Source organism: Crinia signifera, chromosome 11 (genome assembly GCF_055691185.1).
Source record: "Crinia signifera chromosome 11, ASM5569118v1, whole genome shotgun sequence".
In the NCBI taxonomy this organism is placed as follows: Eukaryota; Metazoa; Chordata; class Amphibia; order Anura; family Myobatrachidae; genus Crinia; species Crinia signifera.
This window is the reverse complement of record NC_139227.1, coordinates 124,430,577-124,574,755: the sequence shown is the minus strand read 5'-3', so window position 1 is coordinate 124,574,755 and position 144,179 is coordinate 124,430,577. Positions and strand designations below refer to the sequence as shown.

At 44.9% G+C, this 144,179-nt stretch overlaps 1 long non-coding RNA gene across 1 annotated transcript; it reads right to left on the bottom strand.

The window, feature by feature from the left end:
• Nucleotides 1-29,343: 29,343 nt before the first annotated feature.
• LOC146046402 (uncharacterized) lies at nt 29,344-82,593 on the bottom strand. Its single transcript, XR_014465875.1, has 4 exons — nt 82,398-82,593; nt 77,443-77,556; nt 55,063-55,140; nt 29,344-29,858 (listed from the first exon to the last, which is right to left on the bottom strand). It is a non-coding gene; the product is annotated as an uncharacterized LOC146046402 (long non-coding RNA).
• Nucleotides 82,594-144,179: the final 61,586 nt, after the last annotated feature.

Below are 144,179 nucleotides of genomic sequence, written 5' to 3'. Positions count from 1 at the left end.
CAAAAAGGGCAGGGCGCATTTTGAGGTTCAAATAAACGGGGCAGGGTACGGTACCCTGCAAAAGAAGCTTAGAGGAAACACAAATTATGCTAAACGCCAAACACTATATCATCTGAATGATATATATATATTTAATATATATATATATATATATATATATATATATATATATATATATATATATATATATATGGCAAACAGTTCAAAAACAGACGCACTCACCGGTCTTCTTCTTTTCTGCACTTTTAATCACAACGTGAATAATTCATCAAAACATGACAGTGGGTATGGTCAACGTTTCGGTCCCTCCAAGACCTTTGTCAAGACCCCTTCTCCTGTCTCCATCAGCGTGCAAACCATGTAATCAAACACCTGCCTTATATGCCAGCAACAGGACACACCTCCTGCTCAATCAGGAAGTAATCCAAAATACAGTTTAACATCAAGCACCACCATTGGTGTTATCCGTACACTCATATACAACTCCCAGCTAATTTGTACAACTTAGGGGTGACCGCCTGTGCCCCCCGCAACATGCTCACCTCAATCCCTCAGTTAGCGCTGTCGTGCGTGTCACAGTGGTGCGGGTCAGTGACCGGAAGGACTAGACTCCGTCACTACCGCCGCATCTTCCCTAGACTATGCAGCTGCGGCGTGCGCTCCACTTGTCGCGCTGCGTCTCACAGGCCGGAAGTTGTACACTTCCGCCTTCCTCCACACAGACGGCTATGCATTCCATTACACCCTATGCGTGTCACTGACGTCTGGGCTAACAATAGCATTCAGCTTCTGCCCACATCCTGGGCATCAAACCTTACAGTAGCCACACTTTTATTATGCCTTTACCATATCCATATCATGGATGTTAATACTTTTCTACTATTGGAGAGCATATCGCGAGGACTATATTGAACTATTTCACATCCATAACGCGGAAGTGAATATTGGTTTGCTATTGGAGCGCATATATGCGTTTCACACAAGCAGTCAACCCCTCTAATTTAAAGGGCACTAGTCGGTGCCCAAACTTTCAGTCAAAATAATCCCTTACTGGCATAGCGGGCAGGCATTATATATTACCTACAAAACAACAATACAAACATATACACACAATTAAAAACAGTTACTTATTTTTTGTATTTTTTTTGAAAAGCTATATACTTAAAATCTGATAATAAATCAGACACAACCAGGCGCTGTAGTACACTACCTTCTATTCAATAATGATCAAAAAGTTGATAAAAAAAAAACTCACAAAAAAACACTAAGTGAGTTATACTCATTAAGCCCTCTCGGGGCAATAGTGTCCAAGTTTTGTATCCACTTAGCTTCTTTTCTCAACAATAAAAGTCCCCGGTCACCCCCTCTCTCCAGTGGGGGGACCCAATCAATGATCATGTAGGTCATTGCGGCAACTTGATGTTTCATTTTTAGAAAATGCGCTGCAACAGGTTTATCAGTGGCAGAAGTTGCATATGCCAATCTTATAGAGGACCTATGCTGGTTCATCCTCTCACGAAATGTTCTAATAGTTTTGCCCACGTAAGTGAGACCACATGGGCATTTCAGGATGTAGACCACATGGTCCATTGTACAAACCAGATGGTGCTGTATAGGAATCTTACGCCCAGAATGCGGGTGACAAAACGAGCTTCCAGTCAGCAGTGCTCTACATGTCGTGCACTTTAGACACTTAAAGCACCCCATCTTTTTCTTCAACCATCCTCCCTTGCCTGAGGTGGGTCTCATGTCGGGCCGGAATAGTATATCCTTCAAATTCCTCCCTCTCTTTGCCCCTATCAATGGGGGTGCGTTGGAGATCGCTCTAAAGGCTGGGTCTGTTCTTAAAATCGGCCAATTCTTTCTGATGGCTTTATTGACCTTATTAAACCCACTGTCACATTTGACCACCAGTGTCATCCTTTCGACAGATTCCTCCTGTCTCACAGCTGCTGCTTGTTCTGCGAAGAGTTTTCTTGCTTTCTGCATACTCCGCTCAATGTAAGCATTTTTGTATCCGCGGGCCCTGAATCTCTCCGTACATTCTCTCATCTGTACCTCGGCCTGTTGTTTGTCAGAATTATTTCTGAGTACACGTAAATACTGCGAGACAGGTAAATTAGATTTTAACTTGTCGGGATGGTGGCTTGTCGCCCATAAAAGTGCATTCCATATATATATATACACACACACATACATACATACATACATACATACATACACACACACACTGTATAACAAATTTTCCCCTGGAACATTGGAGCAAGAGCGGGAGTCTGGGGGAACGCTATTAGAACCTAGTAATGACCCTTGACATTAATATACACACTATTCTTTTTGTACACTGGATACTGTATGGAATACAGTACTAATATTGAACACTATATATACTTTATATATAGGATGTATCAAACTTTTAAATAATATAAATCAGTTGTCAGGAAAAGGTTAAACATACCATAATGAATAAATTCACAAACATAAATAGAACCAGTGCTGCTCTGTCAAAGCTCACATTCTCCCACCTCATGGTAAGGGCTCCTGTCTATTCTTCCTGGCAAGTGTGCTCTGGTCCAGTGCACTGACTGAGGACACAGCAAACTTGGCAACTGGGCATGTGCAGTAGTTCCACTCTGTCCCTAGCACTACATGATATGGCGACAACTCCAGTAATCATATTATGTACCATTGCTATTGTCATAATCTGAACCACTTGCCAAGAGGATGGGGGTTTCTGTGCAACCAGACCCCCCCCCCCCCCCCCCCCGCTTTGGCTATGATATGTATATATGTATATATATATATATATATATATATATATATATATATATATATATATATATATACACACACACACACACACACATATATATATATATATATACATACACACGCACACACACACATAAATATATATATATATAAAGCATCATAATTACCACCCTATAATAAAGAGTGAGCATTCTTTTGACTACCGTACAATATACAGCGGACTTGTGACAATCATAAAATAAAGAAATCATTCTAGTGACTGCCATCTAAACATACTAGTCAGTGCTATAAAATCAATCACACTACACTAGAAAACACTAATGAGTGCAATACAATACAGAGAGCTTACCAGTGAAAATCATGCAACACAGACAGAGATCATCCTAGTGACCACTTTTTGTGGCCATCATCATTATCGTATACAGAGCATCCAAGTGAACAACAAATAATACATAAACTACCCTAATGACCACCATAAAATATAGGATACTATTGACTTCGTAAGATAAAGACATCATCCTAATGACTGCCATAAAATACAGTGATCACCAAGGAAAAAAAACCTATTCAACATAATAAGCACAGATGGAGCGGCTCTCACCCAGCGCGCAGACGAGATGGCGCTCCACGCATGTGTGTCCCAGTTTCCGGGCGGCGGGAGACACAAAGCCTGCCAGTGTCCGCTTCAGGGAGACGGGCAGGGTTAGGGGGGGGGGAGCAGGGCGGTGGGATCGAGCAGCAGGGACCTCCGTTCCCTTCCGGCGGCTGGCGATTGGACCACTAGACCCCCGCTGGATGGAGTGCACTCCATCTGTATACTAGTACTGGTAGCAGACTTAGCACAAAAACTAGGGAAATGCCCCAATACCCAGCTACTAAGAAATATGCCCCCACACCCCATATACATAACACAGAGCATACTAGTAACTGACATTTAATGAGAATCTCCGGAGTACGGCTCTGTGCAGCGCAATGCTAAGAGGTCACATCCCAACACCGGTCCGCTCTGATGGCACCTGCCTGCTGGCTCCCGGCAGCACAGGGTTCCACCACATGCTTTCATTATTTATCATTACCACAACACAATGCAGGCGGGATACTAGTGTCTGACAAACATTTCAGGGTGCCTCAATCTAGTGACTAGAGAACGTACTACTGACACTTACACGTGTGATATAGATAGTAGCACTGTTTGTTATCATGCACACAAACAATCTATATATAAAAGGACCAGTGGTTGTAATTTACTAAACCTGGAGAAAGTACTTTTACACAATTGGAGCTGAAAGTCGCATATATGAACCGCTATACACGGAGAAATGTACTGAGAGGACACCTGCAATTATCATCATACAAGACAAAGATATACAGCACATCTTAGTGAGATCTTATACAATACAGAAAGCGATCTACGGTCTGCTATGCAATACAAAGAGTATCGTAGCATAGTATTCGAGTGTCCAGCATATAATACACACTGGGGGAAATATACTAAGATGTGTATTCTAATTCACATGTGATGTTGCTATGGGCAACCAATCAGAGCCTGTCTACTATCTTCTAAAGGGCTATTTCACATGCTCCGTCTCCTGCCGGACGGCGAAATCCCACGCAGCCAGGGAGCCGTGCCGCACACAGTAGTTTACAATGGAGGGGATGGCCACAGCCCGGCAGCCATCCCTTCCAGTGGTGGGATCCGGCTGCAACCGGGCGGCCAGGCCGTGGCCCTCCCGTGTGAATGAACATAATTGTGTCCATTATTAACTACAGTGTGCGACATGGCTTTTCGCTGTGGGGGATTTAGCCGTCTGGCAGGAGCCAGACATGTGAAATAGCCCAAAGGGTGCTAAATAAATAAGAAATATAAAACATCACATGTGAAGTAGAATACACATCTTAGTACATTTCCCTCCTCTGTATTGTATCCTAGCTACTACCATACACTACATTCTAATACTACCATACCATATACAGAACATAAAACATCACAGAGATCATTCTACTAAAATACTGAAAACATTCCAGTGACTACAATGCAATACACACAGCATACTAGTGACTGACATACAATACACAGACTTGACAACAAGCCAAAAGAGACAGCATTTTAAACAATAGAGAGTGACCAACATAAAATAGGCAACATACTTGTCACCCTCATACCATACAAAGAACATCCTAATAACGAGAGAATTGTTTTCACCGTTGTTTAAATTCAAATAGCATACTAGCAACAGCCATACAATGCAGTGGGCGTCCTATTAACAACTTACAGTAAAAACAATATACTAAACAGAAAACATCCTTGCAACTAATACAATACTGAGAGCATCCTTATGACCACCATACAATACAGACAGCATACTAGTAACCACCATAGAATGCAGTGAGCATCTTAGTGACTGCCATTAAATGAACACAGAATCATATTGACCACCACAAAATAGAATTTTAAGACTGTGCTTACAACCACCATATAATTAGCATCCAAGTAAACGCAATACAATCGAGAGCTTTCCAGCGATGATCACAAAGAGCATACTAGTAATTACCATGCAATAGGAAGAACATTCTAGTGTCCGTTATAAGTACAGGCAACATCCCAATGACCAACATATAATACAGATAGCATCCAAATGACCACCATAAAACAGAGGGCAATGATTGTCATATAATAATAAGGGGAATCCTAGGGACTGCTAAAGAACACAAAAACCATCCTGTTGAGGGATACTAGGTCTAGACCAGGGGTAGGCAAGTAATTTCTTACGGGGTCCGTATTTTTCAAAGTATTTTAATCAAGGTTATATATAAATAAATATATATATATATATATATATATATATATCGTGGGGGGCGGACCGGCACTCAATCCCGACTGGAAAGCCTGCTCCGGTGCCTTCCAATACAGAGAATGTAGACTAGAAGAAACAGCGGCGGCACTCGGAGACTTGTGAAAAACCAGCTTTATCTAAACATCAAATACGTGCAAACAAAGACCGACGTTTCGGGGAGGAACCTCGTTTTCAAGGTCACTTCTGCACCTTGAAAACGGTGTTCCTCCCCGAAACGTCGGTCTTTGTTTGCACGTATTTGATGTTTAGATAAAGCTGTTTTTTCACAAGTCTCCGAGTGCCGCCGCTGTTTCTTCTAGTCTATATATATTAATTTTTTTAATTAGTCTTATTGTGGTCACATTCTCTCATGCACCCTGTTTTAACCCATAATGCATAGCTTATGTTAACCAGTTCCCTAGATGATTAGTGACAGGTGTGTTGGTTACTGCTCACCTATAAAAGCAAAGTGTGCTGTGAGCTTCAGACCAGATAGCATGCCTGGATTCAAACATTGATGCGATAGCTATGTGTATTGTAGCCATATTGAGTGATAGTGCTAGGACCTGCAGGCTTAAATGCATTGATCAATTCATGAACTAAATCTCCACTATTTATTATCAGTTAATTTAGTGTGTGCAGAGCCCCTACAATGTCTATATATATATATATATATATATATATAGTACTGAGTACTACTTTGAAGAACCCCCCCCCCCCCCGCTCCCACTGCTGCTAAGCCATTAAAAAAACAATACTGCCATGAGGGATCCCATCCTATAGTTAAACTTACTGGGGGCTTTCCTCATCGCGGCTGCTCCCTGCTGCCGCGGCTGCTCCCATCAGGTCCCCATGCCGCCACTGATCCCACTGGGCCTTCCTGGGTCTTCTCCCAGCGATTCGGCAGCCTCAGGATATGGCGCCGACTGATCTGCGCGGTGACATCACCCGCGCACCAGCCGCAATGCATCACTGGGAACGCTGGCGGCGGACAGAAAAGCGGATAGTTTAAACTCCTGAAACTAGCAGCTAGTTTCAGAAGTTTAGACGGTCCGCTTTTCTATCCCTTGCAGTCCGGAGGTGGACCGTGGTCCGCCAGTTGCCTACCCCTGCTCTAGACAGCATAGCGCTTATAATATATAACAAGGGAAGACAACCTGTAGCACTTAAGCAGCTGTGGAACTACACAAACCAGTATGACCTGCCACAGATTTGCTGTTATGGCATGCTAACTCTATGGCAAGGCATGCTGGTAAGTGTAGTTCCACAGCAGCTGGACTGCCGCAAGTTGCCGCAACACTGCAATGAGGGACCGGCTTAAGTGGGGGTGGGCCACCGGAGGGTTTGGGAGGGAATGGGGTGGAAGTGGTAGATTATTGGGATTTTTTTCCCCTGTCTTGGGCAAAAAAAACCCTGAAACCATAACTGCTGGCTTACAGGGACAATTGGATAGTCCCCAGGAAATCCATGGCAATTCACCACAGCTAAGGGTAGTTGTTACATCCAGTGTTGCGTGTGGACCAGAATAAGATCCTATGCGTTAAGAGACAATGAATCAGGATGATACCCCAAACCCAAGTTATGAAGCAGCTGGGTCTAGGAACGGCTTCTGCTGTGTGGTTGTAGCACCTGGGGCAAATCCAGGCCTTGCATCAGCCCCTACCACGGACTTATCAATAAATGCAGTATAAAGATCGCGAAGATTGCAGCATTTACGTTCAGCACCTATTAATAAGGTATTGCTGTAATGGTCATGTATTGTGGAGGCCGTATCCTCTACGACACGGGTGTCAAACACAAGGCCCGCGGGCCAAATCCGGCCCGCCAGACCTCGTCATGTGGCCCGCGCGAGGAGATAGCACGCAGGGCAGTGTGTCCCAGCTCCTGCCTAGGCCACCTCCTCTCACCCACCCCACCGCGGCCACCTTACCTGTTCCTCCACTGTCGGCGGCCATGTTCCTGTAGGCACATATGTATGCGGCTACAGAAACATGGCCGCCGGCCTCCACGGCTATGTGGAGGAGGGCCCAGCCGCCTGTTTCCTCTGATGCCCGGCATTGACAGACACTGGGTGGGGACGTCATGACGATGACGCCGCCCGCCCATGCGTCTGTAGAGAAGTAGGAGCAGGCAGGGAAGCTGGACCGGGAGTCGGGGACAGTGTGGCCGTAGCAAGCAGTGAAGAAAAGCTGGAAGCCGCAGCAGCTGCAGGACAGACGGAGAAACAGTAAGTGAGGATGAGGATCACACTCACAATAAAAAATATATATATATCTGCTGTTTCCTGAGGTGTCCCCGTGTATAATAATAATAATGCCATGACACCACAGGCTGCTCCTCCTGTATAATCATTTATGTGTCATGGCATTACTTTTATTATATTATACAGGGGGAGCAGTCTGTGGTGTCATGGCATTATTATTATACTGGGGGAGCAGCCTGTGGTGTCATGGCATTCATTTTATATTATACAGGGTTAGCAGCCTCTACGACACGGGTGTCAAACACAAGGCCCGCGGGCCAAATCCGGCCCGCCAGACCTCGTCATGTGGCCCGCGCGAGGAGATAGCACGCAGGGCAGTGTGTCCCAGCTCCTGCCTAGGCCACCTCCTCTCACCCACCCCACCGCGGCCACCTTACCTGTTCCTCCACTGTCGGCGGCCATGTTCCTGTAGGCACATATGTATGCGGCTACAGAAACATGGCCGCCGGCCTCCACGGCTATGTGGAGGAGGGCCCAGCCGCCTGTTTCCTCTGATGCCCGGCATTGACAGACACTGGGTGGGGACGTCATGACGATGACGCCGCCCGCCCATGCGTCTGTAGAGAAGTAGGAGCAGGCAGGGAAGCTGGACCGGGAGTCGGGGACAGTGTGGCCGTAGCAAGCAGTGAAGAAAAGCTGGAAGCCGCAGCAGCTGCAGGACAGACGGAGAAACAGTAAGTGAGGATGAGGATCACACTCACAATAAAAAATATATATATATCTGCTGTTTCCTGAGGTGTCCCCGTGTATAATAATAATAATGCCATGACACCACAGGCTGCTCCTCCTGTATAATCATTTATGTGTCATGGCATTACTTTTATTATATTATACAGGGGGAGCAGTCTGTGGTGTCATGGCATTATTATTATACTGGGGGAGCAGCCTGTGGTGTCATGGCATTCATTTTATATTATACAGGGTTAGCAGCCTGTGGTGTCATGGCATTATAATTATACAAGGGGACCTACAGATACAACCGGCCCTTTGAGGGTGACCAAACTGCTGATGCGGCCCCCGATGAATTTGAGTTTGACACCCCTGCTCTACGAGGAGTAGAAATGAATTTGCTACATCTGACAATACATTGCGTATTACCGTACTGTATGTAATGGGGTTAGATGACAAGTTAGAAGAAAGTATTTTCTTACCTAACAGAATACCGAATATTGTCCAGACATTGCTGACTATAGAAACACAGAGCAGGAGTTGTGTAGCGGATTATGAGGTCATAGTAAGTGCTTTGTTTAATTTAGCTGCCAACATGTTAGTACAGACTGTAGGTGTTTGTACTCAGATAATAAGTAATAGTCTCTTGGTCAAGATAGGTCACCTCTTATTATTATTAACATTACAGCTTAGTATAACAATATCATTTCACCGCTGCAGGAAATCCAGACTGATGGGACTGTAAACGGACAGACGTCTCATTACAGGGCTCCTGGTCTTCTCTGTTGCACTTACTGCACTGTGCACATCACAATGGCTCAATAGAGTTTCTACCTCCCACTTTTCATCCTTCATGTGCCCAGTTATACCCCTTTTACACCGCCGAAAAATCCGGGTCAGCGGCGGGTCAGACCCGGATCATCGGCGGTGTAAATGGGACACGCCATGTCCCTTTATACGGGACATCTACCCAGGTCCTGACCTGGGAAGAACACGGCCAGGACCTGGGTAGAGGGTGGTGTAAATGGGTACGCCGGGTCATCCGAACCGGCTCCCATTTACATCAGTGGGGGACATGCAACCTGTGGACCGCAGCGTCCGCAGGTTGGATGGGGGTGGGGGACTGGCAGTCTGCGCTGCTGTCTGCTATACCCTGCAGACAGCAGCGGAGGAGGTGAGTGGATCCCTGTGGATGGATCCATTCACCTCCTGGACGACGGCTGGGGGTGGGTGCACGGGGACTGGGGGCAGCCCAGCAGATTACCTTACTGCTGGGCTTTCCCCCAGCGCAGCGGTCCGGGTCCCGACGGCAGCAATCGGCGCTTGGAGATGATGTCATCTCCAAGCGGCGGCAGCGCAGGAACCGCCTGCGCCGGGAGGGGGGCGGCACCGCTGTAAAAGGGACAAAACACCGGGTCACACCTGGCTTGATCCTGGGTTTAAAAAGCAGAGTGCGACCCGGCGTTTTGGTGTAAAATGGGTATTACTAGCACGTCAAAATTATGGGAAAAATCTCTCACTTTCTGATTCTCACACCCTATTACATTGAATTTCTATGAATTTTAACACCTACAACAAGACCAAGAGGTGAAAGAAATTTGAAGGCCCCCCCAGCACTCAATTGTAGTAATATTAACCTTGAATATTACTCCCTGTGCTGCCCCTCCCCCCAATCATACGACCCACAAGGTTGCACTAGCCAGCAGCCACAGGTCCTACCAAGAGGCCTAGAAATCTTCGTCCTCAGACAGATAACCTGCCCCAGTCCTTCCCTAACAACGGTGGCAACACACGTTTTTGAAAAACCAACACTATTTCCACCCGTCCCTGCCCCCAAATGGCATCATACTGCCAATCGCTGATACTATAGTATGTCAGACCTAGCAGGCCCATACTGCTCACTTGCAGTACTGGTTTGGGCCCATGTGCAAAGTATCGAACATCTGTACTCTAAGGTATATGCTGATTCTGCGCTGGGACCTCAGTAGATCTCGTGGTAAATGTCTACAGTATAGCGCGATCAGAGACATCTTGACGGCATATCAGATATCCACCTTCAGGAAACTTTCCCTTCTCCCTCCTGTGCTCCTCACCGATGACTTGACATCATTGACCAGCCCTGGGCTACAACACTGTACACTGAGAGCAGCAGTGTCCTAAACCAGGACAAACACAATAAACAATTCTATCTGATGACAACAGAAGAATGGCACAGAAAATCCCTAATGTAATTAGTACAAGGCAGGGCTGGGCAATTGCGGCCCTCCAGATGTTGATGAACTACACATCCCAGGATGCTTTGCATTAGTTTTGCTATGCGGCCATGCTGAAACTGATGCAAGGCATGCTGGGATGTGTAGTTCATCAACATCTGGAGGGCCGCAATTGCCCAGCCCTGCAGTAGGGTGTATACAAGCAAATAAGTACGGAACCTCCCTTGAATGATTAGGGTGTTTGTGGAAAAACGACTGCAGATTTATTGAAGAGTTGCAGTTAAATAAACCTAATAATAAATAAGTTGCAATTTCTCTTTTGTTCGAAGTCTTTCTTAGCATTTTGAACTATTGATATTTTCTTTTTCTTTTTTTTTTTGTAAGCAGAGGCTGTATCTCTTAAATGCAAAATTGATAGTAGGATATTTATATTAATCCCCGGCCATAAGCACAAGTCTTCCAGTTCTGCCGTTTCTGTTATTCAAACGGCAGAAGAGTTTGATAGCTATGCTAATCACTTTTATCCGTAAAAACATAACTAATAGCAGGCTTTACATTTCCCTACATTTATGAGTGTAATTTTAGTACATAATTTTATTACGTCATAAAACATAATACTGCATTAGTTTGCTGTTTTTTTAAAGATACCTCGAATGATTTGCACTAAAACATTCCCACTATTTCAAATGGGCTTATTATTTCAAATTCTGACTTGTATAAAATTAATGAAAAATATTTTTTTCAGCCGAGAAATATTAATTGCACGCAGCAATCCTGTACACATAATATTTAGGGGAAAAAATACTCAAGACATTTTGCATAATTCATTAATACATTGCGGAAGATTGTTTTAGCAGCAGCTGCATTCCCGGAAATAAATTTGACTCTCTGCTCTTCATTCTTCTATCAAATCTTCCAACGACTGCTTTAAAAAACACACACTCACAATGTTTCCGCGTTACGTACAAAGGATGGGAGCGAGGAGCGTTTTACGGCTTTTCCCAAAGAGGACATGGCTTGTAATGGCAATTATAAAAACTAGGTCTACCGCTGTCGGCGACATTCGGCTGGGAAGAGAGCAGAGTTCTAGCCTTGTTTCCTAGCGTGGGGGACCGGTTCCGTATTAAAGAGAATTATGCAAAGATAAAAAGAATTAGAACAATTCTTGTCTCTGGCCCTTATTCAGGTTGATTCGCTCCCCTGCTTGTTCGCACAGGGGAGCGAAGTTTGGCGACGGCACAGAGTCAGTTATGCGCGTGTGCAGCCGCTGTTTGCGAGTACCCACGGTGAATAGATTATTCATGGGGGGGGCGTGGGTTTGTTGGCCGGGGGATTCGCCCATGGGAACGCCCAGCATTTCATGAGCGTTCCCATAAAAAACGCTGGGAGTTCTCAAGATAATTCCCTGATGGTGTGGGGGGCGGGCGGCTGACGTCAGGCACTCGCAGATGTAAGACACCAAAGAGTCCGCGACCATCAAATGATTTTGGGCGGGGAATGGTGGACTAGCTAGCCTGCGAAATACACAGACTTGCGAGTCAACCTGAATAAGGGCCTCTATGTAAAGCTGATCTAATGGATAAAACCACCTGGAACTGATCTTTTGTTCAGAATATATTATAGCGTAACCAGATGACGTCTCTGCCGACGCCGGGTTATTTCTCTTACATCCAAACCTGCTCCTATTTTTCCATTCTTTTCTCCCCCTTTTACTCCATCTCTCTTTCAACTCTATCTATTTCTCTTATTTTTCTTAGTATGAAAGTTTTCTAGTATTAAATATTTACTATTATGCCTTTTGGGACATTCCCATCGTCTCTCCTCTAGAGTGATCATTACTCTGTAGAGTGCGCATCCCTGTGATAGATTTTATCATGAAGGTTTAAGGAGTAAAAATGGAGTGTCTGGATACTGTACTGTAGATGTGGTCTATGCGGGAACTCTGCAAGTAGATTTACTGACATTGCAGGGTCGTGCCAGAGTTCTTATCGACTTTAATTTCATGATAACGCAATAAATCTTCAGCTTTTTTTTTTTTTTTTTTTTTAAATAATAGATTTTTATTAGGTCACCAAAACATAGAACAAAAAGTCACGTTGTACAGATACAAACAATATGGTAAATTTACATATTGCAAATATCCAGAAGTACATGTGATAAACCCGCAACTATCTCTAGGTGAAAGAGACCCAGAGATGTCAATATCTAAACTAAAGTTGGGGACCTAGGTTATTATAAGTAATAGTTTGATCTAAGGAAAGACAAACATAAGAAGCTTAAAGAAAGAGAAAAAAATGTAAAGAGGGAAGAGAAAAGGGAGAATAAAAAAAAATAAAAAAAAAAAGAACAAGAGGAGACGGACAGACACATTAGGGGAGAAGATACCAGATAACTCACTAGAAACCTTCATATCCATACATGGAGCATATGTTGAGGAGAAAGGAAAAAATTTCAAGTTATGCGTCAGGTGAATGTGGCGGGGAGTTAAGGGCTGACATTCCCCAGACGTTGTCACTAGAAAGGGAAAGGTTGTGGGATTCCCTATATTCAGACCATTTGAACCACTTAAAGTGAATCGATGAGGCCTCAGAAGAGTATTTGACGTGTGCAGTCTCAAAAAGAAAATGGCTATGGACCTTATTAGCCACATGTCCCACTGGCGGTATCACTGGAGTTTTCCAGGCTTGGCCGATAACAGCTTTAGTGGAAATTAAAATATGTCTCAAAATGTATAGGTCACTGCCCTTCAGCTGCTCAGTATGATGTAATAATGCTAATATTGGGTTAGGCGGGACAAGTACTCTAAGGACCGTACTAATAAAGGCAAAAATCTCCGTCCAAAAGGGACAAATCACTGGGCAATCCCAAAAAATATGATAGATAGAACCCACATCTCCACAGTTTCTCCAGCACAGGTTAGAGGCACTTGGCCATATAGCGTGTAATCTTTTAGGGGTAAAGTACGTCCTATGACAGAGCTTAAAAAACATTTCAGTATGTTGAGTACATTTAGACATCCTAAACCCAGAGTATAGAATGCTGCTTCGTCAAAGGTGATATTGAGGTCCAATTCCCATTTTAACTGAGCAGGTAGCTTGCCCTGTTTAGAGCTAGCTGTCAGGTAGTCATACCATCTAGAGATACCGCCTCTATGCGCCTGAGGGGACAATTTGGAGGACAGAATTTTAGGAACAGGAGTTATTAAAGCGAAGTCCCTATGTGCAGCCGAAAGCCAATGCCTAACTTGCAGATACTTGTAAAAATCATTTTTAGATATTCCATACTTCTCCTGAAGAGAAGAAAATTGAAGGAGAGACCCTCCCCGCATCATATGGCCTAGGGAGGTAATACCTGCGGATATCCAACCATCTAAAAATAGATTAGGGATAAGCCTAGAAATAGCATTGTGGGATAGGTCTGCACTAGGTAAAACAACATCTTTGTTGGTAGCCCCACCCCACACCTCCAGAGTTGCCTTGATGGCTATACCCAGCCCCTGCCGGCTCGGGACAGCCCGGGGAGGGAGCCATAACAGATCGACAAGTGGTATAATCGGGGAGAGCGAGCGCTCCAACACTACCCAAGGTTTCGGCACTTTAGGTTCAAGCCAATCTCTTGTCTGACTAAGTAGGCAGGCTGTGTGATATCTTTCAATATCCGGATATGCAAGCCAACCCAGACATTTTGGTAGGGCCATAATCGCCCTAGATAGTCTGGGTTTTGATCCCTTCCAGATATATTTTGAGAATAAGGCATTGATTTTACAAATCAAGGATTTGGGAGGTCTTCTAGGTATAGCTCGAAAAAGATAGAACAGTTTGGGGAGAAGGATCATCTTAGAGGCAGCTAATCTGCCCAACCAGGAAATTTCGTGAATGAACCATTCAGTTATTAATTTTTCAAATGATTTAAGAAGTGGCAGGAAGTTGCATTCAATCAGGTGGGCATCTCTTGCTACATGTACTCCCAGATATTTAATTGACTTAGTTTGCCAAGCGTATCTATATTTGTCTTTGAGACGTACTACCACCTCAGCCGGGATGTTTAATGGGAGGGCCTCCGTCTTGGTAGTATTTAGCTTATAATAAGACAAAGAGGCATATTCCTCCAGAACGTCATGTACAGCGGGGAGGGAGCTCTCAGGTTCCAGAAGACACAGGAGTACATCGTCCGCAAATAGACAGATTTTATGTGGTATTCCTCCGATGCTCGGACCTTTAATATGTCGAACTGATCTAATTTTTTCAGCGAGTGGCTCCATTGCGAAGACGAATATTAGCGGAGATAGGGGGCACCCCTGCCTAGTTCCATTAGATATGTAAAAGCTAGATGAGAGGCAGCCATTTACAGAGACCCTCGCGGAAGGGCAAGAATATAAGGCAAAAATGGAGTCTAAGATTCTGCCTTCAAGGCCAAATCGTAATAACACCTCCCGCAGATACCCCCAGTGCAGCCTGTCAAACGCTTTCTCGGCGTCTAATGAGAGGAGCAGCAAGGGGGTCTCAATACGGTCACAAACCTCCAATATGCCAAAGACCCTTCGTGTATTGTCCGGGGCCTGTCTGCCGGGGACAAACCCCACCTGGTCAGCTGCTACCAATGAGGGAAGCAGAGGCGCCAGTCTATTGGCTATCAGCTTTGCGTATAGTTTTAAGTCCGTATTTAATAGGGCGATAGGTCGGTAATTCTGAACTGAAGTGGATGGCTTGCCAGGTTTTGGGATAGTGATTATTCTTGCCTCGAGCATTTCCTTTGGAAAGCTCTTAACAGAAGAGGCTTAAGACCGAAGTTAAAAGGGGGCTCAATTCTGGTTTAAAGAATTTATAGAAATTTGATGAGTAACCGTCAGGGCCAGGGGCTTTATCATTTGGCAAGCCATCGATAGCAGCCTCAACTTCAGAAACCGACCATGGGGCGCATAAAGACTGGCAGACCTCAGGATCCAATGCTGGCAGGCTGATACCATTTAGAAAGGCCTCTATGTCGGCTTTCGTGGGTTGGGGGGTGTGCGGGTCAGTATTAAGATTATATAACAACGAGTAGTATTCCGCGAAAGTGTCTGCAATCCGGAAAGGGTCAACTACTCTAGCACCGTTAGAGTTAATTAAAAGATTAATTTTTGCCTTAGCCCTTCTACCCCGCAGTTTCCTCGCTAAAAGGCGACCCGCCTTATTGCCAGATACATAGAAATGTAAGCTTTGTCTCCCTGTATTGTTCCTTTGTACGGCGCTGCGAAACACTTGTGGCGCCTTATAAATAAAATTATAATAATAATAATAATAATATTAATACTGCAGAAGGTCATCACATGTGTAGTCAGACAGCACATACATGGCAGCATTGTGGGGGCACAGAGTGATGGGAGGAGTCTGATATACCATAACCCATCACATCACACATGTAGTCAGCACATATATGGCAGCATTGTGGAGGCACAGAGTGATGGGAGGAGTCTGATATACCATAACCCATCACATCACACGTGTAGTCAGCAGACAGCACATACATGGCAGCATTGTGGAGGCACAGACTGATGGGAGGAGTCGGATATACCATAACCCATCACATGTGTAGTCAGCAGACAGCACATACATGGCAGCATTGTGGAGGCACAGAGTGATGGGAGGAGTCTGATATACCATAATCCATCACATCACACGTGTAGTCAGCAGACAGCACATACATGGCAGCATTGTGGAGGCACAGAGTAATGGGAGGAGTCTGATATACCATAATCCATCACATCACACGTGTAGTCAGCAGACAGCACATACATGGCAGCATTGTGGAGGCACAGAATGATGGGAGGAGTCTAATATACCATAACTTATCACATCACACGTGTAGTCAGCAGACAGCACATGCATGGCAGCATTGCGGAGGCACAGAGTGATGGGAGGAGTCTAATATACCATAACCCATCATGTCACATGTGTAGTCAGCAGACAGCACCTACATGGCAGCATTGTGGAGGCACAGAGTGATGGGAGGAGTCTGATATACCATAACCCATCACATATGTGGTCAGCAGACAGCACATACATGGCAGCATTGTGGAGGCACAGAGTGATGGGAGGAGTCTGATATACCATAACCCATCACATCACATGTGTAGTCAGCAGACAGCACATACATGGCAGCATTGTGGAGGCACAGAGTGATGGGAAGAGTCTGATATACCATAACCCATCACATCACACATGTAGTCAGCACATACATGGCAGCATTGTGGAGGCACAGAGTGATGGGAGGAGTCTAATATACCATAACACATCACATCACACGTGTAGTCAGCACACAGCACATATATGGCAGCATTGTGGAGGCACAGAGTGATGGGAGGAGTCTGATATACCATAACCCATCACATCACACGTGTAGTCAGCAGACAGCACATACATGGCAGCATTGTGGAGGCACAGAGCGATGGGGGGGGGGGGAGTCTGATATACCATAACCCATCACATCACACGTGTAGTCAGCCGACAGCACATACATGGCAGCATTGTGGAGGCTCAGAGTGATGGGAGGAGTCTGATATACCATAACCCATCACATCACACGTGTAGTCAGCACACAGCACATACATGGCAGCATTGTGGAGGCTCAGAGTGATGGGAGGAGTCTGATATACCATAACCCATCACATCACACGTGTAGTCAGCAGACAGCACATACATGGCAGCATTGTGGGGGCACAGAGTGATGGGAGGAGTCTAATATACCATAACCCATCACATCACACGTGTAGTCAGCAGACAGCACATACATGCAGCATTGTGGAGGCACAGAGTGATGGGAGGAGTCTGATATACCATAACCCATCACATCACACGTGTAGTCAGCAGACAGCACATACATGGCAGCATTGTGGAGGCACAGAGTGATGGGAGGAGTCTGATATACCATAACCCATCACATCACACGTGTAGTCAGCAGGCAGCACATACATGGCAGCATTGTGGAGGCACAGACTGATGGGAGGAGTCTTATATACCATAACCCATCACATCACACGTGTAGTCAGCAGACAGCACATACATGGCAGCATTGTGGAGGCACAGAGTGATGGGAGGAGTCTGATATACCATAACCCATCACATCACACGTGTAGTCAGCAGACAGCACATACATGGCAGCATTGTGGGGGCACAGAGTGATGGGAGGAGACTAATATACCATAACCCATCACATCACACGTGTAGTCAGCAGACAGCACATACATGGCAGCATTGTGGAGGCACAGAGTGATGGGAGGAGTCTAATATACCATAACCCATCACATCACACGTGAAGTCAGCAGACAGCACATACATGGCAGCATTGTGGAGGCACAGACTGATGGGAGGAGTCTTATATACCATAACCCATCACATCACACGTGTAGTCAGCAGACAGCACATACATGGCAGCATTGTGGAGGCACAGAGTGATGGGAGGAGTCTGATATACCATAACCCATCACATCACACGTGTAGTCAGCAGACAGCACATACATGGCAGCATTGTGGGGGCACAGAGTGATGGGAGGAGACTAAAATAACAGATAATGCAACATATCTTTCAGACTCCTTGAATCCCTGACTGAGATTAGAAAAAAAGTCATCGGCCTGATGGAATCACGACCCCAAGGTGAGAAGGTCAGGACCCACTTCGGGGTCAGGACACACAATTTGAGAACCACTGCCCTAGAGTATTAGTATTTGTTTCATGGCACCCCTAGGCCAAAAGATTCTTATGGAGAATTGTACAAGTAAAATAGTTAATTGAGTAAATTGTGTTTATGGGTAATCCTTAGGTTCAATTATGTAGTGAGAAATTCACTTCCGTTTTGCCCATTACATTAAATATAAACAATATTGAATTGGTCCTGGGCCACCAGCCAGGGTAACCCTGCAAGTGTTTGGGGTTTAATTTATAAAGTTCTATTCAGAAGATTTCTTAGAGCCACTGGGTCCTAAATCAGCCCCTGCTAGTGATAATTGTGCATGCAGAGGACACCAGGACTGGCCAGTGAAATTAGGGGCAATGACCCACTATTGTGGCCGCCCCAGTTATAAGAAGTAAATTGACAAAAACAAACAACACAATTTCCATCATCCTTCAGATCTTCCACTCCCTTACAGTCCTAAATGTTCCCGGGGCTTCAAATTAGTAATAATTCTATCACAGCTTCTAGGTGACTTGCTTTAGTTGTTGAATTAACCAAAGAGAGCACACCTACGAGCACCCAACCGGCTAAGCATTACAAACATGTCCGTCATCTAAACCTCTTAACTTTCATTTAGTTTAGCGAGTCAATTGTAGAAGATCACATCCTTTGTGCAGTAATTTGTAGTCAAACAGCTGAAAATTTGGAAACACATCAATGACACAGTTAAATATGGAATAAATCGGTTTCGGATGCAGAAATAGAATCTTTACTTTAAACGTAGAACATTTCCATGGGTGACATTAAATATGTTCCCTCCAATGTGGGTTTTTCTTTTAAGCACATTTTACATATTTTTGTCATTTAGGTTTTATGCTCCAAATCATAAAATCAATATTTACAAAATATGTCTCTCCCATAAATGTCTTTGGGAAAAAAAATGTATTCTCGTCCCATATGATGAAACATCTATAATTTGACGAAAATAAATGGTCCTGGCTTAAATACCAAACGAAGAATTATCGGAGGCTGGAAGTTTTATGGAGGTAACCGCGACCTTCACCCCACAGGGCACATGGAAAAAAAAGGATCCCGAAGGTGCTAAATACCGAAGAGTCTTCTCTGCAATTAGAGGTCAAATAGAACCTTGCTCACAGATCAGTTACTTTAATAATAAAAGTAGCTACATACTGTATGAAAGGTCTATTTGCAAAGTTGTGTTTTGAATTGTTTTAGGGAGAACGATATATACTGTAACTGCAGATTTAGTTCTGAGCGGTGCTTAACTGCAAAACATTTTTTTCACACATTCGGCATTGAAACATTGTTCTAACAATTAACCATTTCCAGGGTGCAAATGAAAAGGAAACGATTAGAAAGAAAACGTGTATGGAATTTAAATTCAAAGCGGTTGAAGGTTGACGGACACGAAGCAGTCGATTGGGGAAATGTGCTGTTTTCTGGAAGTAATTGAAAAAAACACGGGCTTGCCCAGGTGTTTTTTTGGAGAGGGGTTGTGACATCAGCCATGGCCACTTTCACCCTGTCTCAGATTATTAGAAGCCTCAAATTTACTGACATTTTCACAGAATGCAAAAAACTGTTTGATGGTTCGAGATTTGCGAGAGGATAGTGATTAGAGATCCATTCGCAATTCAGCTTTCTACTTACAAGCCCCTGCGATTTCTCACATTAGCGACCAACTCTGATGACCACCTATAAGTGGAATTATAGTATATACACCAATTTCCTTAAATTCTAAAAACTACAAGATGCAACATCCCATTTCTAACACCATGTCTTGCCCTGCTATAAACTAATTCTCTGTACAAGCTCTTGAAGTGCACTCAACTGTATCTAGAAAGCATTCTGGGCCTTTAGTGAACGCTTAGCTATGGTATAACGCAGATTTATGGAATTTTCTAGAATTGTTTACCAATTGTTGAAGATCATTTAGTGTGTGGGTGAAACAGCACTAGGGGGTTTATTCTAGTTCATTCTTTCTGACAAAATCCTTCTTAGATGGACAAAACCATGTGCACTGCAGGGGGGCAGATGTAACATGTGCAGAGAGAATTAGATTTGGGTGAGTTATTTTGTTTCTGTGCAGGGAAAATACTGACTGCATGATTTTACACTTCAATATAGATCTCACTTTGAAGAAAAACCCCACCCAAATCTAATTATTTCTGCACAAGTTACATCTGCCCCACCCGCAGTGCACATGGTTTTGTCCATCTAAGAAGGATTTTATCAGAAAGAATGGACTAGAATAACCACCTAAGTCTGACCATAGCTGTAAGCCACCGTGGCTTGCTGGGTTCCTGCTACAGCACAAAATGCGGTACTTGTGTATTATCCGGGCGCCCGATACATACTTAAGGCATGCAATGCGATTGTACCCGATTTTGAGCCTTTCCCGGGAGGAGTGTACAATTTTAATATCGCATCGCATGCCTTAACTAGTGGCATGCGATGCGACGCGATTATACCCGATAATACATTGTACAGGCACCCTGATGCCTGATTACAATGTTAAATGCACTCCTATATCGATTTTTAATTGTACACCCACCCTGATGGGTGATTACTATGTGAAATGCCCCCCCCCTCCCCGTTAACGCCACCCCAGTATCAACGCCAACCCGAAGCGTGGCGAGCGCAGTGAGCCCGCATGGGGCGGCGATACGTGTCCTCCGACCTTTTTCATACCCCCACTATCCACGTTGGCATGGAGTTGATTTTATATAGTGTGGCGAGTGCAGCGAGCCACCGAGCCCGAAGCGCGGCGAGTGCATGCGTATTACTTCACATGTATTCCGCGTCCACTCGCCACGCTTCGGGCTCGGTGGCTCTCCACACTATATAAAATCAACTCCACGCCAACGTGGATAGTGGCGGTATGAAAAGGTCAGAGGACGAGTACCGCTGCGCTCGCCGCGCTTCGGGTTCGCGTTGATACTGGGGTGGCGTTAACAATGGGGGGGCCATTTAACATAGTAATCACCCATCAGGGTGGGTTTACAATCAAAAATCGGGTCTGGGGGGGCATTTAACATAAGAATCAGGCATCTGGGTGCCTGTGCGATTAAAAATTGGGTCCAATTGCGTTGCATCGCATGCGATATGATCGTATGCGATGCGACGCAATTTTTTTAACGTGCGATGAAAAAAATCGGATAATACACAACTACCCAAAATGCTCTGGTATTCTGCCTGAAGACAACGGTGGCTCTAAGGGCTATTTCACACGCTCCGGCTCCAAAAGCCGTGCCGTGCACAGTAGTTAAGGGACACAATTATGTCCATTCACACGGGATGGCCATCCCCTCCATTGTAAACTACTGTGTGCGGCACGGCTTCCTGGTCGTGCGGAATTTTGCCGTCCGGCAGGAGCCGGGGCATGCGAAATAGCCCTAAGGGGGTATTTATCCCTGCTCACACAGCGAACATATACCCTGTTAAGGCTTCTGGGAGATCATTACCTGGAAAACTCTGCAGGGCCACTCAGTAGCGTAAGTTTGTCCCAGTTGCCTGAAGGCAAGATATATATATTGGTGCGTGCCCCCACACACGTAAACACAACCTTAAATAATATGTGTATATATATAGATAGATGTGGGATGGGCATCACTTAAAGACACCTGGGGCGAAATGTAATAGGGTGTGATTTTTGGACATGTGCGATTTTGGGTCAAAAACGGCCGAAATCGCACATTTTCCGAAAATCGCACATTTAATAGGTTGAAAATCGCGGTAAAAAAACTGCACTTTTTACCGCGAAATCGCACTTTTAGAAGTGCGATTTTTAGTCACATTTCAATTCGCATCCAGATGTTTTCCCATTATAAAGTATACAACTCGCAAATGTAATAGGGTGCGATTTTTGGTAAATGTTACCAAAAATCGCAAAAAAAATAGACCAGGTTCTGACAGGCGAATTTGACAGAACCATGCACAGATCATTGAGATCTGTGCATGGTCCTGTTAATAAAAATGTGTAAAAGTGTTTTTATAAAAAAAAAAACGGCGTGGGGTCCCCCCTCCTAAGCATAACCAGCCCCGGGCTCATTGAGCCGGACCTGGTTCCAAAAATACGGGGGGACAAAAAGCATAGGGGTCCCCCGTATTTCTGAAACCAGCCCCGGACTCTTGGACCGGTCCTGGTTCCAAAAATACGGGGGACAAAAAATCTGGGGGTCCCCCGTATTTTGAAACCAGCACCGGGCTCCAACAGCCCGCGGTGTCATGCCACAGCCGGGGGACACTTTTTATACAAGGTCCCCCGGCCAAAACATGAGCACCGTGGCTGGTCAGCCTTGGACTGGGTACCTGGAGGAGTGGGGACCCCCCCCAATAAAGGGGTCCCCCCCCAGGCTTCACCCGTCCAGGGCTGAAGCCCGGGGCTGTCACCGGCGTCCGTGGCCAGTGGACGCCGGCCTGATAGGGTTAAATCGATCATACGTTACATTGCTTTATACCGGAGAACTACAAGTGCCAGCAGACCTCCCCCGCATGCTGGGACTTGAAGAACCACAAGTCCCAGCATGCGGGGCATTAATGGGCCCGCTGGGACTTGTAGTCCACCTGTAAAAAGAATGTTTATAAAAAACACACACACAGAGAAGTAAAAGTTTATTACACACACACACCTCACTTTTACACCAGCGTTACTTACCATTCCTGGATCCAGCGCTGATCTGGCTGCTTCACAGCCGGCTCCCCCCGCACTGACAGGCAGCGGGGAGAACCGGCTTTCTCCGTTGCCTCTAACAGCTTCTGTAGCACTGTTCCAGCGCTACAGAGGCTGAGAGCGCGATTGGCCGATACGTCTCCATGGAGACGCACAGCTCAGTCCTGATTGGCTGAGCTATGCGTCTCCATGGAGACGCATAGCTCAGCCAATCGCGCTCTCAGCCTCTGTAGCACTGGGACAGCGCTACAGAAGCTGTTAGAGGCAACGGAGAAAGCCGGTTCTCCCCGCTGCCTGTCAGTGCGGGGGGAGCCGGCTGTGAAGCAGCCAGACCAGCGCTGGATCCAGGAATGGTAAGTAACGCTGGTGTAAAAGTGAGGTGTGTGTGTGTAATAAACTTTTACTTCTCTGTGTGTGTGTTTTTTATAAACATTCTTTTTACAGGTGGACTACAAGTCCCAGCGGGCCCATTAATGCCCCGCATGCTGGGACTTGTGGTTCTCCAAGTCCCAGCATGCGGGGGAGGTCTGCTGGCACTTGTAGTTCTCCGGTATAAAGCAATGTAACGTATGATCGATTTAACCCTATCAGGCCGGCGTCCACTGGCCACGGACGCCGGTGACAGCCCCGGGCTTCAGCCCTGGACGGGTGAAGCCTGGGGGGGGGGACCCCCTTTATTGGGGGGGGTCCCCACTCCTCCAGGTACCCCGTCCAAGGCTGACCAGCCACGGTGCTCATGTTTTGGCCGGGGGACCTTGTATAAAAAGTGTCCCCCGGCTGTGGCATGACACCGCGGGCTGTTGGAGCCCGGTGCTGGTTTCAAAATACGGGGGACCCCCAGATTTTTTGTCCCCCGTATTTTTGGAACCAGGACCGGTCCAAGAGTCCGGGGCTGGTTTCAGAAATACGGGGGACCCCTATGCTTTTTGTCCCCCGTATTTTTGGAACCAGGTCCGGCTCAATGAGCCCGGGGCTGGTTATGCTTAGGAGGGGGGACCCCACGCCGTTTTTTTTTAACTTTTTTTTTTTGCACAAAATCGCATTTATGAAAATGCGCACATTTTCATGACTGAAAATGCGCACATTTTCATGACTAAAAATTGCCCGAAATCGCGGCAAATCGCATTTTTTGCCGCTAATTCGCATCTCATTACATATGCGAATTTGCGGCAAAAAACTCGATTTTTAAAGGTGCGATTTCTGGCGAGTTTGGAACTCGTCCAAAAATCACACCCTATTACATTTCGCCCCTGAAATCAACCAGACTGCTCCAGGAGCGTGTATATCTCAACGTTTCGAACGTTATCATTTTTCGTCAGGATATAAAAGATAACATGTGCATGACTGACCTAAATAATGTGCAAAGACCTACAAACTATATGTAGCTATATATATATTTTGAGAAACAGAGAACACATATTTCAGAACTCCGCTACAAAGTGATATTGGCGGTTTTCAATTAACTGATTTAGCAGGGTAGGAGAGGTGCCCCCTTGGGAGCAGGAGACCAGCGGGAGATGACTCCATTGCCTCCCATGGTTCTGCCACTGGGGCCACCTCAGCTTGCTGGGCTGTGCATTTCACCTAATGCTGACCGAACTTCAAAGAGAACAAGACTTTTGGGGTCAATCCAATTCAGATTAAACAGCAGAGCAATTTTCCCAACCATATTCTGTTTAACTTCTCCCACTCCTCCAGCTTCAGTATAGCCCAAGCATCGGTACCAGCTTCAAATGAATCCAGTGGACAGAGAGCACATGACGACAAGATACAATTTTACTTTGTATTTTTAGTTTTGGGCTTGTTATTAAAAAGTGATTCAATGCATTTTCAAATATGCCAAGTGGGAGGTTGTCATCAGGTTGTGACGTAGAAAAACCTCCATTCTCATTGACAAGTTATAAAGGGGGGGGGGGGTTTCCTTGTAAAAATCTGCTCTACACTGGGATGCCAGGATAAATATAATCTCTTGTATTTTATGGCGTTTTCTACAGGAGAAAGGAAGCACGGAAAGGTTTCGGTACAAGCATTTTTCTGTTAAATGAAATACAGTGGATAATGAATTCACCTTTTTATGGGTAAGCATTGTTAAATTAGCCGGTAGCTATGGAAAACACAGGGCACAATCCCAACCTTTTGTAGTGATATATGATGATCATTTATTGGAACGTGAGGTAAAACAGGTGCTGGTTATAAACAAAGAATTTGCGCTGAAACAATGACCCATTCAAGCCGGGTATCTGGTCTTAATATCAAGACTCGTTAGACGTGATGTCAGCCAGAGCCAAGAGGCCAATTATGTCCCTGCCTACAAAAACGGCAAAACGAAGTATTTAAAAAGATGTGAAAAGTGGAAATAATTTAAGATCCTTCTAAAGCTCCTAACAGGGCGCTCGGCAAAATATGCGCTCGGAGGTCATATATCTGGGAGCGTTTTTCCCCCTCTAATTTTCTGAGGACAAGGTTGCACTTCATCACTCTGTGATAATAGAAGTCTAATACCCCTGTGGAAAGCATGCTGTAAATCTCAAGTCGTCCTGCTCAGTCACATAATAGGGAATTTAAACCCAACTTTTCATTTATGTTGCTGGGTCGACAGCCATAACGGTTTCAAGATATATTTCTGGAACAGCGGAGGTGAACTCTGCCAGTGAACAGATGGTGGCTAAAGGACTCCTTTTACTTTTGTTTTTATTATTTTCAAATGGTGTCACCACTATCGTGTCCCGATAGAACTTTTGGCACCAGGATGGAGTATGTCACACCATACGGTTATGGAGAAGGTATAGCATTCATGAAAAAGAAGGACCCTCTATTGAATCACACTGGACCAAAACCGATCATTTCATCAACGTACAAGACTCGTTTACCCCGGGCCCAAACCAGCAGTACAGGAACAAGCCAGGAAATGGATGTTGGATCTTCCCCATGTTTCACTGGATTACATTTCCGCACACTTTTATAAACGAGGGAGTAGCGAGATTCAGCATTGCAGGTGTCATATGCTCAACAATTATCTCAATGAGCAAAGATGCAGCTTTGTATTCGGTTAATTAGTTTGAAAAGACATAAAACAGTGGCATGACAATAACTTACATCTGTATCGGGAAGGAGTCCGGCCTCTGCTGTCTAAACAGCCCCTTGCTAATGTAATGTCAGACAGGAGCTGTATTTCTGGCAGCAAGGTGGGTTATATTAAGGTGAGATGTTAGGATTATATGTGGGCAGCTGATAATAGGTAGATGAGCGGTGGAGTAGGGACACGCAGTGTAGCAATCAGAGCTTCCCACGGAGACTAATAGCTGGAATTTCATGTAATCTGAAAAGTTGCGGACGCCAAGTGCCGGCTAAGGCAGGAATGTAGCGTTAGACATTGTGCACTTATCTGCTGGTACAGATTTATTATTCTGATTGACAGGTGGTGAAAGTAAAATCAACATTTCAGAAAAAAAAGAAAATTAAAAAAAAGGACAAAGTGTTTGTAATATTACGGTGAAAGAGACTTGACTGACGACCGCCATCTGCAACAACATGGAGTCTACATCTGAGTCCAGTCCCGACTCAGGGACCACACTACAGACCCCAATGTTACGGGAACTCTGTCCAGTAAATGTATCGCCCTCACCTGTTGCTGCATCTGTCGGTAACAATCACAGATAGCATTTGTGTACTTTCCTGAAGTCATTGGGAACTAGAGATATTTCCAAACTCCCAACAAAGATGTCCTTTCTCCAACAACCGCCTACTTCCCAAAGGGGAGTGAGCACCACAGGAGTGGGAGGATATATATATATACACACACACACATATACATACACACATATATATATATATCCACACACACACACACATATACATACACAAAACAAATGGAGCCCCTCTCAACTATCTTCCTTAGGTCTTGGCTCACCATGGCTATCCTATTGTTCTCAGCAGCAATAATCCGATTACTCACTTAATCCTATTAAAGGGCTAGATGAGGATGGTTCCATCTGTACTTCAGACATTGTATAGTAAACTCATATTGTATACACTGTACTGTAGACTTAATATATTACACTTGCATATTCCTTGTGTATACTACTGTATATACATTGTGTATTGTGTATACTGTACACATTGTATATTCTGTGTGTGCACTGTAGGCCAGGGGTGGCCAAACCGGTCCTTGAGATCTACCAACAGTCCATGTTTTCCAGGCCACCTGTGGATCTGTCAGTTAAGAATGGCTGAGCACATAAAAAAAAGTGACTGTTAGTAATGACTGCACCTGTGCACAAGCTAGGGGGTCTGGGAAACGTGACCTGTTGGTAGACCTAGATGACCTGCTTGGCCAGTCCCGGTGTAGACATTGTACATTACACATGTACATTCCCTTGTGTATACTATATACATAATTTATTTGGGATGCAGTCAAAACCCCTTCAGTCAGAATCCTAACGGGATACAGACAGAGGTAAGTACTGGCTTTGGCTGCGGTAGGGTTAGAGCTAAGGAGAAAATACTCGGATGTGTAAGGATCCTGGGGACTTGTTTCCTAGCACGGTGCCAGCGTTAAATATTTTATCCATCGGGACCCCAAAAATTGCGGTGATCGCATCACATGCAACCAAATCGCATGCGATGTGATCGACGCGATTTTTACATTGGAATCAATGTAAAATGCCCCCCAGACCCCAATTTTTATTGTTTCCCAACCCTGATGGGTCAAATGCCCCCCCATTGTTAACGCCATCCCACGGTGAACGCCAACCCGAAGCATGGTGAGCGCAGCGAGGGGCGGCGGTACACGTCCTCCGACCTTTTCATACCCTCACTATCCACGTCGGCGTGGAGTTGATTTTATATAGTGTGGCGAGCGCAGCGAGCCACCGAGCCCGAAGCGTGGCGACCGCAGCGAGCCCTGCGAGGGGACGCGTATTACTTCACAGATATTACGCGTCCGCTCGCCACGCTTCGGGCTCGGTGGCTCGCTGCGCTCGACACACTATATAAAATCAACTCCGCGCCGAGGTGTATAGTGGGGGTATGAAAAGGTCGGAGGACACGTACCGCCGCCGCTCACCAAGCTTCGTGTTGGTGTTCATCGTGGGGTGGCGTTAACAATGGGGGGGCATTTGTCATGTAAAATACACATAAGGGTGGGTATACAGTGAAAAATCGGGTCCATGGGCCCATTTAACATTGTTCCCTATGTAAAATCGCGTCCATCACATTGCATGCCCTAACTTAAGGTCTTCTGTCATCATTTCGTATCTGATCCATTTATATTTTGGTAGACAGTGTATATTACATCTATATACGCTATACCAGGACTGGCCAACCTGTGACTTTCCAGATGTTGTGAAACTACACACACTCCAGTATGCCCTGCCACAGCTTTAGCATTCCCTAATAGCGACGATGGTAAGCCACAAGTTGGCCAAACCTGCGCTAGACCTTGTATATTACACATTGTGGCAGAGACAGCATCTCTCCACATAAGAGTAATGTGGAGGATCCAGACCAGGATTTGGAGAAGTAGCAGCAACAAGCTGGTGTTATCAGCACCTGTGCTCTCTTGATTTAATTGTTTCCAGGAAACAGAAGGAAAATGCTCTTGATGATGAATTTGCTGCCCAAGTGATAGGCCAGTAATTGATCAGTGAATGACTGCGCATGTATATGAATCGTATCACGGATGCATTCGCCAAAATTGTAAAATATCTAATCCCAATCCCATCGCAATTTGATCGACACAAAGTCACTGATTAGGGGTGGTATTCAGCCGTTTTCAAGGACTGTCCATAAAAATGCAGGTGTGCCCAGCTTCGGCCTCGATCAGCCTGAATACAGAGTAATGGAAAACAAATTTTAAACATAGATTGACCATTGCGCTAGTCTTCGCTGGGGGATACACAGGAAAGTGTGGATCACCTTCCGACACAAAAACAATAGCCAACAAAGAAATAATTTACCAGGGTGTCCCATTAGCGCTAACTGAATATTTTCCTTATTTCCCAAAAGAGAATAAAAAGAAAATACAAGTGTACAATAGTGTAATACAGTTTAAATTTTCGTTCTATAACAGAATTTATCTGTTCAGATATATGTGACCCGTACCCTGTAGATATATCTACTGTGATTGTAGACAAAGGTGCTCTGAAGGGGGCGGTAACGTCACCGGTTCGTCAAATATTAATCCAATTCATACATTGCCCATGTAGAAAGAAAAAAAACTGAATTGGTGCAATACTACAGCTTTTTAATTTTTTTTAAAACATAGACAATCAATGACAAGTGTAACAAGGTGGACTCTCACCAAATGGCGTGGTCTACACAGAAATGCAGACTATTGTGCAGATGTTAAAATATGGGGATCCCAGGCGTCCCTGATAGCTCCCAGATTCCAGCACCACCGTGTTACTTTCTCCAACTCCAACGCGTTTCGAATCCAGGTGTTTCTTCTTCAAGGCATATGGAGTAGTCCTCCAGTTCCGGTATTTATACCCACATATAGAAAAGCCTGATACCAGACATGGAATTCTCCTACAAACTAATAACACATTCACACATAAGGTAAGACCTACCAGTCCATTTCATGTTCTCCAAATAGCTTTCCTGCATAAAACAAGGTAAATACCGCTGTTTCCGTCTTCCGTCTGCCGGAAACGGAAGTTGCGTGTGCGTTCCGCCTGATGCACTTCCGGTTCCTTATGCGTTCCTAATGCCGGTCTTTCAGATGCGGAAGTTGTATGTGCGTTCCATGTAAAGCATTCCCCGCCTATTATGCATTCCAGGTGCCGGTCCACGATTTTGTTCAATTGGATTATTGATTTCATATTTTCGCATTGGGTGGAAATGGATTTTTGTAAAATGCAAATGCAGGGAAGATAATAAAAGGAGGATATTAGTATACAGATAAAAATCCTTTTAACAATTATCATAAATGTTATTCATCCTGAATACATATATCAAAAAAACATTACGATAAAATATAACAAAATATAACAAAAAAATAATAATAAAATACAATAAAAATGACGATAAAAGATAAGGATAGAGATATATTCAGGGAATGGGCTACATGAACCACTTTAGCTCGAAGTCCTTATTTAGGCCTTCTGGAAGTAAAGTACGAAAATTGAAAATCATGGACATTTTGTTTTTTTGCCAAAGTGGAGGCAATGTCTCCTCCCCTTCTATTTAAATCTACCTTTTTTAATATGTAATTTTTTTTAATACAATTCACGTCACAATTATTCTCGGATTTAAAATGGGAAGAAAGTGCATACATACTGTACACACAGAGACAGGGACTTGCACAAATAGTGAAAACCCCTGGTGGGATATGCAGAGATATCTGGCGAGTTTAATACATACATACCTACATAAGGCTTTTGTGCTATATATGATGTAGGTTATTAAAGAAAATAAATAAATAAAAAAAAGTCATACTGAAACATTGTACTATATATGTTCTTGCACCAGTTGTCAACAGAGATAGGGAACACCCCAGCCAGTAAGCAATGCCATTTTTCTGTTTCTATATAAGCACACACATCTAAAACCACCAAAACATACAGTAATGTTTAGTGAGTTCATGTAAGTCCTATGAGGGAGTATAGACGAGTATATGGCATGGGTGACATCAGAGGTTGGGTAAATGGACCTGGGATGGGTTGAGATGCTTATACAGGTTGAGTATCCCGTATCCAAAATGCTCGGGACCAGGAGAATTTTGGATAACGGATTATTCCGTATTTCGGAATATTTTTATATTTCAATGATATATTTTGAAGTATCTTGCATTTATGCTGTATAAACACATAATATACACACAAATATATTTTATTACCACATAAAATACACACAAATATATTTTATTTGTTCAAAAAAAGGGGATTTTTGTAAGAACTTACCGTTCGAACCCCTTTCTCTGAGTCCAGTCCGGTGACACAGCTAACCTTGGGATGTAGAGGGGTCCGCCAGGAGCCAGGCACCTATGCTTCAATTCTTTGGAAGCAGGCTCCTCCCTTCTGCATCCCATCATGCTTCAGTTCAACTTCAAGAGCACACTAGGATACATAACTCAGAACAATGCCTGAACATCTTTTATAAATATATATATATATATATATATATATATATACACATATGCATATATCTTTCAAGGCAACATAACATTAACCATAACATGGCAACACATGAACGGTACACTTAACTGAGCGTAAGGGAGGGATCGCTGTGTCACCGGACTGGACTCAGAGAAAGGGGTTCGAACGGTAAGTTCTTACAAAAATCCCCTTTTCTCTTTCGTCCAGTCCGGTGACACAGCTAACCTTGGGACGTTCACGAGCCGGTCTTTTGGGAGGGTACGCTCAGACCAACAGTTCTCATCACTGCCCGTCCAAATGAAGCGTCCTCCGACGCGAACTCATGAAACCTGTAAAATTTGGTAAAGGTATGAACCGAGGACCAGGTGGCAGCCTTACACAACTGTTCTGCCATAGCCCCATGGCGCACCGCCCAGGAGGAAGCAACCGACCTGGTGGTATGTGCATTTATCCGAAGACGGAACTGGTCGACCTGCTCTACAGTAGGCAAAAGCAATGGTAGATCTCAACCCCCGAGCGATGGTCTGCTTCGAAGCAGGCCACCCAACCTTATGCACATCATATAGCACCAAGAGCAAATCCGATTTCCGAATGTCCTTCACCCTTTCAATGTATTATTCGCAAGGCGCGAACCACATCCAATCTCTTTAGTTTGTCCCTATTTTTAACCCCCTCTGGGGAAGAAAACACCGGAAGTACAATGTCTTGATTCAGATGAAAAGACGACACTACCTTAGGTAGAAATTTAGGGACTGTTCGCATCACAGCCCTTTCATCATGAAAAATCAAAAACGGTGACTTGCACGCCAAAACACCCAACTCAGACACTCTTCTGGCTGATGCAATGGCCAACAAAAAAGTAAGTTTTCACGTCACATACTTCAACTCCACAGAACTTAATGGTTCATAAGGAGGATTCTGTAACATGGATAAGACCAAAAAACCTAGCAACCCCTTGTAACAAGGTTTGAATCTCAGGTAGCAAGGCCGATAACTGCACCTTTAAGGATTGCAGACTAAGGCCTGATGAAAAACTATCCTGTAAAAAATTCAAAAATCTTGATAATTTGAATCTTGACGTGTGAAGATTCTGTCTCTCACACCATCTGATGTAAATCTTCCACACCCGATGGTAATTAGCTGCAGACCCCAGCTTACGAGCTCTCAGCATGGTCTGGATGACCTCATCAGAAAACCCCTTCTTTTTCAATAAGGAGGTTTCATAAGCCTCGCCGTTAAATTGAGACGACCTGGGTCCTCGTGAAGAAACGGTCCTTGGCTCAACAGATCCTGTCGATGAGGAAGCCTCCAGGAATCCTTCGACAACCTCAGTACAGTGGAGTACCAAGACCACCTGGGCTAGTCTGGAGCAATCAGAATTGCTCGTACCTTCTGACTCTTTATTTTCCTCAACACTCTTGGCCACATGGGAAAAAAGGAGGAAAGATGTATACCATCTGGAAGTCCCACTGAACTGTCATGGCATCTACTGCCCAAGCAGTGGAATCCCTCACTCTGGAACAGAATCTCTGAACCTGACGGTTCGATCCTGTCGCCATCAGGTCTATGTCCGGAAGACCCCAACGACTCACAATCTCCTGACAGATTTCTTGATAAAGGGACCATTCTCCCTCCTGAAGGGATTCCCTGCTAAGGAAGTCCGCTTCCACATTCCTGACTCCTGGAATAAATATCGCCGACAATGCTGGTACGTTTGTCTCCGCCCAGCCGAAAACCTTGGAGACTTCCGCCATCGCCATCCTACTGCGAGTCCTGCCTGGATGGTTCAAATAAGCCACTGTTGTCGCATTGTCCGATTGTATTTTCAGCGGAGACCCTTTCAGCAAGGATTCCGCTTGGAGCAAAGCATTTAGAACTGCCCTCAGCTCCAAACTGTTTATGGGTAGTCTCGAATCTTCTACTAACCAAAGGCCCTGCAATCTCAGATGAAGACTTACTGCTCCCCAGCCCCTTAGACTGGTGTCGGTCGTTATGACCAGCCAATCCCAGGACCTGAGAGATCTCCCCAGTTGCAATTTTTCCACTTTCGTCCACCACAAGATGGACTCCCTGGACTCCGGTGACAGGGCTAGAACTTCCATTTTCATTCTCTTGGCCTTCCCTGACCAACAGGCTAGGATGTTCCACTGGAACATTCTGGAATGGAACCTGGCAAACTGTAAGGTGTCGAAACTTGCCACCATCTTTCCCAGCAATCTCACACCCTGCCACCCCGATGGTGTTGGGGCCTGTAGAATTTCCAAGACCCTTAGTCAAATCTCTACCGCTTTGGACTCTGAGAGAAACACCCTGTGAAGATGTGTGTCTATGATCACCACCAAGAACCTCAAGTTCTGTGTAGGTGTCAACTGGGATTTTGGTAGATTTAAAATCCAGCACTGACTTTTCAAAACTGTGTCGCCACTTCCAGGTGAACCTGTAACAATTCTGCCGACTCTGCTTTGATAAGTAGATCGTTCCGATAAGGAATAACAATTATCCCCTTTAACCTGAGAGCTGCAGCCATGATGGACATCACCTTGGTAAATACTCTCGGAGCCTTTGCAAGTCCAATGTCTTCCCCCGATTGCAAGTGGAGTAAAGATTGTAAATCTGTGTGGGTCGGGACACGGAGATATGCATCTCGAATATCCACTGACGCTAGGAACTCCCCAGACTCTATGCTCAAGAGCACTGACCTTAGAGATTCCCTTCGAAAATGATCCACCCACAGATGAGCATTTAAATATTTCAAACTTAGAATGGCCTGAAAGACCCGTCTGATTTCGGCACTAAGAAAAGTATCGAATAGAAGCCTTTTCTCCTTTCCTCTCGAGGGACAGGTATAACTACCCCTTTCTCCTCTAGAGATAAAGCAGCACCCAGAAGTGAAGCTCTGAGAGCCGCGGTTTTCGGTAAGGGAGTGGGAAGGAATCTGTGAAGGGAGTGACCCCTGAGTTTTATTCGATATCCTTCTGAAACAATCGAGAGTACCCACGGATCCTCCGTGGTCACCCTCCAACTGTCCTGAAAGTGTAGGAGGGGACCCCCTACTCTGATTCCAGAACAGGGAGTCTCCGCCCCGTCATGCAGAGGGCTTATATTCCCCCTTGGCGGTATGCTTCTTAGCAAAGGCGCCAAAGTTGGACTTAGACGCTTTACCCTGCTGGCTTGGAAACGTCCATGACCTGACTGACCTCTGCCAGTAGCTCCCCCTCTAAAGGAGGGACGAAAGGACTGCTTAAACACTCCAAACTTTGATCCAGTCGCCTTTGAGGTAGTGGGGAGAAAAGTGCTCTTACCCCCGGTAACCTGTTTGATAATCTCATCCAGCTCTGAGCCAAACAAAAAAACTCTCCTTTCAAAGGAATAATTTCCAGAGACTTTTTAGACTCACTGTCAGCCTCCCAGGCTACAACCAGAGAGCTCTCCTAGCAGTAACAGACGTGACCGAAACTTTGGACGCCATCTTGGCACCCTCTTCGCTAGCCTCACATATGTACTCAGCAGCACATCGTAGCTTTTCTGCCAGAGAAAAAACCTCTGCATCGTGTTGGAGAAGACTCCCCAAAGTCTCTGCCCACTTGATCATGGCCTACGCCACCCAAGCCGAAGCAATGATAGGCCGCATGGTGAAACCAACACCTTCACAAACTGCCTTGAGACAGCCTTCAACCTTTTTGTCCACTGGATCTTTAACGGCCGCCCCACCCTGCACTGGCAGAGCCGTGGCCTTAGATAACCTTGCCACAGAGGAATCCACTAATGGAATTTTCTCCCAAATCTTAACATGGTCCTCAGGCATAGGATACATGTCAGCATACCTCTTTGCCATTACCAGCTTTCTCCGGAGACTTGCCAGCCTCGTCTAATAAGGCAATAATGCCTTTATTAGAGGGAAAAGATACAGGATCTTTACGGCTCCTTTTAAACACACACTGTGCAGCAGCCTTTTCCACTGCAGGCAATTCCAGAGTCTGTTTAACAGCCCAAATGAGGTCTTCAATACCAGAGGTGGAAGAATCTATATCCTCCCCCTGTGACCAACATAAATCATCTTCATCATGCAAATAATGGAGGTGCCATAGAAGAACTCTGTCTAAACATGACATCATCAGATCTTTTGTGAACTTCTCTAAAAGAGAAGACATTTTATGCACACCCTGTGCCGTGTTCTGCATAGCTTGCAGCCATATAGGGTCTCCCTGTGAAAGGGTAAAGACCCCTGAGATGAAGGTATATGACCTGGTGATCCCACCAAAGATCCCCTCTGCTTATTTAAAGCCTCTGTCAAAGCCTTGACAGACTGTCCCAAAGCTACAGCCCACTCAGGCTCAGCTCCACCTGGGCTATGAGTCCGTGACCCAGAGGGTACAGCTTCACAGGAAGGGCACAATTCCCCCTGATCCAACTGTTCACAAGATAAATTTACATTTTTTGCAATGATAAAATATCTCCAGCGCTCCCCCCCAGCAACAGAACTGTACTCGTCCGCCATGTTAATATCAGAATATAACAATACTGTTTAACGTACAGACCAAATCACAGAGTAATGCACACAGTGTACTTATCTGTATCTGTTGCCAGTATTCAGCGGGGGAAGCGTTTTCCAGAGAGACTTCTCAGCAGGTCTGTCCATTTCAGCTCCGCAGCACGCACGGGAAATGGCGCCAGGATCAAAGGGAGAAGCAAAGTCTCCCATCAGTGAGGGTAACCGCCGTCTTTTGGCGTCAAACTCACACACAGGCGCTCCCACTGTGTCTCTCTACCTCCAGTAACTCCCCCTCTAGGGACCACTCGGAGTTGCCCAGAAACGCTGGGCGTCCTGTAAGAAGCTTCAACTCCCCTGGGGGATTTCAGCTTCTAAACTCTTAAAGATGGCGGCCGCCATCGCTGGGGGACCCGTCCCCAAGATCCCCTTCTATGCAAGGCGCTGGATGGGGTCCCCCGGAGCCCAGGACAGGTCTCCGCTTGATCGGAGCTCAGCGCTGTGCAGAGCGCACATTCCTCAGTGAATGTCCCTCTCTGCACACAGAACACTGACAGGACGCGCTTCTGTCAGCGTCCTGTTGCACTCTCAGCGTGTACTGACTTCAGCAGAAGTCACACGCTGGCAAAACCTGCATCTAAGCTAACTGTTAATAAAAAAATAAAAGCCTTTCTGACTAAAAATCCAAAGAAAAAAGTGTGGCTGCTGCGCAGCCACTCAGCATTGCACCCACTCCTGTGGGCACCTAAACGAAACTGAAGCATGATGGGATGCAGAAGGGAGGAGCCTGCTTCCAAAGAATTGAAGCATAGGTGCCTGGCTCCTGGCGGACCCCTCTACATCCCAAGGTTAGCTGTGTCACCGGACTGGACGAAAGAGAAACAAGGTTTCAAAACGTGAAACAAAATTTGTGTACTATCTCAGATATTGAATTTGAATGCCAAGCAATCATTTTCTTGTACATATATAGTGCCAGTTACATATCATGTCCTCAGTACTGCTGTTACAAATGTCCCCAGTGAGTTTTTAGCAAAAAAAAAAAAATTTCACTTTCTGGAATGTCCGTATTTCGGAATAATTCGGATAACGGATATTCGGATACGGGATACTCGACCTGTACTTTGTTTTTGAGGTTCAGAGGTAAATTACAGATTGCTTGGTCCAGAACAATTGTATTTGCTGTATTGGAGATTGAGGTCACACTGACTTAACCTTCTGGACTCAAGCACGGATATCTGGACTGTTCGTGGACCTTGAGGAAAACACAGGGGTAGGTTGCCAATACTGAACAAAAAAAAAAAAAGGAGCAACTTCATAGACACATTCTGAAAAACTGGGACTGTCCCTGGAAATAAGTTACTACTGAAACAATAGGCATTAGAATACATCCTACGGTGCCATTCTGCTTGAAAGCAGTGGCATCACTGATTATTATCTGAGCACACAGTACAGCTGCTCCTATAGTGTATAGTGAGGGGGTTATTCTAGTTCACTCAGAAATGCACAATCACACAAAACCATATGCACTGCAGGTGGGGCTGATGTAACATGTGCAGAGAGAGTTACATTTGGGTGTTATATTGTTTCTGTGCAGGGTAAATACTGGCTGCTTTATTTTTACACTGTAATATAGATATCAGTTTGAAGTACACCCCGCACCCAAATCGAACTCTCTCTGCGCATGTTACATCTGCCCCACCTGCAGTGCACATGGTTTTGTCCATTAGAGTGATTGTGCCTTTCCGAGTGAATCAGAATAACCCCCTGAGTGTGTGACAGTCAGAGGCGTAGGGAGGGCGGAGCCACCGGAGCTCACGCTCCGGGCGCTGATTGGACGACTGGCGCCGCCGGCCCGCCCCCCCTCCGCAAATGAGTAAGATGAACACACATTACTTACTAACAAAATAGTAGACTGACGGCGGGCAGCAGGCAGCATGCGCCGACGGCTGCCCTGCTTGGTTCCTGCCACCAACGGTGAGGCAGCGCGGCTGACTCTCTCTAGTGCTGCTGCTGCTGCTCGGTCCGGCATTCGGGCAGCGCAGCAGCACTCAAGGCTCCGTCCTCTCTCTCCCGCGTGACGTTACGGGGATCTGCGCCCAGTCTGTCTGTCATACTGTTATATGCACTGACAGCCGGGCAGACAGAGAGCCGAGGGCTGTCCGGCCTTATTCGCTATGTTGCACGCGAGGCTCCCGACTCCCTAGTCCCGGCTATTTGAAATCTCGCGCTGCCACAGTGGCGCGATATTTGAAATAGCCGGGAGTCCGGGACGTGCAGCACTGTGAATACAGCCGGGCAGCCCTCGGCTCTCTCTCTGCCCGGCTGTCAGTGCATATCACAGACCGGGCGCAGATCCCCGTGACGTCACGCGGGAGAGAGACCCGCTCCGGAGACCCCCGGCCCTGCAGCCTTCCACCGCACTCACGCTGGGGCTCCCAGCGCAATAACCACCCAGCCTCCGTATCCCCCCCCCCCCTCCGGGGGTCCAAGCAGGGTGATACAACGGAGCTGGATAGCTCCTATTAACCCTGAATTAACCCTTTAGAAACGCAGCCTACCTTAGACTCCAGGCCAGGGACCCCCGGGTTTGACAACCGCTCAGGCGCTCCAGAGAACCTCTCTGGCTTCTGCCCTGCTGTGCTGTATATATCTTTATCTGTCTAACTCTATATATTTATTTATTTACAGCGTCTTGTATAGCACAGTAGATTCTGTTACAGCGTCTTATATAGCGCAGCAGATTCCGTTACAGCGTCTTATATAGCGCAGCAGATTCCGTTACAGTGTCTTATATAGCGCAGCAGATTTCGTTACAGCGTCTTATATAGCGCAGCAGATTCCGTTACAGCGTCTTATGGAGCGCAGCACATTCCGTTACAGTGTCTCATATAGCGCAGCAGATTCCGTTACAGTGTCTTATATAGCGCAGCAGATACCGTTACAGTGTCTTATATAGCGCAGCAGATTCCGTTACAGTGTCTTATATAGCGCAGCAGATTCCGTTACAGTGTCTTATATAGCGCAGCAGATTCTGTTACAGTGTCTTATATAGTGCAGCAGATTCCGTTACAATGTCTTATATAGCGCAGCAGATTCCGTTACAGTGTGTTACATAGCGCAGCAGATTCCGTTACAGCGTCTTATATAGCGCAGCAGATTCCGTTACAGCGTCTTATATAGCGCAGCAGATTCTGTTACAGTGTCTTATATAGTGCAGCAGATTCTGTTACAGTGTCTTATATAGCGCAGCAGATTCCGTTACAGTGTCTTATATAGCGCAGCAGATTCTGTTACAGTGTCTTATATCGCGCAGCACATTCCGTTACAGCGTCTTATATAGCGCAGCAGATTCCGTTACAGTGTCTTATATAGCGCAGCAGATTCCGTTACAGTGTCTTATATAGCGCAGCAGATTCAGTTACAGTGTCTTATATAGCGCAGCAGATTCCGTTACAGTGTCTTATATAACGCAGCAGATTCCGTTACAGTGTCTTATATAACGCAGCAGATTCCGTTACAGTGTCTTATATAGCGCAGCAGATTCTGTTACAGTGTCTTATATCGCGCAGCACATTCCGTTACAGCGTCTTATATAGCGCAGCAGATTCTGTTACAGTGTCTTATATAGCGCAGCAGATTCCGTTACAGTGTCTTATATAGCGCAGCAGATTCCGTTACAGCGTCTTATATAGCGCAGCAGATTCCGTTACAGCGTCTTATATAGCGCAGCAGATTCCGTTACAGCGTCTTATATAGCGCAGCAGATTCCGTTACAGTGTCTTATATAGCGCAGCAGATTCCGTTACAGTGTCTTATATAGCGCAGCAGATTCCGTTACAGTGTCTTATATAGCACAGCAGATTCCGTTACAGTGTCTTATATAGCGCAGCAGATGTCGTTACAGCGTCTTATATAGTGCAGCAGATTCCGTTACAGCGTCTTATATAGCGCAGCAGATTCCGTTACAGCGTCTTATATAGCGCAGCAGATTCCGTTACAGTGTCTTATATAGCGCAGCAGATTCCGTTACAGCGTCTTATATAGCGCAGCAGATTCCGTTACAGCGTCTTATATAGCGCAGCAGATTCCGTTACAGTGTCTTATATAGCGCAGCAGATTCCGTTACAGTGTCTTATATAGCGCAGCAGATTCCGTTACAGTGTCTTATATAGCGCAGCAGATTCCGTTACAGTGTCTTATATAGCGCAGCAGATTCCGTTACAGCGTCTTATATAGCGCAGCAGATTCCGTTACAGTGTCTTATATAGCGCAGCAGATTCCGTTACAGTGTCTTATATAGCGCAGCAGATTCCGTTACTGTGTTTTTTAAGTTTTTTCTTTTAAAATGTGACATGCCAACACATGTTAGCCATGCCCCCAATTCATTACCGGGGGGGGGGGGGGGGGGGGGGTTGAAATATGCCATTGCTCCGGGCACCATGGTGCCTAGCTACACCGCTGGTGACAGTGCACAAAGACCCTGGTGAGTTACAGTATTTGTACTAATTGTTACACTGTATTCCACACGTACTGGAACAGAGATGCTGTTTTCTCTTCCAATATTAAATATTTGATCATTTCTAAGTCTCCCGCAGCCACATCCTGTAAATAAAGCGACATGTTATGATGGATTTGTTTCGGGATAACAACTAATCATTATTCTGTTTTTTTTTCCTTCAGTGTCAGTAATGCTCATTGTTCCTATTATCCTGGAGTAAGTGCCAGACGCTAAACAGGCTTCTGTCTACAAGTTATTTTTGTCTATTTAATAGATTATACAGTAGGAGATTCATCGTCACTGCAGGTTGTGGGGAAGTGCAGGTTTCTGTACTTTGTATTTTATGGCTTTATTTTTAAGAGTGAGCAGAGGTGTCTGTGGGGCTGGGGGACTAATCAGGGAGACGGGGGGCTGATTTAGATGATAATTTATTGGGGAACTTTGAGTAGCCATCTCATATCTCTATCTACTTAATATTATGTTATGTATTATTTGTTGGCCGTATAAACTTATTGTACAGCTCTATGCAAACTAACCTGTCCATGTCTATTGGTTAGACCTAGGGTTCACCAAATGTTTTAGTACAGGTGTTTGTACAGCTAAAATCTATATACTGTATCCACACTATGATTTCGGTAAGGGACACACTTGACGGGTCATTTGGGTCTTATCTGCCATCAAATTCTATGTTTTTTAATTACATAGAATTTACATGTCTGCCACTTTCTCCAATCATGTGTCTTTCAACTCTCTTGGAGAAATTGTGTAGAGGTCATTATCATCAGCCTTTATTTAAATGGTGCCGCAAGGGATCAGCAGCGCCCAATTACAGAGTACATAAATAAATATGCAAAACAAGGACACAGTTGGGGGGGACCTCACCAGCAGTTCATAGTTTGCCTGAAATTCTATCTTTATGTAGAGGATAATCCATTTCTCAAGTACCAGAAGGGTAGGGCTTTTGCTTCATCACAAATATCCATAAGTCCTTGTTTCTCCCATTTGTAGCTAATTCTAAAGTTTAGAACCAGTAGGGCTGTTTACCTTTTCAATATCTGGTGGGTTAATGGGATATTAACCATAGCTTCATTCGGGAAAAGATAGATTACACCCTGTCCATACAGGGATTATCCCACCTTCTTCCTAAATTCCCACATTTGTCTCTAGATCAAATGCTTAAAGACCATGTTCACACCTGTGTTTTAAAGTTTTGCATAGGACTTGTAGTCTTATAGAGGATTTGTTATTGTTCAATCAACTATGCATAATTGTTATAGATTCTCTGAATTGTTGGCCGATTTATACCATTGTCTTTGCCCCTTGATTCAGTTTCTGGTTGCAGGTTACAGCAGATGAAGAGGCATTAACCCCCTAGGTAACTTTTTGACACACACACACACACACACACACAGTGGACTGGACCATTACTGAGACTATTCCTTTTCATCACCACATTATCCCTGGTGGTAGACAATGTTCCCTCTAATTTTACGAGGGCTGTGTGCGGCAAAAGATTTTGGCTGTGCAACTCTGGAAGGAAATTTAAATTTTTGTGCGTCACTTATATATAACTGGAAAATGACGTTCAGCATTTGTGGTAACTTTACTTCAAAATGATATTAAACATTCAAAACACAGCACACAATGTAGTTAATGGGTGAAACACACATTAATTGAGCCCACAACTGCAAAAAGGGAGCACTGCTGCTTTGTGCGCTCTGTTGTAATGTCTGTGCGCATGCTCGTCGAGTTGTGTGCGCGCGCACATGCGCACAGCTTAGAGGGAACACTGGTGGTAGACTATTTTTAATGGCTATTGGTGCGGCAGACCATAAGGCTATACTCTGGACGTGGAATCACTGTTCTGCACCAGCTTTATTGTTCTCAAAGACCACATTTTTCTTTTTAGAATAAATTGTGTAAAAGGGACTCTTGCAAGAGAATCTAAGAAAAGTTTTTCAACATTTGAGAGAGTTACATAGACAGTCTATCAACCAAAATTAGGGATTAAGTTGATAAACGTGGACAATATACGTAGTATTTAACTTGTGAGATAGTTGGAGATTTTCCTATTTTGTTTTGAGTTAGAGACATGCCCTGAGGGTATTTAAAGGGGCTGACTGTGCTATTTGGTGTCTGTGCTGTTTGGTTCCCTGAGGCTCCTGGTTTATTCTGTCCTTCTGCTTGATTTCTACCCAACCAGCTTTCATGCTCTGTAGCCTGTTGGAGTCCCAGTTGCACCTAAGCTTGAACACCCAACCTGCTAATTTTGCCTCAACCTCTGGCAGGTACAACCTGCCGCAGTTCTGTGTTCCTGCGGGAGCGTTCCAGGACAGATCCTCCTCATTTTTGTGGCTCCATCTTCTTGCTTCTACAACCACCTCTTCGATACCAGATTGTCTTCGCTTTTTCAAATTCTTGCAGGACCTCTTCAGCACCGTTATACTGTCATTCTTCAGTATTTGTCTTTTCTCGGAGCATCTTTAACAGCAATTTTGGAGGACAGTTTCAAAGATGTTATTTTTGAAAAGTCCACAAACTTTTAATTTTTTTCCCCAAGACGATATTTGGGAGTTTTCAGTCATGTTATTATTGTAATCTATGAGAAAGAGTATTATTAAACCAGCTCGGATGAACCCTCCATCCTCTTGATCTCTTGATCTGCGGTAGTTTCTGTATCAATTCGTCCAAAATAACCAAATCAACTTATTTCTGCCTAGAGCAGCCAATGTATGACTAGTTGGGTTGGTTGTACTGTAGATTTACAGCCCACAGTTTACATTAATACAACTATTTGCACAAATAACAAAAAGTTACAATGAGTAGAACCGGCCTTCAGTATGTCTAGAAATCCAAATGCATTAATATGACTGGGATATAACAATGAAATGACATAAATAAGGCTACAATCTCTGATTTGTTCTGTATGTCCTGGAAAAACTATGGTCAAGTTAGGTCCAATATGAAAATATGGGGTCCATTGTACATTGAATTGAAATTGTTACTTGTGTACAGGTAGAGAAAGGTAGGTAATAACATACCTACATAGCTGTCCCTATGGCATTGCTACCCTAAATTTTGCTATGGAGCCAGAGAGGGACTCTCTTCAAATAACAATTGAGAAAGACACTAATGATTATAGATGCACTATGCAGTAACTAAATATTTCTACAATTTCCATGGACACATGAATTAATTATCTCTTTAAACACAGACAATAAAAATAAAAAATATAAGATGCACTGCAGAAGAAATAAAATGATCCTTATATTGTTAATCCTCTTTTTTAGATTGTTGCAATCTTTACTTTGTGAAGATAAACTGGTTGATAAAGAGCAGCTGAGAAGATCAAGATACAATTATTATACTATTTGAATCTCATTAAAAAGCTCCATTATAAACAAAAAGTGTGCTAATAAAAGGTCACCTTTTGCTTCTTCTCAAGACAATTTCTAACACTTTGATGAACAGTTGTATTCATGAATCGCACCGGTGAGGCCAATTATTTGTCGGTAATAATTTGGAAGAAGGCAAGTTGGTCATTTGTGCGGAGAAACCTGACTCAACCGAGATTTTAGTACAAAGATTTGGTGAAACCTTGGAAACGAGGAATGTCTGACTCAATGCAAAATTCCAAAATCCTTTTTCCCAACTACAACCTTTAATTTCATTTATAATAACACGATTTCACATGTGGAGAATGTTTCCTGGCATAGAATATGGAGATGTTCATCCTTTTAAACCCCCTCCCCCCATAAAAAAAAAAAAAATCCCACGCAAAATATGTTCATATTCCTCATCCAATGAAACATCTGCATGATTTATTCTATTCTAGCTTTTGATGCAATAATTTTTTTTTTCGTTTTCAAATTTCACATTATGACCTAAATTATAACTGATATATTACATGCATTGTTTAATGTATAATGTATATTTCTGGCAATTCTAATAAATCAGTTTCTTGCAGCCAGAAAACTTAATGAAGGATATATTCCACTGTAAAAAAAAAAAAAAAAAAGTTACTTAGTCCCCTCTCTTTCTAAAACACAGTTACGCTGGGGAAAGGTCTCTTCACTGGGGAAGCCCCCCCCCACACACCCACATTATTCCCTGTGTTTTGTATAGAGCAAATTTTCAGTCACAACTGCTTTGTCAAATTTTGCCTTGCATGCAAAGCAGAAGGATCAGTATAGGATACGGCTCTGGGTCTGCCCTGAGAATCGGGACCTTGCTTAATTCAGCAAAGAATTCTTGCGCCCGCCCCCCCCCCTCCCAAAAAAAATATTAACTACATTTAAAAAAACAAAACTTTTTTTTTTTTTTTAAAGGTTGCAGGTTTCTGAACTGGTCTCTTGAATAGCTCAGGCTGATTATTCTCCACTTGGCCCAGGTGATAACAGTTGACCTAACAGACGCCACTGTCTAAAAATCACTCTATCTGCACATAAAAGGCAAATATGAATTCCCTTCTTTATTTTTTTATGAACAGGTATTCGTCTTCGTAGTTAATCTATTCAACCACAATAAAACAACATTTAGTGGGGAGGGGGATTCAGGGTGGATGAGGTCTACCACAAAGCAGGTGGACTGCCAATTCTGCATACAGAATAGTTATTTTCTATAATGTTAGACTTACTATGCTAATGAGTAAACAGTTTGTGTTTTCAATCAACGGCCGCAGTAAAAGACAATTTAAAGAATATATATTGTGTTCCATTTCATTTATCTGTCTTGACCGTATCACAATAATAAAACAGGAAATGATCGTGTTAATTTTCTTACAGCAACAATTGTAGTTTTTTTTTTTTTAATTCTTTAAAAAAAAAAAATGTACGTTTTTAAACCTTTAAAGAAAAAATTATAATGGTATAGTGTTCAACACTGTTTTAACCCTCCACCATTTTCAGATTACTCCCTGAAGTCTGATTGATTGTAACACATTGTGGGTCTCAAACCTTAAGGAAATAGTGGTTATATACTGGCTATGTAATATTACATCAACTGGCATATTTCATACATATTCTGATATCGAATCAGTGGGCAGATACAAATTTTTTTGGGGGATGGGACGGGACATTAATTTAATTTAACAAAAAAAAAAAAAAAAACAGTTTACCAGACAAAGTTGTCAAATAAAAAGAAAAATTTGACTGGTTATAACAATTAATTTCTATATTACATTAGTCCAACTTTTTCTTGCAACAGCTGTTGAACTGAACAATAAAGTTTTAAAATGTTGATAGCTGATGTTACAATCAACGCCCCTAAATAAACATACTGTGAGGTTACGGACAATGAAAGCACAAAGATCTCTCATAAATTAAGGTACCAGGAATTATTAGCTAGCATATTGAAAAAAAAATGATCTAATTAGTTGTACCATAATCTTTTTAATTTTAAATTCAGATTGTTTTTATTATTCTAGATACTTAAAATGCATAACGTATAATTTATATTAAAAAAAGCATAAACTCTTTCAGTCGTTATTCTATGTCTGTTGTGACTCCTTAGAACAATAGCCCAATCTACTTCCATCTTTAATTAGATTAATATTCTCTTTTGAATTAGCATTTTGCAAATGTGAAAAATGAGGGAAGTATATTATGTACGGCAATCTGCGCAAACCTTCACATGACTCTGAATATCTGAAAGATAGAGGACACTGATAATTACTAATTCCCCCCCCCCCCCCTTAACGTAATGATTTGCACTAGAGATTAATTATTCTGTATTTCAGATTAAATTGCTCTACGACTCCCTTAAAAAAGATTATTAAAGGATTTACTGAAGGACCAGTCTAATAACGTCCCTATAAATTGCTTTAGAATTTTTCTTCATCCTGTATTCTCTGTAATATAATTTCCTCCATTCTTGGAAAATCTAAACAGACTTTAAATGAGACTTCAGTAAATAAGTTTACGGACTCCTCGCCCAGAAAATCACGGAGCTCGGGCGAATTTTGTCTTCGGTTCGTGCGCTGATTTTGTTTTGACTACACAAATAATAATATTTTCTAAAGGCCAAATGCGCCGTCATCCTCTGAACTGCAAAATTCATATTGTATCATTCAGGCTTGCCAACCTAAACAGAATGCAAGGGTTTGCTGAAAGCGGCTACACTAATAACTAATAGGAAGAAAATTACTTCTCATATTGTTTTATAATGAAAACTAGGAAATGAATAAAAACTAGCAAAACTCAGGTGGTAATTTCTGTGTCACGCTCCGGACACCCACGGAGAGGGGAGCGCAGCTCATTAATCGGAGTTTCCGAGTCACTGACAATATCATTTAACTGCATGATTTACATCTTTGCGCAGCTTTTCCTGGTTCGGCAGCTTTGACACGCAAACACTTTATATTATCTGAAGATATTGTTTCTGTTTAACTCAATTTTATGTTGTGATCAGAGATTTGTTTTTTATTTAAACACAGTTAGATGGGGAAAAAAATCAGGACTGTCTGACGAGTCCCTGTCAGTAATTACGCTGTTGTACTTTTACCAGTCGTTAGTATGTAACCAGAGCGTTAGAATTCCACACACACTAATATATATACTGTAAAAAACATAGGTTGGGTGGCCGGCACTCTCCTAGATAGGACTGCGGTGGACTGTGGTGCCCTTCGTGTAGTGTGAATATTGGTGGAGGAAAATATTAGACACACAAATATACTTTATTTGTGCATAAAACAAGGTTTCGAAACATGACAACTTTTGTGTACTATCTCTGGCACTGAATTTGAATCCCAATCAATCATTTCCTTGCAAATATATAGTGGCAGTTACATATCATGCCCTCAGTAGTGCCAGTTACAGGTGTCCCCAGTAGTGCTTTTAGCAAGATTTTTTCCCCCATCACTTTATGTTTTGGTAGCTTTATGCCTGGCTATTCAATTTTTCATTATATTAAAAAAAAAAAAAACATTTCCACCAGAATTTCTAATTGGTACAAAATTAGGCATCCTTCAAGATTTTGAACCTGTACATGTCTATTTAGACCAGACAAATTTCAGATGCTAAAACATTAATAAGGGCTGCAAATAAGTGTAGGACGAGACGGCCCATGTGAAAATTTTGCGTGCGGAAAAAATCCGATTAATTTGATAGCGAGGTTGGTGGTTTGTAGTTGGATGAAAGAAGAACCGGTTCATTTGTAACCGAGCAAAACTGATCCTCTTAGCCGTGCCATATCTACGCATCCAGGGATGAAGAACTCTGGGACCAAAAGGCAATTTCTAACTTTGATTTTTAAACATAACAATGTGCAATATTAAAAAATTAACACGTGGAGAACCTAATCTTTAAAATGATACCTCATTTATCAATTTTGGATAATTATGAAGGGAGATAAAAAGGGATCGTCACCAAAAATCACCTTCTAGAAAAAAAAATATTTTGATCACTTAAACATAGCATTATTGCCTTTATACGTTTTTCTTTATGTCCAACTATTGAAGTATTTAAAAAAATAATAATATAATGCATATAAACCGTGAAGAGTGACTATCAGGGGCACATATAAGAACGGAGAGGCAGAGGTATTAAGCCTGGTAAAGTGATCATTCTGCAGCCAGTCAGCTCCTAACTGTCTTTTTTGCAAACCCAGTCTGTAATGTGACAGTTAGGACCCGATTGGGCTGGTGCATGATCACCTTCCACTTTATTACTTCACCAGGCTTATTACCAGAGGTGTAACTCAGGGAGGCAATTTAGTCATCTGCTGCCGGACTCCTGCTCCCAAGAGGGCACCTCTCTTCCCCTGCGAGTTTGAATCAGGTAATTGAAAGCCGTCATGTCGCTTCTGTGGCTGATTCCCCAGATGTTTATCTTGCCTCTGGGCAATTAGGACGAACTAACACCACTGCTTAGTACATCTGCCTCTGTATCTCTTGACACTTTATATCTCTCAAAGGCTAAGTGCATCTGTCCCCTGCGAGCAGGATGCCATGGTTTAGTTGGATCATTGGCACAAAGTTTCTGGCTGTAGGATTGTTGATTCTAGACCAGTGCTTGCACTTCTGAATGTCCGGGGAAACAGAACAGCATCCAGTTAGGTGCAGAGCAGCTACAATCTCAGGCTAGTTCAGCCGCACAGACCCTGAAATCTCATATAAAAATATTATTCTACGATTACGCTAAGATTGTGAGCAAAGTGCTGCAGAAAAAGTTGAAAAACAAAGAAAGTGTTTCTCTAAGTGGGAATCTGCATCATTGGCAGAACTTTACATCAGCACTTAACGCTTATTTTGATTAAAGATTATGTTATTCAGCTCATACAACTAATTATTTAATTTGTAGCAGTATGTACATGTCTTTACGAGTACACTAAACTCACTTAATGTGCCAGATTTGGAGAAGGGACCAGAAATCATAATTGTTAGTTGATTAACCTTTAAAGTATTTTATTAATGTAATATTGCTGGTGTAAAATGATTTTGCAGTGCAGCAGGATATTTTAGGGAGATTGCTACGAGGAAATGTGTTCTCATTTTTTATATATTATACTTTACTGGTTTTCAAAGTACAGATCCAGATGAATCCATTTACAGCGTCCTCCCCGATGCTCTTGGTGTCTTCGCTGCCCGTAAATATCCGCAGCAATGAAACGTATAAAGCTGTATACAGCGCGCCACAGTCTGCTGGAGAAACATTGCGGATAAAACAGAATCTCTGAATTCAACAAGCTGCTTATTGTCAGGATCTCTGGGTGGGAATTTGGGTACAAGTTTCCACTCCCTGCTACCCCAGGCAGCAATACACACACCTCATAAGTAGTAATTGTGTCCTCATCTTACAAACTTCAAGTCCCAGAACACTGTGACCTTACACAGTGTTCGTGACACTTACCCATAGTTACCTACCCTCCTGCATTCTGCAGGAGACTCCCTGACATAGCAGCAATCTCCCTCTCTCCCTCATTAGTCTAGCAATCTCCCTCATGTTACCTAGCCCACATTGCATTTGGGGGGAAAAAGGAATGAGAGACAGATACATTTACATTGAATCATCTCCACCATTTCCCAGCACATTACCAAGTACAGTATCTCTTACTAACTGCTTTGGGCTCATCTACATTTGGATATCAGTCATTTTAAAAGATTCCTCTCAGATGTAGCAGTACACATCCACGCTTCTAGGTGCCACGTTCACAATCTCTTTTCACAATCTCTCCATATATGGAACTAGACACGCCCTTTGGGTGAAGCATGACATGCCCCGTCAATAAGGTGTTGTGCAAAATTCTACTACCAACTATAATCTCCCTGAAACCATACCTCCCAACTGTCCCACCCGGGGCCGCCATTGTCCTGCGGTGGGCAGTTGGGAGTCCCCCCATCCTGCCAAGAATAGACGCTGTGCGCATGTGCACAGCATCTATTCAGCGCAGACGAGCGGTGGAAAACGGGGGCGCGGCCGGAGGACGCGTCATCCCGCGAGGCCACGCCCCTTTTCGCGGGCCACGCACCCTTTTCGGGAGTCCCGACCTCCCAACTGCAGAAGTTGGGAGGTATGCTGAAACTAGTTTTCAAAAGTAGGCAAGCATGCACTTCGCTCCCCCAAGCACTTACAATATAGTTTTTGATATCAGGGAGACTTAGAACATCTCAAAATAACAGAAGCTGCTCAGATGATTGTTTTACACTCATTATTCTGTACATTAGGGACCTGCAGAACATTGCTTTGTTACTACCCTCTGACAAGATCGGACAGTGATATATTCTACATATGTATGATTGAGATGATGACATCTTTGGTTTCTGATGACACTATTTGTATTTTTTGTAATGCCGATAATTATTTAAAAAGTTATTTGTATAAATAACTTTTATTTTTAGGGTCGGGTCTCCTCACCAAGATATTGCCTTAAATTATGCAAAAAACAAAAACTAATTATCCTGTTCCCAAGCATTTCTGATATGGGGGGGGACGACTCAATCTGTAATCTGCTATATATATATATATATCTATAGATATATAGATCTATAGATCTATAGATCTATAGATCTATAGATATATAGATATATAGATATATAGATATATAGATATATAGATATATAGATATATAGATATATAGATATATAGATATATAGATATACAGATATACAGATATATAGAGATAGAGATAGAGATAGAGAGATATATATATATATATATATATATATATATATATATATATATATATATATATATATATATATATATATATAGAGAGAGAGAGAGAGAGAGAGAGAGATAGATATATATATATACATTAATGAAATGATGAGACTTTTGGGAGACCCAGTCTCATACAGACCCCTCTTAAAAGATCCCACTAGGGAATTCCTAGTGGACCTTTCTGATATTCTGTGTGAAGGTCTGAGGGATGGGGTAATAACTAAACAAGAATTTGATTATTTAAACAATGATCAACCCCGTATTGCTACCATCTATTATCTCCCTAAGATACATAAGAACCAGACCGCACCCCCTGGCCGCCCCATTGTTTCGGGGATCGATTCCTTAACCTCACGACTGTCTGAATATGTTGATCTATGTTTAAATGTCTATGTGCCGCAGTTAAAATCATATATTAAGGACTCAATGTCTGTTTTACAATTGGTGGATACCATGGAATGGGAGGATGGATGGAGTTGGGGTACAGTGGATATTAATTCCCTGTACACCTCCATCCCCCATGCTAAAGGTTTAAGTTGTATCGCTGCAGTATTAGAACGAGATGTTACGGTCTCAAGAGAAAAGAGACATTTTATTCTAAAATGTTTAAAATTTGTCCTGGAATATAATTATTTCACTTTTCTGGGTCAATTTTTTATACAGTCATGTGGGACGGCGATGGGCACAATTTGTGCCCCGGGGTTCGCTAACCTCTATCTCGGGGAGTGGGAAGAGGCCCATATTTATAACAATAACCCCTATGCCGAACACCTGACTGTATATAAACGCTATATTGACGATATAGTGTTAATATGGGCGGGGCCTGAAGAACTGTTTTTGGAATTTATTGAGTATCTTCATGTCAACAGTTATAATCTAAGTTTTACATTTAAATTTGCAAAAAAAAGCATTGAATTCTTGGACCTTACATTAACCTCCAAGGAGGGGTCTAAAGAAGTTGACACATTATTTGGAGTTTACCAGTTGCCATTTGACAAAATGGAAGTCCAATTTGCCATACTCACAACTTCTTAGAGTTCGGCGTAACTGTTCCACATTGCAACAATTTGAGGAGCAAGCAGAAATATACTGTGCTCGGTTTAGGGAAAAGGGTTATCCATTGCAACTGATAGATGATGCGAGAGAAAAATGTCGTGTTATGGACAGAGGGCAGATTATACAATATCGCCAAAAAACAGAGAAAAAATCCATATATTGCCCATTCACGACCCAATTCAATGTCAGAAGCAATGAGATAAGAACCATCCTGAATAAACATTGGCCCATCATTAAGATGGACCCCATTTTGGGTAAAGCCCTGGGGGATCGCCCAGAGTTAGTTTTTAGGCGAGCCAAAACTCTGCGAACCAAACTGTCCCCTAGTCTCCTAGCGATTGAAAATGCCGCGACCAACCGGCTTTCCAGCAATTTATCTGGCACTAATATTTCAACCAGTGTATCACAGTCACTATCTCTAGCCATGCCACTGAAAGGTTTTTATACATGTGGCCGATGTAAGATGTGCCAATTTGGTATGAAAGGCACAAAATCCATAATTGATAGAAGTGGCAAAGAGCGGATTGTTGACAGCTTTTTAAACTGTAATTCGGTGTATACAGTTTATCTTTTGATTTGTCCATGCGGGAAAAAATATGTTGGACAAACCAAACGTGTCCTCAAGATCAGAATTCTTGAACACTATCGCAACATTAAAAATAAAGTGTCCAATCATAGTGTTCCTCGCCACTTTGAAAGGTGCCACAATAGTGATCCAACAGGCATGCAATTTATGGCTTTAGAGCAAATTAAGCTAGATATAAGAGGAGGCAATAAAGACAAATTGCTCCTCAAACGTGAGTCGTATTGGATATACGCTCTAAATGCACTAAGTCCTGTCGGTCTTAACGAAGGTTTGGAAATTGCTCCCTTTTTGAATTGAATGATTTCCTCATGTGTATGCCCCTTTTTTTCTGTATCTGGTATTGCGCTGACTCATTTCTGATCTTAGCTATTGCCGCATGTGTATGCATCTTGAATACAATCTTGGATTTTTGTGTTTTTATATACTCATTTTTAGCTATTGCCGCATGTGTATGCGCATTGAATACAATCTTGGCTTCTCTATCAATTAGTTTTGTGTACTCATGAAGTGTTTATCTTAATGCAATTTATTTATCAGGGTTCTTTATACAATGTGTTCTCTTTTTTACTACTTTTTATAAACCAAATTTTTATCTATGAAATTTTTATCTAATTATGTACATGATTAGTACTTTTTAAAGAAATGTAGTACAGTTAAACTTGACTGTTTATTTTATGCCCAGCACGGCACTATATGTCTTATAGCTTTAAAGCTATTGCAGAGTTTGCACATGTGAATCTGCTTATTTCTAATTAGCTGTGTGAGTGGGTATAAGGAGGCGGTGAGCCAGTGCTAGGCCAGCCCTCTGACGAAGTTGATACGAAACGCGTAGGGGCGTGGCCTAGCACAGGAGAACACCACCACTTGCTGTTTTGCTGTATGTCCGGGAACGGATGGTAACCGGCTCCAGTCTGTGGGTGCTTGCATGCACCACTCATAAGCTGTTTGACTGCGGTGATTAAGAACCACCACCGTTGGTACGTTTACCCATTCCTATGTTTCATGTTTTTATATGTCTGAATAAATTTTCAAAAAAAACGACATTTATGCACTATGAAGCGCCCGTCTTTATTTCTCTCTCTCTCTCTATATATATATATATATATATATATATATATATATATATATATATATATATATATATATATATATATATATATATATATATATAAAACGAACAATGTGGTCAGGAATTGCGCTTAGAGTGAGTCTTTCGACCAGCTGCACCTCTGGAACGACTCTCCTGTTAGTGAGAGACAGAAGATAGAATGCAAAAAAGGGGGGGGGGTTGTCCAGAGTGCGCTCTAATGGTACCACCTAGCCAGAAAGGGTAAATAGTCCCAAATTGGTGTGATCCTGCGGTCACTTATATTCAGACGGAGTGTTCGTATACTTCAAAATAATACCGAAGACTTCGAATATGAAAAGGAGTTCTTTATTGGAAGCCCTGATATATATATATATATATATATAGAGATTATATATATATATATATATATATATATATATATATATATATAGATAGATATCTATAGCAGATTACAGATTGAGTCCCCCCCATATCAGAAATGCTTGGGAACAGAATAATTAGTTTTTGTGCATAATTCAAGGCAATATCTTGGTGAGGAGACCCGACCCTAAAAATAAAAGTTATTTATACAAATAACTTTTTAAATAATTATCAGCATTAGAAAAAATAAAAATACTGTACATCATCAGAAACCAAAGATGTCATCATCTCAATCATACTAAGAAAATGTCGGATGCATTACCACACTATAGAGATCTGCAGAACATTGCTCTGTTCTATCCACCCCCTAACAGGTACATAGAGATATACAGTATTCTGCAGAACATTGCTCCGTTCCATCTAGCCTTCACATTAATCCAGTGTGGTGTGTTGAGTGAGAAGAAAAGGAATACCACTGCAAATATAGAATTGCAAACAAGAAACCCCATATTGCATACAGCAACATTAGTATAACATAGAACATATACATTACTTGCAAAACTGCACAAAATATATTGGGACTAGTGTTATATAGAAACATCTTGCAACAAAAAACATTTAAGCATAGACACGCCCATATATGGAGCTAGACACGCCTCTTTAAGCAGAGTGTGACAAGCCCCCTCAAAGGTGCATCGTACTGTTAAACTTCCTGATTCTAGTTTTCAAAAAGAAGCCAAGTATGAGATGACTTCATTATTCCCTCACACAAAGCGCCACGTAGAAGCACACGCGGAGAATAATGATAAAGCTAAAGATAAGCATGTATAGAACAAGGTCTGATTTCAAAGACAAACTAATAACAGCACCCACACATAAAATGGTAATATCCTTACTGATGTGTATAAATCGGGAGCATGGATCATCAAAAGTAGTGCAATTGGAATTTGTGTCACATTTCAAATATTCCCCAACATCACTACAGTGTACAATTGTATGTAAATGGGAGACATCAGATAGAACTTCTCCCAAATCCATACGTATATGATGTAGAACTCCAGCTATTCTCTGTGAATTGATGTCACAAACAGAAACACTGGGCCTGACTCTGTGGCAGATTCCATGTACATTACAAACAGAGGAGCAGATGTACTAAGTCTAGAAAAGAGAGAAATGCGAGGCTGAGAAAGAGAGATAACCGTCCAGCCAATCAGCTCTTAGCTGTCATGTTATCGGCCCTTGATGGCTAACCTTGACACGCCGGCTGTTGTTGAACTACATATCCCAGCATGCTCTGCATCAGTTTAGCTATTTGGCCATGCTACATCTGATGCAGGGCATGCTGGGATGTGTAGTTCAACAACATTTGTAGTGTCAACGTTATAGGCAGTTTTTGAACAATGGCAGTTAGAAGCTGATTGACTTCGCCTTTATCACCCTCCCATTTCTCTTGTTTTAAGGCTTAATACATCTGCCCCAGAGAAACTAAATGGCTCATCCCTCACACAATACACAGTTGTGTACACTGTAAAACACAGGTATATGTAACTATAAAACGTTTCTTACCAGTGGCGTCAATATCCCCTCTTCCATGTACATACGCTTTGTGTTCATGTCTACTTTTAATTTACCTACCTTATCTGTCCGCAGATCATGGAAGTCATGCTGCTCCCTACGGTCACGGTATACGGAGCACTGTGGGGCCTTACAAACCTACAATCATAAAAAGAATCCTCATCATTCCTGTAACAGTTTTATCCACAGCTTGGTACAATAATCATGTATTTAGGGGCCATACATCAGAGGCATGGGAGCTGACAGTGTAGGAGAAAAGGAGAGTGATGGGGCATTATGGTCAGCTACAGAGAAGAGACGACCAGTCAGGATGGGATGCAGTGTAAATCCCGGCGGTCGGGATCCCGGCGTTCAGAATCCCGACGCTAAAATCCCGACACTTTCTCCCACCCTGGGTGTCCACAACACCCCCGGAGGGAGAATAAATGAGTGTGCCGAGCGTAGCGAGGCACCGGGCCCGCTGTGTGGCGAGCGCAGAGAGCCCGCAAGGGGGGGCGATCCACGTCCCCCCCTTGTCGGGATTTCGGCAGTCGGGATTCCAGCGTCGGGATTCTGAACGCCGGGATCCCGACCGCCGGGATTTAATACTGAATCCGTCAGGATAGTGATGGAGCACTGCAGTGAGTTACAGAGGAGAGACAGACCAGCAATGAGAGTGATAGAGCATTGCAGTGAGTTACAGAGAAGAGACCAGTGATGAAAGTGATGGAGCATTGCAGTGAGTTACAGAGGAAAGACAGACCAGTCAAGAGAGTGATGGAGCATTGCAGTGAGTTACAGAGAAGAGACCAGTGATGAGAGTGATGGAGCATTGCAGTGAGTTACAGAGGAGAGACAGACCAGTGATGAGAGTGATGGAGTACTGCAGTGAGTTACAGAGGAAAGACAGACCAGTCAAGAGAGTGATGGAGCATTGCAGTGAGTTAGAGAAGAGACCAGTGATGAGAGTGATGGAGCATTGCAGTGAGTTACAGAAGAGAGATAGACCAGTGATGAGAGTGATGGAGTACTGCAGTGAGTTACAGAGGAGAGACAGACCAGTGATGAGAGTGATGGAGCATTGCAGTGAGTTACAGCGAAGACCAGTCAGGAGAGTGATGGAGCATTGCAGTGAGTTACAGAGGAGAGACAGACCAGTAATAAGAGTGATGGAGTACTGCAGTGAGTTACAGAGAAGAGAAGACCAGTCAGGAGAGTGATGGAGCCCTGCAGTGAGTTACAGAGGAGAGACCAGTCAGGAGAGTGATGGAGCATTGCAGTGAGTTACAGAGAAAAGACAGACCAGTGATGAGAGTGATGGAACACTGCAGTGAGTTACAGTGGAGAGAAGACCAGTCAGGAGAGTGATGGAGCATTGCAGTGAGTTACAGAGAAGAGACCAGTGATGAGAGTGATGGGGCACAGCAGTGAGTTACAGAGGAAAGACAGACCAGTCAGGAGAGTGATGGAGCATTGCAGTGAGTTACAGAGAAGAGACCAGTGATGAGAGTGATGGGGCACAGCAGTGAGTTACAGAGGAAAGACAGACCAGTCAGGAGAGTGATGGAGCATTGCAGTGAGTTACAGAGAAGAGACCAGTGATGAGCGTGATGGAGCATTGCAGTGAGGTACAGAGAAGAGACAGACCAGTGATGAGAGTGATGGAGCATTGCAGTGAGGTACAGAGAAGAGACAGACCAGTGATGAGAGTGATGGAGCATTGCAGTGAGTTACAGAGGAGAGACAGACCAGTGATGGGAGTGATGGAGCATTGCAGTGAGTTACAGCGAAGACCAGTGATGAGAGTGATGGAGCACTGCAGTGAATTACAGAGGAGAGACCAGTCAGGAGAGTGATGGAGCATTGCAGTGAGTTACAGAGGAAAGACAGACAAGTGATGAGAGTGATGGAGCATTCTTGGGACACCCAGTGCCCCAAAAACCCTTCTATTGCAGTGAGTTTCAGAGGAGAGAATACCAGTCAGGAGAGTGATGGGGCATTGCAGTGGGTTACAGAGGAGGGAAGACCAGTGATGGAGTTTTGCAGTGTGTTTCAGAGAGAAAGACCAGTGATGAGAGTGATGGGGCATTGCAGTGAGTTACAGAGGAGTGAGTGATGTTTATATGTCCTCCTTAGGGTCAGTTATGTTATGACATATGAGCTTTGCTTTTGTTTGTCCACATTCTATAACTAGTAGTCATCAGCACTAGTTTCTCCTATTACATTGACCATAAATAATTTGAATTGGTCTTGAACCACCAATCCAGGGCAAGTTTCCTGAGGCACCCCAGGGTGCCGCATCATAAAGTTTGGGAACCACTGGTATATATTATATATAGAGATTATACTATCTATTACAATTGCAATAAAACAAAGGGTTGAGGAGTCTATGGATTTATGCTCTCTACTAAGACGGTTAAAAATATATATATATTCCCACACACAGATACAGTAAATCTTATAAATGAGAACCTCCCTACAGTATGTGTGTTTTTCTGCCTGCAATACCTGCTATAACCTCTAACCAACTGCGATGAGGGCTTAACCAAGGTATGATTCTCCAGGCTGGTTTTAGGCTCAGTATCATCCCAATTGGTTGCCAGGAGGCTGTGGGAAGGGCCGAACTGGCCATCTGGCACTTCTGGCACATGCCAGGGGGGTCGCTGGCCCGGTGGGTGGATTTACTAATTCTTGGAGGAAGCACCGCCTTCCAGTTGGCGCACAGAGAGCCGCTGGACTCTCGGATGGTCCAGTGGTTCTCCATGTGCGCTGACCGGGTCCAGGAGAGAGTGGGGAATCACATATGGCTATTCCCCTCTCTCCTGCATGCCAAGATCAGCAACGCACACATCTCGGCGTGAAGTCGCACACATGCACAAATGACATGGCCGATTCTGGGGCCTAGTCCGTCACTGGCTGGTTCCATGTGCAGGAGACCTCTGCACTACTCTCTCCAACTAATATCCCTTTCAGATATACTACCCGGGATTTTGAACCTGGTACAATCCCGGGTTTTTAAAAATTCTGGGTCCATTGCAGTTGCGCAGGGCGCAGGACGCAGGATTTTAGTAGACTAAAATCCTGTGTAGAGCCATTCAGACATATGCTAGTCCCAGGATTATGTGCATGCTCGTGAAAAACCTGGGATTTTTTTGCGTATGTCTGAAAGGGGTATAAGCAGCAACAGGCGTACACTCAATAGTGACGGATCAGAACATCATGGCATATGTTTACAGTGTACCGTAATTCATAGAAAAGCATCATTAATTAGTACTTCTTTGGACGAACATCTATAAGTATATGGAGAGGGTGGAAGGAAGCAAGGACAAGGGTTTGTATTGATTAAATCTTTGGATAATATCAATAGTCCTCCTACTGATACCAGTAGCTGACTAAATAGTATTATTGACTAAATTGTCCAACACGGCTTTAAACATGGGGGGGTGGATTGATTGAATTCAGCATCCGTCTGCTATCGTGTCTGACTGAGCAGATTACCATTTATTACGGTAAGGACAAAGAACAAGGTTTAACCTGAACTTTTGGAGATTTGTTGGACTTATTTCAGCTGCCATGAATTCAAGTTCTAAAACCACAAGACTTCAACTAAATACACATAAAAAAAATAAAAAAAAATCAGGCACTTTAAAAACACGCTTATAATTAGTAATATCGTTTAAAGGTGTTTATAATCAAACACATAAAGAGCCAGTGAATATTCTTTTTTTCCCGCAGACTGAGCTCAAACGATGACATCATCCTACGCTCTGATTATGTTGGGCATAGTATTCAAATGATTAACTCAGTTTTTTGGGATGCACTCCAACCATAACAGGCTTTTCAGGGGGTGGGGGATTAGGGTGGTCTAACAAAATAAGTAGTAGTTTTGTTAAAAAAAAAAACACACACACACACACACACAAGCCAGGGACCTTGGTTATGAGAAGTGTGCGCCTTTGTTTCACATACAGTAGCCTACTAAACCGAAAGACGAGTCAGCTCATATCACTAATGAGTTTAATGTGTGCAAGCCACAAGCTAAGCGTTTCCATATTGCACGGTGAAGGGGGGATGTTGAGCCAGGAGTCTGCACAGAAATCTCACAACTGTCTGGAGAACGGATTGCTGAGCAGATAGTGACACCGGTTCCTGCACTAAACCAGCTACTTATGTTCTCAAATTAGAAGGCGTAATTGAGCTGCTTACATGCATAATTTTGCCAAAGTAATGTTGACCGTTTAAACAGAATCCCGACAAATTGAAATCATCTGGATGTATCTTGGCAGATTGCAAAAGGCTGACTCCATTTTCCTTCATCCGATAGATCTATGAAACCACAACAGTGGTACGAGTGGGTGGCCAGCACAGCACACAACACAAGTAGGCGGACACACTGTGTAATACCAAATAGACGCCTCGCGTCTATTTGGCAGGTTGGAAAGTTTGAGTCTGAAAAGCTCTGAATCATAACAGGGTCTCTTTATGTAGAGCGGAGCCGTTAGAGTGTATCAGACACGTAGGGGGCTGTCACGGAGCTGAAAGTACGCCCGTTTGCAGGGCACGTATGTTGGGCATACACCACAATGCATGCGGAACAAAAGGGGGCCTGAGCAACTTAGGGGGTGTCGCTAAGTCGTGCGTATTTCGGGCTCTAGCATGGTGGCGGCTTAACCTAACGCTGGCTGTTGGAATTTGCGGCTGTATGATCAGGTCTGAATCAGGCCCACAGGGTAAATTGCGCATTCTCCAACACAACTCTGTAAATCATCTTACAGAAACAAGTCACATGTTCTCATTAATCGCAGCTGATCAAAGCACATAGCACCGGGATTCCTCCCAGTTCTGTCTATATAGAGAATCAAAAATATACTTGTGTAACATCTGCAGCAATCTCCCCTCTAGAACGAGAGCCCGTGCCCATGAAACCAAGCGCAACTAGGGACATACGTGCACGACACTGCACAAACACAGTGAAATAGCCCTTATGGTTCAGTAATACCTCTTGCGGTTAATCCTTTCATTTACGTAGTAGACCGGCTCTCCGTAATAACTGGAATTAGCCAAAGATGTTTTTCCCCCAACTGCTATAGGTAGATGTACAGTGCATGCATTCGCATTATAGGGAACAGAAACGCTGGTACTTGTGTAGTTTGGCGGCGCCCATCGCATCGCATACCATAAGGCATACGATGGTATGCGATGCGACGCGATATTGTACAATGCCATACAATTTTAAAATTGTATGACATTGTATATGGCATACAATGCCATACAATGCGATGCGATACGATTAAACATTGTATAAGCACCCTAATGGGTGCTTACAATGTTAAATGCACGTCCGCTCGCCACGCTTCGGGCTCGGTGGCTCGCTGCGCTCGCCACACTTTCTATTCTCAACTCCACGTCGACGTGGATAGTGGGGGTATGAAAAGGTCGGAGGACGCGTACCGCTGCGCTCGCCACGCTTCGGGTTCACGTTTCTAGTGGGGGGGTGGCGTGGGGGTGCATTTAACATTGTAAGCACCCTTTAGGGTGCTTATACAATCTTTCATCGCATAGGGGGCAAAAATCGCATCGCATGCCATCGGGTGCATGACATGCGATGCGATTAAAACATTGCGCGATGGAGATCGGGGGCGCCGCCAAAATACACAAGTACCGAAACGCTTAAGCTCATTGGCATTTTAAAATGCCATGGATGGCTGTGAAGGGGTGAAAGAAATGTTGGGTGATTCTTGGGACATGTAAGCTTCGCTGCCGAGTGTCATGGCTGATTGTACACAGAACCAATTCAGTTATTGAACAACCATGGCAAATATAGAAAATGTACAACATCCAGAGTTGGGTTCCTCACTCGATTTTAAACCCCCCCCCCCCCCCCCCACAAAAAGTTTCATTCAATCAAATTTTGCCAATTACAAATTGATCTAAATCAATGTTGTTCCAGGGGTTAAATTACACATTTACGAACGGGTAAAAAAAAAAAAAAAATTGTGTTTGTAAACGTGCGTATTATCCCCTAAAACAAAACATTATTCAATTTCGTATATAGTGTGGCAAATTCCATTGTGCTCTCAATCTATAGATTTAAATTGATTTGAAATTAATAAAAAAAAAAAATCGACCTTTAGTAAGTTCACCCTTTTGTGCATTCGTTCCTTTAAACGATATTGTAGAATATTCTACGATAGAGAATTTTAGGCCTTACAAAAGTTAAATATTTTGGGTGCTGCGGATGCAAGATGCCTGTTAGGGTGTAACTAATGTTGTACAAGTTAAGTCTTCACTGTAACACAAATCAGCTTCTTACTGACAAGAGATTGCTGGAGTCTGAAAGACTCAACCACAAAAATTATACCGTGCTGCCTGCACAGTTATGATCCATTAATTACCATTTTGCCACCGCTGACTTAGTTGTCAAGAATATTAGCGGATCAATCAATCTAGCAGAATAAGCCAAAGTTGTCAATAAAGTCTCTATCTCCGTATTCTTTTTTTGTTAGCGGCTTTTTTTATTGTGAAAAACACCCAGTGATTCATAATTTTTTAATTTGTTCTGTCTCGGCTAATTTAAACGCGATAATTCCCCACTCCTCATCCTTGCAGCGAGAGGCTGATATTTAGGATGTTCATAGTTAACAGCTATTTAAAAAAATGAGACAGAACAGAGGCGCCTAAATCCAAAAGCGAATGTATGCATTTTACTGAAATATCACTTCACTATTTTTTACTTATATTGCCGAATCTTTTTATTAATACAAAGTAACTGAATGTGAACTGAAAAACCTATTTTTCCAATTATATGCTTCAATACATTAGTACCCACAGTGAAATTATTATGATACACTTTCAGTGGGTAGTTCATTACACTTGGAGTATGTTAAAAGCATAAAATAATGGGGTCACCATGCTTTCTGCTTCATGATATTAAAAGATAGTTTCAAGTCTTAAAGAACTCAGCGAGGGGAAAAGCACTCTTACACAATAAAAAGCCACTGTGATTTCACATTCATGTGTTTTATCTTACACTTAGGATTACTCAGACCCCCAAACTACTATTGTACAAAAGTTGCCATTTACAGAATTAGGTTTGTACAGCCTATTAATTTCACATGGAAATCTTCGAGACTGTGGAGGAACCGGAGGGGAGTTTGGAAATAGCAGCTTGTTATTTCGCACACAACGTAGAACAAATTTGAGTTGTTCTTACGGAGCGGAGATTCCAGACTATGGGCCTGACGCAGAGTTGACCGCTGACGTGCGGATTGAACGATTATCGATTGACTGCGTATGCTTATGGATCATGGCGGGCAGGCATGAGCCCAAACGGCGAAATAAATAGCCGATGGATTGTATTGCATTTCTCGCGCAATTTGATTGACAGGAAGGCGGCATTTGGGGGTGTGGAAACTAGAAGTTTTATAGGAGTGTCAGAAAAATAGCAGATAGGCCCAGGCATTGGGTCTGTGATGTCATCGCCCGCCCAGGCATTGGGTCTGTGATGTCATCGCCCACTTCAATCAAACTCTTGGTTGCATGTAAACAAATGGGTCAGATTTACTCATACCGAGTTTCCCCTGATTGGTCAAAGATTTAACCAGCCATATGAATAGTCTAAAATACCTATTGGCTACAGGTCAGTCCAGTCCTATGAGCATTCTATTGCTCTAACTGGAGGATATGGTTCAGTCTAGTTATGTTAAAATTCTACCCGATATAACTTCCCTAGTTAAAAATAGTTCCTTATATTTGTCCCCAGAACCAAAACACCATTCATTAAACAGAAAACACCATAGATCTGATCTCTCTAAATTCTGCCTCCCCTTACCCATTATAAATCTAACAAAGGTTCTACTGTCCTGTGCACCACATGTATCAGAACAGCGGATGGATCAGCGACAAACATTGGTCTCACTATGGTGCTTTCTACAATGTTCTGTGCTTTTTACACTAACAGTTCCATGGCTTTTACATACACAGACAGTCGCGGAACTACCGAGGCTGCAGGGGGTGCAGCTGCTATGGGGCCCGGCGGCTGGGGGGGCCCGATAGACAGCAAGCACTCCCCTGCACCGTGCGACCGTCTGTATGAAGCTTAGCTGCTTGTGGGCATGCGGGGGATATGCCACGCTGTGCAGGGCAAGCCCATGAGTTCAGACTGGCTGTTGCACTGCAGTGGGACTGATAGTGAGGGTGGCTCAGGGAGGACTGTTCCTGCCAGTGACATGTGGTGGTGGTGGCTGTGCCCAGAGTCACAGCCATTCACCGCGGCCCCCCGCCGCCTGCCGACGATAAACCCTCCACGCCACCTGCACACCCACCGGTAACGTGAGACAACTTACAGGTGAGTGATGTACCCCAGCGCAGTGTGCGGGACCATGAGACACTGCACTGCCTGGTTGGGAGAACCGGCGCGATAAACAACGCTGTGATTAGGGAGATCCGGGGCCAGATGCACTAAGCGGTACTTATGAGTTATCCGGGCGCCCGATTTCTAAATCGGGTCGGATCGGGCACATCGCATCGCATCGCATGCGACCATCGGATGCGATGCGATGCGATGACCCGATTTTTCCATAGGAATCAATGTTAAAATGGACAGAGTCCATTTTAACATGGAATTCAATGGGAAAAAGGGGTCCTTTTCATACCCCTACTATCCAAGTGGGCATGGAGTTGAATATAAACCTGTGGCGAGCGTAGCGAGCCACCGAGCCCGAAGCGTGGCGAGCGTAGCGAGCCCCGCGAGGGGACATAGAATACCGTCCCCTCGCGGGGCTCGCTTCGCTCGCCTCGCTACGCTCGCCACAGGTTTATATCCAACTCCATGCCCACTTGGATAGTAGGGGTATGAAGAGGACCCCTTTTTCCCATTGAATTCCATGTTAAAATGGACTCTGTCCATTTTAACATTGATTCCTATGGAAAAATCGGGTCATCGCATCCGATTGTCGCATGCGATGCGATGCGATGCGATATCGCATCGCATCTGATTGTATGCCTTAACTTAAGGCATACAATCAAAAAATCGGGCGCCCAGATAACTCATAAGTACCCACTAAGCTTCATAAAGTGATAAAATAGAGAGTGATAAACAGCCAGCCAATCAGCTCCTACCTGCCATGTCACAGTCTGTGTTTGAAAAATGTCAGGTAGGAGCTAATTGGTTTGATCGGCTCTGACAAGATGGAGACCTGGGGGCAGATTGAGCATCAAGAACATGACGCTGAGCAGGAGAATGGGTGAGAAGGATCCTTCCCTGACACTACCAGAGGTACACACGGGGAGGAGTACCCTAGGAGACACAAAGTGTCTGTCATGAACCTTTCAAACCCTGCTCTGCCATCTCCCCTCACCTCTACTCCCCTGGCATCCTGTACTCCCCCCCCCCCCACTATCTCATCCTCTACCCCCCCCCCACTCTCTCATCCTCTACACTCCCATCTCGTCCTCCATCCCCCACTCTCTCGTCCTCTACCCACCCACACTCTCTCATCCTCTACACTCCCATCTTGTCCTCCACCCCCCACTCTCTCGTCCTCTACCCGCCCCCACTCTCTCGTCCTCTACACCGCCCCCACTCTCTCGTCCTCTACACTGCCCCCACTCTCTCGTCCTCTACACCGCCCCCACTCTCTCGTCCTCTACCCCCCCCCACACTCTCTCGTCCTCTACACCGCCCCACACTCTCTCGTCCTCTACACCGCCCCACACTCTCTCGTCCTCTACACCGCCCCACACTCTCTCGTCCTCTACACCGCCCCACACTCTCTCGTCCTCTACCCCCCCACACACTCTCTCGTCCTCTACACCGCCCCACACTCTCTCGTCCTCTACACCGCCCCACACTCTCTCGTCCTCTACACCGCCCCACACTCTCTCGTCCTCTACACCGCCCCACACTCTCTCGTCCTCTACACCGCCCCACACTCTCTCGTCCTCTACACCGCCCCACACTCTCTTGTCCTCTACACCGCCCCCACTCTCGTCCTCTACACCGCCCCCACTCACTTGTCCTCTACACCGCCCCCACTCTCTCGTCCTCTACACCGCCCCCACTCTCTCTTCCTCTACACCGCCTTTCATTCTCTACTGCTCTACTCACGACCTCTCCCCTCTCACTCTTGTCATTTCCCCCCCCCTAATGGGCACTGTAGTGACAATGGGGCAGGGGGCCCCTTTCAAGATTTTGCTATGGGGCCCACAGAGTAGTAGTTACGCCCCTGTACACAGATGTACAGATGGTGCCCAGAGATACAGATGGCAGCACTGTGTATTATAAGGGCATGGCTCATTATGGCCCTTGGCTGTGCATCACCACACGGCAGATAGCTGCCACCCCGCTGAACGCAATTCCCCGCCCGTATGCACGAACATGTACACAGCCATTCACACAATCACCATTGAATGATTTCCCCCTGCTAGCAGCCCCGAGTGAACCAGGACTCAATCAGCGTTGCGAAGGCCGTAGAGAGGAGGCCGTTAATGACGCCACCCCACCCAACAGCCGGGGATGGTAGTGTTTTCTGGGGATCACCCAGAATACGCCAGCGGCACACTTCCAAGCGCCCGCAGGGTGGCAATCCCCCTTTGAGCATTGAGCGAAGGCTAGCTCGCTGCCTTCAGGCAAATGGCTCACATGCGCACAGCATACTGTGCGCAGGTGCGGTCTTTCGATAATCGTAAGGGTTACGCATTCGCCAGCAAGGGAGGGGATGGGTGGGACAAGCAGTCAGAGTCAGCGCCTAGGAGGACTACATGGGAATATGATCAAAATCATATTAGTGCAATAGCGGTACAGCAGGGCACACGCCAACCTAAGGTGCCATCCTGTAACACAGCAATGTAACAAAACATCACATCCTCCAAACACACCACATAATCCAATGCATTGTTACGATGCCTACTGTGGCACAAGGAGCAACGGTTGGCGGATGTAGACAGGTGGTCAGGCGTGAGCCCGTAGCCGGGACCGCCGATTAGGACGGCCACAGCGGATGCTACTCTAACTCTGTTGAGTCCCTGAGGCAGATGGTAAACCCCTGCAGAGCTAGGCTTCACCTGTGGCCGCCGCGTCCGAAGGAGCGAGTTAGGCCCGCTCCAACCCCGATGCAGCCAGGTCTTATGTATTGACAAGGGGTAAACGATCGCCACAGGGTACCCAAGAGGACCGCTAACTACAGGGCCTAGCTGGGAGTTGACCCCTGACGGCCGGCACCAGGCCAAACCAGGATGCGACCAAGTCGCAGACACAAATAAATGGGAAGAGGAGTCCCCAGCAGGCTATGCCCCAGGAACGGCGACTCCTCAAAACTAGGATGGAAATAGAGGACACTCCCTGCTAGAAAGATACTAGTAAAAGACAAAAGAGAAAGAACAAGGGTACAAGAAGGATACAATAAAAGATGATAACAAGAATGTACCCACGGCAGGGCACGACCACGGCGGGCCACTGGAGATGGATGGAAGGGAAAGAGAATGAACCCACAGAGGGGCGCGGCCACGGCGGGCCACTGGAGATAGAGAGTAAAGATCGAGGCTCCACTGGAGCACTTACGTGACCCACGAAAAGATGGAGACAGTGGGCCAAGCGCAGGCTCAGGCTGAAGCAGGTTTTCTGGCAGCAGGCAGGATACAGAACAGGACACTCCACGGAAGGCTGGGGGAAGCAGGCACGGAAGAACAAGGAACTGGACGAGGACTGGGACGCCCAGGGGCAATCTGCTTAGCTGGGCAGAAAGCTTATAGATAACTGAGCTTACAGCTATAACCAGCGTCTGTGCCCAGCAGACGCCGGCTATTTATTTGAACTCGCGCCGCCTGACTGACGTAAGGCGGGCGCGTCATCTGCCGCCAGGCGGAATCTCGAGGACGTTGCCTAGCAACGTCCCGACTCCCTGAGTCAGAGAGAGGCTTGGGACGCTGCCCGGCAACGTCCCCGGCCGCGTCCCTGTGTGCAGCATCCGCCGTCTGTCCGGGTGCACTACAACCCGGGCGGCGGCGTGCAACATGCATTATGCATCGTTATAACTACACTGGCGCCGGCAGTGGAACTGTCCCATTGGACATGTAGCACTATATGTTGTGTACAATATATCCTGTAACGTGTCCCCAGCTGAAGAGCAGAATGGGTTGTACTGCAGCCATCATACTGCCCAATGTATTGAAAGAGGAGGATAAGGAATTTCCAAGGCACTGGTCAATGACATTATAAGAATGCCAGATTCTTTTGATGACATCAGTGAGAGTGGAGAGGGCTCAGGTTCTTACGGGATGGACTATATAGTGTTGGTTACACCGCAGACACGTCCCATAGACATACGAGTACTTCAGGTACTGAGAGCCGAGGGCAAATGTTTTATTTCCTATGGGATATCGACTGATATTAGATCATTTTATGGTGGCCAAAGTGTCAGCATGCAGGGTTTAGAAGGCACACGTCACAGATTAACCAATGAGAAGGCATCATGCTCTGGTCAGAGACGAGCCTTCTACAAAGACCATGTGACTATGGGGGTTATTTAGTAAGGATCTCAAAGCAAAATGGGCAAAAGCATGCTGCACTGCAGGTGGGGCAGATGTAACGCGCATAGAGAGTTAGACAAGTTATTTTTGTTTCTGCACTGGCTGCTTTATTATTACACTGCAATTTAGATTTCAGTTTGAACACACTCCACCCGATTCTAGCTCTATCTGCACCTGTTACATCTACCCCACCTGCACTGCACATTTTGCCCATTAGCGAAAGATTTTGCTTTCCGATCCTTACTGAATTAGACCCTATATATATGCAGAGTAGATACAGACCTCCGAAATGAACCCGTCTCCACGGTATAAAATGCTCTCTTCCTGGACGTAATTTATCATTGCAGTCTGTGACCCTGTTGATCGTGACATTGTGTCCACCATTAAACTCCCATTTCTGAAATGAATATGATGTTATTACAAACTCTTAAGGTGCCCATACACTTATACGCTATGGCCCTTTTTCACACAACTCCGACCCACTGGGCCGATATAACATGTGAAACGTGCCATACCGTATATGATCTCCGGATCCGATGTACGGTTCTGTGCGCATTGGATCGGATACGGAAATGGTCATCGCTGCCACCAGGATTTGTCGGATTCCATATCCATGACTGCGATCGAATACGATACATTGGACCGCACATGATGTATCGTATGGGATGCTGCCGCCTGGGAGCTGCCGGGTGATTTGGTGCAACAGTATATGAGGTCCTTTATGCTCACAGTAAGACCTCAATAAAATTAGCTGCAATTGAATTCCCGGTGCCAGCAATGCCACACTTATGGTACTGCCGGATGCACAGATTTGAATTTGCAGTCCCATAGGGCTACATAAGAACGGTCCGCGAGTGCATTGCAACAACAACTTGCTCCCTTCGCTCCTAAAAGTGAGGCTATACATGTCACTTACTGTATGACACAAATAAAATATAATGGAGAACTCCTTCTGTTATACTAGATGATCTACAGTACAGTACGCACAACGGCCATTTATACAGCTGAACTTTTGTGTCGGAGCGCGACATTTCTAGGAAAGGAAAAAAGAACTTGCGTTTGCAACCTGCTGCACACAGAGATGTATAAAAATATTTTTTATTGCTAGGGTTAATGAGATCAGAGTTTCTACTTTAAGTATTAATCTTGCCACCCTTTCATTTAAAATTAAATTAAACATTATTTTATTTTGATCTTTTCCTGCCAGAAACTCCAAGCCGTATAACATTTTAACCACGCAGATTGATTTTCTCGCTCTGCATTTCAAAAAAGAAAAAAAAGTGTTATTTGCAAAGCCCCTGTTTTAAAAAAAAAAAAGTCTGCCCATTTATTTCCTCCTAGCATCATGACAGGCATCTAGGCTGCGGCACTGCACCCCTTAGCAGACACGGCCTTCTTTGTTTACACTCCACTTTATTTTCTTTTTTTTTTTGCTCATTTTTAACAGCGTTCATATCGCTGATGCATTGGCAGCAGGAAAACATTTTTATGTCCCCTATTTGTGCTTTTGAATCAATTTTTTTTCTTCTCCCCCCCCAGCCCCCCCCCATCTACCTAAAAAGCAATATTAATTACCATCCGAAATGCTAAAAGATATTTTTCGCTCCCGCACTCTGCATTTCTCAGTCCTCACTGTCGACACATTTGTAGCTTCGTTATTTAAAATTATTGTCAAGCTGCACTACAAAGAAATCCTTGTTGTCTGCGAATTGCAACTAATACGCGAGGCCTCTTATAGGATTCAGGGATTTTACGAGGCATATTTAGAAAGTACCAATTTCAGTTTATCACATAAAACACTGTTTGAGGAATGCGCCGCTTTGTGTACCGCTTCATCCAGGCGCAATGCTGGTTAGTAATCATTAGGAGTATATAAATGGTTTTCCCTTACCGTACAATGCCAATATTAGTGCATTATACAATAGGTGACCTGTTCATAAACAATAGGGTGGTAATAATACAGGTCTCCCACAGGGCTTTGTACTACAGTGCATTATACCTCCTGCCGCTCGGTGGAAGATGTAATAAATGTCAGATCTGAAGGTTTACAGTGTCGTTTTCATCTAGTGTAAGAATTTTAATGACTGGCATCATCGATTTGAAAGATAGAATATGACAAAGGAAACAGTATAAGCTCTTGTTTACTTGTATTGCTCATGGTTATATTATATTCTGGATTTCTTTATTGTTCATTCGCTCCTGTTCATTTATTTATTGTTATACTCTTGTCTGCTACAGATTTGACCCCGTTATAAATGTTTGGGGTATCACATAGATGACCTTAATTCGCTTCTTCCATTTCAATACGCCCTTTAAAAAAAAAGTACCAGTGATTAATGGGAGCTTCTTAGCATTTAGAGGACACATATTATAAATCAAAATTTATTGTCCTATTGTAGGTGAGAGAATAATGAATTTAATTGTAAATATACTGTACAATATTAACTAGCTTCTATGACATCTCCATCTCATTAAATACATTAAATAAGTGAATCAGTATGTGTGCTGTACAATGACAGTTATTAAGGCTAGTGTAGTATATATATATATATATATATATATATATATATATATATATATATATATATATATATATATATATATATATATATATATATATATATATATATATATATATATATATATATATATATATATATATATATATATATCTCTCTATCTGTGTGCTGTGGCAGAAGGACCTCAGGATTGCTGGCTTTTTTCACTTTCTTGCTGAAATTGCCCCTGGTGACTTCCCCTTGATAGAGATCCCGGATTGGGATCGAAACGTCGGGGCAGTTTGTAAAACTGACAGCTTCACTTGGTATGTTTAAAACTTTTTTTCTGAAAAAAAATTTTTGTTTGCAATAAATGTAAAAGTTTTTTTAGACAAAAACTTTGAGGTGAGTGCTCATTTCCTTCAGTGGATACTTGGACTATAATTGGCACACTGCGGTGTGACCATTTGGGCACCCCTTAGGCTGACTATATAAGTCTCAATATAACCGCACTCCAGGCCAGCAATAAACAGATGTGGGGTGCTCCTTTATATTAGCAACATGTGCTCCTTCAATATAGTGTACGAAGGGCCCCTCAGGGTCCAATCAGGGCACTCGCCAAACAATGAAGTAGTATAAAGTTTTTTAATACATCACCATAAAGTGTAAGACCAAAATCCAAGTCGACGTTTCGGCCGTAATTCGGCCTTTGTCAAGACAACAGCAACACAACCAGACAGTAGCAAGTCAAGGAAGTGGACTTGCTACTATCTGGTTGTGTTGCTGTCGTCTTGACAAAGGCCGAATTACGGCTGAAACGTCGACTTGGATTTTGGTCTTACACTTTATGGTGATGTATTAAAAAACTTTATACTACTTCATTGTTTGGCGAGTGCCCTGATTGGACCCTGAGGGGCCCGTCGTACAATATATATATATATATATATAAAATATTCCAATATGCGCTTAATGAAGAATATTCTTTTTGATCGGATAAAGAGTTAACAAGAGGCAGCCCAACCACTAAGTTCCCTGAGGGCCGGGGAACACAACTAGAAACAGTGGAATGGCGCCGTAAATATACAAATTAAACCAGAAAATCCGGTATTAATGTCCATAAACTCCAGTGAAGTGGAAAATACGTTGTTCATCCAAAAGACGTATTTATTAAGTCCTTCAAGATATAAGGTATACAAGAGGTTCCTCAATCAAGGGTACAGTACAGAAGTTACCCAACGCGTTTCGTCAATATAGACTTCATCAGGAGAATATTAATGTCTCTTCCATCAGAGATGGTTTGTTTCACAGAGAATTAGTCATAGAACTAGATGTTCTTTATTCAATAAACAACCACAATAATACATTCAAGACCTTGTGTCAGCGAGAGTTAAATTATATTGAAAATATTAGTGAATACACCAGGGAGGTTTTTCGATGATATTTATCCCAACTGGTAAATATAGTTGAGACACCAAACATGTTAGGAGTCGTATTAAGTCGTCCGAACTGCTGAAAAAATCTCAAAAATATTAGTAAAACTGAAGTCAAATTCTCCCAGATGTAAAGCATAAGAAAAAAGCCTCAAGCTCAGAGCTCTGTCTCCTACAGGGATAGCCTGACTGCTTTGGATTGGATTGTAGAAGATGAGCAGATAACTGGTCAATCCCTGCTTTTCACTACAACTATAATAACAGCACAAAAGATGCAGACCACCCCCCCCCCCACAGAAAAAACAACAACAACAAAATACATTTTCTCTTAACCCTCAGTCACTTAGGAGTAACATGTGATGTTGACCATCGAATCCAATCAGATTCTGCCTAACATTTTCTAGAATCTGACTGGTTACTAGTATCCTCCCTAGTCTAGGACCAAGTGAAAAAAAAAAAAAAAACAGAACACAGAGTAGTTGGCAAGGCGTCAGTAAAAACCAGCGGCAACGCATTCTTCTCACATTGGTGAGTTTACTCCAGTGAGTATTGTAACTTGACGAGACATATTCTTGGTCTACTGCCCGGGTCGTCAAAGGTGGCTTATCTCTCGCATCTCTATAAATATGCTAAGTATAGTCCGTTTGCATTTTATAAATGAAATAAAAGAACTACTTAGAAATGTCTATTCTTTTCCTATGATCAGCCATTGTCACAGGCATTTGGCATTAATTATAGGTTAGCCCCAGGCGCCTATCGTCTTGTACTCTGGCCAGCAATAATTTGGTTTATAGAGATCAGATGGCAGGGAACAGGCTTGGAGAAGCATATTTGATGAATTTACTACAATCTGAATCTGGGTTTATTCTTTCCTGTTGGGGAGCGGAGACCCCGCGGCACACGCGCCGGGCTTAGATGAACGACAGTGAAGGTCAATTAAACTACAATATGAGCTCTGTGTTTCTCTGCTGCTCAGATTGCATTTCCTATCGGTGGAGAGAGGGCTGAAAGCCGTCCAAATGTGGACAGGAAACCACACAAAACGTGAAGGTTACTTTTGTCATTAACAATAAACGTAACCAGCACAAAACTCCTTAAGTTGTTCCTCAGGACAATGAACAGTAGGAAACATGACAACCCTGTTACACCCCCCCCCCCCACCCACCCCTCAACAAACACAAAATGGAATTCTAATCACCTATTTTCTTTATGTAGCAGTTATTTCTTGTCGCTAGGGCAAATTCACACACACTATATACATTATATATATATATATATATATATATATATATATATATATATATATATATATATATATATATATATATATATATATATATATATATATATATATATATATATATATACACACACACACACTTAATAATTTCTATTATTTTTCCAGTAACGTTTTCTCACTGACAGCACTCAATGTCATCAGGTTGGTTAATACCCTCTAATGCGCCGTATCGTTTACACTTTTGAACGCAGAGGAAATCAGTTCCATCTGTGAGTTTGCAAACATCAAGCAGGTCGGGCGGACTAAGCAGACGTCCCGAACCGTGGGCAAAGCCGGATTCCAGCTCGCGGGTCCTCTTTAACCCATTCAGATCCGCTACAGACTGTCATCGCCGATTCTATAAATGTAATTTCACACCAGGACGTGGTTTCTCTGGGCTGTATTCAAATGCCAATGTGAACTCACGGGATCACGGGGCGATATGCAATTGATTTTTTTTTGTGTTGATCAAGCTCATTAAGGTCCGTTTAGAATAACCCAGTGCCAGCAATAGGCCTGTAGTGGGTTAAACATCCCCATCTGCGTGTCACACTAGGAAGCACTTGGGGATCCAATAGGCTGGTTAGGTTTGGCAGGGTTAGCGGTGTTAATAGGGGCAGGAAGGGGAGGAGGCTTCCTCTTCTTCCTGCCGAATTTCCCTCCCTCCCTCCCTTTTTTTAGGATTTAATAAGGGTGGGTGGTTTCTGTTCTGGTAGCTGATAGGCGGGAAAGAACGGCAGTTTTAATCAAATTAGTTTACATTAGGTGTTGATCTTGCGTATATGGCTTGTTTTCAGTGCAATCACCTCTCATTGACTTAGGCCTTTCGCTGGATCTCCCGTTCGGGGACAGCGACCCCACCCGGCTGGGTGGGTAGTCAATACAGTGAGGTAGAGTTGGATACCGCTTGTTTTGAGTTAGGCCAGTTACGTTTGCAGTTGGGGGCAGAGTTTTATTCAGTAGCCGTTCTTTCTTGGCCACCATTAGTTAATTAATTGGTACTTGTGTATTATCTGGGCGCCTGATTTTATCATTGCATGCCACTACTTAAGGCATGTGATGCGATGCAATTTTTCATTGTGAAGACCAGATTTTTAATTGTATAGTCACCCCTGGGTGATTTCATACCCCCACTATCCAACTACGCATGAAGTTGATTTCATATAGTGTGGCGAGCGCAGTGAGCCACCGAGCCCGAAGCGTGGCGAGTGCAGCGAGCCCCGCGAGGGAACGTGGATTACTTTACATGTATTCTGCGTCCGCTCACCACACTTCGGGCTCGGTGGCTCGCTGCACTCGCCACACTATATAAAATCAATTCAATGAGTAGTTGGATAGTGGGGGTATGAAATCACCAATGGGTGACTATACAATTAAAATTGGGTCTTTACAATGAAAAATTGCATCGCATGAATTGTATGCCACTATATTGCATGCAATGCGATGCGATGTGATGAAAAAATCGGGCGCCCAGATATTACACAAGTACCAATTAATTTAAATAATCAATTTAGCTTAAAAGTGTCGATAAATAAATCAGTTAACAATTTCTGCCAAACCTATGTCTCCGAGTCGTTATTTCAGGTTTTGTGATATAAGTTAAGAATGTTTAAAGTTTTAACATGCTGAAAGGACGGGTAAGATGCTGGGATGTTTAGACGCGCACTGCGGTTAATCCCGACCATACAAATGGAAAGTCCAGTTTGAGCACTCAAACGGGTGACTTTTTGCTGATTTTCAGCTCTGGTGGCTGCTGGCGAGAAAAGATTTGATTTCCGCCCTCTGAATATTTGTCTTTTTTAGTTTGTGGGTGTGTGTATGTAGTTTGATAAGTTTATTATTCCAGCGTGAGAAGAAAAAAAATTGTGTTAAACAGCTGCCGTGTCAAGGTTAGCCATCACCGATCTACGGTGCTATATAGAATTACCCAGGACAATTTACTAAAGGCACCCAAAAGGGGTTTATTTACAAAGATGGGGGTTCTCTTAAAGATGGGAAGTTGCTTTGGGCAACCAATCAGATTCGATTTTCTTCTAGAAGGTGCTAAATAAATAAGCAGTAGATTCTGATTGGTTGGCAAATAGTCGATAGAATTCCCGATCGTAATAAATAAACCCCCAAAACCCCTTCCTCCAGTGACCTCGGGGACAGCACGAGGCAGAATCATTGTACTAGAAAGTTGGTGAGATCTTCGCACGTTGACAACATCTGTAATCACCGTGAGATGTCCCTGGAAGCACAAGTACGTGATAATGAGCGATTGACATTAACACGCCATTTCTGTGCCAAGGAAAAGACGACACCTGATTGGGATTTTTTCTTACGCTGACTGTAAAACCTAAACAAAACTGACGGCATTATTACTTCATCCTCTGATCATTAGTAGATGTATTAACACCTCGATGGCTGCAGGGGCTAGCCATGCATTCCTCATAGTGGGACTCATTATCTCTGCTGCACTGTACAAGCAAAGGATGGAAGAGAACAGGTTCATTAGAACCCTGGATCACAGTACGAGGCATAATAAGACCCCCCTCGCCCCAGAGTTCTAATGATGGACGATAATTGGAGATCTGCTGGTAGTACAACAAGAAGGAGGTTGTATTCTTATGTTTGAGGTTTAGCATATATACATATTATATATATGTTCCGGGTCCCTTTCACCCTGCCCATCTTTACAATGTTGCTTTGGGGACAAGCTAATTAAAGGCGTTTATCAAAACAAGTTATAGCCAGTGCCGCGGTTCCCATACTCTGCTCTAAACAGTGCACGTGTCCTCACAGAGGGCCTGATTCAGTCCTGAGCGCAGGGCAAATTTCTTCTCAAAATGGACAAAGCCATGCTGCACTGCAGGTGGGGCAGATGTAACATGCGCAGAGAGAGTTAGATTTGGGTGGGGTCTGTGTGTTGAAACTGAAATCTAAATTGCAGTGTAAAAATAAAGTATTCACCCTGAATAGATACAATAACTCACCCAACTCTAACTCTCTCTGCACATGTTACATCTGCCCCGCCTGCAGTGCAGCACGGTTTTGTCCATTTGGAGAACAAATTTGTACTGCGATCAGGTCTGAGTTACCCCCCAGAATCACAAGTGAAATAATTAGTAGCTCCACCTGTGAACAGGGCCGGATTAAGGGGGTTATTCAGAGGTGAACACGGTTGTGTTGGCAATCCTATTGATTATCGAACGACTGGGTATGCGGCTGATCATAGTGCACATAACGCAATTCATACATAGATTTGCACGGGATGGGATCTCTCCTTCTGTCCGGGCAGTGGCTATCTACTTGCCGTCATCGGAGAAAAAAAAATATATGCAGGAGTGCAGTATATATGGAACTGCCAACTAGGTTATGAGATCGCACTGCTGCTAATTTATTTGTCCAACATCTCCGTATTGCTGACGAGTGACGGGTTATCAACTTGGGAGGTCAGTCTGCAAAGAGCCAATCAGGAGTGGAAAGAAAATGCACCCCTCTAACTGTTAGAGATTGTTACATGCACAGGATGTCATTGCGCCAGTCTCCCTCAGCCAGATCGCTTAGAGCACACCCATGATTGACATGCTGCAGTGTTTGGGGGTCATAGTGGAGTGCAGGCTTGCTTGTATGAGGACAGTGACCAGCACCAAGCCAGGATCACAGATGCTGTTAGGTGGCTTCTTATGTCCTCATAGAACAGGGATGGGGAACCTTCCAGCCCTCCAGCTGTTGTTGAACTACACATCCCAGTATGCCCTGAAACCGTTTTAGGATTGCCAAATAAAAAAAAAAAACTGTAGCAAAGCATGCTGGGATGTATAGTTCAACAACAGATGGAGGGCCGAAGGTTCCTCATCCCCGTCTTACAGCATTAGAAGATAAGGCTGCAATGACAGTATTCAGTACCCAGTGCTCCAGACAGGCCTATACTCCTAAGCCAGTGGTGTAACAATGGTACTGCAGCCCAAGCTGTGGCTTGGGGACGTTGGTGCAGCGGCGGTGCATGGTATCTGCAGATTCCATGCAATCTAGCCGTCCGCATGGAAACTGCTGAAAATGGCCCTCCACAAATGGCCGCCTCCTTAGAGGAGAAAGATGAGAGAGGTCTTACTGGACCTCTAGGGTCTGTCAGGAGAGCACAGAGTGTACAGCGTTGCCCGAAAGTGCTGAATTCCGGGAACGCTTGAGTGCCTGCATGCAAGAAACCCCTGGCAACGAGCATGACACTCCTGGCAATAAGCATGCAGGTAAAAAAGATAATTAATGTATGGAGGGGGCACAAGAAACTTTTTTTTTCTAGCAGGGGGGTGCAAGATTTCTAGTTACACCTCTGAATTGAGTCTCCATTACATCTACACACCCTTGCTGGCCTTTTCCACCTGTCCACGGGTTACAAGCCTTAAGGGTAACACAAGATTGGTTCATTTTGGTGCAGTTTGCAAACTTATGTATAACAAATACAATCAAACAGCAAAGAAAAGACATTCAGCTCTGTATGAGCCTTATATTGTTATTTTACCATTCCCTAGAGGCCCACGGCCTACTTATAATCTGTCCTGAATATTCAGTGCTGTATGACTCGCCGGCAGTATACCAGGCCCCTGTATACAACAATCACTGAGCTATAAAAGGAAGAGGTTATTTCCAAAGTTCTAAAAGCCAGCCGACTCGTGAACCATTGAACGCATAAAAAAAAGTGTTAAGTGCTAATTAATTTGGTAACTGGTTTTAACATTTTCACCTTTTACGTGTTGAGGTCTCAGGAAAGTCATTTTGTTGCCGCTTATTAATTCTGGCCCAGAGTGATACTGAAATGTGTAATTACGTGCGAGTGATGGACGCCTGATGTCACAACCTAAAAAGGGAAAATGATTGATAGTTCAATTTGAAAAATAAAAGCTGACGGATTTGCAGTGTACAGTTGTGTTGTGCCCGGAGCCGGGTGGGATTGGCCCGTGCCCCGTACCTCGCACGTCTTGTGTTTCACGCACTGGACAGATTTGCCTTTCAGGGTTTTCAGGACGGCTGAAGCTTTCATTTCACATATTTGGGAGAAATATAATCTCCAGTCCTTGTGTCGGTGTCTGGGTAATGGTGTGCAGAGACTGGCATTTTCCAGCTCCCACTGGCAGCTTTGTGATGAACACTCTCGCAACTACAACTTTCAGCCACATGTCCCCATGACAGCAGGCCTATAATGAGGAAACATGCCCCCCTTTCTTCCTCCACGGCGTCATCTTCCCAATGTCAGAGTCTTTGCCCCCCGATGATAAAACTGTGCAAAGAAAGTTTAAGAGAGGGGAGAGTCCATATGCCTGGCATAGGCGAATCTAGAAATATGGTAATGGGTGGTCCTAGGCTAGAGACAATGGATTTGCGTGCGGCTAAGGGGGCATGGCCTAAAAGGGGAGTGGTGTAATTTCAGGGGTGTGGCTTAACTGGAGCAAGTCACTCTGTGGGGGTATGTGCCATGTCCACAGATTCATTGGGATGCCCAGTAATTCCTTTTATTTATTAAAAAAAAAAAAAAAAATGCTGTAATCTTTCCCAGTGCCCTGCCGCAGGGCACTGGGAAAGATTACAGCGGTTTTTTTTTTTTTTTTTTTTAAATAAAAGCCATTGCTGGGCACTGGGCAGGGCACTGGGAAAGATTACAGCCTTTTAAAAAAAAATAAAAGCCATTGCTGGGCTGGCACTGGGCAGGGCAAGAGGTTTCACATTGCATAATAGAAATCACAGGCAGCAGTGAGTCACTCTCACTGCTGCACGATGGTAGTGGGAGTTTGCCAATTCCCGCCGACGCGTGTCCTGTGCTGGCCGGGCTGCTGCGACACACACACGTGCACGCTAGCCCCCACCGCAGCAGCACATGCAGGAGGGAGGGAGGATGGAGGAGGAAGACGGCGCCGCCCAAGGTCACGTGGCGGCGCACGCTCCACAAAGGACCATGGGAGGAGCTGCGTGCAGTTGGGCATGCGCGCAGCCCTCCCGGGTCCTGTGAGCATATTTATAATGTAAAATCCGGGCAGCTGCATGCCATACTTGCCTTCTTTTGAAAACTAGTTTCAGGGAGATTTTAGCTGCTAGTAGAATGCACCTTGCCACCGAGAGGGTGTGTCATGCTCAACCCAGAGGGTGTGTCTAACTTCAACTATGGGTGTAACTATTACCATTAAGGGGTGTGACCTGCAGTGACAGAAGAAAACTCTGACACAGGGAATGTGGGCAAAACTCACATTCTGACACAGAAAATGAGCCCAAAAATTCACATTCTGTGGATATGTGGGCTCTCTATTCCACATATTCTGGGAATGCCCATATGTATCCAGTTTCTGGACAGCAGTGTTTCTACTCATTTCAACCGTTTTAAAAATCCCTATTTCCCCGACTCCAAAATTGGCTATTTTTCACCTATTTAACAGCCTATCTAGTAATGAAAGATATATAGTAGGCCACATTTTGATCGCATCTAAAACTTTGATCGCACAGTATTGGCGTTCCACCCGAATCCCAACCATCCCCCAAATCGAACAAGCTGTCCAAAGCCACTGCGAATATGAAACCGCAGGGGTGCGCTACTCTCCCTCGACCTCCAACCCATTAATCAAGTGGTTTGGGTGGTCTGAGTACTGGACCACTGGAACATAACTCATACACAAAGGTTACGGCAATGGCCACTGTTTAAGTGTCGTCGGAGTGCCTTCTGATTGGCCCTTACAGTAATGTTGAACTATAAATGTATATATACATATGCACGTGAAGGTATCAATGTGTGCCCTTCCTTTCCTTTATTTGTCCCCCTCCCCCTATTTTTTTTTTTATTATTTCTGTACCCTTTTATTTGTTCAATAATGTAATGTTAAAAAACCAATAAAAACAAATGTTTAAAAAAAAAAAAAAAATCACATTCTGACACACAGGGAATGTGCCACGAAATTCACATTTTGACACACGAAAAAAAATAAAAATAGATCACATTCTGACAGGGAATGAGCCGAAATTCATGTTCTGACACTGGGAATTCCGTTATGCTGTTATTCTGTGTCTTCACAAGTGCAAGTTCATCCCAGTTTCTGCCTGCGATGGGGAGCACAAAACTCCATAACAGGCAGCATCTGGGATGAACTTACAATTGTAAATACAGCCCTCCCCCATCCCACTGCATAGAAGCATATACAATAAAAAAAAAAAAACCTGTGGACTGTATAGAAACTCACCCCCCCCCCCCCCCCCCCCCCCCACCACCACATGCAGGGCATATACCCGCATTCTAATATTACTGTGCTTTGCAGCTGTCAGGATCCCCATTGTTGGGTCCAGCTTGGAGCTTCCCGCTGATACTTCACTGTGACTGCTGCCACTCCCCCACATTATATACACCCCCCACTCCCCCACATTATATACAACCCCACATTATATACACACCCCACGCCCCCACATTATATACACCCCCCACATTATATACACACCCCACGCCCCCACATTATATACACCCCCCACTCCCCCACATTATATACACACCCCACTCCCCCACATTATATACACCCCCCACATTATATACACACCCCACGCCCCCACATTATATACACCCCCCACATTATATACACCTCCCACATTATATACACACCCACATTATATACACCCCCCACATTATATACACCCCCCACATTATATACACCCCCCACATTATATACACCCCCCAATCCCCCACATTATATACACACACCACTCCCCCACATTATATACACACCCACATTATATACACCCCCCACATTATATACACCCCCCACATTATATACACCCCCCAATCCCCCACATTATATACACACACCACTCCCCCACATTATATACACACCCACATTATATACACCCCCCACATTATATACACCCCCCACATTATATACACACCCCAATCCCCCACATTATATACACACCCCACTCCTCCACATTATATACACCTCCCACATTATATACACACCACACTCCCCCACATTATATACACACCCCAATCCCCCACATTATATACACACCCCAATACCCCACATTATATACACCTCCCACATTATATACACACCCCAATCCCTCACATTATATACACACCCCAATCCCCCACATTATATACACACCCCACTCCCCCACATTATATACACACCCCAATCCCCCACATTATATACACACACCACTCCCCCACATTATATACACCCCCCACTCCCCCACATTATATACACCCCCCACTCCCCCACATTATATACACCCCCCACTCCCCCACATTATATACACCCCCCACATTATATACACCCCCCACTCCCCCACATTATATACACCCCCCACATTATATACACACCCCACATTATATACACACCCCACATTATATACACACCCCACTCCTCCACATTATATACACCTCCCACATTATATACACACCCCACTCCCCCACATTATATACACACCCCAATCCCCCACATTATATACACACACCCCAATCCCCCACATTATATACACCTCCCACATTATATACACACCCCAATCCCCCACATTATATACACACCCCAATCCCCCACATTATATACACACCCCAATCCCCCACATTATATACACACACCCCAATCCCCCACATTATATACACCCCAATCCCCCACATTATATACACACACCCCAATCCCCCACATTATATACACCCCAATCCCCCACATTATATACACCTCCCACATTATATACACACCCCAATCCCCCACATTATATACACACCCCAATCCCCCACATTATATACACCTCCCACATTATATACACACCCCAATCCCCCACATTATATACACCTCCCACATTATATACACACCCCAATCCCCCACATTATATACACACCCCACATTATATACACACCCCACATTATATACACCTCCCACATTATATACACACACCCCACTCCCCCACATTATATACACCTCCCACATTATATACAACCCCCTCCCCCACATTATATACACACCCCAATCCCCCACATTATATACACACCCCCTCCCCATTATATACACACCGCACTCCCCCACATTATATACACAACCCACATTATATACACACCCCAATCCCCCACATTATATACACCCCCCTCCCCCACATTATATACACACCCCACTCCCCCACATTATATACACAACCCACATTATATACACACCCCAATCCCCCACATTATATACACCCCCCTCCCCCACATTATATACATCTCCCACATTATATACACCCCCCACTCCCCCACATTATATACACCCCCCACATTATATACACACCCCACATTATATACACACCCCACTCCTCCACATTATATACACCTCCCACATTATATACACACCCCACTCCCCCACATTATATACACACCGCACTCCCCCACATTATATACACAACCCACATTATATACACACCCCAATCCCCCACATTATATACACCCCCCTCCCCCACATTATATACACACCCCACTCCCCCACATTATATACACAACCCACATTATATACACACCCCAATCCCCCACATTATATACACACCCCACTCCCCCACATTATATACACAACCCACATTATATACACACCCCAATCCCCCACATTATATACACCCCCCTCCCCCACATTATATACATCTCCCACATTATATCCACCCCCACATTATATACAAACACCCCACTCCCCCAGTATACACAGCACTCACCTGGCTGTGTTGCTCCAGCCTGGAAGGTGCAGGGACCCGGCAGTGTGGTGAGGGAGGCAGCTCACTGCAGGCTCAGTCAGAAGCAGGAAGTGCAGGGAGAGCTGGACTCACGGAGCTCAGACAGTGTGGTGGGCGGGGCCAGCCTCCAGTCAGAAGCAGGGAGAGCAGGGAGAGCCGGCCACACGGAGCTCAGACAGTGAGGTGGGTGGGGCCAGCCTCCTCAGGCTCAGAAGCAGGAAGTGCAGGGAGAGCCGGCCTCACGGAGCTCAGACAGTGTGGTGGGCGGGGCCAGCCTCCAGTCAGAAGCAGGAAGAGCAGGGAGAACTAGCCACACGGAGCTTAGACAGTGAGGTGGGCGGGGCCAGCCTCCAGTCAGAAGCAGGGAGAACTAGCCACACGGAGCTTAGACAGAGGTGGGTGGGGCCAGCCTCCTCAGGCTCAGAAGCAGGAAGTGCAGGGAGAGCCGGCCTCACGGAGCTCAGACAGTGTGGTGGGCGGGGCCAGCCTCCAGTCAGAAGCAGGGAGAACTAGCCACACGGAGCTTAGACAGTGAGGTGGGCGGGGCCAGCCTCCAGTCAGAAGCAGGGAGAACTAGCCACACGGAGCTTAGACAGTGAGGTGGGTGGGGCCAGCCTCCTCAGGCTCAGAAGCAGGAAGTGCAGGGAGAGCCGGCCTCACGGAGCTCAGACAGTGTGGTGGGCGGGGCCAGCCTCCAGTCAGAAGCAGGAAGAGCAGGGAGAACTAGCCACACGGAGCTCAGACAGTGAGGTGGGCGGGGCCAGCCTCTGCAGGCTCAGAAGCAGGAAGAGCAGGCCTCATGGAGCTCAGACAGTAAGGTGGGCGGGGCCAGCCTCTACAGGCTCAGAAGCAGGAAGAGCAGGCCTCATGGAGCTCAGACAGTGAGGTGGGCGGGGCCAGCCTCTGCAGGCTCAGAAGCAGGAAGAGCAGGCCTCATGGAGCTCAGTCAGTGTGGTGGGCGGGGCCAGCCTCTGCAGGCTCAGAAGCAGGAAGAGCAGGGAGAGCTGGGCTCACGGAGCTCAGTGAGGTGGGCTGGGCCAGCCTCCAGGAAGAAGCAGAGCTCTGGCTGTTAGCTCTCTCCGCTCTCCTTCCGATGCCTTCTTGTCAGCGGCAGCGTTACAGGTGACAGCAGCTCAGCCACGGCGGGCACATTTAATATTTAAGGCAGCGTTACAGGTGACAGCAGCTCAGCCACGGCGGGCACATTTAATATTTAAAGCTACAGTCACCGGGCAGTCTAATGGGTGGTCCGGTGCACCCCTGGACCACCCCTTAGATTCGCATATGCTGGTCGATGCGGTCACCCTCCCCTCTGGCACAGCAGTTGACCCCAGTTTTATGCAAGTCTACTGAGCACATTCGGGTCACTCGGATTAGCAGCTGCTCCAGGGATGGTAGTCATGTGACTGAGTTCCAGGAAACACCTCCCATCCTACATGGTGATATATAGATAGATAGATATATATATATATATATATATATATATATTTATATATTTTTTTTAGCGGAAAGGTTTTGTGCATGAGAGTGGGGTAGTGCTGCAGCTTCACATATTTGCCAATGTGGCAATGATTAATGGCGCTGAGCATCGGGAGCCGAGGCACACTGACTGCACAAGTGTGATGGCATTACTGGGAGTTGACTAAGTCCCATGAGACTTTGCACAAGAGGTCAGAGACGGAGAGGCTTGTGCTGAGCTCTGATTGGTGGAGCGCATCACATGCTTCTCAGGCCCATGGAGGACAGCAGCAACAGCAGCCTCGTCATGGGAGGGTTTATAATCAGAGGCTGAGTCTGTGAGGTCTCCTATAGTCTTTTCATGTGGTATGTGTATATATATGTATATATATATATATATATATATATATATATATATATATATATATATATATATATATATATATATATATATATATATATATATATATATATATATATATATATATATATATATATATATATATATATATATATTACAGATTAGTACCTGTTAATAGGCTTTCCTCTACTCCACCATGGCAGCATACATCTGGGTTACGCCCTCTTGGGTAGATATCTGGAAAGGAACACAAAAAACAGACACTGCCCCTATATAAGGACCTCCTCCCTTGGGCTCTGTGTCTTAATTAAACAGCTCCTTACACATCATATAATACTTAAAAAAAAAAAACGGGACGGGAAAACGGCTGCCATGGTGGAGTAGAGGAAAGCCTATTAACAGGTACTAATCTGTACTTTCCTCTACCTCCCCATGGCAGCATACATCTGGGTATACCCAAGCAGTTTTACTTCACTGGGTGGGACAATCCGAAATTAATATAAGAAAAGAAAAGGATACGGTTACTTCACCATCTCCGTCCGTAGACTGTATGTATTACTATCATACTACTGCGCTCAGTATTTTGCGCCCCATACTAGCATCTTGGGATGCTGTAACGTCTACCCTGTAGTGCTTGGTAAACGTGTGTGCAGATGACCAGCACGCTGCCCTGCATACTTCTTCTATTGACGTGGACTCCCTTTCGGCCCAGGACGTCGCCAAGGACCTGGTCGAGTGGGCTTTAAGCCCCACCGGGATTTCCAATTTCCTAATTTTGTATGCTTCTCTGATGCATGTTTTTATCCATCTAGAAATGGTGGTTTTGGTAGCTCCCAGCCCCTTATTCCTGCCTTCCATCAGCACAAACAGTCTTTTTGATTTCCTAAACGCCTGTACCCTCCTTATGTATGCTTTTAAGGCCCTTGTCACGTCTAGACTATGTAGCCTTTCTTCTTTAGCATTTTTAGGATTCGCACAGAAAGAAGGAAGGATTATTTCTTGGTTGAGATGGAAGCTGGAAACTACTTTTGGTAAAAAGGTAGGGTTTGTTCTCATCACTGCCCTGTCTTCGAAGAAGTTTAGAAATGGTTCTTGTACCCATAGGGCCTGGAGTTCAGACACTCTCCTTGCTGACGTGATAGCTACAAGAAAGACCACTTTCATAGTCAGATAGTTGAGTGATATCTCTTCTATAGGCTCGAATGGAGCCTCCGTCAGTACGTTAAGCACCAGATTAAGGTCCCACGGGGCCATGGGGTTGTGGAAGGTTGGCCTGATTTTCTTGATCGCTTGGATGAATCTCTGAATGTATTTATTGTCCGCAATCTTGGTATCCAACATCGCCCCAATGGCCGAAATCTGTACTTTTAAAGAATTCGCCGCCAGCTTCTTCTCTAATCCTGCTTGCAGGAAGTCTAGAATGGTAGGTATTAACCTAGGGTTTTTGTTATTTTCCTTACAGAAAAATACATACTTGCCCCATATTCTATAATAAGTTGCGGATGTCGACACCTTCCTTGCCTTCAGTAGTGTGTCGACTACCTTCTGGGAAAACCCTTGTCCTCTTAGCGTCCTGGTCTCAGTAACCAGGCCACCAGGCTCCAGTTTGCTGGTTGCCGTTGATAAAACCGGCCCTGCCCAATGAGATCCTCGTGGTCGGGTAGGAACCATGGCCCCCCTATCGCCATCCTTACTAATTTGGCGAACCAAGGCCTTCTTGGCCAGTAGGGCAGGATTGCTATTACCGTGGCAGTTTCTCTCTGTACTTTGTTCTGGAATCTGTGGATGATTGTAAACGGGGGAAAAGCATATACGCTAATTCCGCTCTCCACTTCGCCGTGAGTGCGTCCGTCTGCCATGCTGTCGGTTCCCAGTGCCTGGAGATGAACCTTGGGACTTTTGCATTGCTTGCCGTCGCCATCAGGTCCACTTCCAGCACCCCCCATTCTTGCGTTGTGTGAACACTGCTGCTGACAGCTCCCACTCTCCTGGGGTTAGCCTGTGCCTGCTCAGAGCATCTGCCCTGACGTTTTCCTTCCCTGCCACGAACACTGCGGAGATGTTTCTGACATGACGTTCTGCCCATTCCAGGATAAGCGTTACTTCTGACATCAATTTCCGGCTCCTTGTACCCCCCTGTTTGTTTAGGTACATGACCACTGACTGGTTGTCTGACCTTATTATCAGATCTTTGCTTCTTACTAGCTCCTGAAATTCTTGACATGCCAAGAACACCGCCCGCATCTCTCTTACGTTTGAATGTTGCCGGCCCATAGCCTGGTCCCATTCTCCTTGTATCGACTGCTCTTCGCACACCGCGCCCCATCCTGTCTCGCTGGCGTCTGTCGTCACCACCACCTGCGGACCGGTCGCGAACGACTTCCCTTTGGTCAGCCTGTGTGCTTTCGACCACCAGAGCAGATCTTCTATTGCTCCCTTTGACAGATATATCCTCTGTCTTCGGTCCTTCGCATCCCCGTTCCACTGTCTCAAGAAACAATTCTGCAGCGTCCTGATGTGGAATCTGGCCCACCTGGTCGTATCCAATGCGGCCGACAAGATGCAGAGTACCCTCATGCAGTCTTCTGAGTACACCGCCTTTTTCCTCAACATTCCTTTTACTTCTTGTAGAAGTTTTAGGCGTCTGTCCTTTGTTAATTTTATAGTCATTTCTTCTGTGTCCAGAATGACCCCCAGGTATTTTACCTCTTGTGACGACACTAACTGACTTTTTTGAATGTTGATTAACCATCCGTGTTGTCTCAGGTAGTCCAGCACTACCCCTGTATGTGCTTCGGCCATTTCTCTGGTGTCTGCCGCAATTAAGAGGTCGTCCAAGTACGGCCAGATTGAAATGCCTAACACCCTTAGGTTGGCTACCAGAACCACTAGAATTTTTGTAAAGGTTCTCGGGGACGTAGACAGGCCGAACGGCAGCGATGTGAACTGGTATGTTATTTGTTTTAGGCGAAATCTGAGGAACTTTTGATGTCCTAGAAATATTGGTACATGTAAATATGCGTCCTTTAAATCGATTGTTGTTAGAAACATCCCTCTTTCTATGTCTGGTATGATTGATCTTATTGACTCCATTCTGAATCGTTTCACCTGAACGTAGGTATTCAGTCTTCTTAGGTCTAGAATAGTTCTGAACCCCCCTGACGGTTTTTTCACGACAAAGAATCTTGAAAACCATCCCAGGTTTTCGTCTTGTTTGGGAACTCTTATGACCACTCCTTGCTCTATCATGGTCTGTAGACTGCTGAACAAGGCCGCCCTTTCTTCCAAATTGCTGGGAATAGGTGACACCTCCATCCAGCTTCCTGGTACTGTAACGAATTCTATTTTGTAACCTGACGAGACTACTTCCAGGACCCATTTGTCCTGTACTGACTGATGCCAAGCTTCTTGGTATTGCATCAGTCTGCCACCTACTTTCTCTCTGGCGTCATTGCTGGTTTTGCCTGAAGGCAAACCTGCCGTCTCTGCCTCTTTGGCCACGAAAATTATACCTGTTACCGAGCCAAGGCCTGCGAAAACCTCTGCCTGGCCTATATGTTTTTGCCTCTCTGAAGTCCGTGGACTGGTACCGGGATGCTTTATTGAATGATCCCCTTCTTGCGGCCTTATCCTGGGGTAGCCATACTGACTTACCCCCTGAAACTTTAGTAATAATCTCGTCCAATTGTTGCCCAAACAAGTAATTTCCCTGGAAGGGCAAAGAGATTAACTTATTTTTGGACTGACTATCTGCCGCCCAAGGCTTTAGCCACAAGGCCCTTCTTATAACCGCCATTGTAGCATTGGATCTGGCCGCCAAGCGTACCATATCAAGAGAGGCATCACACAAAAACTCCACAGCCACCTGTATGTTTTGTACCACTTTCAACAGTTCTGACCTTTTAATGCCGTCCAGCATGTCGGACTCCAGGTCTTGGCACCATGACCTTAGGACCCTAGCAGTCACTGCTGTCGCTGATGAGGCCTTCATAGAAGCCCCTATCGTAGTATGTTGCTTCCTCAGACTCATTTCAATTTTTCTTTCCATTGAGTCCTTAAATATATTCGCATCCTCTAGTGGGAGCGTAGTTTTCCTTGAGATGCGTGCTATCGCTGCATCCACTTTAGGTGCCTCATCCCACTTTTTAACCTGCTCATGGTCAAAGGGGTACATCTTGGATACTCTTAAGGGTACTGCCACCTTTTTATCGGGGTGCCCCCACTCTTCTTCCACTACTTCTTGTAGTGTTTAAGATAATGGAAAGGTTTTAGTTTTCCTCTTTTTGTCCTTAAACAGAAGGTCCTGGAGCTTACCCTCCTCCTGAGGGTCTTCTTTATTGAGTGACTTATGGACTAAACAAAGTAGGTTCTCAAGCAAGTCCGGGTTGAAATCTACCCCTTCTTTTTCCTGGAACACTTCGCCTTCCTCCATCTCTTCCTCTCCCTTCCCAGAGGGACCTGGCTCTGACCCTTCCGAGTCAGAACGTACAGCTCTAGGCCTTTTCCCTGAGGACTTGACAAACTCCTCTTTGGACATAAAGGTATCCGCCAGCTCAGTTTTAAGCAATTTTACTAAGTCTGTGATCTGTATAGATCCCATTTGCAGAGAGCTTCTGCATTTGCTGCATTCAGGACCTGAGTATTTATCAGGTAATGCTTTGTCACAAGATGAGCACTTCCTCTTGTGCTTAGCTTTCACATCTCCTTTCTCTTTGCCAGTTTCAGACCTAGCAGAAAAAAACCCTATTTAGGCATATGCATAAAAAAATCAAGTTTTCCCCTAAGAAACAGCGCTTCCTTAATTCGGCTTACCCTGGCTTACTCGGCTGCTTTTTTTCATCCTCCATATTACTTTTATCACAGAGACTCACTGCAACAACATAATATCTCCATTATAGGTAAGAATAAAACATCCAAGTCCCAGCAGCGCCGCTGCTTGTCGGGATCTTACCCCAGTCTGCTGGTATCCGGCACACAAACGTCCGCTGTCTGCCCCTTCGTATGGACACAGTCCTCGCACGCGATCACCGGCATCCAGGCACGCTGAGACGCCTTCTGATGACCTCAGACGCTCACTGGCGTCTCCTACTAGTGCCCTGCGTCACCACGCGCCGCGTCATGCCGTGCGCCTGCTCCGCTCACTGCCTGTTTGTAATGATGCCGGCGTCATTACCCACAACCGCTCCTGGCGGCGGGGTACTCCAGCAGATGGACGGCCCAACTGCCCTCGACAGCGGGAGTCCTGAACGCCATTACCCCTTACTGCACTCGGCAGGGGAGCCAGCTTAACAGCCTCTTCACAGGGTAAGCCACACACATCTACCCGGAAAGGAAAAAAAGACACAGAGCCCAAGGGAGGAGGTCCTTATATAGGGGCAGTGTCTGTTTTTTGTGTTCCTTTCCAGATATCTACCCAAGAGGGCGTAACCCAGATGTATGCTGCCATGGGGAGGTAGAGGAAATATATATATATATATATTAATTAATCCCCCCTGTGCCCATTAATACCATTGATCAAGTTTATACTGCCTTTACTCCGTGTTTTGACAGTGTAATTTTCTCCTGTAGTTTGAGGCCAGTAATGACAAGTGGGAAGGGGGCCCCCCTGTCTAAAGTGTCCCGGGCACCCCAAAGGCTTAATCCGGCCCTGGGATGAGTTCTATCCTATCCCTACCCCTCCCTCTAGTGCTAAACGGTACTTATGTAATATCTGGGCACCCAATTTTTTCATCACATCGCATGCAATATAGTGGCATACAATTCATGCGATGCGATTTTTCATAGTAAAGACCCCATTTTTAATTGTATAGTCACCCATGGGTGATTTCATACCCCCACTATCCAACTACGCATGGAGTTGATTTTATATAGTGTGGCGAGCCCGAAGCGCGGCGAGCGGAAGCAGAATACATGTAAAGTAATACACGTCCCCTCGCCACGCTTAGGGCTCGGTGGCTCGCTGCGCTCGCCACACTATATATAATTAACTCCATGCGTAGTTTGATAGTGGGGGTATGAAATCACCCATGGGTGACTATACAATTAAAAATCTGGTCTTTACCATGAAAAATCGCATCGCATGCCTTAAGTAGTGGCATGCAATGATAAAATCGGGCGCCCAGATAATACACAAGTACCTGCTAAACAATAACCACTCCCCCTGCAGCCTAATCGTAACCCCCCCTCCCCACCCATGCAACCTTACCCTTCTGTCCACAGCCTAACGCTGATATCAACATTCAATGTTGACATATGACCTGTCAACGCTGCAGATAGAGCCATCCTCATCTAGTCCTTGGATTAAGGGGCAGATTTATTAAACTCGGTGAAGTGATAAAGGGGGAAATTTACAAAAGGAAATTTGTAAAAAAATAGGTGTATTTGTATCCAGAAATACACTTATTTTTGACATTTACTATTCCAAAAATACGGCAATTCTTATTCGTATTGATAGCACATCAATACGACTACAAATTGCCATATTTTCGGGATAGTAAATGTCAAAAATAAGTGTATTTCTGGATACAAATACACCTATTTTTTACAAATTTCCTTTAGTAAATTTCCCCCAAAGTGTCTGTTTTTTATCACCGGTCAATCAGCTCCTAACTGTGAAGTTACAGGCTAGGTTTGAAAAATGACAGGTAGGAGCTGATTGGCTGGTGATAAATACCAGACACTTTATCACTTCACAGAGTTTAATAAATCTACCCCTAAGTGAGCCAAATCTCTGCTATTCCCCCACTGTATTGTTCTATGTATTGTATTGCAACTGAGAACAATAGGCCTTGGTGAGCCATGGCTATCCAGAGAAAGCTATCTGAGGAAGGCTCCATCTGTATGTATGTTGATACGTTGCCTGTCAACATTTTAACAGTGTCAATGTCGGTACTTCAGTGTAGTTCCCGCGGCCAGCCTAGTTAGCGTAGTCAGTCAGAAGTAGCGTAGCGATCCCGCGGCTGCGTCCCTGTCAGATCCAGCGTAGTCAGTCAGAAGTTCTGATTGTACTGTAATGTGTTAAGTTGCTTTAATCCTTATTATTATTATTATTAACTAAAATCCAGTTACAAATTAACACATGTCGTCATTACTGTCTCAGATGTATGATATGACAGGTGTGAATGTGTTCCTGAAACACCCCCACTATCCAAGGCAGCCCGAAGTGCAGCGAGCCCCGCGAGGTGACACGTTACGCGTCCTCCCGACCTTTTCATACCCCCACTATTGACGTCGGCGTGGAGTTGATCTTATATAGTGTGGCGAGCGCAGCGAGCCACAGAGCCCGAAGCGTGGCGAGCTCCGCAAGGGGACGCGGATTGCCTCGCTGCGCTCGCCACACTATATAAAGTCGGCTCCACGCTGATGTGCGTTCACCATGCTTTGGGCTGCCATGGATAGTTGGGGTTTGAAAATCCGTGGATAGTTGGGGTTTGAAAAGCCGTGGATAGTGGGGGATTGAAAAGCCGTGGATAGTGGGGGTTTGAAAAGCCGTGGATAGTGAGGGTTTGAAAAGCCGTGGATAGTGGGGGTTTGAAAAGCCGTGGATAGTGGGGGTTTGAAAAGCCGTGGATAGTGGGGGTTTGAAAAGCCGTGGATAGTGGGGGTTTCAAATGGAGGCATTTGCCAGTATGTAACATGGAGCACTGGCAAATGCCTCCTTCATTGTGAATGAGATGCACGTGCTACAGAACCCCTAACCCTGTCGGCAGGGTTGCTGTACCCTGCCGAAATAGCTACTTAGACGCAGGAGCGTCTCATTACTGGACGCTCCTGCGGCTCAAACAGATGGAGAGCCTCTCCGCCAAAGAGAGGGGATCATGCTGCGCCAGCGGTGTGAGAGAGGCGCTGACTAGGCTTGCCAGGGACGCCAGTGACAGAGATGCAGTTCCCGGCAACAGCCCTGTAGTTACTTGTGCAGTTTCACGGCGGCAGCCTATGCTGATAACGTAGCTTAGTCTGCCGCCGTGAAACTACACAAGTACCTCAATGTCATTACTGTTGACATAGGGCCCGATTCAGACCTGATCGCTGCTGTGTGAATTAGCACCGGCCAGTGATCAGGTAGACACCGCCCTGTTACGGTAAAATCACGCACTGTAAATTTATGTGTGACTAGCGAAGAATTCGTAGCTGAGTAAATATGCACAAGACCATTTGTAAGACGCTCACCATTGAGCCGCGCGGCCCTGCACGTATCCAGCCTAATAGAGGCCGAAGCTGACATCAGACACCCGCCACTAAAATGCTTGGACACGCGTGTGTATGCCCTAGCCACGCCTGTGTTTATTCAGGCACATCTGCATTTTTCTTGGCACTCCCATTGAATGGCTGTTACCACCCCCAGACGCCGGCTTCCTACAGATGTAGCCCCTGTCATCTTTGCCCAGCACCCGCCAGAACGTCCCCTCTGGTGAGCGCCGGCAGACAGGGACTCCATTAAACTGGGACGCGCGTGCCCAGGAAATTAGTACCGACCGCCCCCCCCTCCTCTCCTCTCTCTCTCTCTCTCTCTCTCTCTTCTCAACTCAACTGCCCCCTGTAAAACTCATGAATAACAGAGGAGAGGTCAGACAAAATGTTTTTAGCACCATATTGTAAACTGGTTACAAAGGAGATGAAAGTAAAATATGTTCAAGTTGTTTTAGAATAATAAAATCCTCACAAAGCTATGTATAGGCTGCACATTAAAGCACTATTACTACAAAAGACAGTTTGGATTTGCACACGGGGCAGTGGCGTAACTACTGTAATGCCGGCCACACATCAGACCAACTTTCCTCCAACCATCCAACTAGTTGGTTGGATGGAATAACAACCTGGTACTGGATGGGAGCAAATGTAATTTGTAATTAAGTAATTTGTTTCCCAAATCGGAAAATGAAGAACAACTGTCACTCAGACAAGGTACTGTAGTTGGACCTATTTGATTTAAACAAATTCACTGAATGATTTTTTTTCCATTCTCCTGAGTTAGTGAGCAAATTGCTTATTGGCATTTGCCCCCATACAGTACCAGATTTTCAGTCCAACCAACTAGTTGGATGGTTGGAAGAACGTTGGTCTGATGTGTGGCTAGCATAAGGCAGCCCAAGCAGACACTTGGGGGAGAAAGCAGCAGCAGGGTCTGTGTGGGCGCCGGCACCCGCTCGACGCACTGACATGCTGCTGCCTGCCACTGCCCACTGACTGAGCACCGAAGGAGAGTCAGCCGCAGCGTGGGTGCGGCCATGGCAGAGATGACAAATTCCCCCACTGATTCAATTGACTGTACACAGAGCCGGCTATCGGCTACTGTGTACAGGATGGGCGGGCAGATGGGCGTGCTGGGGCGGCCTGGGATGCGTCGGAGCCAAGGGAAGCAGCAGTAGGGTCTGTGTGGGCACCGGCACCCGCTCGACGCACTGACATGCTGCTGCCTGCCGCTGCCCACTGACTGAGCACCGAAGGAGGGGGGCGCCACAAACTTTTTGGCAGGGTGTAGCAAAATTTATAGTTACGCCACTGCACAGGGGTATGGGGGAAACCTCCAGTGGGCCCCACTGCCTGGGACCACATCCTCCTCTAAGGATCAGGGTCCATGTTAATAATACATTATACAGTACATACTGTATGTTATACCGCACAAGGCTATGGTGTATTCTCTACAGCAACATACCTCCCAGCATGCCCCTCTCCAGGAGGACACATTGCTCTACTCCTGCACTTCCCTGGTAATGTAGGATTTCCATCATCTGTGTTGAAGCACCTTTCTTATCAAATAACCAGTTTAACACAGATGGAGGTAATCATACATTAAGAAGAAAGTCCAGCAGCAGAGCATGGTGTCCCTCCTGGAGGGAGGTATGCAGCAAGGGATCTCAAACTCGGTCCTCAGGTCACCCGGCAGGTGTGCAGGTGCATTCATTACTCACTGACACATTGTAAAATATCCACAGGTGGAGGCTTCACTTGTGATTCTGTGAGGAAACCTGGAAAACATGCACCGTGTGGGGAACCTGTGCTGTACAGTGTATTGCTGTTATTATTCTAGCAGTATTTAATGAATATATTAATGAAGGGACCAACTCACTAATGGTTATCCAAGCTTCTGTGGCAGCTGACCACACCCCCTATGGAGACTGGCCACACCCCTCACCATGGACCCCTGTTACTACATTACCCCAGCGGACCTTTCTAGCGCCACTCTGACACTGGATACACAGTCAGGGCTGTTTCACACAGTACGGTTCCTGCCGCACGGTGAAATCCCGTACGGTCAGGGAGCCGCGCCGCACTCAGAATTTTATAATGGCAGGGATGGCCACAGCCCGGCAGCCGTCCCTTCCAGTGGGGGGATCCGGCTGCAGCCGTGCGGCCGGGCCGTGGCCGTCCCGTGTGAATGGACACAATAGTGTCCATTCACAACTGCTGAGTGCGGCACGGCTCCCTGGCCGTACGGGATTTCACCGTGCGGCAGGAACCGTACTGTGTGAAACAGCCCTAACGTGGCATCACGATAATGGGCAGAATCATTTCACAAATAACCACATACTGTATAAGAGAAAGTGTAACTGTTCCTGCATGTATCCACACATGGGGGACAGACCTGAGAGTGGCCTCTTACCTCTGTGCTTGCAGTCTCTGTCCACAGGTAATTACACAGCACTTCCCAGCCCCTCAGCAGGAATCCAGGTGACACATCAGGGGAGATGCAGTCATGTGACTGAAGGAACCAGGAGCTGGCACTGATTGCCCTTATCACTCCCACCTGAGCACATTTCTGTCTGGACTCTCATACCTGTTACTGCACAGTGCTCAGAAATACAACATGACACTAATATGATGAAACCACAGGTGCTATTGTACGGCGCAGAGCACACGTGTATAATTTAATTTTGCAGACTGTCATACATGATGTTTATGTTATGGCAGGTTTCATGGAATAAAGTAGGGAGACTGACCCACTGCATAGTATGAGGCAGATATGAATTCATCATTGTTTACTTCTCACTTTAATCATCAGGTGGATTCAGCAGTTATACATACCTCCCAATTGTACCGATTACAACGGAACACTCACATTTATTGTGGACTGTCAGCTGCCGCACCCGCACAGTGGACCTGATTCTGGTTCACTTGCAAAAGCAAGTTCGCTCTCTAATGCTTACCCTCCAACATGACCCATTGCATTCGGTACACAATGCTCTGCTCCTGGACGTCCCTGGTAATGTATGATTGCCGGCACCTGTGTTGAAACACCCTTCTCTTCAATTACCTAGTTCCACACAGGTGCTGGCAATCATACATTACCAGGGAAGTCCAGGAGCAGAGCACTGTGTACCGAATGCAATGGGTCATGTTGGAGGGTATGCTAATGGACAAAACCATGATGCACTGCAGGTGGGGCTGATGTTTCATGTGCAGAGAGAGTCAGATTTGGGCAGAGCCAAATTAAGGGGGGTCAGTGCCCCTGGGCTCCCCTCTAGCTAGGGGCCCCCTGTGGTTGGCATGTATCCCCCCCCCCCCCCCCCCCCCCAAAAAAAAAAGTACATGGGAGTGGGGTAGTGCTGCAGCTTCACCTATCTGCCAATGTGACAATGATTAATGGTGTAAAGCATTGGGAGCCAAGACACACTGACTGCACAAGTGTGCAGTGCATTACTGGGAGTTGACTAATGGTGTGTACACACAGTACTTTTTGCCTTCCGATGTTGACGATATAGTCAACATCGGATCGGATGCAGATCGCAAGGGTTTTAACTAGGGTGACCAACTCATCCCTTTTATCCGGGACACATATTAATTACACAGGTTCTGTGGCAGTTTAAAACCAGGTGAAAGCCAGCCACCGAACCTGTGTAATTAATATGTGTCCCGGATTAAAGGGATGAGTTGGTCACCCTAGTTTTAACCCTTGCGATCCTGATCCGATTCCGATGCGCGTTCACGTATCGCAAGGCAGAAAGTCTTGGCTGCCTTGACTATATAGTGCAGATCTGCACTATATAGTCAGACTTGTATGCAAACCGGATGTGCCTTAAGATACTATCCACGATCTGATCTGATCGGATCGTGGATAGTATCTTAAGGCACATCTGACCATGTGTACACACCATGAGTCCCAGGACACTTTGCACAAGAGGGCAGAGGCTGAAAGGTTTGTGCTGAGCTCTGATTGGTGGAGCTCATTACATGCTTCTCAGGCCCATGGAGGACAGCAGCAGCAGCAGCCTCATCATGGGAGGGTTTTTAATCAGAGGCAGTGCTGAGCCTGTGAGGTCTCCTACAGTCCTACACAGTAAGGTACGGAGGGACAAACATAGGCTTTTCATGTGGTATGTATATATATATATATATATATATATATATATATATAATTCTCAGGTACCCTCTGGGTTTTAAAGTCCAGTAAGGAAAAGCGGCACTCCACGGGCTTAAAGTAGAAAGGTTTTTAATCCATAAGGTGAACGGTGTACAAATTCCTGGAACGGGGTTACACCTCTGCAACCATCAATAAAGCAATTGACAGGGTCAAAACCATTCCCAAGATTGATTTGCGAGTGGCTAAGCCTAAGAAGAGTCTTGACAGAAGCACCATCTTTGTCACAGAGTTTTCTACAGCGAGTAAGAATATAATTGGGAAAGCAAGAAGTCTGTGGCCAGTTATCAATTCAGATCCTGAACTGCCTTTATTGAAAGATAATACCCTCATCCCGTGTTACAAACGGAGTCGCAGTATCAGAGATTGGGTGGTTAACACTAGCCCAATGAAAATGAAACCAGACCAAAAAACACACTTTCTCAGCAAGAAACCAGGCAACTATCGTTGTCTTGGTTGCACAACGTGTAATTTCTTGGAGACGGGGGACACATTTACACACCCCAGATCCGGGAAAATTTACAAAATTAAACAGGTGTATTCTTGTAATTCTTCCTACGTTGTTTACTTAATCAAGTGCCCATGTGGCCTTGGTTACGTGGGCAAAACCACCTGCAAGTTTAAGGAGAGGATGGCACAACATAGAAGTGCCATCCATCTAGCGTTGGCAGGAAGAGATCAACCGGTGGCACGCCATTTCAAGAACATGAAACACAGCAAATCTACTGTGAGATATAAAATCATCGATAGTGTGCCATCGAACATCCGTGGGGGAGATAGAGCCAGGGCGCTCCTCCAGAAAGAAGCCAGATGGACATATATGTTGAATACCATCAGTCCATTTGGTCTAAATGAGCAGCTCAATTTAAATTGTTTTCTATAACCCCATTTCTTTTGATGTTTTGCTTTTTTGCCTTGCAATGCTTATTGATTATGCCCTATTCGCTCCTGTTCCTTTCTCTCCAGTTATTTTGTTATTTGTACGTAATTGATGCCTTCAACATGCAATTAACAGGTATTTTTTGTCTCTCACAGTGCTGCGGTCTCTAGGTAATCGCGGGAAGCTAACGCCGTCACTATGACAACACGGTGTTGCTACTGACTGGGCGACATGGAAGACCGGATGTGGGAAGTGGTTGCAGCTTGTGAACCGCAAGCGGCTGACTGTTCCCTAGCAACCGGAGGCCAGTGACGTCACTCGGTATGCGACGCGTCAATGTGCAGGTGAGCGGGAACGCGGGCCGGAGGCGGGGACTGTGCTGAACACGGGGCTGGTGAAGGTATTTAATTCTGTTTTTTACACATATGTAACGCTTCTGATGAAAATCTGTTAAAGATTGAAACGTTAAGCGCACTTTGTGTGTCTTGCCTATTATTTCCGCGAGTGCCGCCCATCTGGTGGATATCTATATATATATATATATATATATATATATATATACAGATTCTTGTTGCCCGGCACTCGCTGTTTGAATACGTTGATAATACCCGGTGCCCTCCACGGTGGGGTCTTACGCCCTTGCAGATAGTCGGTACAGATGGGCGGCACTCACAGGATTTCTTGATGAACAAACGTGTAATTTTATTTCAAACACGATCCAACATGTTTCGGGTCTTACCCGTCCTCTGAGGTCGGGTAAGACCCGAAACATGTTGGATCGTGTTTGAAATAAAATTACACGTTTGTTCATCAAGAAATCCTGTGAGTGCCGCCCATCTGTACCGACTATATATATATATGTTTTGACAGTGTAATATACGTGCAGTTTGCGGTCAGTAACGACAAGTGAAAGAGGGCCCTCCTGTCTAAAGTGACCCGGGCCCCCCGAAGGCTTAATCCGGCCTTGGATTTGGGTGAGTTATTTTGTTTCTGTGCATAGTAAATACTGGCTTCTTTATTTTTACACTGCAATATAGATATCAGTTTGAAGTACAAACCCCACCCAACACTCTGCACATGTTACATCTGCCCCACCTGTGTGTGTGTGTGTGTGTGTGTGTGTGGTGGGGGGGGCAGTTGGGAAACCCAGTGGGAAACCTCGTCCCTCATTGCCCTGCTCAGCAGAACAGCCGTGATACTAGGCATAGCATCTGCTATCCCAAGTGGCGGCATTTGGGGGGCGTGGCTTACCGCTGCAGCCGTGCACACAGGGGGAAAAAAATCATTCACCAGTGAATGATTTGTTTCCCCTGCTCCCAGCACCGAGTAAAGTCTGGGCCAGGCATGTCCAAACTATGACCCTCCAGCTGCTGTGAAACTACACATCCCAGCATGCCTTGCCATAGTTTTAGAATTCCCTAATAGCAAAACTGTTGCAAGGCATGATGGGATGTGTAGTTTCACAACAGCTGGAGGGCCACAGTTTGTACATGCCTGGTCTAGGCTCTCTCGGCGCTGCAAAGGCCATGGGGAGAAGCGGCCCACCCACCCAACAGCTGGGGAATGCATCACCGCCGCCAAATCACCCTGCGAGCAGCCAGCGAAGGAATCAAGCCTTATATGTGTCAATTTCTCTTCTATATCTGGCTAGAACTTGCCATGTCATAGTGCCCCCTGGTGGATATGGGGCATATCTGCTTTAAGCGCACATAGCTTACTCTAATGACACATGGCAGCACCCAATCAACTGTACACCTGATATCATGAAGGCATTATTCCGACTTGGCGTTCCCTGTAACCAGAACCATTCCCCTTCTCCCTATATATGCGGCAGCCACGTAGTGAACAAACGCTGTAACCGGAGAAATCCCAGGTGATCCGCCAGCACCGCAGTGTTATGTCTGTAATGACTGTAATTACCAGGATTGTTTAATATTTTCCTGACAATATAATATTTTCAGCTGCTTAATTCTCATTTAGAAACATTTAATACATAAATCACCTAATACTGTCTCATTGTCTAAATATTTATCCCATGAAGGGAAATCTGACACTTCAATCATTCCATGAAACGAGTCTTATTTTCGCAGCAAAGATAATTCTCCGCATCAAACCAGCAGGCGGGATTCCCCGGATCCAGGGGCGCGCTATTGTGTTAATGAGGACCTAAGTGGTACCTTTTTACACTGACGGTGCATACAGTATCGGGGGAATAAAAGGGATTGTTCATTTCACAGTTCTGAACACAATGGTGCCAGGAAAGTTCAGCTTGTCGTGTGAGACGTTGCGTTCAGGAGAAGGAAATAAATGTGTTTTATCTAACAAGAATTCACGCTGAGATTAATGCTCTTTTTACGTCGCTAACGGGAACTGATAGACGACAATAGGAGCTCAATAAATATAATCTGCCGTTTGTCTCTTGTTATTGGCAATAGACGGAGCGCGGATAGTTGTGTTGCTAGCTGCGCATCGAGCCAACAAGCCCCAATGTTCTGCATTTCTCAGGCTCCTGGCTGGTAATTACTATTCAAACATCTTAATAGAATCTAATAGCGCTGCTAGATACAGCACACATTTCAAATAAAGAATTGTAATTTGATTAAGCAGGTTTTATGAGGGTTATTTAATAAAGAATACACGGAAATCCTGGGGAGAACCGAGAGCCGCCTCAAAGCGAATATATGGCCTATATATATATATATATATAACACTTATTTCCAGCTTGTACAAATGCTTTATTTATTTATTACCAGTTATTTATATGGCACACACATATTCCGCAGCGCTGTACAGACAATATTATATGGCGCACACATATTCCGCAGTGTTGTACAGAGAATATTTGAACACTCACATCAGTCCCTGCCCCAGTGGAACTTACAATCTATATTCCCTACCACATGTACACGCACACAGACATTGTAGGGTTCATTTTATAGGAAGCCAATTAACCTGTCAGTATATTTTTGGATTGTGGGAGGAAACCGGAGTACCCGGAGGAAACCCACGCAAGCACGGGGAGAATATACAAACTCCGCACAGTTAGGGCCATGGTGGGGATCATATTCATGATGTGAGGCAGTAATGCTAACCATTACACCGTCCGTACTACGGGACGTAGCAGCAAAGAGCAGAAGCCTTGTGTGCCGGCTCAGCTGTGCAAACCGGAATGTCATCTACGAACAGCAATAGAACAGCGCCATCTAGTGTAGCTAGGCTTGATTCACTAAGCCTAGCTACCCAATACCAGCCCTCCATTTTTGGCCATGTTGCCCCAATTCCCCAACCTGTAGACACCGCTGATCTGCCGATCGGTGGCCAACTGTGATCTGTGTTCCATTGGGGAATCAGGAAATATGTTAAAAGTGCATGATGATTTCCTGATATTGGCCGGATTTAAACATGTTTAATATTCTTGATCCCCCGTCCCCGCAGTTTGGGAAGGGCGAATATGTTTTAGGCGTATACGGTCATATTCCTCTGGTCACAGGGGTGACGTCCTCCTTTTCCGGAGGCCTATCACATGTGCATGTTGCTATGGGCTAAAATGTCTAAAGCTTCTAGAAGTGAAAAGTGGGGATGTTGTCCATAGCAACCAACCATGTCTCTAATTTCTAGGACGCAATAGAGAAATGTAAGGTAGAATCTGTTGGTTGCTATGGACAACATCCCCACTTTTCACTTTCAAAAGCTTTAGTAAATGTATTCCTATGAGTTATATTGACCTATTCACGTATGATAACAGAAGCTATTTGTTGTGTTTGTTCTTAGGGGTAAATTTACCAAGATGGGGATTCTGCTGACGATGGGAGGTTGCCCATAGTAACCAATCAGATTCCACTTCTTATTTATTTATTTATCACCTTCTAGGACATAACAGACTCAGGGCCAGATTCTCTAAGCTTCAAAAGTGATAAAATGGAGAGTGATAAACAGCCAGCCAATCAGCTCCTGCCTGACATGTCACAGACTGTGTTTGAAAAATCTCAGGCAGGAGCTGATTGGCTGGCTGTTTATCACTCTCCATTTTATCACTTTTGAAGCTTAGAGAATCTGTTGCTATGGCGGTGATTCTGATTTACTAGTGAAAGCGCGAGTTTGGCCCCCTCCCGATGTCGTGGGGACTGCGTATGGTTTATATGCGCAGCTCCACTTTGCGAATGGCTTCGGCAACTTGCATAGTTCACAAGGATCGGGGCAGACAGCGGCGGGGATGGGCTCCGCCCATGGAAACGCCCACCGATTTATGGGTGTCCCCATGCAAACGCTGTGCACGCGAACGGGCAGGTGCCTGCCGGGGGTGGGTGCGACTGGCGTCACAGGACGTCTTTGTCCCGATGCTCGCAAAATAAAAGTCAGTTTCCACTGACTTTTATTTGCGATGGCAGGAGAAATCATTCGATGGTGGGCGACCATCGAATGATCGAATGATTAAGGGGGCAGGCGTTCGGAGAGGCGGCGTCTAGGGCACTCTTACCGAGCCAACCTGAATTAGCCCCTATATTCCATCTTCTATAGAACTCTCATTTTAGTCATTTTACCCTTTATACAGTCAGTCCAGGAATATAGCTCCCAACTTGTAGGGAGACGGAGGAGGGACACATGCATGCGCGCCGGAAATATCGGGGTGTGGCCTAAATAAAGCGTTTTGACGCTATGGGGGCATGACCCAGAGGCTCTGTGAGCCTCTAGCCATGCCCCCAGCCCCCTGACATGCGCACAGCATTTATTCACTGCTGCTCAGCAGCCGACAGGGGGGAACCCAAGAGCCAGCCCCCCCCCCGAGGGACACTGCCGGCCGCGGGAATGTCCCTTCCTGCGGTAGTCGGGACTGTTGGGAGGTATGCAGTAATTCTATCTATATATATATATATATATAATATTTGAACTTGCTTTGAGTTACTCCGCTGCTTTTATCCAATTTTTTCTTTTATTTTTGTTGTTGACTAATAAAACAGAATGTGTATTTGTTCCCATCTTCCATCTATCCGCAGAAGTAGGGCAGATTATATTATTGCCTTCCTGCTATCGATGCAATTTGTTTTAGGTGAACAATCCAACGTCTCACTTTGCAATGACATACAACGCTCCGACATTAAACAGGTATATTCTAAATGAATCAGACGTAGAATGAGCACCTCAAGTCAAACACACATAAAAATCTACTGAAAAGAGCGCAATCAATTCAGGATTGGCCCTCAGCACGAAAGGACATCGCTTTCCAATTCGGAAGATTATCCCCTGGGAGTTATTATATTTCTTTCTGTTTGAAAATGCGCAGCCATATTTCTTAATTATTACTGACATTTAGCCGTAATATCACACGCGCCCTCCAAGGAGCGGGATAAACAGTCAGCTCATTCCCACAACAAAGCATCGGCAGAATGCATTTACAAGGGAAGTGTGCTAAGCTAGGAAAAGGTTCGGCCCTCTCTCTGCAACAAAACGCATTAACGGCCCCCTCGTAAAACCCAGATAATTTAATCTCTCATAGGGCCTTATTCTAGTTTACTCTTTGGACAAAACCATGGGGGTTATTCTGGTTGAGTCGGGTGGCTCCGAATGCGGACGAACGGCCGATGGTTGGTGTTTGCGCATGTGCAGAGGCGTATCTGCCCATGTGCTGATGCCGCGCACAACCAAATACGGCGTGAATTCTGTACAGAAAACGATCGTTCGGAGCAATCCGAACAGGGGTGGAGAGCGGCGTGAAGGGCTGTTTGGGCTCATTACCATATGCATACGCCCCGCGTTTCATGGGCGTTCCCATTAAAACGCTGGGCGTACGTATGGTAATGCGGCCTTGATGCACGTGTGGGGGGCGGACATATGACATAGCCGGATGCCATCTGCCCATCTGCTTGTGGGCATAGGGATATAAGATGGCAAATCTTGTGGGTATAGTGCCCATATCCCTGCTTTTGCACGGAGAAATGTCCGAGTGGTCTGGAGCACTCGGTGCTGCCTGACCACTCGGTCCAGCATTCGATGGTCGGCGACCATCGGAGGATGGGGGAGGTTCCCACAGATGGAGGAGGTGTTCACATGAAACATCCACTCGCGGTCCGTTCACTCGGCGTCTTACCGCATTCGGACGGTGTGAGCGATCCGTACAGAAGGTGGGGCTAAGAACACTCTGTTCCTTTCCGAAAATACGCATCTGACCGAATCAACCAGAATAAGGCCCCATGTGCACTGCAAGTGGGGCAGATGTTACTTGTGCAGAGAGAGTTAGATTTGGGTGGGGTTTTACTTCAAAGTGCGATCTATATTGCAGTGTAAAAATAATGCAGTCAGTATTTACCCTGCACGGAAACAAAATAACTCACCCAAATCTAATACTCTCTGCACAAGTTACATCTACCCCACCTGCAGTGCACATGGTTTTGTCCATCTAAGAAGGATTTTGTAAGAAAGAGTGAACTAGAATAAGGCCCCTAGTTGTTTGGTTTTACCAATACATTGACATCTATGTTTTGCTAAACGACATAATAATTAAGCACGTCAGATAATGAGGGCGATTCAGGCCTGCTCGGTGCGGGCCGAATTCGCTACCCCATACGTCGTTCGAGGCTTGCACGTACACGAATACGCCCACCCCGAAGAGTTGGGGGTTTTTTTTAGCGAGGGGAAAAAAAGTTATTCGATGGTGAGCACCCATCGAACGATTTTTCTTCCGCGCGGCCGCATGCGAGCGGATGTGTATGTGGACGCATCTGCTCACATGCTAGTGAGGGGATTTGGGCTTCTAGGCAGTAAATATAGGAGCGAGCAGGGCTGAATCAGGCCTATGGTTTTTTTTTATTGTGCGCAAATTTTCTTGCAAAGAGGATTTATCCGCAAGCGATAGACAGACTTGGGCCGTATTGTGGGAGCGGCAGCAAAACACGGGGGTGTCATGACCGTTTTCGGGCATGTATCCGCCTACATTTCCAACCGTACGCAGAATACATGGCATAAGCATCCTAAATCTCGCAGCTGTTCTGTGTGACCGACGATGTGCGCGTGCAATTACTGAAGGATGACGCTGCTTGGATCTGCGGGGCCACTGGTCCATCTCAGTCCATTTCCAGTGTAGTATTCGGATATTTTCACATAGCGGCTGCGTAAAAAAATAAAATGCAGTTGCAATTGCGTTAGCACATTCTTGCGAACCCTCCTGGAATGGTCATAAGGCTCCTTAAATTGTGTGGCACTCCCAGATGGTATATATTGGTGACTACATATGAATGAATCAGGCTCATAGTAATGTAGTTGCCCAAAGCAATCAGTCGGCTTCTATCATTTCAAAAACGTGCCAGATAAGTGACAGTTAGAAGCTCATTATTTTCTTTGGGCAACTTCACTTTGTCTCTCTCCAAGAGGTTTATTTACCCAGCACTTCCTATCATGCTTATGCCCTAAATGTAAATGTGCCAGGATCTTACTGGTAAAGCATGGCTATTGAAAGCGTTGCCGTTTTAAATTTCGACCATGACCGTAACATCAGAAGCATCGTATTTGAGAACCCAGTGCCTAGTAAACAAACCCCTATGGCTTGATACATTTTTCCTAAAGTCTTGTGCACAGTTTCATTGTTGTCCACTACATTTATAATTGCTTTAAAAATAAATAAAAACAAAGTAAAAAAAGAAGAAGAAATAATAGGAGGCCCCGTGCATTTGTTACAGGTATGCCCGTGGCCTGATATGGCATTTTCTCACTATCACACATTGCCAGATCACCTCCTCCTGGAAATATAATGTACGAATCAGACCCGTCCGCAAATGTTAAGCCCTACCGGTTATCAAATGACAGTGCATGTGCGCGCTTCGTAGCGCTTCGTAGTGCGCATGCGCAAGGCCATCTTGTGAACAAACCCAGCAAAGTCTTTTTATCACTGTCCATTCACAAGATGATTGACAGCTGGCCTGCATTTGGGGGGAGGCACCCAGCCATTTTCTGGAAGTGTCAAGGACAACGCAGTCGGATCCTGGTGTGAATCGGGCCCATCAACAAAAAAAAATATGATATCGCCCTCAATTGGTTTCATTGTACAGTAAGTCTGATTGTCTGTTGAATCGGGTACATATCTTATATTGTATAAAAGATGGGGTCAACCACCACCAGCGCTAGATAAAATAGAAGATTACTTCCCTTGCTTACTTCTAGCGCTGGTGGTGGTTGACTCCATCTTTTATACATTTGATTCCTATTTCTTTGGGTGTCAGAGAATCACCCTAGGGGAATAAGCACCCTTGCAGCTAGTGCGCACCTTTGATACCCACTTTTTCCTTTTTGTATACATATCTTGAATTATTTCTAACTTCACAAATAAATTCTCTTTAATTGTGCCGTATTATCTGAGTGCCGTATTATCTGATCGTGTCCTGTGGTCTGGGTCCGGTTCCCCAGTCTCTTGCCTATTACCCTGGATTTTATTTCGATATGGTACCTTTATATTTTATTATCATTGTGTTTTTTTTCCTTTGCAATATGTACTGATCTCTACTGTAACTGTGAATGAGGTATACACGCACTTTTTCTTCCTTTCTGTATCCCGCGTCCTGTTCATATAGCTTGTTGAGAACCGTTCAATGAACAAGTTCTTTAGAAAACAAAAGCTGGTAAGCCGTGGAGTGTAATAGGATAAACTAGTGGGCATAGGGATATGAGATGACACAAGCATGTGGGTATAGGCAGTGGCGCTGGAACGTTTTTAGGTTGGGGGGGGCAAGATATAATCTCATTTTGGCGCCCCCTAAATTGCTATATGTTACCCCCTGATAGTTAATGAAATATGTTTTCATCAATAGTAATAGAGTAACAGAAAAACACTATAGTTTTATTAGTAACAAAATAACATTTGTCCAGCACATGTCCCCACATCCCTCATATGTCCAGCACATGCCCCCACATCCCTCATATGTCCAGCACATGTCCCCACATCCCTCATATGTCCAGCACATGTCCCTATAACCCTCATATGTCCAGCACATGCCCCCACATCCCTCATATGTCCAGCACATGTCCCCACATCCCTCATATGTCCAGCACATGCCCCCACATCCCTCATATGTCCAGCACATGCCCCCACATCCCTCATATGTCCAGCACATGCCCCCACATCCCTCATATGTCCAGCACATGCCCCCACATCCCTCATATGTCCAGCACATGCCCCTACATCCCTCATATGTCCAGCACATGCCCTCACATCCCTCATATGTCCAGCACATGTCCCTATAACCCTCATATGTCCAGCACATGCCCCCACATCCCTCATATGTCCAGCACATGCCCCCACATCCCTCATATGTCCAGCACATGCCCCTACATCCCTCATATGCCCAGCACATGTCCCCACATCCCTCATATGTCCAGCACATGCCCCTACATCCCTCATATGTCCAGCACATGTCCCTATAACCCTCATATGCCCAGCACATGTCCCCACATCCCTCATATGTCCAGCACATGCCCCCACATCCCTCATATGTCCAGCACATGCCCCCACATCCCTCATATGTCCAGCACATGCCCCCACATCCCTCATATGTCCAGCACATGTCCCTATAACCCTCATATGCCCAGCACATGTCCCCACATCCCTCATATGTGCAGCACATGCCCCCACATCCCTCATATGTCCAGCACATGCCCCCACATCCCTCATATGTCCAGCACATGCCCTCACATCCCTCATATGTCCAGCACATGCCCCCACATCCCTCATATGTCCAGCACATGCCCCCACATCCCTCATATGTCCAGCACATGTCCCTATAACCCTCATATGCCCAGCACATGTCCCCACATCCCTCATATGTCCAGCACATGCCCCCACATCCCTCATATGTCCAGCACATGCCCCCACATCCCTCATATGTCCAGCACATGCCCCCACATCCCTCATATGTCCAGCACATGTCCCTATAACCCTCATATGCCCAGCACATGTCCCCACATCCCTCATATGTGCAGCACATGCCCCCACATCCCTCATATGTCCAGCACATGCCCCCACATCCCTCATATGTCCAGCACATGTCCCTATAACCCTCATATGTCCAGCACATGCCCCCACATCCCTCATATGTGCAGCACATGTCCCTATAACCCTCATATGTCCAGCACATGCCCCCACATCCCTCATATGTCCAGCACATGTCCCTATAACCCTCATATGTCCAGCACATGCCCCCACATCCCTCATATGTCCAGCACATGTCCCTATAACCCTCATATGTCCAGCACATGTCCCCACATCCCTCATATGTCCAGCACATGCCCCCACATCCCTCATATGTCCAGCACATGCCCCCACATCCCTCATATGCCCAGCACATGTCCCCACATCCCTCATATGTCCAGCACATGCCCCCACATCCCTCATATGTCCAGCACATGTCCCTATAACCCTCATATGCCCAGCACATGTCCCCACATCCCTCATATGTCCAGCACATGCCCCCACATCCCTCATATGTCCAGCACATGCCCCCACATCCCTCATATGTCCAGCACATGCCCCCACATCCCTCATATGTCCAGCACATGTCCCTATAACCCTCATATGCCCAGCACATGTCCCCACATCCCTCATATGTGCAGCACATGCCCCCACATCCCTCATATGTCCAGCACATGCCCCCACATCCCTCATATGTCCAGCACATGTCCCTATAACCCTCATATGTCCAGCACATGTCCCCACACCCCTCATATGTGCAGCACATGTCCCCACACCACTCATATGCCCAGCACATGCCCCCACATCCCTCATATGCCCAGCACATGCCCCCACATCCCTCATATGTCCAGCACATGCCCCCACATCCCTCATATGTCCAGCACATGCCCCCACATCCCTCATATGTCCAGCACATGCCCCCACATCCCTCATATGTCCAGCACATGTCCCTATAACCCTCATATGCCCAGCACATGTCCCCACATCCCTCATATGTGCAGCACATGCCCCCACATCCCTCATATGTCCAGCACATGCCCCCACATCCCTCATATGTCCAGCACATGTCCCTATAACCCTCATATGTCCAGCACATGCCCCCACATCCCTCATATGTGCAGCACATGTCCCTATAACCCTCATATGTCCAGCACATGCCCCCACATCCCTCATATGTCCAGCACATGTCCCTATAACCCTCATATGTCCAGCACATGCCCCCACATCCCTCATATGTCCAGCACATGTCCCTATAACCCTCATATGTCCAGCACATGTCCCCACATCCCTCATATGTCCAGCACATGCCCCCACATCCCTCATATGTCCAGCACATGCCCCCACATCCCTCATATGCCCAGCACATGTCCCCACATCCCTCATATGTCCAGCACATGCCCCCACATCCCTCATATGTCCAGCACATGCCCCCACATCCCTCATATGTCCAGCACATGCCCCCACATCCCTCATATGTCCAGCACATGTCCCTATAACCCTCATATGTCCAGCACATGCCCCCACATCCCTCATATGTCCAGCACATGTCCCTATAACCCTCATATGTCCAGCACATGCCCCCACATCCCTCATATGTCCAGCACATGTCCCTATAACCCTCATATGTCCAGTACATGCCCCCACATCCCTCATATGTCCAGCACATGTCCCTATAACCCTCATATGTCCAGCACATGCCCCCACATCCCTCATATGTCCAGCACATGCCCCCACATCCCTCATATGCCCAGCACATGCCCCCACATCCCTCATATGTCCAGCACATGTCCCTATAACCCTCATATGTCCAGTACATGCCCCCACATCCCTCATATGTCCAGCACATGTCCCTATAACCCTCATATGTCCAGCACATGCCCCCACATCCCTCATATGTCCAGCACATGTCCCCACACCACTCATATGCCCAGAACATCAATTGTTCACACACTCCCCATAACTTAATACATCCCCAATGTACATTAACTCAAATTGTGAGCAAGTTTAGAGATCTCCTCAACTTACTTTTTTTGTTTTGCTGCCTGGATCCCTCCCATACACAGCAGGGCAGACACGCTGGCCGCAGCAGGATGGGGTTGGAGGGAGCGCGCTGGGGACCTGGATGCCATGCCCATGCGACGCTCGTCGCTGAAGCAGCAGGGGGCGGGCGGCCGCGGCGTCGGACACTGTAAGTGTCAATCAAACACCGCTGGGCAGGGCGGCCGGCAGGGAGGGGACTGAGTCTGACAGGGAGGACGGATGGAGAGACCCGGCGCAGCGGCGCCAGCGCGCATAGCACTGCAGGATATGTGAGTGTAGAAAAGACCTCACACATACATCAAGACACAGACGGGCCCACGGTACTTTAGCGCCTCAGTAATTTTGGGGGGGGGGCAAGCTGCCCCCTCGCCCCCCCCCCCGTTCCGACGCCCATGGGTATAGGGATATGAGATGGCAAAGCTTGTGGGTATAGGGATATGAGATGGCAAAGCTTGTGGGTATAGGGATATGAGATGGCAAAGCTTGTGGGTATAGGGATAGGAGATGGCAAAGCTTGTGGGTATAGGGATATGAGATAGCAAAGCTTGTGGGTATAGGGATATGAGATGGCAAAGCTTTTGGGCAAAGTGATATGATATGGCAAAGCTTGTGGGTATATGGATATGAGATAGCAAAGCTTGTGGGCATAGGGATATGAGATGGCAAAGCTTGTGGGCATAGGGATATGAGATGGCAAAGCTTGTGGGCATAGGGATATGAGATGGCAAAGCTTGTGGGCATAGGGATATAAGATGGCAAAGCTTGTGGGCATAGGGATATAAGATGGCAAAGGTTGTGAGCATAGGAATATAAGATGGCAAAGCTTGTGGGTATAGGGATTTGAGATGGCAAAGCTTGTGGGCATAGTGATATGAGATGGCTTGTGGGCATAGGGATATGAGATGGCAAAGGTTGTGAGCATAGGGATATAAGATGGCAAAGCTTGTGGGTATAGGGATTTGAGATGGCAAAGCTTGTGGGCATAGTGATATGAGATGGCTTGTGAGCATAGGGATATAAGATGGCAAAGCTTGTGGGCATAGTGATATGAGATGGCTTGTGGGCATAGGGATATGAGATGGCAAAGCTTGTGAGCAAAGGAATATAAGATGGCAAAGCTTGTGGGCATAGTGATATGAGATGGCTTGTGGGCATAGGGATATGAGATGGGAAAGCTTGTGGGCATAGTGATATGAGATGGGAAAGCTTGTGGGCATAGTGATATGAGATGGGAAAGCTTGTGGGCATAGTGATATGAGATGGCAAAGCTTGTGGGCATAGTGATATGAGATGGCTTGTGGGTATAGGAGTGTATGAGAGAAAAGCTGGTTGGCAGAGGGGGTGTATAAAAAATTGCTGGTTGGCAGATGTGTATGTAAGAATGATGAATGGTGGTGGGCATATGGGCATTTGAGGATAAGGGTTTGTAAGGAAAGCAGGTAGGATCAGGGACAGTAGAAGAACATTTGGCAGGTACAGATTCATCAGTAAGTTCTATCAGGACAGGGATAGGCCATAGGATCGACACTGTGAAGGTCTATGTACATTAGGGCGACCATAAAGGTCAACACATGAAATATAATGTACAGGCTCAGAAGGTCGACACAAGCATTTGGTCGATAAAGGGACGGTCGACGTCAAAAGACCGACATTAGTTCTTAAAAAAAAAATTATCCTGAATTTCGACAAAAGTCCATATGGACACTGTACGGCTGTACTTAATTTATTACCAGTTTCTTTTATAGCGCACACATATTCCGCAGCGCTGTACAGAGAATAGTTGAACATTCACATCAGTCCCTGCCCCAGGGGAGCTTACAGTCTATATTCCCTACCACATGTACACGCGCACACAGACATTCTAGGGTTACATTTTTTGTTTGGAGCCAATTAACTTACACCATCCGTACTGCCCTGTATATATATAACACATGGTGGGGATAGAACCCATGACCTCAGCGCTGTGAGGCAGTAATGTAACCATTACACCGTCTGTACTGCCTGTATATATAACACATGGTGGGAATAGAACCCATGACCTCAGCGCTGTGAGGCAGTAATGTAACCATTACACCATCCGTACTGCCCCGTATATATAACACATGGTGGGGATAGAACCCATGACCTCAGCGCTGTGAGGCAGTAATGCTAACCATTACACCATCCGTACTGCCCCGTATATATAACACATGGTGGGAATAGAACCCATGACCTCAGTGCTGTGAGGCAGTAATGTAACCATTACACCATCTGTACTGCCCCGTATATATAACACATGGTGGGGATAGAACCCATGACCTCAGCGCTGTGAGGCAGTAATGCTAACCATTACACCATCCGTACTGCCCCGTATATATAACACATGGTGGGAATAGAACCCATGACCTCAGCGCTGTGAGGCAGTAATATAACCATTACACCATCCGTACTGCCCTGTATATATATAACACATGGTGGGGATAGAACCCATGACCTCAGCGCTGTGAGGCAGTAATGCTAACCATTACACCATCCGTACTGCCCTGTATATATATAACACATGGTGGGGATAGAACCCATGATCTCAGTGCTGTGAGGCAGTAATGTAACCATTACACCGTCCGTACTGCCCCGTATATATAACACATGGTGGGGATAGAACCCATGACCTCAGTGCTGTGAGGCAGTAATGCTAACCATTACACCGTCCGTACTGCCCCGTATATATAACACATGGTGGGGATAGAACCCATGACCTCAGCGCTGTGAGGCAGTAATGCTATAACCATTACACCGTCCGTACTGCCCCGTATATATAACACATGGTGGGATAGAACCCATGACCTCAGCGCTGTGAGGCAGTAATGCTATAACCATTACACCATCCGTACTGCCCGGTATATATATATAACACATGGTGGGGATAGAACCCATGACCTCAGCGCTGTGAGGCAGTAATGCTATAACCATTACACCGTCCGTACTGCCCCGTATATATAACACATGGTGGGGATAGAACCCATGACCTCAGTGCTGTGAGGCAGTAATGCTAATCATTACACCATCCGTACTGCCCCGTATATATAACACATGGTGGGGATAGAACCCATGACCTCAGTGCTGTGAGGCAGTAATGCTAACCATTACACCATCTGTACTGCCCCGTATATATAACACATGGTGGGGATAGAACCCATGACCTCAGTGCTGTGAGGCAGTAATGTAACCATTACACCATCCGTGCTGCCCCGTATATATAACACATGGTGGGGATAGAACCCATGACCTCAGTGCTGTGAGGCAGTAATGCTAACCATTACACCATCCGTACTGCCCCGTATATATAACACATGGTGGGGATAGAACCCATGACCTCAGCGCTGTGAGGCAGTAATGCTAACCATTACACCATCCGTACTGCCCCGTATATATAACACATGGTGGGGATAGAACCCATGACCTCAGTGCTGTGAGGCAGTAATGCTAACCATTACACCATCCGTACTGCCCTGTATATATAACACATGGTGGGAATAGAACCCATGACCTCAGTGCTGTGAGGCAGTAATGCTAACCATTACACCACCCGTACTGCCCCGTATATATAACACATGGTGGGGATAGAACCCATGACCTCAGCGCTGTGAGGCAGTAATGCTAACCATTACACATCTGTGCTGCATTGATTTGGGCACGGTGCCTCGCAGAGGCCAGCGCACAATTGTGATGAGATGATCATATAATAGACAGCCCCATATAGATTGCAAATGATTGATATTGAATGGCAACAGTTCTACGTGAATACCGTTTTTTTTATGACGCATTTGTATCACATAATGACTGAGTACAACATAAAAAGCCACACAACTTTACAGCGTTACACTCATTTATATGTCCACTTTATTTGCTATGCGAAAACAATGTGACGGCAATAAAACAAATTACTTCTCGCTGCAGGATTTTTAGTATTTATTTTTTTTTACAGGGGAAAGCGATGCCAAAAAGTTTCTCTGTGTGATTTTCGTCTCCCGCTTTCTACTCTGCGTGCGGCTGGCCGCTGTTATTTGAATTGTCATTTTATTTGTTCTGCTAGCACTCAGAATCAATTCGGCTTTCCTCTTGTTTCAGGGTAATTTATGCGATGTCGAGCAGTGATCCAACAGCTGGAAAGCCTAAGGCTTATCTGGAAGCAACGTTAGTCATGGAACATAAGAAATGATACACATCCAAGGACTTTAAAAAGCAGTTAGCACGAAATCTTTCTCCTGGGAAACGATTTCACAGAGACAATGTCACTTCCACTCGCTGTTCCTTAGACTTGATCAAATATCACCAGGCAGTTCTGTGTGTAAATCGTCAATGAGATTATTGCCTGGGTCTTAGGACTGGCTTTATGTTATTGGCACCATGAAGCATAGGCCAACATGTCAATAAAATGTGTTTTTTTCTCTCTGATAAACGCCTGTCGTACTTGTACACGTGGGTGTGCGGCTTATTTCATCATGGAGAAAGGTTTTGATGTTAGCGGAGCTGATATTTTCCAAGTGAAAATTATAATGTGAAGTTAGTGAATATGAAGTATAAAAAGGGATAATCTTATGTGGGGTACACACCAGGACGATATGGCCCAAAACTAGTCAATTTAGATACAATCTCGACCGATAGTTTTTTTGTGCCTGTTTTTTTTGATAGCTGCCGTCCAGACCGAAAGAGTAACTGCCTGCGAGAGAATTGCAAGCGGATCGCTAATCGCTATCCACTCAGAAAAGCATTCATCATTTCTGTTACATCGAAGACACTTTGCCGTCAGTGCAAATGTAATTAAGTCTGTGCAAATCTGAGTAAAGGTGCCCATACACAGTACAATAATTGTATGCGTTATGGACTAGATCTTATCGCTTGCGATTTGCATTCGGTTTGCGTGCAATGCAATCTACATCAAAAAGTATGTGCAGCACACAAAAAAACGCAGCATGTGTGGGCACCTTGAGGCTTCCACTGATCTGTGACTGAGACAGGCTGGAAGAGGTCAGCGCTGATATCAGAGACTCATCCCAAAAAACCGCCTGAGCACGCCTGTGTTTTTTCGGACACACCCAGAAACTGCGAGTGTATTGCGACGCTTTCACAATTTCTGCCGCAAGTCTTGGCCGCGCACAGTACGCATGCACAGATGTTCGATTTACGACTTCGCTAATTAGCGATTCATGCTGAATTCGACCCATTGACACCAAAAAAGCGTGTGGAAAAAATGGCTGCTAACACATGTTAAAGTCGAGTTACACACACGCCATTTTAGGATAGTATGGCCGCCATTTTGGTTCGCAGAGTTGCGCAAATAAAGTATAATACCCGAGTCTGTGTAACGAAGTGGACCATAAGCGCAGCCAATGTGCCACTAACACTAAATAAAATATAGTTAATTAAAGGATTAGTGCACTACACATAATTTAATTAGAAATACACGATTGTTTCTGTACATGTTTGGTATCTTTATGTTCAGTGTCCCGTGCGCAGCATTCCGGTCGCAGCCAAATATTCGCAAGTCCTATGGTCTGATAATTACGGACAAAATACCTATTATATGTACTTTTATCATGTGTCCTGTGTGAGACAAAGGAATGCAGTTGTAACCAGTTCCTGTTGCTGTTTACGACCCCCGACGACGATGCCAGCAAACAAAAGGACACCAAAGTACCCTTCCCCCCCTGCACTTCTCCAAGCCAGATGTAATACCTTGCCCAATCACTGAGGACTGGACATTTGAACCCTTGACCAATCGTAAGGGCCTTTGACCCCCCCCCCTTCCTGGACCCTATAAGATAGCTATCCCTGAGCTGGCTCGCTCTCTCACTTTGGCACTGCTGATATCCCCTCACCAACCCGGGCTATAGTTCTATTTGAATATAGCGAGCTCCGACCGGACTGCGCTGCGCTATTCCTTAACGGTAACATTTGTATTCCCGTTTTATGTAATGTGGCTGATTATAATTGTATCTGTTTCTGTTCCTTTGTAAGTGTTTTAAAGTACTTATTATTGTTAGATAATTGTATCACGTGTTACCCTGTATTTTCTTCTTTCTGTAATCCCCTTTTGTCCGCTAGGGACTAAATACACTATTTACGGAGAATCTATCTCCTCACTTGTTATATCGTGGTCTCGTCTAATTATTCGCATCTAGCGATAAGGTGTATTACGGACCTTGTCCTTAAAGTGTATTCGCAGATTAGAGACTAAGTACTGCGAAGGGATCTCCTATTACTGCATTGATTCATCCGTGTACAATACACGGTAAAGGTACGCTACGCTGCACTACGCATTGTTCGCATGTAGCTAGGAATAAAAGGTACACAAGTTACGGAAAAAGTACGTAACCTACGCTTTTCACTTATTGTTCTTTGGTCATATAAATATCGGTTTTGATACACAATATATTGATATATTGAGTTCTCACTAAAAGGTTAGTTTCAATTTATGCTGATAGAGTTGAAAATGTTGAAGTAATAATGGCAATATTTTTTATTGCAATTTTTTATTTGACAACTTATACCCCGTTCTCACTGCCGCAAAAACCAGGTTTATTTGCCAGGGCAAGCAGTAATTTCCCGTGTCCTATCTCAGTGTGAAAGGGTCTTTGTGAAATTCCCGGGTGGTATGCCCTGGGAATTAGACACAAGTTTTTTGCAGGGTTTTTCCTGGGTAATATAAGGGTGTACGGCAGTGTAAACAGCACAGGCCCTTGTTTTTCACACATGATGACAAAAAACAAGCTCATTGGGGGATGTAATCATGTGATATGTGCCAGCAAGGCAATAAAACATGGTTTTTAAACAGCCGATCACAGCAATTTGTACAAATTTTACAATCAAATTCCACACATTTGTTGGAAGGCAGACCATGGAAAGCAGTGTGAAAGGGGCAGACATGGGAAATTCCCAGGTCTGAGGTGCAGTATGAAGGGGTCTGTTGAGCTGAGAAGCTCTGTGCCCTGCCAAAAATCTGGCAAGAAAAACCTGGGGTTTTGCAGGGGGCGGCAATGAGAATGCAGCATAAGCTTGCATTTTGCTACCAACTGTTCATCTGCTCCCCCCCCCCCCCCACTGCGTCTAAGCCAAAAGTCTAAAGCAGAATATCACCGCTAACAACTTTGTACATATAAAAGTCATACCTACATTATACAAAATTGGGAAATACATAAATAAAAAAAATAATTAAAAAACATTTGTGTAAGCCGTATAACAGAGCTTATAAGTTTTTCAGAGAGTCTGAAGAGGTTATTTCAATCTACAGTATAAAGTTTCTTCAAGGCAAAATCCATAGAAATCCCCAGTATATCTGAACATCTGTCTTATCACAGAGACAGATATTAGGATTAAATTAACTAGAAATGAGTAGAATGATGTATGACAGGGTGCAGATGTCCCAGCCACAGTGTGATAATTTCATTGCAGAGTTGCAGAGATGAATTCTATACATTGCACAAAAATACAAATGTGCCACTTTAGGTAATTGTGATGAAAAGGTATAAAATGTGGACGATAAGCAGACTGCGAGGCTCAGGGCAATTCTCTCTAGTATTGCTCTTCCATCAAATCAGAATGATTTTATTTGGTATAATGTGCGTCTATTATAACGTCGTCTCCTTTTCCTTCAGCATCGCTGGACGGCACATGGAGTATTAAGAGCGAATTGACACGTTCTGTTTTAAATTAGTTCTTAGGAAGCTCTACAGCACAACACTGGGGAAACAAACATTTTATGTCTGTAAAACAGATTGGATCCATTTGTCATAACAGAGTAAAAAAGATATTAGAGACGGAACCCCTGAATACTATGGGGGGGGGGGGGGTAAGGTAAAATGAGAACCGCTACTTTATATCTACCACACGTAGATATTATGAGGGACACAATCTGTGGCGTAACTATAATTATTGAACCCCCACTGGAGAAATCTTCAGCGCACCCCCCTCCCCCCGCTGCTCTCCAGTTACCCACCCCTCTTTTATGGTACTTGGTTGTTGTCAAGGACATTCTACTGGCCTCCAGCTGCCGCTGAGGTCAGATGCTTAAAAATGTCCCTCCCAAAATGCCCACCAGACTCCTTTGTCATCCATAATAAAGGTCCCCTATGAGGCGGTGGACATTTTTGGACCCCACAGACCCCCGGAGCCCTACAACCTCCAATAAACCATGCACTCTGCTGGGGCATTTGCTACACCACAGGGTTGACGCCCCCTCTCTGGTCAGTGGCTGTTCATTGTTAAGAGAATGCTTGATATTGGGGGGCAGGGTGGGGGGGGGTATGCAGACATATGAGCAAATGGGGATTAGGAGATAAGAGAGAAAATGTCACAAGTCATTTCTAAGGGAGAAGCTCTGTGGACTTTAATTACATACTGTAGGAGTCTTACTGTTGGAGATGGAGAGAGGGTAATAGAAGGGAATCTGTTAAGAATAAGCAAGGAAACATGGAAGACTTAAAACCCCATAAAGAAGTTGGTATTTGAAAACTGAAGAGCATAAAATTAATGATGGTAAAATCTGAAAGTGACCAATAAAGCGAGAAGTATTTTTTATACAGTATCTGGGACTCTAAAACTAAAAAAATAACAGTAGACAGTGAGACATAATCACCTGTTGGAGTTTTTTAAATGCCTTCTTCTTAAAGGTCATATCTAATAGAGGACTTGATAAGATTTGACTTTACTTGACTCCATGCTGTGTATGTACAATGATACATTGCTGGCAGATGAACAAGAAGGAACATCACAAAGTATTGGACGAAGACCAAAGTCTACAAAGAAAGGGGTTGCTTCATGAAATAAAGTATTGTGGGAAATTAAACTCATGGCAAATAATCTAAACATTGTCTTGAGTTTGCAATAATTTAAAGCATTTTCTCCTGTCCCTGGATCAATTTGCCACTTGATTGGAGGATGGAAATAATAATCTCCAGATATTGGCAAAATGTCCTCTAAGACTTCAAAACAGCTTGAACCCTACAGTCAGAAGTTGTCTCGTGTGGTCCATGACGTACCCTGCAAGTTCAGGAGACGTGGGAAGTTCTGTTGAAGGAACAAAGTGAGCCAGCTCTTGAGGAACTGGAAATTGAAGTAATGGTCCAAAAGAAGCTGTGTACTTTGTTTTAGGCTTAAATTTATTCCCAGCATTGCACAGGAAGCAAGCGGCATGTCCTCAAGGTTTAACCTGTGCTATGGGAGGCATATATATTATTCCTGTTTGGTACTAAAGGAGGAGGTTCACAGCGGACTTGAGACAGGCTGACCCTAGAATGGGGTTGACTGACGGTTTCTCGTTCTGAGGTTTAAAAGAATGTGGCAGTCAACCCCATTCTAGGGTCAGCCTGTGTCAAGCATCTGCTGTTTTGTTTTTCTCTCATAGTTAAAAGGTTTTTAATAAATTGAAATGAAGATAAAGCAATGTTTATGATCTGTGTAGACTGTTACAGGGTGATTGACTCCTTCTAACAGATGATACAAGTCTTCGAAAGCGAGTTTCAATTTACATAGTTACATAGTTACATAGTAGGTAAGGCTGAAAAAAGACTTGCGTCCATCTAGTTCAACCTGGTATAGATATCCATTGCTGATTTGGTAGGTTCTGATATTTTACAGACAGATTATATTTCTTATTTGTACCCATGGACATTTTTATCCAGTAAATGTTTGTCCAACTTAGCCTTGAATGCATTTAATGAGCCAGCCGTTACCACCTCTCCGGGAAGAGAGTTCCAGAGTTTGACTGTTCTGACCCTAAAGAAATTCTTTCTACTAGCTGAATGAAATCTTTTTTCTTCTAATCTATACTCGCGTCCTAGATTCCTTTCTAGTAGAAAAGAGGGTGTGTGACAGTTCCTTATATTGGCCCTTGATATACTTGTACACGTTGAGCATGTCCCCCCTTAAACATCTCTTTTCCAATGTAAATAGTCCCATATTGCTTAATCTCTCCTCGTAGTTTAAATTCTCCATTCCCCTAATAAGCTTTTGGATTTTTTCTAATTCTATAATGTCCTTTTTATAGTGTAGGGCCCAGAACTGCACTCCGTACTCGAGGTGAGGTCTCACCAATGCCTTATACAGTGGCATAATTACCCTTGAGTCCCTAGTTTCCATTCCCCTCTTAATACATGCCAGAATTTTGTTGGCCTTTTTTGTAGCTACATTACAATGGGCACTACATCCCAGTTTGCTGTCTATTTGGACTCCTAGATCATTTTCAAGTATGGAATTACCCAGTTCCTCTCCGCTAAAGTTGTAACTTGCACACTGGTTGTGTCTCCCAAAGTGCATAACCTTACATTTATCTACATTGAACCTCATCTTCCATTTTTTTGCCCACTCATCTAGAATTGCAAGATCATTTTGAAGCATGGTGACATCTTCTGATGATTTGATGACTTTGCTAAGTTTTGTATCGTCCGCAAAGATGGATACATTGCTGAGTAACCCTATCCCAATATCGTTAATAAAAATGTTAAACAGAATGGGCCCCAAAACCGAACCCTGGGGCAATCCACTTAGTACCGGTATCGTATCTGATATGGTACTATTCACAACCACTCTTTGTTCTCTATTACATAGCCAATTCCCTACCCATCTGCTGATATATTCACCCAATCCTAGGTTCTCCATTTTATTAATAAATCTCTTGTGTGGGACAGTATCAAATGCTTTAGCGAAATCTAGGAAAATCATATCTATAGCATTTCCATTATCAAGGTTTTTGCTAACCTCTTCATAGAACCCTAGTAGATTAGTTTGGCATGAACGATTGGTACTTGTTTCCTAGAACGGCCACAATCGTGAGTGATCGTGGCTCTTAATTAAGGGACACGATCCTCACGATGTGGCCGATTTTTTACAATTTTTTCACTTTGATTGACAGAAATCGGGTCGATCGGTCGGTCGCGACCAATTAAAATCGGCCGCGATGCGACCGACCGATTGACCCGATTTTTCCATAGACTTCAATGTTAAAAAAAATTTTAACATTGAAATCGGGAGGATCGCGTCGGTCTTGTGCCATTATAATGGCACAAGATGAGATGGACTTGATTAAGTCCATCTCACATAGGGTAAAATGATAAAAAAGGTGAAATGGCCCAATATGACCCATTTCACATTTTTTATGTGCCCGCCATGACCCCACGATAGACGTCAACCCGAAGCGTGGCGAGCGCAGCGAGCCCGCGAGGGGCGGCGGTGCGCGTCCTCCGACCTTTTCATTCCCCTACTATCCACTAGGGCGTGGAGTGAGAATAGAATAGTGTGGCGAGCGCAGCGAGCCACCGAGCCCGAAGCGTGGCGAGCGCAGCGAGCCCCGCGAGGGGACGCGTATACCTGTGAAGTTAGACGTGTCCCCTCGCGGGGCTCGCTGCGCTCGCCACGCTTCGGGCTCGGTGGCTCGCTGCGCTCGCCACACTATTCTATTCTCACTCCACGCCCTAGTGGATAGTAGGGGAATGAAAAGGTCGGAGGACGCGCACCGCCGCCCCTCGCGGGCTCGCTGCGCTCGCCACGCTTCGGGTTGACGTCTATCGTGGGGTCTAGCCCACTTAGTAACATTTGGGGGGGCAATTTCAAATAATCATGTGAAAAAAAAAAATCGGGTGAAAAATCGGTCGATCGGATCGGTCGCATCGTATGCGACCAAATCGCATGCGATGCGATCGATCCGATTTTTTATCTTACGACCACAACGATCTAAATCGTTGTGGCCGTTCTAGGAAACAAGTACCGAACGATTTTTCACGAACCCATGTTGGTTAGTACTGAGTAGACGGTGATGGTCTAAATATTCCTGAATACCATCCCTTACAAATCCTTCAAATAGTTTACCCACAATTAATGTTAAACTAACGGGTCTGTAATTAGTGGGATCTTCCTTTTTTCCTTTTTTGAATATTGGCACTACCTATGCTATTCTCCAATCTTTTGGTACTATACCTGACGATAGTGACTTGCTAAAGATATAATGTAGGGGGGTAGCTAGTCCATCCCTTAATTCCATTAATACCCTCGGATGAATCCCATCTGGCCCTGGTGATTTATTTGTTTTGAGTTTGCTTAGCCTCAGTATTATTTCCTTAGGCGTGAAATCCACAATGACCATTTACTCGTGGTTATAAAAAATGGAATTCCTCTCTGCCAATTGAAATGTTTATTTCAAAATTATGGAATATGCCTGCAGTAGATCTTTGGGACAAGAAAGTGCCTACTCGGGTGATTTAAGAATTAAACTTTAGATAAAAAGGAGATTTAACATCTGGTCAAAGAAGGTTAGGAGCTGTTCTCAGTTAGTAGAAGACTTTAGTTGCTTCTGGTAACATTGTGATTGCCTGGTCCTGACAGTGATAGATTCCAGTAGAGCAAACCTTGAAAGATGGTCTTGACCACTGTTTCCAAACTGGATGCCACGGAACACTGAGGTTTCATCTGGCACTAACAGGAGGCCATGGGTTGGTGGTCCAGCCAACAAAGAGAGCTTGATGCTCTTTATCGGTTTTATCAAGAGAGACATTGGGAAGGACAAAAGGGTCGATAAACCAGACCTTCGTCTGAAAGCCAAACAGGTGATAGGCATACAATTAGAGCCATGTAATCCCCAATTAATGGGATGATTCTGATTTTGAATAGCCATAGGAATTGCTAACAACCACATACAGTGTTCCAAAATGAAGTTTTACAAGTGCCCCAAGAAGTAGCATCCAAAATCTTCTTCCCTTTTACTGCCAAAACCTCAGTAAATAAGGCTAATCAGGCACTACTGATAAAACAATGCAATCAGCATATTACATTGATATAGGCCAAGCTGTAAGCTATAGTCAAACCTACAGATAGTGAAACTCCAGTAACAAACTGATACAATGATATAGATCAGGGGTCTTCAACCCATGGCCTGCTGAGCTGGTCTCAGTGGTCCGCTATGGCCCCATCCCCAGGTTGGGGAGTTGCATCCTCCTTAATCAATGGGGGACGCGGAGGACGGAAGTCAAGTAGCCACCTGCCCTTTCACTGCTGTCATAGCAGAACACAGAGAGCTGCAGCCCCCGCTGGGAGCCTGGACAGGACATTATGGGGGAGCTGTGATGTCCATGGGGGGTTGTGATAAATACCACAGTATACAGATGGAGCCATGCTCGTATCTAGCGTTGACGCGATAAGACGACCCGTCTTAGCTTGCCAATCACTGGGACAAGGACACGTGAGCATCTCACACACTCACGCATCTCACATGCACGCTGAGAGCCGCATGAATGAGCGTGGCTCCATATGTAGCTTAGTGGCCATCGTTGAATTGTTTAATGTGGCCCACACTGTCTTCAAGGTTGAAGATCCCTTAATCAGTCTCCTTCCTGGCTGGCACTTGAGACATGAAGAAAGGATATGGATCAGAGCAACGCAGTACACAGAATATTCACAAATCTCCTCCCTTGATCTTCAGAGATAATATGAGCCCCGCCCACACGCACAGATATATCACGTGGAAAGATTTGTGGCACCAAATAGAATAAGTCTAAAACTGGTTCTCCGCAATAGCTCCTATTCATGGGACCAATGGTCGAAATTTTTTAAACTTTCTTTCAGAAGAACAATTATCAGGATGAAATTCAAACTGGACAAAACACAGGTTTAGAAATAATCTGAAAAACGTTGTATTTCCATCAAATTTTGCCAGGGTTGGAGCCCTTAACGTACAAAGATATTTCTCAAACTAGAGGAGGAGCCTTGGTCGGTGGCAAAAGGTGGTGGCACTGCATCCTCAGGCTGCATTAAGGGCTGTAAGAACTAAATTATTTGAGTCTGATTAAATTCCTACCCGAGCTTCCTCAGCACAAACATTTAATACAGTAAGTATGAGACATAGAGAAATGTGATTTACAGTGAGGACATGAAGAGGAGAAACAGTCACTAAAGTTAATGTTCTGAAACTTGTTATCTCTGGCTGGACGGATTATTGTAGAACTTAATTGACTGTAAGTAAGAACAAAATAGCAGGATGAAAGAGATCCTGGTACCGCGGCTCCCTATTTTCTGTGGAGGTGTTCAGCTGTTTACAGTTAATTTCTTAACAGAAGGGGTGCGTGCCACCATCCACCGGAAGTAATTCCCAATAATCTCACTCCATTACATTCCATGAAAGAAAGCAAGCTCCTTCACCCAGTGATAGGGAGCCCCTGATGAAGAATAAAACATGGAATTCTGTATATAGATCAGTTAGGGTGTAAGATCAGCTTCCGTTGTTTCACGTTCTCGCAGTGTTACACAATATTATAAAATACACTAACGCACGTCAAAATGTCATACTGTATAGCACAACAGAATACATGTAATCCGAGGGGACGCGGAATACATGTAAGGTCATCCGCGTCCCCTCGCGGGACTCACTGCGCTCGCCACGCTTCGGGCTCAGTGGCTCGCTGCGCTCGAAACATAAAATAAAATCAACTCCGCGCTGGCGTGGATAGTGGGGGTATGAAAAGGTTGGGAGGACGCGTAACGCGTCCCCTCGCGGGGCTCGCTACACTCACCACGCTTCGGGCTGCCGTGGATAGTGGGGGTGTTTCAGGAACATATTCACACCTGCCATATCATAGATCTCAGCAATAGATACTCAGATGCAGGAGCGTATCATTGATGGAGCGTCTGAGATGCTCCTGCATGTCAAACAAATGAAGCGCCTCTCCACCGGCGCCAGCATGATCCCCTCTCCGACAAAGAGAGGGTATCATACTGGCACTGCCGGTGTGAGATAGGCGCTGACTAGGCTTACAAGGGATGCCAGGGACAGAGATGCAGTTCCCGGCAACAGCACGGTAGTTACTTGTGTAGATTCACGGCGCCAGCCTACGCTGATAACACAGCTTACGCTTGTACCGTGAAACTACACAAGCAAGGCAGCCAGGGCGTGAGAACACTACGCTGAAGTACCGGAAAGTATATGTACTGGACCTCAGTCGGGATTCCCTTACTTGCAGGCTGGCATGGCCTAGGCTGGAATTAGGGAGAGGCACAATGGAAGGCAGTGAAGGTGGTCACAATAAGAAAGAGTATAATTAGCTTGCAGGTAAGGCACACTGAGAAAGGTAGCAAACGAAGGTCATGAGGTCAAAGGCTGGAGCTGGGTTCCAACACGACTGATGTCTCACAAACGCTGACACAGCAAGGCCCTTACAGAAAAACACCAGGGACTCACCAGGAGGACAAGACACAGTGGCGGCTCCTAACAATGATGTCACACAGCCACATAAAAGACCCACCTAAGTGCAGAGCCATCTAAACGTACAGGCACATTAGGCATCTGCCCTGGGCAGCAAAATTCTAGGGGCCTTCAAGCAGGGGAAAGGTAAGGTCCCACAATCAGAGCAACGAGCATTCTCTACCGCCTAGCAGCCCAACAGTGAATGGCTGTCAGCATGCTGTACTTAGAAAACAACAATGATGGCGCTTGACTCCAATTGAAGAGTGATGGTGGACCAATTGATGTGGTGTATATACAAAAAACTAAATATAAGAAATCGTGTCAGGTGATTATTTTTCTAAACAAATAATTGAGGTGAACGGAAGTGGTGACTTTATACATACCAAACTCACAAGGTTCATTGGTGGATGGCTGAAATGATCCACCAATCACAGTGCTGACATCCATTCACTGTATATATGTATGTATGTATGTATGTATGTATGTATGTATGTGGAGAGATGTCGTGGGAGCGTAGGAGGGGCATGTTATGATTTTTTTCTTTAATTGGTTCTGTGAATGGGTGTGTAGGGCCACAGTGCATTCATTTGCCTTTGGCTTTCTCTGCTGTTACTATGGCCTTGCCTAAGAGTATAGTATTTCTCATTAAGGGGCTCATTTACTATTGGATGGCGTATTCAATGCGTTCTGGGCCATAGGTGCCGATTCTGTGGGTGCTCAAGGGCCCGAGCACCCATGGAAATTGATGAGCACCCACGGGCCTGAGTCCCGCTGCTGGGCCGCCATATTAACTTGCTAATTTGCGGCTGCAGCACCCACATTGCCGGATCCGCTACCTGGGAAACAGTATGCCGGGTGTATTCTGCCCGCGGAGTACCTGCACTGTTAGGGCATTTATGTACCGGCACTGTGGGGGCATTTATGTACCTGCACTGTGGGGGCATTTATGTACCTGCACTGTGGGGGCATTTATGTACCTGCACTGTGGGGGCATTTATGTACCTGCACTGTTAGGGCATTTATGTACCTGCACTGTTAGGGCATTTATGTACCTGCACTGTTAGGGCATTTATGTACCTGCACTGTTAGGGCATTTATGTACCTGCACTGTTAGGGCATTTATGTACCTGCACTGTTAGGGCATTTATGTACCTGCACTGTGGGAGCATTTATGTACCTGCACTGTGGGAGCATTTATGTACCTGCACTGTGGGGGCATTTATGTACCTGCACTGTGGGGGCATTTATGTACCTGCACTGTGGGGGCATTTATGTACCTGCACTGTGGGGGCATTTATGTACCTGCACTGTGGGGGTATTTATGTACCTGCACTGTGGGGGCATGTATGTACCTGCACTGTGGGGGTATTTATGTACCTGCACTGTGGGGGCATTTATGTACCTGCACTGTTAGGGCATTTATGTACCTGCACTGTGGGGGCATTTATGTACCTGCACTGTGGGGGCATTTATGTACCTGCACTGTGGGGGTATTCATGTACCTGCACTGTGGGGGCATTTATGTACCTGCACTGTGGGGGCATTTATGTACCTGCACTTTGGGGGCATTTATGTACCTGCACTGTGGGGGCATTTATGTGCCTGCACTGTGGGGGCATTTATGTACCTGCACTGTGGGGGCATTTATGTACCTGCACTTTGGGGGCATTTATGTACCTGCACTGTGGGGGCATTTATGTGCCTGCACTGTGGGGGCATTTATGTACCTGCACTGTAAGGGCATTTATGTACCTGCACTGTGGGGGCATTTATGTACCTGCACTGTTAGGGCATTTATGTACCTGCACTGTGGGAGCATTTATGTACCTGCACTGTGGGGGCATTTATGTACCTGCACTGTGGGGGCATTTATGTGCCTGCACTGTGGGGGCATTTATGTACGTGCACTGTGGGGGCATTTATGTATGTGGAACTCTGTTGCCGTAATTTGATTATTGGAGACAACTGTGCTCCATAATATAAATTGATATTATTTTGTGGCCACACCCCTTCCCCATGAAGCCACTCCTCTATATTTTTGGCTTGAGCACCCACCAGCAAAAATATACATTGGCACCTATGATCTGGGCGGGATCTAGCACCCAGGATCGCATTGTAATATGCAATCCTTTTGTCAGAATGTATCCCTGCTGATGCAGGGACAAGAGCTCCAAAAGGAGCCCACCCCTAGATCTGCCTAGATCATCTCAGAATGGCGTTAGCTCTGGAACCTAAGATACATGGGGCAGAATCGCAAACCTCATAGAAACCTATTGGGGAAGCAGCTGCGGGTGGGGAAGGAGGGATCGCATTAGGGATCGGAGATTCCTGCTGCAGTCCCTCCATGATACATTGGGGGGACACATTGGCAGGTATTCAATGCGGCCGGCGAGGGGGTTAAACAGAGAGGATTACAGAAAACCAGCGATCCTTGCTGTTTAACCCCCTCACCAGCCGCTCGCCCTATTCAACGTTCTGGGGAAAACAGCGAGACCCGCGGCTAATGCAGCGAACCCACTGTATTTAGCCGCAAGTCTCGCTGCTTCTGCAGCCGCATACGCCGATTCCCCCTCGCAAAAAATGAGTATGAGGGGGGGTGCGTTGAATACTGACAGGGTGAGTGGTGACAGCGAGCAGGAAGCCCTGCTCACTGACTGTCGCCGCTCGCCCACAGCATTGAATACCCCCCATAATATTAGCCGCTAATATTCAATAGTAAATGGGCCCTTAAGGTCTCAGCTGGAGGTGGGGGATGGGGCTAGCCTGCACATAACATCTTCTCGGAAGGACTCTTGTAAAATACCCAGACTGCTAAAGAGTTACTTAATATACAATTAATATAGTGAAGTACTGAGCACATGATATAATCCTAGAAGGGAAAAAAAAACTTGAAGCGATCACAAAACGGCGGCGCGATCTTTACATTGAACCTAGAACATCGCACACCTGCAGCTTTGCTGAGGCTTAATTAATAATTACACGGTGAACCCAGCGTCTATTCAAGTCAGGTTGGGCCCATGCTAATTAGTGTATAGTTAGGGTATTGTTTTAACTTAATAGCCCCAAATCTGCAGGAAAAAAGGCGAGGTGCGGGTGGCATTTTGCCATGCTGTTTGTGGAGAATGAGAGCCTGCCAGACGATGCCTTTGTGCCAGCAGGTTTCTGCGAACCAGACTAAACGGAGCAGCGACAGGTCTTTAAAGCGGAGCTCTGCTAAAAGATGCGATCACACCTCCTAATGTGCCTCCGTGGCTCTGTTACTTACAGCTAAATTACATTATTATTACTTCATTGTTGAATCCCAATTCTCCTAATTACAGCCTAGAGATCTATTATTTGATTTTGTAGCACCAAGTGTTTCTTTGCTAAATCATGTAATCTCTTGTAGTTTATTAATGTCAGGTTTGAGCGCACACAGGGATTTGGTTGTTTGCCAGATGGAATAAAATGTTTAAATTCTCCACTGTGTTATGTTGCGGGCTGCTTGTTACAATGTAATTATAATGGTGTTATACCAAGGGATGGGGGCCCTCTCACACAATGATCTCAGGCTCATTTACATGTAGATACGCTTGTTTTCTACTGATTTACGCTAATAAGAATGTTTCATAACACAGAGGATAAAGCTGCATTTAATAATGTAAGTTACATTGGTGGCTGCTATGTACACACATGGAAAAAATGGTTTAGGGATAATTAAACATTCAGAGAAACATCTGGCTCAATAAGGGACAGAGTACGGGTCCGGGAAGGAAGGGGGTCCTAGGAAGTTGTGACGTATGCTCGCTATGGGGTTGATGTGGGACCCAGGTGCAATATATGCAAAAAAAAAAGAGTGCAAAATGCATCAGAGAGAAATATGCATTTTATGTAGAAAATAACATATGGTGTGGCCAATCCAGAGCAGGCCCTAGGGCAGGCATAGGCGAATAAGGCAGCACTGGGCCTGCAGGAAGGGGGGGGGGGGGTATATATGCGTATAAGGACATTACTAATGTGCGACACAATGTGTAATCAGCCCTGCTATGTGGCATTAGGTGTAAGGGGCATTACTGTGTGTCATTATGTGTGTAAGGGTCGCTATTACTGTGTGGTTGTATGTGTATAAGGTGCACTACTGTGTGGTGTAACACGTATAAATGACAATACTGTGGTGCAATGTAAATAAGGAGCAATACAGTGTGGTGTAATGTGAATAAGGAGTAATGGGTCAGGATCGGAACTAGCAACAGTGCTAGGGGGCACCAGCCAAAATCTTGCCTTGGGCATTAAATTAGGTAGGGCCAGCCCTGGGCCAATCATATCCTCATGAACGCTGCAGGTCTTTGCATCCAGAAAAAAACATATGCGGCCTCAGGGGGGGTGTGGAAGGCGGTGTGGATTTGCAGCACACCACCATTTTCATTGCTCCCAGTCACTTTGGTGGAGGCAGCATTTTAGAGGAAGCCCATAGAACGATGACACCCATATTTTTTGCTTGCCCCCTGTACCCCTCTAGAGATGTTACTGGTAACATGACAGGCTTCCATTTTATGCTTACCAGCTAAAATCTTGCTAGGGCACCAATATTGATCAGGGGCTTGAGGCTTCTTTCCCATAATGTCAATGAACCCAAAGCACCTGAATTCCCCAAGAGGAGTGGGCATGCAAAATGTACCCCCATCCCCGAAAAAACAACAACACAGCTTAGTACATAAAGCTTTGTTGCCTTGTGTGTGGGGTAATACAGTTAGTACAAAGATCAAGAATTGGGGTGCACTACAGCAGGGGCGTTTTATGAGTGGAGAAGGACCCTGTGCAGCTTCGGGCCCCTTCCCATCTGCCAGCAACTTTGCAGCGCTATAGTGTCTGAGCCCTAGAGGGATCAGACTGTAATGTGCGCATCTCTGGAACAAAATTGCGCGGCACCCATTTTTCCAGTAATTTTCGCAGCTGCCATTGTCGTGGGACTCAAGAAGGTAATAAAAATGGGTGCAATCCGATGAACATTGATTCCCGATATATATATACAGAGAACACACTATTACACAGACACCTATCTGTCGCACGTCATGTTTATAGATTTCCTACGGCTCTCAGGCAACTGACTCACTTGTTGTTGTAGAATATTCCCTTTATTGCACTGGCCACGCTATTTATATTCTGTTTTCTCAATGTGTGTCATGAAATTACATTAGTTATAAATAATTCCTGAGATCTGCTGTCACACTTGATTGGTGAGATGTGGCGAGGGCAGGATTGACAGCTGGCAATAGCTTTGTTGTCGAGTTCACCCACCAGGATAATCTGTCGAATCCCATTCACACCTACGAGATGTGTCAGTGGAACTGCGCCAGGTTTTCTTACAGTAATATTTGATTCCTTATTGACAGCATCATTGCTGCGTTTTATTGCTGCCAGTGAGCATTCTGAAATACTGAGATTTTCTGGAGCTCAGTTAACGAGGTACTAGTACATTCATCGTCCAAGTGCGCTAAGTTTAGTATTTGAGGGAAAATGTAGGAATTCTTCAAAAAGATCATGTGAAGAAGTCATCCATGGAAACCAGCAACCAGCTTCTAACTGTCATTTTTTTCTTTTACAGACTGTGCTAGATAGCTAGAAGTTGGTTACAGTTATCCTTTTTTTAAAATCATAAACAAAAAAGGCTCAGACACTAAAATGTTGCCACCTAGGAATTTAAGGTGAGGTTGGGGTTGTTGCTATGGGCAACCTATTAGATTCTGGGCCAAATGTATCAAGCTTCAAAAAGCGATGAAATTAATAGTGATCATCAGCTTCTAACTGTCGTGTTACAGGCTGGGTTTGAAAAATGACAGGTAGGAGCTGATTGGTTGGTTGTTTATCATTCTCCACTTTATCACGTTTTGAAGCTTGAAAGATCTGGTCCTCTCTACTATCTTCTAGAAGGTGTGACATAAATAAGCAGTAAAATCTGATCGGTTGCCTATAGAAACATCAAATCTTCAATAGAACTCCCATCTTAGTAAATAAACCCTATTGATTATTTTTTTTATTATAAATGTACAAGGCTGTTGCAGGGTTGGTTGTGTATTATTGGGAGGGCACACATGCTGATGTCATCAAGCCCCGCCCCCATAGCAGCCAAATGCCATGATTCGCAGCTCAATGGTGTAAATGCAGCGAATCGCATCATTTACACCAATTACCCCAGCAACTACAGTACATTGCTGGACCCTTCCCCCATAACCGTGATACAGAGACTGAATGAAGCGTAGAAGCAATTAGAGGGAGAAGGGGGTAGACGACTCAGCCATGGTGCAGTGCTCTGGTGGACCAGTAGCTGGTCCTGGGGAAGGGTCTAGAAACAGAATATGTGACTAAAAACAAAAAACAGTACAGTATATATATATATATATAAACTGTCTAAATGGCAGATGATTAGGGTCATATATCAATTTAATATACAGTAATATACACCGATATAACAATGCATGCTGGACATCCTATAGCTAAAACATGTTAAAGATAGAGAAATATTACATGTAATAAAAAGTTTTCTAGAACCCACAGGTGAGAGCAGACCTTAGCATCAGTACGTCACTGAAGTTAGAGATGTGATATAGATATATATATATATATATATACAGTATATATAGACACCAAGATATAGAGAGCGCTAAGTTATGTTCCACCACCTGGTTAGAGTGTGATTTTACACCGCATATAACCATGGGCCTTATTCTGGTTGGAGCGTCCGGGCCGTACGCGTACGTCCCGGGGTTTTTGACGATCTGCGCATGTGCAGATACGCTAATGCGCCGGCGCGAACACTCCACAACGCTTACGGCCGGTGTCTCAACGTGCGAAAAAACCTGTACGCGAGCGTACGGGTAATGGGGCGACATAGGGGCGTGTTGATGGGAGCGGCCGAAATAATGAGGGAAAATGGGCGTAAATATGGGCGTACACGGGGGTGTGCACCAAAAATGAGCGGTGCTACTACCGCACGATCGACTAAGGCACCGTTCGTTTCGGACACCAAACAGGCGGCCGCCAACCGCCAGCTAAAACCACCCCTACAGATACCGCATGCCAGCGTGCGCCTGAGTTGGCTAATTAACGCTGATTACTACTCAAACACATACACCTGAATGTAATAAGCAATGCTGCAGTCTATTAACTACAAACCATGATTTCACTGCCTGCAAGCCACACATGCAGCACGCAAACACATTGGAAGCTTATGTTTCTATACTTCTCCACATTTAAAGGTTTGTTTAATTTAAGGTAAGAATCTTTTTATACGCTAAGGTAGGTATTTGCTAAACAGACACATTCACTACCTGCTTTCATAGACTTTACGCAGTACCACACTCAATCTACACAAGTCGACATGTGTCAACGTGTTCACTCTAATACTAACATAGGTTTTGTATTTAGGATACAATAACATAAACCACATCTAACACCTACAAAGGATGTTTCAGCAATGTTTTAAGCCCATGACCACTATTTTCCACACAATCTTTGTATAGTACCCAAAATAATGACCTGTACCACTATCTCATCTGCTATGATTTGGATTTCACTACACTCTGGATGTAAGATGCCACCAATCACATTATTGCACTCTCATCTCTCTAACAAAGGATTCCTACATCTGCTTATGACACTGTCAAATCATATATATTTTAAAAGTTATGCATGTTTGTTCACAAGCTCATTTATCATGTTTGGCCCATTCACACATCTTTTTTTAGGGAGGACACATATGCATTCCTACAGAAATTTACCTTTTCACCCTTGTTTGTCTGCCTCACCCACTCCATGAGGAAAGCATTGTTCTGGACCTGCTTTTACCTACTACTGTAGGAGCTACCTCACCTGCACACAAACTGCTTTCTCACCTATTAAGTTGCTCTGCACATGTGCTGACACAAACTAATTAGCAGGGAAAAGTTGGATAGGAACATGGGAATGGCCATGGATAGGGTTACACATGGGAAACTTCCACCACACTTCAACAAATGTTCAAAAATACCCTGGTCAGTAAGTACACATAAATCTAGTATTTGTTTCACACAAGAAATTACACATACCACAATTTTGTTTTAATTTGTAAAATAAATTTATTTGCTGTTCAGCATCACAGCTTGACACTTTAATGTGAGAAATCAAATAAACAAATAAAATAGACACACAAATAATAAAACAGCCAGAACAAGAGGTTGCATATCTCCAAACATGTGTTACCCTGCAAATGCAATGGTGAAAGAAATGGGGACACCAGAATACGTACTGCAACAACCAGGGTGAATACTAAGCAAGATACACACCACCAAAAAAAAATATCCTGCATTTGTAGAGGTCAAAATACGAACTTTCATGCCCATGGCACGTAAATGGATCGATGGGCAACTCAGGAAGCGGATGTCCAGTGCAATTTAAACCTTTGGCCTCCAACCACAGAGGAAGTGAACCAGGTCTCATTTGGGCCCTTTTTTGCCCCTTTTAGATGGGGCCTTGGGGACAGGGGCCTTTGGGTCAGCTGGCTTTCGGCGTCTTCCCCTAGTCGACACAGGAGGGTCAGCCGAGGTGGAAGGTTGGGGAGCAGCTTGGGGTGGGGCAGCAGATGGGGGATTGTCCCTTAGGGACCTGGCGGTGGACAGCTGCTCCGCAATAAGTTCATTCTGGCGGCTGAGGTGTTGGCCAATGCTTAGCATGCCAGCCGCCAGAGTTTCATTAATGCGGTTCAACGCCTCAACCTGCAGCTGGTTTGTGGCCTTCCACTCCGCCAGAAAATCCGCCACCTGCTGCTGACGGATCGCAGCATCCACCCCTTGCTGCTCGATCCTGCCCAGCGTCACCAACAGGCTCTCACTCAATGTCTCCTGTGGCTGGGGGCGACGTCTTGCTGGAGGCTGGACCACCTGCTCCACCTGTGGCTCTGCAGAGGAAGATGCTGCCGGTACATCCTGACTTTCTGCTTCTGCTAGGATAAAAATTGAAAACAATGTCACCATCACATACGCAATAAAAAATATCTTTCTAAATACAATGCATTACTGTGACTTACCATCAAAAGCAGCAGCAAAGACCTCCGCCGGGAGCTCACTGTCCATATTGGAGATCCCCCTGATCTCCCCCACATCGATGACGTCACAGGAGTCCAGCTCCAGGGGGGTATACTCCAAATGGTCAGGCATAGGACCGCTCCCGGTGGACATGCTGTGGTTGTACCGGTCAGTCATCTTCCTCTTCAGGGCACTTTTGAAGTCAGTCCACCTACAAGTTTAAAAATACAAATATCACCATGAGATATGTGCACCACTGTGCTACGTGTAGGGTTACCACCTAGTCCCTTTAATTCCGGACACATGTTACTTACACAGGTTCTGTGGCAGTTTAAAATTAGGTGAAGTGGAGTCTTGAAGTCAGCCAGCCACAGAACCTGTGTAATTAATATGTGTCTGGAATTAAAGGGACTAGGTGGTACCCCTAGCTACGTGACATTTCCACAACCGGCGTCCGCAGAAGCCTGGGGCAGGTTGAGCGGCGCTGGTCAGACCTGCGCCGGCGGCAGCCCGTTCTATTGTGCAGCCTTCGCCGCCATATTGCCCGATGTAAGTTTTGATTACTAGTACGTCTGCGTTTTTTAGCAATGTTGTGTGTACTTTTTAAAAATAGGTTGCTGAGTATGGGGGTGTATATGGGGTGTATATGGGGGGTGTATATGGGTGTATATGGGGTGTATATGGGTGTATATGGGTGTATATGGGGTGTATAGGGGGGTGTATATGGGTGTATATGGGGTGTATAGGGGGGTGTATATGGGTGTATATGGGTGTATATGGGGGGTATAGGGGGGTGTATATGGGTGTATATGGGGTGTATATGGGTGTATATGGGGTGTATAGGGGGGTGTATATGGGTGTATATGGGTGTATATGGGGGTATAGGGGGGTGTATATGGGTGTATATGGGGTGTATATGGGTGTATATGGGTGTATATGGGGTGTATAGGGGGGTGTATATGGGTGTATATGGGGTGTATAGGGGGGTGTATATGGGTGTATATGGGGGGTATAGGGGGGTGTATATGGGTGTATATGGGGGGTATAGGGGGGGGGTTAAGTAGTTGCTCAGTTTTTTGGTGTAGGATATCAAATAGTTAGCATGATAAATGTCTGAAATATCACAGCAATGATCATTTGGAAGGTTATGAGCATGACTAATGTGAATTTTTCTTTCCCCCTTTTTTATGAATCCCAATCTTCGATTTCTATGCCATCAACATGAACATTGCAGCAAGGGCAAGAGCCGCCAGAGAAGCCCGGGAGCAGGCACGCCGGGACCAGGCAGCCCCAGAGCAGCCAGAGGAGGAGGAAGAGGAGGAGGAGGAGGAAGAGGAGGAGGAGGAAGAGGAAGAGGAGGAGAAGAAAGAGGAGGAGGAGGAAGAGGAGGAGGAGGAAGAGAAAAAGGAGGAGGAGGAAGAGGAGGAGGAGGAAGAGGAAGAGGAGGAGAAGAAAGAGGAGGAGGAGGAAGAGGAGGAGGAGGAAGAGACACAGGGTGCTGTTTGGACCCACACAATTTCCCCATCCCCTTCCCCCTCCACAACCCCCACCCCCACCACCTCCCCAACCCCCACCCCCCCCCCTCCCCACCCCATTTCCAACCCCCCTATACCTCTCCACCACCCACCCCCAAACCTCTCCACTCCCCAGTAACAGCCACTACCGTGGTCCAGACTCCGGGACCAGCATTGTCATTGCTCCAGACCCCCCCAACCACCGCACAGCCAACCAGCGGTGACGAGGATGGCTCAAGTAGCCGTAAGTAAATAATTTGTCTAATGTTTACCTACACATTTCTACACATCAACAATCACAACAACCACATATGTGTATCCAACATCAACATTAGTTGCAACATATCACTGCAGGGCGACCATGAGGTGTGTCCTGTCCTTCTCCAGGAACAAGGGTCCCCTTGGTGGTTTTTTTGAGTGTGGCCATGCCTCACCCCTTGAATAATTGACATAACAGTACATCCAATGAGATATCCGACATTAGTGGTGTGGTAGTTATGTGGCTCCAGGTGTTGGGTAACTCCAGTTCCCAGCATGATGTGCAACACAGGGCCGGATTATAATGGAGGCACAAGGGGTCAGTGCCCCTGGGCCCCCCTCTAGCTAGGGGCCCCCTGTGGTTGTCATGTATTTTTGACCAAAAAAATGTGTAAGTTGTTTTTTTTCTTTTTTAGCTAAATGTTTTGTGCATGGGTGGGGTAGTGCTGCAGCTTCACCTATCTGCCAATGTGACAATGATTTATGGTGCTGAGCATCGGGAGCCAAGGCACACTGATTGCACAAGTGTGCAGTGCATTTCTGGGAGTTGACTAAGTCCCATGACACTTTGCACCAGAGGACACAGGCTGAGAAGTTTGTGCTGAGCTCTGATTGGTGGAGCTCATTACATGCTTCTCAGGTCCATGGAGAACAGCAGCAGCAGCTTAGTCATGGGAGGGATTTTAATCAGAGGCAGCACTAGGACTGTGAGGTCTCCACCAGAGTAAGGGGCAGAGGGACAAACACAGGCTTTTCATGTGGTGTGTGTGTGTGTGTGTGTATATATATATATATATATATATATATATATATATATAGATTATCCCCTGCAGTTAATTAAGTATATTATTTTGTAGTACTGTGTTTACAGCAGACCCATCTTCAATGTAGTTTAAAAATGTATGTGGCCTTCACACATAACTCTCAACTTATTTTTAGGTACAAATACAACAAACATTTGTGTATGTTATATATTAATTTTTTATTTTTATCCCTTCCCTACAGACACTGGACAGCAGCAGGAGGAGGTGGCAGCCCTAATGCGGGAGATTGTCCTCACCCTCCTGTACCTCCAGATCCTGTTTGGCCTTCTGGAGGCCCGAATTTAATTTTTTTTTATCCCCCCCCCCCTTATTATTTTTGTGCCAAATAAACGTTTATGTACAGTTCGAAATTGCCTTTGTTTTTAATCAGAAATATGTTAGAGGGCTTGTAAGGGTAGGTACATACAGATGTGTACTGTAAGTTATACTTGTAATTTGAGGTGAGGGGTAATGATTGATGTGTGAATGTGTGTGTTTTTGAGTAAAATAACACATAGTGAAAATGCATGAATGTTTAATGTTGTTCGATTAAAACATCACACATAACATCAGGGTAGGTATACATGTTACACATTTTGGACAAAGTAATTACGTACATAATTTAGTACATATACAGAAACACCAACATAACTTGATTTAAAAGTAACAGCAATATGGGGACACATAGATAGTGATTAAAATGCCACATTAGAACATAACAAATATACATGTAATGAGGGTTCAAATGTAGTTTTATTAGGTCTTTATTAAGGTAGACAATTGAGTTAATAGAAAACAATAAGTGAATAACAAATAGATTAATTAATCAATTGTCAGATTAGTAGTTGAAAGGCAAGATTTGCAGGTCCATATATGTGAAGGGTATGCCAGCGTGCACGGACGTATGCTCACTCTCACGAGCGGTGACATAAGCTGAGTTTTCCATTGAAAACAATAGGGACCCGTCCGTGCAAACTGGCGTACGCTCAGATCTCCGCAAGAAGTCGGTGGGGAGACGGAGGAAAGACGGCCGTAGACGGCGCCGTACGCTCAGTTGTACGCCAGTTGTCGGAGTGTAAGGGCTGGGCCGGCCGCGTACGTTGCCGTACGCTCATTTGTACGGCACTCCCCTTCTACGTTATTTCTGCCCGTACGTAAGCGGCTGATTTGTGGGTGGACTTAACCCTAACGGCCGCGTACGGCTAGCGTGCGGTAATGGCGAACGTACGCACGTTTGGCCGCTCCGAGCAGAATAATGCCCCATGCGTACAACTTAAAATTAAAAAAATCTTTTATTAAAAAGTTTTTCTCTTTAAAACTCCTTAGACGGATTCTTTCATTTCTTTCAAGATGCCAAAAACTAACCCAACGCGTTTCGCCTTTCACAAAGGCTTCATCAAGGGTTTTTTATATACATGTGCACGAAATAGAACAGTATAGAATCAATCACTGATGGAAGTGTCGGTTTTAGTAAGACTTCCGACAATAGTGGTAAAAAGAGGTCCAGTGTCAAAAAGCCCAGAATAATTCTTTTTCACAATCTTTTTAGAGAAATCTGGGATGGCGAGAAGCCTATCTTGAGGAGACCTAGTGAGACTTCCACCACTTTTATATGTATATATATATATATATATTTATATATGCAAAAGAAGGAGAGAGCGCACAGTGAGTATATCAAAGGTATCAAATTTACTCAAAATATAAGCTCACATACATCATAGTTTAAAATCATCAGCTTGCCAGCAATTCAGTATCACATCAAAAACAGCGTGGTAGATTGTAGAACCTCACAGGAATGGACACCGCTGGAAACGGCGCCCTTGCCGGAAAATCCACTCCCCACACTGATGTCGGATGTCAGACGCTGGCACGCCAGAGGTTCAAACACATCCTCCAGCGTCTGACATCCGACATCAGTGTGGGGAGTGAGAGCATGGAAAAGATGCTGGAAAACGTCAATCTCCACTGAAAGAATCAAATCTGGAGACCTGGATTCAACCACCGTGTAATTAAACCCCTGATGAAGTCTTTTTCAAGACGAAATGCGTTGGGTTGTTGAAGCTACATCCTAAAGATGAAATCCTGATGTGAATTATGAAATTTTTTTTATCAAATTGTCTCTGTCTGTTATATCTCCCACTAACAGGGGGGATTCGTAGAGAAGCAGCTTTGTTATACTGGGCGCTCTTGGGGTCACTTTGTGTTATATATATATATGTATATATATATATATATATATATATATATATAGAAAGGTTCTGTTCCCCGGTGTCTTGTGAAGGACCCGGAAGAAAACTGAAGCGGCACTCCAACGGAATTTTTTAGAAATAAATCACCATTTATTAAAAGTGACAAGTGGCGTTATACAGGCTCCATCGACGTTTCAAGGCATATAAGCCTTTTCCTCAGGATGCGCCCTACTGTGTATAAAGTGCCAGGGTGGATATTAAACAGAGCAAGATTGCCCTCTTACCTTATAAGTAGCCTTCGGTTAACGTGAAGCCTCCACGCTGCTCCGGCGTCGGCGGGTGCTGCTTCCGGGTTCCCGGGTTCAGCCCACTGATGACGTGCAGCCGTCGCCTAGGAGACCTAGGAAACAGCTTCTCCGGTCTCAGCCTGGAGCGCGTCTCGGCTGTGAAAACAGAACTTTTTCTTTACAGACATAGCAATCAGCGAAAATATCATCATGTACACACGCTACATTGATGACTTGCTCATCGTGTGGTCTGGGGGCGAAGAGGCCCTTACTACTGTGATAGAAAACATCAACAGATACGATCACCCAATAAAGTTCACTTACAACATGGACAGTCACACTGTCCATTACCTCGATGTGACCATTGAAAGGATAGAGCATCAGCTCATTACCTCAGTCTATCACAAGGATACAGACCGGAACACCTTTTTGAAATATAGTAGTAACCATCCTCCATCTTTAAAACGCAGCCTCCCTAAATCTCAAATGCTAAGAGCAGCCCGGATTAATAGCGATAAAAGCAAGCTTGAGACTGAGTTGAATGACATGATCTCAAAGTTCACAGCTAGAGGATACAATTATGCTGAATTGACCAAACAGAAGAGACAAGTGCTAGAATTGACCCGGACGGCAGTTCTTCAGAATAAGCCTTCCAGAGCAACCGACAAAATCCCGTTTGTGTCGACATATGGTCCGGCCACTAGGGTTCTCCCCAGAGCACTCAAGGCAGTATGGCCTTTGGTTACATTGGATAAATCATTACCTGGGTTTAAAAACAAGAACATTATGCCAAGTTTCAAGAGGAGCAGAAATTTAAGGGACCTCCTAGTAAAGACTAATATCACCCAAGAGCAAGGCCCTACATTATTCAACATCCAAACTAAAAAACCGGGTTGCTATAAATGCCCGTCCTGCACAACGTGCAGTCATGTTATAGCAGGCCCCACTTTCATGCATCCCTCTACAGGACAATCCTTTGCAATCAAACATGTCATGCATTGCAAGACCCCATATATAATATATATCATAATTTGCCCATGTGGCAAATATTATGTGGGACAGACCATAGTTCATCTAAGAGCCCGAATGGCCCTTCACCGGTCAGCAATTTCTGCATGTTTGGAAGGAAAAAGTGTCAATCAACCAGTGGCAAGACACTTTAAAGCCGAAGGACACAAATTGTCGGACCTAAAATGTAAAATCATCGATCATATTCCGTTACCCCCTAGAGGTGGTGATAGACAGAAGATGTTGTCCCAGAGAGAATCACAGTGGATTTTCAAACTGGGAACTTTGGCCCCTGTGGGCCTTAATGAAATGATAGCCTGGAATTCGTTTATCTGAAACAACTGAAGCCCTTTCCCCTCCCTTGTTTGTTTATAAGCTGTATTTCTACGATGTACTACCACCTAGACATATCGCAATATTGTTTAGTACATTATGTGTGTAGTGACGATATTATTCTCAATGGTGCCCCATGTACACACAGTGAGACGGCGGAGACAAATGTTGCCTTTATACCATTAATTGATTAATTCATGCAGCGTAACCGTAGTTATTTATTTTTATCATATCACATTTACAACAGTAGCCTTATATTTTAGATTTGATTTGCAGTATACACATGTATCCAACAGTCTATTTATGTTGGTCTTATTTATTTATTATATTTTTTTCACAGCCGAGACGCGCTCCAGGCTGAGACCGGAGAAGCTGTTTCCTAGGTCTCCTAGGCGACGGCTGCACGTCATCAGTGGGCTGAACCCGGGAACCCGGAAGCAGCACCCGCCGACGCCGGAGCAGCGTGGAGGCTTCACGTTAACCGAAGGCTACTTATAAGGTAAGAGGGCAATCTTGCTCTGTTTAATATCCACCCTGGCACTTTATACACAGTAGGGCGCATCCTGAGGAAAAGGCTTATATGCCTTGAAACGTCGATGGAGCCTGTATAACGCCACTTGTCACTTTTAATAAATGGTGATTTATTTCTAAAAAATTCCGTTGGAGTGCCGCTTCAGTTTTCTTCCGGGTCCTTCACAAGACACCGGGGAACAGAACCTTTCTACCTAACCATTGAGGGCACCACGGTTATTATCCTTATCGTCCAGAGTGCCGAGCAACCCCAGGACTATATATATATATATATATATATATATATATATATCTTTGCACTTTGCCGGCACTCCATGTAGTGACAAGTTTCAGCGTGGTGGGTGCACTCCTTTAATTACAATACATATCCTCCAAAGAAAGGCCTCCACACAGGTAAATTTCAACGATAAGCTGTATTCAAATTATTCCATCTGCCAAGTACTTTCGGAGCCTCCGCTCCGTCCTCAGGGCATGAACAACAGCCAAAAGCACAAGCGTAGTATATACAGTGACTCCCCCAACACCACCCCACATAAAACATACATTTATACATTACTGGCATCCGTCTCCCACGCCCGGCGCCGATGTCAGCGTAATCCAGAGGCGGAAGTACTGGGCGCACTCACCGTTCCGAGTTCTACTTGTACTTCCGGGTCTATAGGCTATTCCAGTCTTTTTGTTACATCAGGCATCGCTGCAATGGGGACATCAGATGGGCATATTACAAAAGTTCTATAAATCTATAAAACAAAACATGCATACAAAAAAAATACATACATACAGTGCATAAATAAACAAATCTGCAACTAAAATAGAAAAAATAGAAAAAAGGAAAAAATTAGAAAAGATTTGAAAAAAGGGAAAAAGACATTACTACATATCGGAGACTCCGAAAGTACTTGGCAGATGGAATAATTTCAATACAGCTTATCGTTGAAATTTACCTGTGTGGAGTGCCTTTCTTTGGAGGATCAGTTACTGTCCTTCAGACAAAATTAATCTTAAATTTCTGGGTAAAAACACTACAGATTTACAGATGTAGCACCTCTCAGCCAGCCCAGGGAATTGGCCGATTCTCTGAGCTGGCAATCGCTGGCGGTCCCCTTCACTCAGCGGCTGATTGTGGGGGCGGTCAGCTGTGGGGGAGTGGCAGAGGCGGCGGCGGGCTCCATCAGAACGGGATGCGAGAGCATCATGTGCACGTGCCCCCCCTTCTGGCGGCTGGTGAACGTCAGCGGATGGTGAACGTCAGCGGATGGTGATTCTATCGCCAAAAGCAGCTTTAATGGCAGCTGCTCCATCTGCACCATAAAAATGGCATCATTTGGCCGAGGAAAGTTACAGAAAATACAAACTAGTAGCGGCCAAAATTTTGCGACCCGTTGTTATCTGAACTAAAGTCCATTGTTTTAAATTCTCCTATTTACAGGCCCTCGTGGAAGACACTAATGCAACCGAGTGAGAAAACTTATTTAAAAGAATAGTAAATATTTTTTTCCCCTTTACAAAGGCAGAAAGTTTTGGCGACTGATAGAAGAAAAGAGGATTTTAATCAGAGTAACTGTCTGATTGTGGTAATCGGCTATTTATTGTGCTGCGGGTGGATATAAATCATTCTGATCCCACCGCAGTTTGTAGAACAAGTCGTCCAGATTACTTTTTGTTTGGAAGGTTCTGACGCTTTTTTGGGTCTGTATCAAAATGTTCAGTAAATGCTGTCTCAGGTTTCAATTACCGGAGCTGGTAATGTGTCTCTCGAGCGCACAAACAATATTTCAGAGTGAACGGAAATAAATGGGCGAGTTATTCAGCCTCAGAAACTAACAATGTTATATTCTCGGGAACTACTGGACACAGAGAGCCCATTACAAATATCTATTATAGAATGTTCAGCATTGGGAGCTGTACCCTCATATTTGTTCAAGGGGGGACGATTCTGGTTCACATGGAGTGAATCGATTTTGTCTCCTGCCCCGATGGTCGCAAACTCCAAATGGAAACGGCCTTGGCGATTTACAGTAGGGAGGGAGGGATGGGGGCGGTGGTGGGCGTTCCCATGGGTACGTGGTACATCACATGACATCAGCCGCCCACCCTGTCTTCGTCGCGGGCACCTCTGACTTATATTTGCGAAGGGAGGATAAATAATTTCTCCTGCTGCGGGCACACGCGTGGGGATGGGTCTTCGTAACACATCGCCTCGCATGGTTGCAGGAGGATTCGGTGGTGGTGGTGGGGGGGGCAGGTATTTGCAGGGCGGCATCGCATGGACTCGGTAAGCTGCAAGTCCCTGTGGGAATTCAATTAACGGGGATCCTTTTCACGGTCAATAATTGCAGTTTACCTGTTTCACTGGAAATTTGCAGTTAAAACTGATTTTTTTTTTCAGGGTATATCAATAACTTTTTTTTTTTTAAGTGCTTTTTTTTTGCACAAAAACACACAGGATCTGGTATAAGTGATCAGGTTTTCTTTCCTATCCTGTGTATAGCAAGGTGATACAAAGCGGCTATCGGAGATAATTGAATTAAACCATCCTTGCGCTTTCATACAAACAGATGTGCCCCAGAGAAGCGCTTTGTACCACCACCCAGAGAAGCGCTTTGTACCACCACCCAGAGAAGCGCTTTGTACCACCATTGGCATAGTCACATTCTGCCGCGTCTCCAACCAACTCTGATCAGCGCCCAAGTCTAAAATGTCTAACCTCAAACATTGGATTTCAACGGCCTAAAAAAGCCTGTCACCTCCTCTATGAACAAAGTACCCATAAAACACCACGAGAGTCCGAACGCTGTATTTATTCTGGCTAAGAATGGTCAGGTTTGTGTGTTCTCTGAAGCGGTATTAGAATGACTGATTGTATAAAGCGCTTGTTTAGAGGCACTGAGCACCTTGGTGAATTGCAGAAACAGGCATGCTACATTCTTCAGAATTAATATAGAACTGTGTTATATTTATCTTTAATATAAAGGGAATTAAAGACACATCATAGGAATAAATAACATGCTGTATTGTGCGACAACTGCCAGCGCACACGAAAACAGAAAGCTGTAACTTTTGGCTGAATAACTAATTTGTAGCAAAAAAGGTGAAAAAAAAAAACCTATTAAGCCTGGGTTTAACTCTTGGAAGGTAACTAGTTTTATTAAATCAGCTGTTGCACAACCCTTGTAAGCACATTTCTGCATAACTGTTTGTATTGTACTACATGACATAACTGTCAGCTGCTAGACATAGCGTCCTACCAATACCAAGGGGCAAATAGACAACGTTCCAGAACCAAAATTGTAAATTACTTATTGCCACTATTGGCATCAATAATACATTCTCCCTGTAACAGTTATGAATAGGCTACTATACAAAAGCACCAACTGGAGATGGCCTTATACTATCGGGGGGCAGTGCCGTAAAAATGCCATTGCAGTCTATGAGGGCTTGGAGTGAGCTGGTGCCATGCAGGTGTAGGGTCTCTGCAGATTCCATGCAGTTTGGCCACCTGCATGGATTCTTTTGAAAACTGCCCTCCAAAAATGAGGGTGAGAGTGG